Source organism: Columba livia, chromosome 3 (genome assembly GCF_036013475.1).
Source record: "Columba livia isolate bColLiv1 breed racing homer chromosome 3, bColLiv1.pat.W.v2, whole genome shotgun sequence".
In the NCBI taxonomy this organism is placed as follows: Eukaryota; Metazoa; Chordata; class Aves; order Columbiformes; family Columbidae; genus Columba; species Columba livia.
The window spans coordinates 33426027-33570205 of NC_088604.1; the positions used below are offsets into that span (position 1 = coordinate 33426027).

Sequence of the window (144179 nt, forward strand, 5' to 3'; positions counted from 1 at the left end):
GGGCGGAAATACCGCGTCACTTCCTTTCTCACTCCCCCTTTTTCCGCGGCGCAGGTCCTGCTGGGGCGGTCGTGCCCGGCCGGCACACACATCCCTTCCCGAGGGGGCGGCCTGGCCCAGCCCAGCCCAGCCCAGCCCAGCCCTCTGTGCCCCGGCAGGGTCCTCTCCACAAAGCCTTGCTGCTGCCGCGGGTCTCTGGATCCCTGTTCCGCATACCCGGAGGCCAGCTTGGTCCGCGGCCGCCACCTCTGAGCAGAGAACCCCAGGCCTGTGGCCGTGTCAACCCCGCTCAGTGCTTCAGAGGGAGCCCTTCCACCACATCTCGGCTTCCCACTGCCTCAGACCGGGGCTGCTGGATAAAAGCATCCATTGGTTACAAATGGAGATGTTAACTCACTCTTCCTGCTCTCATAAAGAGGAACAGCATCAGTGCTGCTGTGAAGATGCAATAACATAGGTCAAACAATGGTAGTACAAGGGGCAATGGGTATAAACTGGAACACAAGAGGTTCTACTTTGATATGAGAAGAAACTTCTTCTCAGTGAGGGTAACAGAACACTGGAACAGGCTGCCCAGGGGGGTTGTGGAGTCTCCTTCTCTGGAGACATTCAAAACCTCATCCAGGTGTTCCTGCTCTGGTGGGGGGATTGGACTAGACGGTCTTTCGAGGTCCCTTCCAATCCCTGACATTCTGTGATTTCTCAGCGAAGCTAAAAGAGCTTTAATGAAGCTATTAATATGAACCATCACTTTTGGGAGTTGTTTTCTGCTGTATTCCTGCTCTGTTGTCAGGAACTGTGTGGGTCTGTGCTGTCAGAGTTGTTACTTTTTATTCCCCTTAGGAGCTAATCCAGTTTCTACTCTCTAAATAGGCACCTTATGGAAAGCAGTGCAGTGGTGTGTATTTGTATCCCAGAATATTGTATTGAGCATTGCTCAAGTCAATACAACAAGTCCATATTTCTCACTGTACTGGCACTTTTACATTAAAGTTAGTTTTGTGAGAGCAGTATTGTCCTTCCTATATAGAGTGTAGCCAAAATCCACTTTCAAGGAAGTATTTATGTATTTGCTTGATTCTTAGGAAAAAAATAATTAAAACTATTTAATTAAATAATTTTAGAAGCATGTAATCTAGTGTAAGACTTTTCAGCTGCCTGTGGAACAGTTTCCCTAAAATAAACGTTTTTTAGTTCTCTGAACAATCCAAAGTATCAACAAAGACCACTGGGGGGAGCAACTGACCTGTGCAAATGTGGTCTGTCTGTGGAGGCAGACCAACCCCTCTTAGCAGACAGTATAGGAAATCGGGACAGTTAAGCATGTAAATGTTAATAATTAATTTGGTGCCTAAATGTATAGGGTTCAACAATTAATTGTAATCTTTGTAGCATCTGTGCTAAAGCTACATTTCTAATTTATCCTTTCCATTATCTTATGGGCCTTACTTTTTGCCATCATTCCCCCTAGCTAAGCCCCTTATCCCTATTATCACCCTTTTCTTTATTAGCTTTTGTTTTCAATTACCAGCTTCAGCTCAAGTAACTTTTAGTCCCACAGCCTCACAGTGAGGTGCAGACTAGGATCCCGAGGGAATGAGGCTGCTTAGAAACCTGTGCTGTGAGGTGGCAAGACATTTCTCCAGTAGCAGGCTAACTGAGGGGCAATACTGGGAAGCTGGGAACCTCATGCTGCCAGTTATGAGAGAACTGGCAAGAAAGGGCATGTTAAATTTGTGCGGGAAACTGTTCTGCAGTGGTTAAGCTGGGCACGGGCTCTGCCAGCTGTTGGGGAACAGCCACAGCAGTGATGCTGCGGATGGTAGTGGATCACTGATGTAGTACCGTCATTTGTGTGAAATGGGCAGGAGAACAGCACGCTGCTTCGCAGGGGATCTTGCAGAGGGGCACTCAGTCAAGCAAACACAGGCGGATGTGAAAGTTTTCCTTCAAAAAGAGGAGACATTTCACCCAAGGGGCCAGACTAAATCCAGCCCAGGAAAACCTCAAACGATGACCAACGGAGACTTGGAAGAGCCCCAGAACTTTTATGTGCTGACCTGCTCCATTTGTATCAGGTGGCATGCTAATATAACCATAGCTGCAAAAGCCCTGGATAAATGGAAATGTGGAAAAAGGAGAGAACAGAAGAACTTCCTCATTTCCACCGCAGTGGAATCAGCTGCTCTCTGATTTTGAACTGGGCAAATTTAACACAGTGTGGTATGGTCTACATCCTTGTAGCCAAGTCCTGATGCGAGGATCAGTACTGCTGACCAGATCTTGACAAAGCAACAACTGAAACAAGGTGTCCAAACAAATCTCTGCTTGCCATTCTGCAGGATGGGAAACAGAGAAGCTATTTAACATACCATACAGACCAGATCCACTATTATTAGCCAGTTACAGCTCTCACTTTTCAACTACTTGTGTCTACAGCCGTATGTTTGTTTACAAGCTCGGCCTACACATGCACTTTGCACTGTAACAACTAGGTTAATTAGAAGCATGAGTTTTCTTTTTATCAAAATAATTATATCCTCAGTAGCATAACTAGATGCAATCATAGGGTATATCTTCCATTCTTTATAGAAATAAAGAATACCAGCATAAATACTTCAATATATTTGCTTTCCTTTTTGACCAGTAAGCTAAGGTCTTGGTTGGATATTATTTCAGAGTTTTACGCTACAGCAAACTCAATTATATCACGGCAGGGGCAAACAACAAATTTCATGTTCATGAAGTTTTACAATGAGGTGCTGTGTAATGCAGTGCACTTCACATTGGTTTGTGTTAAGTTATAAGACAAATAGGTATAGAAAAAAGAAAGGAAGAAAAATACTTATTGAAACATAAATTTATAGTTTTCCTTTTTTAATATGTGGAATGACAAACTGATTTATTAGGCATTCACCTAGCAATGAGTGCTACACCGATGTATTATGTAGTCAAGGCCTTAGTATGTTACATTTTTTAAGGTAAGGAAGGAGCAAATATGTATCAGACTACCTAAGAATAAATAATAAAATACCAAAAAATAATTTGAATACTGAAGTCTGATTTCAGAGGTCTAAAATGAGCCTTAAAAATGTACAAAGATTAATATATTTTCCTTATCCAAAAGACCACCAATCAGCATTTACTTGTTAATTGTATTCCACGAAGCCCCCAAAAAGCTCTTCTTCTGGGACTTACTCTATCCCATTGCACACTTATTTCTAGGAAAGGTGTAAATAATAAATACTTTAAAAAATAAAATCTAAAGAAATAAAATCTTATGTGATTGAAACCCCTAATATTTAGAACAAGTGACACAAATAAAAAGCATTAACTGCCAAATAGATTATTTAAGGGAGCAAATACACATAACTTAAAACATTAAATATGAAGTTTTCAACTTCAGTGTTACTATTCAGAAGAAGAGATAAAACCCAGCCATTCATAGTAAGAGGTAGAACAGTCAGGGCAGTAACCTCCGTTTTATATCTTGTTTTCTACACTAGAGATGGTTCAACAAAATGGGCAGTTTTCTTTCTTCTTTGGGGTAATTATGTTTCACAATGAGGCAAAAGGAAAACTCACTGGCTGTAGAGAGATTTTGTCTAGAAATCAAAGCGTTTATTTTAACAGATGAAAATACCATATTTCATTGCCTATAATTATACTAACACAGGTCTTTCTGCCCTCTTCAGATAACAAGAGATCTCGAAGAGAAAAGTAGATCTTTCACTGGTTTTCGGTTGCTTAAAAGCTACTAATATCTATAGCGCAAGGTAGTCTCTACATTGTCCAGTTCTGAAAGCACTTGTAGAAATTAATCACATCTTTAGTCTCTATTAATAGATTTCTTCCTGAGTGTCCCCCAAATATAGGCTAATTATGTGGCTAATGCACTTTCTTTACTTATTTTAGATTAGAATCCAAATTAGGTAATGTAAAAAATTGACCAGGAGCACAAATGCATCAAAGATTAAATACATTTGCACACGAGAGCTTCACCCTCCAGGCATTTCTATGAAATACTTAAGCTCCTTACCAGATGTCAGATCAGAATTTATTTTTCTACCTGCATAAACCAATATCAGTGATGAAACAGTGTATATCACCATGGAGTTTTTATGAGCAGTGTCACCAGTCTCCTCCTCCTAAGTGCTACAGTTAATAAAAAATATTTAAAAATCTAAATTATTTCAAATACACCACAACTGTATTCATGCTTTAAACAAACCTTTATTTTGTAAAGCTTAAAAACTTAATGTATTTGTGAAACCATAAATGTTTATATATTTGTTTAGGAATCATAAACCAAAAGGGGACAACCTATACATACACTCATACTGAATCTGCTTTATATTAAAATCTAGGCAAGGAAACATATTCTCTGCTTTGATTTGGACCTTTTAAATCTAGACTCAACTTCAGAATAAGATTTTACCTACATCTTACTCATATTTAAAAGCTGAAGTGTATTTCAGGTGTATCACTGTTGCTTTCAAATAGTCACCAATATCATTCCAGATGAGCTCAATGTAATTCATAACATGGGTAGGTTTTGATTCCCAAGTGGTGCTTTGAAAACAGAAGATGTGGGTCATCACAATGTTCATTCTACAGCACAGTTAAATTGAAATGTGGCACATGCTAAACTTTATTCACCTCAGCTGTATTACTCTCTGAAAAATTGGAAATTGAATTGGAATTCTTGATAGCCTGAAGTATGATCTACAGACACAACTACATACATTGTCTGCCATAAAAAGAAAAAAAAACAAAACCCAAGCCAAAACCAACAAAACAACAAACAACAACAAAATTAAAAAAAAAAAAAAAGACCCACAACACAAAACCAAAAAAACCCACACTCTAAAAACTGGGTGTAACTGGGTGTACCAGCTGAAGTATAAACTCCATCAACAGAAAGACTCTTTTGCAAGGATAAGCAGCATTTATTTTGATTACTCAGCTGTATTAGCGAACTCTTTACAACGCAGATCAACTCCAATAGAGTTTATACAGGTCCCAGAATATCCTGCCTCCCTACAATGTCAGCATTCGCTGCAGAACTCACATCTAGAAGAAAAACACAGCTTCCACGGCTGGCAAGCGAACTAAACCATGAAGATCAAATTGACTACATAGCAGTGGGTTATTACAACTTCAAAGATGAACTGGCCTCATCTCCGTGGGACGCTGAGTTAATGCACTCTTGCTGGTGTCCCACTGCATATCTCCTGCAAGCAACACTGTTTTCCCTTCCAAAAATCAGGTTCTCCCAGTAGCTTCTGCAATTAAAAAATCTGCAGTATTTTAAATATATGCCAATGACTTAGACTAAAAATAGTTCATTTTGAAATGCATAAGAAAAAAACCACCCTGCCCAGGTTGTATCCAGCTTTATATATAAATCATTAAAAAATAATTTCACAAATAGCTGCCACAGACCTCTCTGGATTCTATTTGAAAAGCTACAGCCACCAGTGTAAAATGGGCCCTTCAGTGTATGGCAGAGTGCATGGCATCTGATTCATACTGTCCTGTTAGTCCTAGACTAAATATTCTGACTGTACCAATCATGCATATCTGCCAACGCTGTGGAAGTGCAAGGTTAGGAACCACTAGGTCATTAAGGGCTTGGTGACAGATCCCTTTCTGAATCAGTTTTACTATGTACATCACCATGATACCGCAGTGAGATACCAGTCACAAAAAGGAACTTCCAAAGCCAAACATTCTGTTCCTATAAACAAATACATAAATGACTACTGTTCACCTGAGGAAATCAGAGTTCAAATTCAAACACTTGATTACATTTGCATAGTTGTGAAAATTTATTAGTTACAGTGTAATGAAAATCAACTTTTTTGGTACAGGAAGAAGTAAAAACATACATTATATAGAAAAAAAAATCACAGCTTTAAAAACTGGCTTACATTGTTTAAAATGAGTAAATCTGGTTGTATTTCAAGGCATTGGACTTTAATACTTAGTTTTATGCCAAACCATCACACAGTGCAAGAAATATTCTGGAAAAGTACAAATTCCATACAGCAGTCTTCAGAGTCTTTAGTCTCACAGAATCTCATGGTGGCAAAAAATGTGCTGAATATTTTTCTATTTAAACACAGAACATTACTGAAGTTAAATTTTTCTTTCTTTACATACTCTCTGTTACAAAAATATCAAATTGCGAATTTGACAGTGTATTCTACAAATAAATGCGCCATGGACAACAGGAATTGCAACTTTGGGACAGTTACTTTACAAAGTGTATTATAAAAATAAATTATATGGCAAACATCAAACAAAATCAAGCATGTGCCTTAGGCTTTGCAAATAAAAGTGAAATTCAGCTGGCAGAAAGACTGATTCTCTTTATGTACTTTCAAAATATCAGCAAGGCCCTTCATTCTTAAAGCTCTACCAAGAAAATATATATAAAATCTAATTGATGCAATAAATACTTCCATGACTAATCAGTAGCACAAGTGACCCTGGTATTGATGGCGAAGAGCTTCGACAGTGACCCATCCGACTGGTAAGGCGGGTAGTGCACACAGCGCGTACAGCGGGAACTCATCTAGAGTTCATGCGTAACTGGTGAATGATGACACTCTCTAGAAGAAAAGAGAGAAAAACGTGGTTTTATGCGACTGCAAGTACAAGTTACTTTAAAGAACAATTACAATGGCAGCGCAAAGCATTTTTCTTCTGGAAATGACTGACAGACTTATACTGGTTGACTGAAACTCTCCTTGCTAATGCTACGAAAGGAAACTAAACCAGTACCAGGCAAGGGCTCAGAGGCCCTCGGTTTCCACCTCTATGTCAAGACCATCATTTGGATCAAACCACAGGGACACCAAGGTTCCAGTCCCACACCAGAATGAGGCAGAACAAGACGAGTTTATTGTATCCCGTCTAAGCAAATCCATCATAAATCTGCTGTCAGTTCTGAAATGGGGATGTGGACAAGGTATGGGGTCATTTATAATTTTTAATTTGAATTTGGCTCAGAAACTTATGCTGATTTTATTCAGCAAGTCTGCTTGAATTTTGCCACTGACATTAATGGGGATAAATTCCAGTCACAGCATGCTAAACTAAGTGTTGGTGTTGTCTTTGAAAGGCTGGGTTTAACTTTGCCCTGTGTGTAACGCAGGAGATCCCTGATGCTGATTCATGTCTGGACTCTGCTGAAATACTAATGACCCGGTCTTCTGTTCTTATACATATCTATATACAGTGCTCTCACAGGCAACTTTTTTAATATAAGAATTTACCTATCAATGGCATTTTCCTTTGAACAGGTGTATTTTATGCATTTCAAATAATATAACGCTACCAATGCTAACTAGAAACATACAATAATACATTTTCAGAAATACTCAATTTCTGATTTGAACTTGCCTTTCTTAAGACTCCTTCCTCTCTTAAGAGTCTGAAGATTTCTCAAAATTTACATGACCAAATAAATGACACTAATTAAATAATTATTCCCTTTTACACTTTTATTGACTTCTGCCTTTGTCTGCTTTTTAACTGATATCTGCAAGATGTTGGATTAAGTTACATTTTGAGAAGAAAGAAGAATCAAAATGTTTTTCCATGTGCTCAATGTCAGAACTCAGAACTTTGCCACTAGATGGCAGATTCCAGTGATGCTTTTCATATGTGGTGAATCAGAAAAAGCAGGGTTAAGGCAACATTCGAGAAGATATGTCAAGGCATATGAAATAACAGAATTTCCCAAGTAGAAAGTATTTCTTTTCCATATGATTCATCAATAACAAATGACTTTCAATAAATTACATATACCAGTTCTGCCAAATATGAGCAATGAATGTGAAAGAACCACAAACTACAGTAAAATATTACCTTACAGCCAGTGCTCTTCTCTAACTTCAAACTCTTGCGGGATATGATGTAAAAAGCTGCTTAATATCAGATTGTAACCTCAGGCAAAGTCTCCTATTAATTTTGATGGGAGTCACACAAACGCTATATGAAACTTTTTTTTTTTTAAATATTCACTATGCATATTATATATGAATATGGAGTTTAGATACAAAATTCTAAAGACTAAATGGATAGCAGAAAATTATGCTCCTTGCAAAAGCTCAGTCACTGAATGAACAGCACAAGTACAAAGGTTTCTGAATCAGTCTTCTTCCTACAGACCCAATATAACAATTAGGCAGAAAATAATAGGAGAAATAATTAAAAAATCAAATAATTTCTACTCCTAGCGTTCATTTGTTCATTCATTTCTCACACACATAGATGTATATTCTTAGTTTGTTTATCAGTTTGTATTTGAAATGCTTATATATATAAATATAAACTATACACACGCACTCTGGTTAATAAAAGAGATGTCTAAGCAGCTATTAAGCTAAAATTATAGTAGGGTAGATTCTGTCAGAAGTCTGTTGGACCACTCCCTGTAGGGATATGATTATATTTGTAGGAAAGGATTATATAAACCTTTCTAGGGTTATAGATGTGAATATTTCAAGGATCTAAGAATTCACTTAAATAAAACAATTTATTGTAATGATAGGAAAAGAAAATGAAGATAATGTAAAGCTGCTAATTCTGCTTTCAGTCCCATTGATGTAATCAGAACTTCTCCAGGAAAAACATCATTATTGGCTGGCCTATGGAAAATAGCAGTTCATATAATGAAGCACATCAACTGACATTTTAACATATGAAGTTTAATTTCTCCTTATAATATATACAAATAACACCAGATAATACAAAAATGTATATATCACAGACAACGCACGCCCAAGCAAGAGAAGATAATTATACATCAGTATTTCTATTCTTAAAATCCTGAAAATAGTTTATAAAGTGAAGAACCATTCATATCCGAGTGATTCATACCTGACTCTGAGAGCTGGTAGCTCTGCACCTGAGAGTAGCTAACCATGATTGCATCTTCCAAAAAGCCAAGTAAACGCAGTGTGTAGGGAGGAAGATTCAAAGTGAAGTTAACGTTTATAATGAGAAATGTTGCATATAGTTTTGCCTGAGAGAGCTCAGGAAAAATCAAGGGAAAGAGGATAACTCATACTGATGGAGTAGAGAAAAACATTCCCCTAAATGAAAGCAAGTTCGAAAGATGAGCTCACAGAAACTCCTGCCGGTAAACTACAGGTTTCTAAGCAACTCAGTGAAATTGGGCACTGATGTGTGATGGGAACATGTAATTGGTCAGAAGATTGTCTGTTTCAGCTTATGCCAAGCACCTGAAACCCAGCAGGATGGTAGCTTACTCCCTTTAAAGACATGCTCTTCCACATCTGATCAGAATTACTTAATATTCATGTAAATATGGAGCAGGTTTTAGAAAGTGTAGCATATTTCAGGCAGTGCCATATGACTTGGAATCCAATGGGCATGAATCAACATGTTAACGTAACTTTAGAGATTACTCACATGATGCTAATTACTATGTGCTACAAGTCGCTTGAGGTGTTATAGGCATATTCAGGAGAGTCACAAAGTGTTACTGGTTTGGGGGTTTTTGTTTGTTTGTTTGTTTTTTAATTGCACTAATAGGTGTCATGAAAGGAAATAAAGGTGGGCAACATAAATCATAATCTCTGTTTTATTTCTGTTATTTACTTGGCATGTTTATCGATCTGAGAGAAATCTCCCAGGCATTTGGGCTGAGGTTCTGTGCTCCTTCATTTTCAGTCATACTTATTCAAATGTATTTCTCTGCCAATGACTACATTAGCAATAGTCATATAAAACAGTAATGCAGGTGATGGGATCTAATCTAAGGAACACGGTGGAAAACTTACTAGGAACAAAATTTTATATCACATCCGGAGAACTGAGGGTGCACCTTCTCAGTCCATATGTGCTGCTCATGAATGGATTGACATTTTTCCTGCTCTTCCACCCCTCCACCTTACTGCTGTCCTAAGCTGTATGTTCCCATCCCTGGTCTTGAGTTATCACAACTGCTATAAGGCCACACAGCCAGCCAGAATGGGGCTTCTCTCCAGCTGACATTGAAACCTACCAAAAATACAAAGATTGGTTCTCAGCCAGCTCAATTCCTGATGAAGCACTGTAATTATCATTAGTACTCTGAGTTGAGTGCATTTTGCCAGTGAAACAGTTCTTCCATTTCATTAAAACAAAACCAAACCAAACAAAAAATCAAATCAGATAAAAAGGTAAGAGAGAGAAAGCATGAGTATGAGTCATTCTGGATCATCACCTGGGCAGAGGAAGGTTTGGTTTCTGCATTGTAATCCAGTCATGTAGAATACACAAGAAACCCTGTAAATAAAGACCTTAATATTTTCCTATGAAGTGGCATATCAGAGTTGGACTCTCTGGTGCCTAGTAGAATCTGAGGTCTGAGCAAATCTTGTCCTTTTGGTATTTCTGACATCACTGCCTTGCGTTCTTTCTTTGATGTTGTATGAAGATGAGCTACATTCTTCCGCACAGTGGGGCACTGCTGAGGTCTTGCTCCTCTTCTCTGTCAGCCTTGCCATTAAACTGGAGGAACTTCTTATTGTGGAGACTCCTATTGCATTGTCAGATTTGGTTGAAATTGGTTGATGTGTTCAATGTTATTCATCAATCAGGGGCAGATAGAGAGATGCATGAATACAGGCACTTCATTTTATAAGCAATTTTTTCACAGAAGGCCAGGCTCAAAGGCAGCCTTTGGAACAGGGACCAGAAGCCAGAGGGGCTCCCTCCTCCTTGTTCAATATCCTGAGTGCTCAACCACTCTCTGCTTAGTGAATACTGAAGCCCTCCGTGCAGAATCTTTGCAGGAAGAAATAACACCACCTTCTTCCCCCTCAGCTGTCTGTTAGTGCCATTGGTGAACCTGGTTGGAGCTGACGTGGATTTGAGTCTCCTCAGCTGCTGGTGAGAACAGGGACCCATCTCCTACCTTTGAAGAAAGGTTTCAATCGAAAGCTTTTTAAAATAAGCAGCACTACCCCTACATTTGTGTGGTACTTTATCTACTAGGAGACATTTGTGATTCCACAATTACTTTAAAATAGTCACTGGTTTCCTGTGCCTTCCTCCTTTCTTTCTCTGGCCTGAGAGCCTGGAACTAAGCTATGTTAAAGCTAACCTTCATGGTTTTTGCCAGATTTCTTTTAGTTCAGATCAGTTCCCCAGTTAAGTTCAAACACTCGTGTCAGCTCAAGGGACAACCACATGGAAGTGAGGACTTTCTTGGCTGGAGGTGACAAAGACAGAACTACAGCTTTTGACTCCAGTGTGGGGTTACATCCTGACTTTAAGTGACCATGAAATTGTGGCTTGACTTAAAGCCTGTAGAGGAAATACAAGAATATCTAGATTATGCATCTCGATTAGGTTTAAAGGCTGCAGTGCTATTTAAGTCACAACTGAAACACTGACTAAACAAAGGCAGTGGAAGAACTTCAAGAAGATCTTCAGGATGCCTCTGGGGCTTAGGCACTGTCTTTAGACGTGGTTGTCTAAATTGCCTTCTGGAGCTGACCTACTGAATGGAGAATCTTATTGCAGTCACTAAACATAACTGTCTTCAGATTCAGAGGAAATTCCAATATAATAGAGACAGTTATGCTTCAGCTTTTAAGACTTCTGAACTATAGGCTTTCTTTTTTCTTCATCTTACCCTTATTCTAGCTTTAAGAAACAAGACTCTCAGGTCACTTAAAACAGATGTCAAAAACTATGAGTACAACTAAATACCTATTTTTAGCTAACAATTAAACCAGTTGCCTGATTCCAACTTGTTTGGCTTCTGCTATGGAGCAGAAGTTTCTTTTTGTTGTGTTGCCCCTGAGAAAAATAACAGAATTCTTGGTCTGACCTGCCTGGAATTTCTTGAGTCCATCTCATGAAATCCTACGGACTCCACAAGAGTCATATCCAGCTTGAGCCTGCAGTTCTCGTTCAGTTGTGCTAATGTGTGTCCTGGATTTCAGGTACTGTAAGGCTGGCTTGTTTCTTTAGGTGAATTAGTTTCTCAGATCTCAAGAAAAACAATTTTTTCAACCATGGACGCACAGAGAATATTGCCTTGGATATAGCAACAGTTAACTAAGGAACTAAGTTTATTTGAAACAAGGATCTGAAAAAGAAGGCGTGAGGCAGCTGTAGTTCATCACTGTATCAAGCCACATTAGCTTGAGGCTCATGTTCACAATATTATTTAAATGACTGTTTTGACCTGAAGACTTGCTTCAGTGCCAGTATTTAGAGTAAATATCCAGCAAAAAGCTCTTAATAATGTGTTTTCTTCAAATATCTGCTCAAAAGTCTATGTTATAATAAGAACAGTAAGATCTTGGCAACAATTTATTGACAAATTGAGGCTGTTAAGTGATAACAATTAAGTGGATCTGATGTATTTCTGGCATAGTAACTCACATTGCTTTCTAATTCCAGTTTCCAAGTTTTATCTGAAATACTGGGAATCGAGTGTTATGAAAAATGCTGCTAATACAAATCTGATTTTCAGATGTCATATGAATCAGAACCTTAAAATTAAGAGGTACTGCAGGTGCTACATGTGTAAAAATTGAAACCTCCTTATTTTCTGACGTGGCCACAGCTTATACACAACCGACAAAATGTCCTTCATATGAATAATAAAATGCCAGCTTCACGCTGGGATAATGTCCATATCTGGATCTTAAATTGGAGAGCAATGCAAAGTGCAGACTGAAGACTAAACATTGCTTGGATTTAACAGAATTTTGCTGAACTTCTGTGGCAGATTCTTCCATCAAATCTCCTCTCCCAAACAGAAAGCCATTTAATATTTCAGTCACTGGTGCATTTTCTTTTCTGTGAATTGTATTTCATATTTATTGGTGGTCTTCCTGCCTTGCCTTCTGAAAGCTATTCCTAACCACTTGGTCCTTTACAGATTGCTGTGGTGGTTGAGGTATTATATTAGCTTTAAAAACCAACATTTATCGGTCTGCTCAGCTCCATCTCTTTTGGCTGTGACTTTTGTCTGTGGAAATGGATCACTTAATGGAAATGCTCTTTAATATTTTTACTGTTATTAAATAAACCATCATAACAATCATCAGCATCCACACCATTTCCATGCTGGAACAACTCCTTAAAACATGCTTAAAAGTGCAAACATATAAATGAGGAAATCACAAAGAGGGAAGGAAAAATGATGAATCTCCATGGTACTGTGAGGTGGTCTGTATTTAAGACAAATTATTTCAAACAACTGAGAATTGAGAGTAATTTCCATACCAAACCCTATCTCTTTCACTGTCTGTACCTGAGCTGTGCCTTTAGACAGCAATTTCTGCCACCAGCAGTCTGTGTTTACTTCCCCTCTAAGACACAAGTATGCTTGGCAACTAAGGATTATATATAGCACAAGTCCATCCAATCAGGAAAACTGCAAATGTAGTGAACTCAATGGAGTGACTTGCTTCATAGCCTTTAGCAGTCTTTGGAGCAGGCACAAATGGACTGTATTGATTTTAGCCAGATCAATGTTTCTTAAGCTTTTTCTAAAGACTAAACACCCTTTGGCTCACTTGCCTTCATCTGACCCCTGAGCTGGCAGTAACCCAGTGTGTGTAAGTCAGAGACCTGGCTGTAACTACTATCTATAAGCCTTAACCCCCTTTGTAAGAAGTAACCTGCTGCTTACTACTGGTGCTGCCTAACACTGTGCAACCTCCCTACCCCCTGGAATTTGTAATTGCTTTAAGAAAGCAGCTCACCACTGAGAAACACTGATTTGGATGGGAGACTCCTAGAGAGATGGCTGGTCACACAGTGCCCATCCTTTCTCTCTTCCCCTCCCTCCCAAACCTGAGGTATGAGCTTTCATTAAAAAAGGGCCCCAAGTGTGCTGTCTCCTGGCATTGCTTCTCTAGGACATGTGGCATCTCACAAAATGTGATCACAGGCAGTGTCCCATGCAGTGGTGAAGGTGGAAAGTGATCTGTTAAGGTGGAAGAGTCGATTAAGGTAGAAGTGAACAAACTTCCTTCCATCTATTAAAAAGTGATCAAGTCTATCAATAAGAAACCCTGGGCTAGATTAATAACCTAGTGCAGTTGCCCCATCCCTACTTCCCAAGCTGAAAATCTTCCTGGCGCACTACTGCTTTTTTGATGGCCTTTCTTTTTTTTTTTTTAAGTTCAGTAAGAAAACAAAAGGATGTTGTTACTTGAGTAGTCAGTGCACACACTTATTAGTTTGTTGTGAGTGATGGCTGCAGAACTCCATTAGTACGGGCAAACGTGAGGAACTACACAGACAGGGGTCTGACTTCCATGGTAGCAGTAAAACCTGCAGAACATACCCCCTGAGCCACCGCCATCAGCCCTGACCCCCGCCCAGGGAGGAAGAGCTGCTGGCTGAAGATTTCTTCAGTTCTATTTTCATAGACTGAGTCTCGGCACGAGGCTCGAATTTTGTCACATTTCCTGCTCCTGGGGCTGCCACTACTGGCTTTCCTGCTTTCATACCTTTTGACACAGGAATGCGGGTGGGTGCAGGTCTCAGGGATGACCCATCCTGTCCTGTCTGCAAAATAGAGAGACAGAGAGAATTTACACGAACAAAGGACTTTTTCTTCTCATTTATGTTCATCTTATACTTTTCATTGGCTCTTCATTCACCTCTCAAGCAATAATGTCCCGGATCATATTTATCGGCAAATTAATGTTCACCTTTGAAACCTGGTTGTAGCAAATGCTGCTACAGTAGGGCCAGAGGTACAAAGTCAGCATCAAACAAGTTTCCCACAGCTGAGGTCCAGTGTTTTGGATCAGGATATGATAGGGATGGGAATCCCCACAAAATTCTAATTCCACAGCATAACACAGTGCAGGATGGCCTTAGAGGCTACCAAAGCGCTGGCTTAGATGTCAGACAGGTACAATATTAGCATCTTGCACAGAGACTAGCACATGCCCTCAAAGAAGTCTGGCCACGTGAGGCTAATGCTGAACCCAGACTAAGTGCCATATTTTCAGAGATGAGCAAGATTTCTCAGCACTATAGATATAATTGAACTTTGCTTCCCAAAGTACGCTAAGGCCACGGCTGGGGCCTCTTGTTTCTGCACTGGGAAGTGCAAGGGGCTGGGAGAAAGAGACAGAGCAAAGATTTGGGTTTCCTTTTCCTGCAGCTTTGGGAGGAGGGATGTGGGAGAGGGCTCTCCTCCTCCAAGCCCTAGCCACAGCTTAGTGAACTCTGGTGAGGGTGAAGCAGGCAGCCCAGTTTTCCAGGGACGCCTCAAAGCAGCGCAGAGATGGTCATTTTATGGTCTCTTCCAGTCTGCTGCCCTGGACAACAGCCTAACAAGCACTCTTGCCCTCAAGTTTGAGGGCTTCAGAGTGAAAACAAAAAATAGAAACTGCCCCAGTGGCTGAGGACCCAAGCACATGACTGGCAGACTCAACATGGCTCCTACCAGGGATCTGTGCCCTTCTGGAGCAGCAGCTGGGTGTCAGGCCGGCTATCCTATAGCTTCGAAAATGGCCATCAGTACATACATCTAGGCAACTGAATCCCGCTGTGTTAGTGCACAAGGAGTACTTGCACAGGACAAAAAGATCCAAAAGGGTCAACTGGTATTCTCTGTCTCCATTGGCCAGATAATGTTGCACATACTCTGCAAGGCTAACACTGGAAGATAACCCTCATGGACCATGACCTAATGAAAATACCATGACAATTTTGAAAGGAAAATGTATGTTACCTTCTGCAGTGTGCAATACAGAAATAAATGTTAATGGGCACAACTTCAGTGTCTCAGCTGAATTTCACATGTGACTTCTTTCTGTTTAGATAATGGACAAAGACTTTCATCTCACAAAAGAGAACACTTTTCATGAGATCCTGGAATCCTAGCTACACCCATCTGCTAAATAACTGAATTCTACAACTTATGAAATGTAAGCAAAATAAAACTAAACTGCTGAAATAGGTTGGATTAGGGGATCATGTGGACTGCAACGTGTATTTGCACATTTACTTAAAAATGCTAATTAAAAAATGCTCCATGAAGAAGCATTTTTCTCTCTCAAAGGATTTCCAGCCAGTAGCATCAGAGCCTTCTGTCTGCATCCTGAGTATTCAAAGGGAAACCATTCCTTAATCTTCTAAGAACAGTTCAAACCCACATGTGTATACCAAAAAAAAAATAACAATTGGAAAACTTGAATGCTGTCTGCCTGGCAGGAAGGAAGCCATTTTCAATAACTAAAAGCAACATTTACAATAGCAGTCTAAAGGCTAATATGGAACTCACATGTAGATGTCAAAACAAGTTAGGCCCATACAATTCTGTAGGGCAAAACATGCAAATGCATTCCAGCAGCCTTGGAAAATATGTCAACATCCCAGGGAACCCAAATGACAAACATCTTGTACTCCCTGAAAGAGCTCCACAGTGTGTAAACATGAGGCAATCAAATGAAGTAGCTGGAATCTCAGGCATTTCTTCAGCTTTATTCACATGTAAATTATTAACTAAGGATTTGGGAGCTTTCAAGTTACTCATTTCAAGCCTAAATCACTCAAAAGCACTTTGAAAAGCACTCTAACTTGCTTTAAATGTCTTAGTTGCCTTCCTTATGGCATACTAACATGTTGATCATATGAAGTTAATGCCTGCTTCACGGGCAGCTGCAAAAGCATTTTGTGTTGGCTAAGCCATCACAAATGGCACAAAGGTGGCTCTTCAGCAAGCAGTCCCCTTCGGGGAGAGTGACTGGGTACACAGGCAGGGGACGCTCTCTGGTACGCATCTGTAGGCGTATGGCAGAGAACCCATATAGTCCCTCTGTCTCTCGATCATTTCTTCCAAGAAGCAAGCTCTCAGCAATTCCCTCCAGCTCTTTTTGCAGGCTGCTGTCATCTGGTTGATATAGGAATGTGGCTCCAACCAGCAACCAACTCTCAGGCAGCCAGCACAGAGTTCCCGAGATGCGGGACGCAGAGTGATGCTGGCTGGCTCTGAGCTGGCAGTACGTGGTGCTGGAGCTACCCACGGGGGCCAGAGTGAGGTTAGTATATACATTACTGAGAGTGAGATAAATAACATGCAGTAGCTAAGCTGGTTAGGTCGATAATCAGCGCTTACTGCAGACACTGGCAAGTATATTAAGCAGTGAGGTTGCAGTAAGAGTGGACAGTCCCATTAAAGGAAGAAAAGCAATTTGAATGTACAGAATATTTAGCATGTTTTCATGGTTTATAACAGATCCCACTTAGTGCATTTTTTATTGATGTGCAAAAAGAGTACTTTCGTGCACACATTCACTTTTGGAATATTTTAATAACAAAAGTGCTTTTTCAGCACTTGCTCCCAATCATATCAGGGACCACCTTGCCCTGGATGGAAATGGTCCATTTCAGTGGTTAACACAGATATCTAGTGTAATTTTAATGCCCTGGGCTACTCAAGCTGTCTGCGCAGGGCTGGTAGATAAGACAGAGGACCCAAGGCGACCCACAACCTCTGATTAAGCAGCTGGAGGCTAGGTAAGCTACTTGACAACACTTAAAATGACACTGAAGAAGTGTGTTTTAGCAACTGAAGGGTGGGACTTGAGGCTAGTCAACACAGTCAGTGGAGCCCAGTGGACAATTTAGTTCATGCTGACGGGAGCAGCATCTCTGCTGAATCAGCTCCAGTCTCCATGGGGCACAGGGCTCGGTGCCGACAAGGGGACTGGTGACTGACTCAGTTGCCCTCACTGAGGCATGTTGTGCCATCTGAAGTATCCTGTCAGCTTCCCCTGCAGAAAGGTCCAGGTCCATGTCATACCTCCCAGCCTCATGCACAAGCCTCAGCTGCCACAGGGCATGCAAAGCACCATGCAGCTCTGTACCAGTGAGCAAGCTGACCCCTGGATCTTCAGTAACTCTAACAGAAGCTTAGAGCGTATATGGGACACCTACAGAGAACTAAATTTAGATGCCGATCTCAGTCTTATAGCTTTAACGTGTGCCCAGCTAGCTCTGGCACCTTGCAGCCTTTTGGCCATGGCCGCTGCTTCAGGCACAGGATGCCCTGCGTGGTTGGTGCGGTGCCACCACGCTGGCTCTGCTGCAGCCGGGATTCCCTCTGCTCCCTGCAGATCTGCACGTCACCGGATTCACCGTGTACCCTGGCAGCATAAACAGCCAGCGGAGGATGCCAGGCTTGTAGGAGGTGGGGAGCACGGGGATGAAGTAATTACATTTGGCTACCATCCTGGTAGCCAAAGAAGATCAAAATTCACCAGCAATCCTATAGCCAAATGTAAGGCCTAAATCAAAACAGAGGCTATAGGCATCACAGTTGTTCTTTTCCCAAAGAATATTTGCTTTTATTATTTGGTTTTTTTTTTTTTTTTAATGTAAACTATAAACTGTCCTGGAAACAGGGACTTAGGGTAACGTGCTAAGGCAAGACTAACAACCAGGCTACAGTTTCGGGTTCATTCTGGCCTGCATATCCTCTGGTCTCATTGTATTTAATTTTTCACTGTGGTCCACCTGTCATTAAAAAAAAAATCATCTGCTAGGTCTGCTAGGGAAGTCCGACTATTTTCCTGGGAGTGGGTTTGATTCTAACCAAGCTAAGGAGGACCAAACCAAATTTTTTCCACTTCTGTGGTAATTACCCAAATCCATAGGCCATCATATAAAAGGCATTTACCAGCTTAGGGTTTGGTTGTTGGTTGTATGTTTGTTTAATGAAAGTGGCAATGGTTCTGTTAAATGCTGAATTCAATCCAACTGGCCAAACAGCCTCCTGCCATGGAGGACCCTGTGGGACTGGGCTAGGCTGGATGGCAGCGCTGGTGTGATGAGGCCAAGCTGATGCACTGGCCAGCCCTGGGTTTCTGCAGCAGGCAGGACATAAGTGCCTCTGAAATATTTGGGTCCAATGAGTTCCGGTGCCAGTGGAGAAACAGTCACTGACTGTTTTTCAGTTGATCAAGTGCTCAAAAATCTCCCCAGTTTTCCTTCAGGTGCCTCTGTTCTTTGGGCCAGGGTTTCATTTTCTCTAAAATCAAAACTGTTGCAGGCTCAGAAGTGGCCTTGTATCAGGGAAATATAAATCTGTAGCTACTCTAGAGTGTATGCCAGTGTAAATCAACACAACCATAACACCCCTTAATCTATGGGATTCATGGGATTCAAAAATCATGATGGTCCATCATGAAATCACAGTCTCTGGTTTTGGGCTCACACATGCAGGGATAAGTACCATGGTACCAGGGTAACTTCACCTGCAGTACGGAACATAACCCTATAAATTCAAATTGAAAGAAGAGTTAAGTGTTTTCAAATATGAAAACAGTAACCACAAATTTGTTATAGCAACAGATGAAAGCTAGGAATTTGAGAATTTGTAGCTTGACACTGCATTGGTACATTGTACAAAGCATCTGTATGAGGAAAGTTAAGGAAGAAATTAAAGGCAGTGAGCTAAGAAAGAAGTTTTGTATCAGCTTGTCTTCTTTGATTTTATTAACTTAACCCTCAAAATTATATCAGTGTTGGTTTCTTCTAGGGTTACTGAGTAAATGATCATATGACTTGTTTTTTTCTGACTAGAGGTACTGAAATGCATTTGTAAAGTAGTCATTTGCAAAACAGATGGTGAATATTCAGGGTTTTGGGTTTTTTTTTTCAGAATGATAGGGAGGAAAAGGCACATTTGGGCTTGTTCAAAGTTCCCTGCTTATCTGACTAGGGACCTTAAAAACAAAGGGAAGCATTACATAAAGTAAATCTTATGGTTGAACTATTTTCCTTACATTCCAAATCAGGGAGGATGAAGTGAAGAAAGAAGTCACTTTTTAGCCAGATGACCAAAAAAACCAAAAAAGTTTTGTCAGCCATGGTTCAGTGCATTATCACAGTAGAGACAGACATCTAGTAAAAAAGAATGAGAAACTCTTAAAAAAAAGTTTTCCAAGCTTCTGAGAGGCAAAGGAGTTTGTAAATGAATTAATTCAAGACCTTTTAAAAAATGAATAGCTGCCTCTAGTATGTAGGAAAACACTGTATCTACAACATATTATATATATATATATATATATATATATATATATATGTGGAAAGAAAAAGCATACACTTGTGCAATCCCAAGTAGATCTGTATGACGAATGGAAGTTTTCTTAAATCAGGGGGCTTAAATGGGAATGGCAGCCTCTCTCCAAAAGTGTAGAAGTGTATCTTAAATACAGTTTGACGTTTCAGCTTGGAGATACCTGTTGTAGGGGTCTGCAGGATCCTGAGCGGCACGGACAAACAAACAGGGGATGACTATTCAGTATTTGTCAGGATACAAGAAAGAAGCCGTAACCAATGAAGGTATTGCATAAAAGGTACCAAACAAAAGAGCATTTTTCCCAAAGCCCACAACCAAATTCACTGCCCCCTGATGTTGTGGAAACAACTGTATAAATGAGTTCAAAAAGCAATTAGAAGAATAAATAGAAGAAAACTCTGCCACGGTCTATTAAACACAAAGATGTGGCTACAGGCCCTGGTTCAGAAAGAAATACCCACCTATTGCCAAAAACTGGGAACAGACGCTGGAAACATTACTGCACGTTTACCCACTTAAAATAATCTTCCCCTAAGCATCTGCTACAGGCTCTGTCTAGCTAAATAAGCTTTTGGACTAACTCAATACTGCTGGTTCTGTATTTTGGTTAAATTCTTCTTTCCCAGGGTATTTCCAACTAAAACAATGCAAAATAGTAAACCTTGGTGGAGGACTATCAATAAATATTGTTCAGTGTGTTCAGAGACAGAGGTGAGAGACTGATTTAAGTAAGATTTTGTACAAAACAGAAGCCAGGAAGCCAACATAGAGGCACAGAGAGAAAGCAGGAAAAATATATTAGAAGAAGCACTATTGTCATGTGGTCCTAATAAAAGCTGAAAATTTCAGAGGAACAGAAAGAGCTTTAGTATTTACTGGCCAAAAGAGACCTGAGGCTGTAAGCAATGATACCACATCTGGCTATTTATTCCTCTGTAGTTCAGGATTAATTGAATGACAAATATAATGGGATTATACCAAAGAAATACCAGCCTGCATGCTTGGACTCTAAAGACCTGCCAGCCAGGCCAAAAATCATCATGGCTATTTTCAGAAGTCGGAAATTGCATTCACCGAAAATAAAAATAGTTTCCTGCTCTGTCATTTCCATCATTCTTTGACACTGTCTCTTACTTGCAATTTTACAGGATTTACATAATTTTCAGTAACTTTGCAGGGACTTCTTTCCAAAGTTACTCCTTTGGGAGGCAGTGCCAAAAGTACATCAGCATCCAGCATTGGTACAAAAATATCCAATTCTGTCAAACTGTGATTTTATAGTTAAGTTCGTATCTGAAACAAATGTAGGGAAGTCAAGAGCTTCTCCTCACCCCACCCACTCTTTCTGGTGTCTCAAACTCAAACTTTGGTTTCCCTCCTCACCATGAAGACTACAGATTAAGACTATGCTGCTTACCACTGATTGTGTTCCTCGTGTGGAAGATGTCGTAACAGGCGTTATAGTGATAGTGCTTGTCACCTTGCTTGCTGCAGGTCGTGAGGACAGGTTGTTCCGGGGCGATCGAAGGACGGTACCGGTCACAACTTCTTTTTCTGCTGCTATGTTGACTGGTCTGACTGTTATCACAGGACTCGCACCATCAGGTGCGGCACTGGGAGAGCGTTTAAACTGGGAACCCAAGTGGATGTGGATTTTGTTGTCTTCTGTCGTAATAATGTTGGCGTTGGCATTGTACTTGCGGATTGGAGTCGGCACGGTTTGTTTTTCTGGTGTTACTTTGAAGACAGCCCTTCCCATGGTCATATCTTGTGACTGCGGAGTGACAGAGATTTCTGCCGGTGCTGCAGATGTTGATACTGTCATGATCTGAATTGGTGATGTAGGTCTGTCGGTGAAGGGTGCTCTCCCTCCTTCTGGGGACTTTTCCCTGGAGAATGTTGTTATAGTGACCGGAGACATAGAACGATCTGAGCCCAGGGGACTTTCACTGCCTTTCCCTTTTTGGGGCATAACGTTTGGAGAAGGAATGATGGTTATTCGCGGCTTCTGATTTCCCAAAGTAGGAATGACAGTGGTACTTGAAAAAAACTCCTCTGATGTTGGACTGGTTATCTCCAAAGTAGCTGTGCTGTTTTCATGGTCCGGTGTCACCCGAATATGAAGAGGCTGACCCTGCTTTGGTGAAAGCACAACCTCTCCAGGATGCGCTGGACTGCCATGGGTTCGGGCTCCTTTATCAGGAGTCACCTGAGCCCCAGTTTCCCTCTTTCTCATCCACGGTATCCAGGATTTCCTCATTGCAAGTTCATTTGCTGCTGGAGGATATCTCTCGAGCACTGAAGAGCGCTCCATGGGCTTTTTCAGACCTACCTGCCGCAGATTGCTCATTATGTGATTCTCTTCCTGGAAGGATTTCCTTATAAACACTGCTGGAGTTTCTTCTTCTGCTGCTTCACTGCTCACAGCATCTGTTTGCACACCGGTGGACGTCACGGGAACATCAACCATTCTTCGTCCATTTATGCTGGGCCTCAAAGCACGACTGTAACGCTTGGAAAGCTCCAGCTCTCTTGTCAGGTTCAGAACTTCCTGCCCCATGCTCTTGTTTTTATTTTCTTCTTCCATAAACCTTTGCTGCAGAACCGAATAATCAACTTGGAGCTGAGAAAGCTGGTCTTCTTTGTTCATCAACTCGTGGATTTTTTCCTTAAGAGCTTGAACTTCTGCTGTCAAATCTCTGCTTTTGGCCTCTTCCAGACGAAACCTATGCCTCAACTCTGCCTCCTGGCTCACTGCCTCACCTTTTTCGATTGCTTTGGTTTTGGCAATCTGGAGCTTCATCTCCTCCAGCTGTTGAGAAAGAAAGTTAGCTTTATCCTGCTCAGTCCTAAATTTCTGCTCTAGCTGATCATATTCGTCTTCTGTCTTCATCAAATCTCCTTCAACCACTTCCAATTGTTTGAGACGTTTCTTCAGTCTTTCAATTTCAACAGTAAGTTCTTTAATCTTGTTGTCCTCATGACAACCATGCTCTGGTCCTTTCCTGCTTCGACCTCTTGTAATTTCTCTTTCCACTTCCTCCATACCATCAATTCTCTTCTTTAACAGGTCAACTCTACAGCTTAGTTCTGAGGATTTTTCTTCTTCACTTCTCAATTTACCTATTAACTCATCCCTTTCCTTTGTCAAACTAGACACTTTTTCCTCCATTTCAGATTTCAGCTTCAAAAATTTCTTACTTTCTTCTATCAGTTTCTCTGTTACATCCATAACTTTCCCTTGTTCAACTTTAAAATTCCTGTTCAGACTTTCAACCTTTTTTTCCTCCTGTTTGATTTTTTCCATCATATTTTTTCGTTCATCAACCAACATTACAGTAAATGACTTCAGCTTTGTAAGGTCATCTTTTAAGCTTATTTCAGCCTTTTCCAACTTGCTTTCTGATGCCTCAAGGTCTTTCACTCGAGTCTTTACCACTTCCAACTCATTTATTAAATCCTTAGTCAAATTCTTTTCTTTCTCCAAGTTTAAGTGTAGCTGAGTGCACTCAGACTTACTTCTACTGAAAGCCTCTTCCAACTTCTCTAGTTCTGACATTCTTTTCTGCAATTTTTCCACTTCAAGTTTCAACTCTTTGCTATGATGCTCTTCCTCTTGCAGCTTATTTTTCAGCTCCTTACACTGGGATTCAGTTTTTGTGATCTCTTCGTCTTTCCCCTCCATTTCAAGCACACGCTTGCGGAGGTTTTCCACTTCGGCCATTAAGCTAGAGTTCCCACATTCCCCTTTTGCTATTTTATCTCTTAGTTCTTGAAGTTCTTCCTCAGCTTTTTGAAGATTTTTGTTAGTCTCTTCTAGCTCCTCTATTCTGCGACTCAGCCCCACTAGCTTAAGCCTTAGCTGTCTATTATGTGACTCTTGGTTAGCCAGTTTAGCAGTCATCTCCTCATGTTCCTGAGAAAATGATGATGTTTTCAGTTCAAGTTCTGCCTCTAATTTCATCAGTTTTTGTCCATCTTCTTTTGTTTTTGCACTAATAATTTTCAGCTTTTCTTCTTCTTCCTTTAGTTTTTGATTTAAGTCCTGTATCTTCTGGCTTTGTTGACCAAGTTGTTCAATATGCATTTGTCTCTCATCCACCAGCATGAGTGCAAATGATTTGAGCTTGACTAGTTCTTCTCTTAGTTTATTGAGTCTCTTTGTATGTTCCTTCTCCTTTCGGGCTTGATAGATCTTCTCCTGCTCAAGAAGTTTCTTCAACCTAAAACAAGTTAGAAGAGATGCATTGCATGAAAAAAAAAAAAAAAAGTGTTTTGGTGTATTTCTCCATTTCTTAAATCACCTTCATTTTATCTTTTTTTTTTTTTTTCATTAATAACCTAGGTAGTGTTTCAAGAAATAATTACCTATTACATTTACATTCCCAAACCAAATATTTTAAATTACAAAAGTTAACTGAAATCTATATAAAATCATCTAGAAATCTGAAAAGCAGTGAAATTTTATACATGTATAGCTAACAAATATGTCAGGCTTTCATTCCTTTACATTTATTTCTTTGATAGGATGAGGTTGGTAAAAGCATACAATATCCCAAAAGGACAGGGTATATCTACTCACCAATCCATTTATACCAAACCTGTTTTACAAGGTGGATTCTTCCTTATGTCTTGCATACACAAAAATGGGTAAAAAGATAAAAAAGGAAAACTAACTGCTATATGCAGCCATACACAAATGGATCAACCCTGGTTATATATAAACCAGCAACACAGAAGATCACATTAGCACACAACTGAGAACCATCTGGGCATCACAGGCATAAGAAATTAGCAGGAAGATAAATTTGCCAGTACAGTGACTATTATGTTTAAAAGTTTCTTCTTCCAGGCACATTTCCATTTACAATAGGGGAGTTAGTGGACTGCAAGGGTCAGACTAATCAAACCTTTGGCTACAGCTAACCTCAGCTGGAAAATGCTCTTCTTTCATACAGTCTGCAAAGCTGCATTTTCAAACAATAAAAAAGCCCGCAATACACACGCTATGTGTATCTTCTGAAAGATAATAAAGACCTATATTTTCCAGCCTTACCCATGCAACATTTCAATGAAGAAATTACTAGCAATATAAGTATTTTGTATCTGTGATTTATATTCAGGATATGTTGACATCATCACAGGAGGGTCCTGCACATATTGTAAGCACAGATTTATGAGGATTGTGATCCTCAACTGACAAAGAGGTACAGATAATACATTTATCCCCTACTAGTATAAGAGCCTTATTCTAAAAGTAGTAACACGACTTAGAAAAGACATAGGTGTGCACACTGAATTTACTGTGAAATTACTTGTTTTTCAAACCTCTGTCAAAATACCAGCAACTCCCATATCCCCTATCAAGATGTGTGATGATTCAAATCCACTTGCTCTGCTCACCTGATGTCTGAACCTTTTCAGCTTCTTTGTAACTGAGAAACACAGTAAAGTGATAACAGCAGAGCAATTTACCACCTGTTAACTAACTTGCCATAATCAGAACATCCATATCTTAGCAGAGATCGACTTTTATCAGTATTTTGACCTGTAGATGGTAGAGGGTGAAGCACAGATATACATTCCTCCCTGCTGCCCCAGCAATTAAGTTGTGCACAGAGCTCCAGGGCACAATGTTGTACTCAAAGGATGTCTCCCAGAGCCCTCACCTGAACCCTAAACTCATCACAACAGCCATATTAACTTAGTCCTCCAGCGACTATTAATGTTTCACTCATTGCTCCTCCGGGAACAGAATGAACAGGAACTGGAAAGAAAAGCTGTAAGAAAAGAGAAGGAAGCCAGAAAGCAGAACACAGGATGCAGTAGGTAGGGAAGGAGAAGGCTGAAGAATGCATTTGAAAACAAGAGTCGGATAGGATGTGGGAGTAAGAGAATAGGAGGAACCAGCGGGAGAGAGAAAAACAAACAAACCTTACAGCCAACCTTGCTGGGTCACAGATTGTTCTCAAAAAAATCTCTTTAGTTTTGGCAGCTCTTTGGAAAGGACTGAAAAGGCCTGTTGGTGGATGCCTCATTATGGGTCAAGTTAGAATGTCAAAAGGTAAAAAAAGACCTGCCGCCACTCACAAAGCATGCATTTTTCACATTGAGGAAGGAACTTTATTAGCATGCAATATATTCCCTGGCTACTCTATCACACTGCTTCATGCAAAAGTTTCTGCCCAAAAACTCTCCCTCATCTCCCCCAGGCTACATTTTTAAAGAAATAGCATGTGTCCTTCCACAAAGTATTATTTGTCGTGACAGAACAGTGTTCCCTAACCTAGTGATTCTCTAAATGACCCATCTCCCAAAGTCATGCACATATATACAAGAATATGAGATCTTCAAAACAGAGAATGTTTCCAGCCTCCCTTGTCCACAGGAAATTTTACAGTGACCTCTATAAATTCAAAACACAGAAGACAGCACTTTATTTTCTTTTTAACAGCCTTGCCACTTGAAAGCCTATGTAGAGAAGCTCAGAAAACTGCATATGTTTTCTAATTCCTAGTCTGTTCATCAAGGGCATATGTGATTTTCACCCAGCAGTTGCTACAGGTGGTACACACCAGCCAGGCTGCTGAGTAGAGTGCAAAACAATTCACTGGCCATGCGATTACCTGAGATTCTACTGGGTAATACTGCTGAGAAGGCCACTGAAAAAAACAAACAAACAAACAATAAAAACCTGTTAAACTAAGACAAGAATTTCAGGGATGAGACTGAGCAACAGGAGAAGAAACTGCGTTATCACTGTCACTGCCATGCAGGAGAGTTAGCAGTGGGGAATCACTCGCCTGGCCTCTCTGGGAGAAGCAAAAATAAAGCACCATAACTGTGCCAATACAGGGAGATGAATTTGCTAACATGTCTGTGCTGAACAAGGTGGGAAGCACTGTGCAGCGTTTCATCCTGCCTCAGCTTTTACGCAGTGAAACTAGGCTGCGTAAGATTTGACAAGTGAATTTACACAGAAGGTACTTGACAATACTTCTGTTTTCCATGTCCAGGGAAACTGCTTCTAAAATCTGCTTCTGCGAGGGATGGGTGGAAAAGCAGCATCCAAGTTTACAGATGTCAAAGTTTGCAGATGTCAGAGTAATAAACAAAATCTACGCCTTTTCAATGTTACTTTTAAACACCAAAATAAAGCTGTATTTAAGCTTGCTCATGCCTTTTCATCCTTGTACAACTATCATAACTCCATGGTTAAAGTGGAATTTCAGCAGGATTGCAAGGGGTGATGTTGTCCCCTCTTGACCTTACAATTGATTTATTATCAGACTTCTCATCTGACTGCTGCTGCTGCTAATGTCTGCTAAGTAATGCAGACCTGCATGGGCTCCGACGCAACACTAAAAGAACCTCAGAAACTCAGAGCATGTGTATCTTCAGCATGTTATCCAGAGCAACTGCACTCTGGATTGTCAAGAGGTTGGAAGTACCTGTATTCAGGTCACAATGAGAAGAGAGGAGAGAAGAGAGAAAGAAGAGCTTTAATAATAAAATGGGGGGCTAGATATAGCTGAAACACTGGCAAGCCAACAGTTTGGTACCCCCAGTCCAGTCCCTGTATTTGCTACCTCAATTTTGGGTTTTTTTAGAGATGGGAGAAATATTTGGAGAAAATTGGAAAATCTGCATTTATCAGTAAAAGTCTCAGGGGGTCAGCATCCAGATCACAGTGGGGTAGCAGGCAGGTCTGCTCAGGTTCCTTGTAGAGAGGGGTACTGTACCTCCTGCTTGTCTGTGGAAAACACTGCTGAGGTCTGTGCAGCACCTCCTCCCCACAGGTTACCGCAAGTATCACGTCAAAACATGCAGCCCCAGTCATTCGCTGAATACGTGGTCTTCTGCTGCCATGAGGGTCCAGGTAGTCTCTCCCTCTCCTTTCTATCTGTCCTCCCCACAGTATTTGAAGAACGGGTGCCCTATAGCATTCAAGATGATCGCACTCATCCTTTACAGTAAATGGGATAAATAAAATAGCAAACCCTTATGTATGAAGCACTTATTGCGAAGCACTAATTGCCTCAGTTAAAACCAAACACCCCAGGACAACGCTGTTTTCCAATTTTGTACCACAAAGGAAGAAGAAGCCTCTGACCCTGACTGGACTGGGGCAGGACACTGGTGTACAAAAGCTACTGATGCAGCCTCGCATGGTCCCTGCTGCATCGGGGAGCTGTGTCTCCTGCACCCCTCCACAAACTGCAGCATCAGCTGTTCACAGCCGCACCGGGCAGCGCCAGGGCAGCAGGAGGAAGGTCTGTGGGCAGCAATGCTGGGGATTTAGGAGCATGAAGACTTCCAGCAACCAATCTCAGTTTGCAGAGTAGGCAGACACCTGAGTGGAGGAAGAGCAACAATGGACTTAGTTTTAACATCCTTCATGAACGGTGTGCTGGAAGCAGAGGGTGCACAGTAATCAGGCCCTCACTGTCCCCCCTTCTTTGGTGCTGAAGCATTTTATTGCACAAGGTCTTTCTGCTTCCCCTTCCCTCCTCCAAGCTTCTAACTGATCAACAAAAGCACAATGGGATGCTGATAGCTTCTGAACCCTACCCCTCCAGAGATGGGCTTCATAGAATCAAAAATCACTTAGGTTGGAAAGTACCCTTACAATCATCAAGTCTGACTGTAAACCTAACACTGCCAAGTCCACCACCAAACCATGTCCCTAAGTGCTGCATCTGTAGGTCTTTTAAACACCTCCAGGGATAGTGACTCAACAACTTCCCTTGGCAGCCTGTTCCAATGACTGACAACCCCTTCCGTGAATAAATTTTTCCTGATACACAATCTAAACCTCCCCTGGTGCAACCTGAGGCCATTTTCTCTCATCACTTGTTACTTGGTAGAAGAGACTGACACCCACCTCGCTACAACCTCCTTTCAGGTAGTTGTAGACAGTGACAAGGTCTCTCCTCAGCCTCCTTTTCTCCAGCATCTCTTTGCAGACCAGAGTGAGACCTGAACATGAACTGTAAAACTCACAGCTGGAGAATAACATTGTGGTTTTGAAAGACATTTCATACCAGAAGAGCTCCAATGGGCATTACTGGATTTTAAACGGGATTTATTTTATTTGTAAATGATAAAAGCAGTAGCTGCAGCAAGACCTTAGCTTAGCAAGAACCATTAGCTCTTGCCTGCATTTGTAAAAGAAATTACAAATAGTGGTCAGCAGACATTTTCTTGCCTTCTGAAGGATCATCAACTTCATGACTACATTTGAAATACAATAAATTTAGCAAACTGGGAACTCTAAAAAACATGCTTAGCACTGATAGCTGATATGAGAAGCCATTCTACAAAGTGACTCACAATATTTAAAGAAAATATGAAGAAGTTTCAGTTATCAGGGGAAAGATGCACACTGATTTCCAAAAATCCACCTCTCCCGTCAATAAATCATTCACTTCAAAATGTTTTAAACAGAGCATGCAAAAGTGAAAACCCTCCAAAACATTTATGGAAAATTACACCAGTGTTTGCATTGCCCTTCCCACTTGTACTTCCATGAAGATAAGAAAACATCACAAATGCTCATGTGACCTTTTCCATCTCTAGCACAGAAATGGACACTCACCTATGTGAGGAAACTCTGGTAAGGCAGGGAAAGCCAGAGGATGACCTGAAAGGACACAAGCTGCTCCTGCAGACTGTGTACGTGTGAATATTTTTGCACCGCATTGCAGCCATGTTGGCCTGGTTTAGCTCCCTGCTTTGCAAACAGACTAAGCCAAGCTTATCAAGGGGTCTCACAACGTTTAATGAAGCACTCACAGGAGGGGCTAATGTGGAGAGCACTCTGGAGAGAAGTGGAGACCTTTTTCCTCTGCTATCAAGACAGGGGCAGCAGGAGGAACAGCAGGTAGAAGGAAGAGGATGGGAAGAAGGGAAGCAGGTAGTCTCTGGAGGACCTTTTAACTGAGTTTGTACACAGCTTGGAGGTCTACAGAGCTCCTATTTGCTGCTCTAGCACAAAGCCATCACAGATGTACTGCTCTTGTAGTACCCTGTTTTGCCATTTAAATTCCAAAAAGTTTGTTGCAATGGGATGTGATGACTTCCATCCTATTTATTTTGTGGATGGCCAGTAAGTAAGGGTTAAGAGAAGCATGTTAACAAGGACTTGGTCACTCTAAGGATGGGCTGACTGACAGCTGATGACGGCTGCTTCCTCCCCAAGGGGCCAACAGCATTTCTGCCACTCACACAGCAATCCCAGGGAAGCACTGGGAAAGCAAATACCTTCACAAGCTCATCTTTCCACTTCAAACCTAAAGAGTTTGCTACCGCATATGCAGAGTTGGAGAGACACATCCTACTAGCAGTTAGGAAGCTGCTGCCCATTAAGTGATGTGAGAGGCTGCTTGCTAGAATCCCAGGACAATGAAAACCAGCAAGAGGTGGTTTAACTTAATAAGGGAGTTCCCTCCTCATATTTTTTCCCCTATTTAATGTACAACAGCTGATTTTGAAGATTATTTCTACAGCCACTGGGAAATCCTGCACACGTAAGGACTATGTCTGAGTGCTTCTGTGTTTGCTTCCAGGCTGAGATACCCAGAGGCTGAGTTAAAGTGATTCCGAGCACTTATAATTTCAGCTAAAATCAAAGACAGCCAAAAGGTGGTCAGGCTCTCTAGGAAGCCTTCTAACACTCAAGTTGGGAAATTTGATATTAAGTAACACTTTCAAATCATCAGCTTCAGTCCCTCCCTGACATCCATCTCAACTGAGAGAAGATGTAAATGAGATTGGATCCCATGGCAAGAGAAAGAGTAAAGCACATCTGTGTCGTTTTCTCTTTTCTATTCATTAAACTTGAAAGGCAAGGAGCAGAGATAAATGTTTGGATGACCTTGCTGCATAACTTCCCGAGATGCCCTTCAGTTTATCACAGAAAACAAATAAAAACTTGTAAAAAATTGGTTATCAGTTCCAGTGACTCCAAAGACAAACTTTGTGGCTACCTACTATACAAAGTTAAAGCATAAAAACCCCACATATTCCTCATTGCTGAATTAACATTTGAGAAGTGACTGTATCAAACTATTTCAAAAGCAATTCAATAATCCTGCTACTTCAGAACCACATGACAGTTCCCAACTATAGTACAAAAAAATATTTTCTTTACTTAGGACATATTGCTTGCCTCTACAACAATTTTTTGTCCTCTTTTTTTTGTTTCTAACACAGTTTTTGTAGAACTTAAAATCCAGCTTGCTGAAATAGTTCATTCGTGTTGAAGCTGTCTTACTTCAACTGAACATTGAGTAAGGGCAGTATTTTGGAATAAGAACACTTACTAGATTCAGAGTCCCACCACCTTGCTAGCACCTTGTTCACAGAAGAAAAGCACCAAATATCTTTAAGACCAAAAGACGAGCAGAACCCGTTCAGGCTATGAAACAGTATTGTAACCGGACAGGAACTATGTTCCAGCCCGCCAATTAGCACATCCACATTAATTTCGCAGGTCAGAGGAGAGGAAGGGGGATGATCAGAAAGCACGCAGACAGCATCCGTGAGAAAAGGAAGCAGCAGCGCTCAGCTGAGAGATGAAATTTGCCAAACCTGTCTCCGAGCTGCCGCTATCCTTCCCTGACCCCTCGATGCGCTGTCCCGGCGAGGAAGCCCCGCGGCACGGCCCCTCCAGGCGCACCCTCCAGGGCTCCAGCCAAACCTTGAAACCAGCCCCGTCCAGCTCGGCTGGAGCCGGAGCCGCGGCGGCGGGAGCTGGGCTGTCCCGGCCGCAGACCCCGCTCCAACCTCCCTCCGGCGCCTACGCCTGTGCCCAGCGCAGCCGGTTAACCCGTGAAGTGCGCATGTACAAGAACAATTAGCTCCGCTCAAATTAAGAAATAAATAATTTAAAAAAAAAAAATGGAAATCGCTTACCTTATAGTTAGTATTTTTTTTTTTTTTTAAGCTGCCAATAAAATAATTAAAAAGGATAATTTCGCAGCACGGCTCGGCCCCTCCGCCCTCTCGTCGCTGCCATGTCCCCCGCGCACTGCAAGGTGAGGGCTGCGCCCCGCCGGGGGGCCGGGGAGGCTGGAGCGCTGCATTGTGCGCTCCCTCCCGGGGCAGGGGGAAGGGGTGGAGTCGCCGCCGCGCCTCGGCGGGCAAGTGGGGTGGGGAGGGTTTCACTGGCTTGGTGGCTGGTTACTGCCAGCCCTTCGTTTAGCATCCCTTCCCCGGAGTTTATTATTGACAGCCCCCTCCGGGCTTACGGTTTATAGGTGAGCGATTAAGAAATAATAATTTGATTTCAGGGAGCCCCTGTGAATTGCTTTCGCTTGACTGAACTGGGATGCATAAAAGCAATGCTTCCCAGTCTGAGCTGCCAATTCATTCTTCCAACTCAAGAAAAGTTCCTGTTGCTTTTCTCTTGTCTTGGTGGTGTTTGAAGTGACAGTACTACTGTTGGTAAGCGCTGACTGATCTTCAGATCAGTTGATAAAGGCATGAACACATGAAGAAAATCCCCTGTGGATTTAATACACATGCATATTTGTTTTTGAAAATTCATGCGTAGTAGTGAAGCTAACTGAGAGTCTGCATGAGGTCTGAAAAGCACTGTTCTCTTAGCTCCCTGCATTAAATAAATCCTAAATCAGCCCTTTTGTTCCCAAACTAACATAAAAGAATTTGAGAATTCTTTGTGTTTCCCTAATGGTCCCCTAGATTGCCCACAGTCACCTTTTCAGTCTTTACAAGGAGAACTAGAAACCACTCTTCCCTTTCCCTTCCTCTTCCATTTCCTCTTCTCTTTCCTCTTTTCTTCCCTCTTCACCTTCCCCTTCCCATTCACCTTCCCTCTTTTTTAAAGAAGCCTGTAATATCCAAAATCACTGAAAGCATATCATGTCAAATATTATTATCCACAAAAATGGACCAGTGTGTGTGTTTACGTTTTTAAGAAACTACCTAATTTGATGTTCTTTAACTATTTTTCCTTAGGACCCTCACCTCATTCAGCATACAGGCTGGTCAGTGCTTGTTTGAAAAGCAGGTGCTTAGTGATTGATTTTATGCTTTTTTGTTCAAGGCTCTATTTACCACGCACTGTACTTCTGGACTGGAAAACAGGAGCACAAAGGGACTAGGGTCTAGTTTGGACACCTGCTCCGGGGTATGTCAGATGTGGTTCTCAGCGTGCTGCAGGGTGGGTGCTGCATGTGCTCACATCACAGCCCTCTTTGCCTCCAGCCCAGCAGTGGATGCTCCAGACTTCTGCACTTCAGAGCCCACATCTCCAACAAGCTCCCCAAAATCAGAATCAGTCTTAAATTGAAAAATGTTCACTGCCCATGTAAATTAGCTTCACATGACTTAACTAGCGCCATGTAGGAAATCCATCATGCAGACTCAACAGGGGTAAGTCACATTTTCCAAGGAAAGCCTTAATAATTCTCTCCGTTTTTATATTGCCCTACCTCATTTACTAAACACTTTCCAAAACTTGAAGTTGGGGTCCTATGGAGAAATCGTTGCCTCCTGTGTACAAAGCTGATGCATCTCAACATGTTTTTATTTTTCCAGTGTCAGAGGAAAGGTTTCTGTACAAAACTTGTGTTTGATTATGCAATTACAAATGATCACATGTACTGAGGGGATGAATGTTCTGCTTAACCTACTTACTGTGTCCTTCGCAATCCTAATAGCTGTTCTGGTAGAGCTACATACTCTTTAAAAAGAGGAAATTGCATGCACAATGGCTAACACTAAAATAAATATCCACCGCCAAAATTTAATGATGTGGCATTATATTGGCACTTAGGGAGATCACCAGAAGAGTTTAGATCCTTTAGATTGCCTGCATAAAGGTCTACACTGAGTTAAGAAAATAATTGATAGCAATAGCAGGTTGTCAACCTCAAGGCAGTTTGATACTAGAAGAGCACAGAGCACTTTGCAAGCAGGTTTCTAAACTATCTGCTGACAGATGGGTTTGACTGTGATCAGCAGCTGGGAGTGAGGCTCTGCAGGAGGATATCTGGTCATGCACCCTGTCCCAGGTGGCTCTGAGCTCTGAGCTGGTGGCACAGCTTGTCCCACCCAGTCCTGCTGCCCCTGCTGTTCAGTCCCAGGGTCCTTCTCACCTCTGCACTCCATTTCTAACCCCCACCTCTCCCAAATCCACAACCGTCCTAGATGTCCCCTCGTATCTGCTTTGGCTCTTCACTGATCTGTGATGCCATGCTGGTCCAGGCTGGAACTGCAAGAAGCACATCTCCCCTCATCTGTGTTTTTATGGTCTCAGCTCAGAGCAGAAATTTCAGAGACATCAAGAGGAGCTTAATATTTATTTTAGGAAAGCAGCTGTTAGTCTATAGCAATCAGCTTTGTACAGATGTTACATGAAGAAGGAAGAGGGCACTGGGGGTCTGGAACAGAAGGGATCACTCATGTCATGAAGTCTGACCACTCACAGTCACAGCAGCCATGTAGTGGACTTCTGCCTACTCCACACACTTTGAAGTACTATCTCTACTCATCACGGGTTTGGCAGCAAAATGACAGCAGACAGAACCTTAACATGCCATGAGAAGACCAGAGGATGACTGAGGGCGCTGCCAGTGTCCCTTCCTGGCAAGGAATGTGTTAAAGGGAATGACCAGATGTTGCTACAGAGTCTGTCCCAGTCTAAGCCACTGTGCCCTGGTGCAAGCAGAGTCACAAGGAAGTGTGTGGTGTCCTCTGGAGGGTGCTTCATCATAAAACCATAGAATGGTTGAGGTTGTGAAGGACCTTGGAGATGTTCAGTCCAGCCCCCCACAGGTCCAGTTAGAAAAGGTTGAACAGGGCTTGCTCTACCCAAGTTCCAGGTACCTCCAATGATGGAGACATGACAACCTGTCTGGGCAACCTATTCCAGGGCCTGTTGGAAGAAATCTAGATTAGGTCAGATCACTAAGACAAGGTGACATACACCACATATGTACCTCATGGTAATCACCAGCAGCACCTGTGACCACCAGTGATCCTCAGAGGGGACTTATGCCAGACCATCAGCTCCCCAATCTTATTCTACAGCTTAGAAATAAAAGCCGAGGGAAGGTGATGTAGAGTCACTGGAGTTGTCTGGATGTGAGCCAGCACACAACTGGATACAAGACTTGTTAGTGAAAGTGCAGCATGGTAATGGTGAGCCTACGTACCCTGCACTAGCTGAGATGTGTTTGTTCCACCACCACGCTTCGTAATTACTCTCCATCACCAGCCTAAATACTCCACATACCTACCACTACAGCAGTATCAGAGCTATAGAGGACATCATGTAGGATGACACAGCTAAGGTCAAATAGGCCTTTAACCTTTATCACTTCTACTGCATAGGAACCAAATTATGTGTATATATAACAATATAAAGCTACTCCATATGTTGTTATTTCTCGATAGTACCTTCACTTTTAAGTCACATCAAAGGCTGGGAAAAATCTAACTTGCTCCCCAGAATTTCGTGAATCTTTTTGTTTATGCTTTCATTGGGATGAAGTAGACCAAGAAATACATTCCTGAGTAAAACAGCACTTAACAACACTGTGAGACCAGATTAAAAAAAACACCAAGAAATAAAAGCAGGGGAGGAAATAGACAGGAATCCCGAATTCCAACTCACCTCTGAAAGTCAGCAATTGTACTGTTTATCTGGCACAGTTGTCTGCTATAAAGGAGAGTAACTGGGAAGCAAAAGGTAGAATTGGTTTAACTATTTAATGATGTGCTAATAGACTACACATTTCTTTGATATGTTGCTCTCCTTAAAAATACGCTAAACTCTGCACAGCAATGGATTGCTCTTGTGGATCTTAGAGACTTGTAACAAATGATTGCCTGATTATAAAATTCTCTGTAAGCGGGGCTTTGTAACCTTTCCAGCGGACTGCCCTACTCTCTGTTGGCTCTTTATCTTCAGTGCAGAAACATATGTAACATTTACAGTGAAGGCAGAACTCGCAACTTTCTCCAAGTTAGCTCTAACATGTTAGGAGAAGCCTGAATATTTCTGTTTGCACAAAACAAAACTTTTCCTGAAATTGTGTTGATTTAAATATGTGAAAAAGTACACTGTGTAGCTTGCCAGACTTAATGGTTTTGTTTGTTAAACACCCAAAGCAGTGAAAATCTTCCATCATTTCCTGTCCCCCACCCCCCCCTTCTTTTGGTAAGTTAAACCCTTTTGGTAAGTCAAACTCGTTTGGTAAATCAGACTTGGCCTTCACTTTCTACTTAGCCAGTTGCCTGCTCTGAGCATAATAGATATTGATGAGTTCAGTGGCATCTTGACAGAACATGAAAACTTTGAATGCTGAGGGAGGGAAGAGGCTGAGTTTAATTTGCTGCTGAAGATACAGTGAACAAGGTGATCTGCTGGGCCTTTCGGGCACAAATAAATAACAAAGATAAATATAATAAATTCTTGAAACATGACTTTGTAGGAAAAGCCTGAGAAAAAGACTTCAAGTTGGACTCTGTGCTGTTATTTCTCAGGCAATACATTTTATATTGCATACGTCATGCACACTAAAAAGCTTCATTTGGTGAGCTGCACTGACAACTGGCTTTGTTCACCTTTGTTCTTATTTAAAACAGGTTGTACCATGCAGCTGTTAGAGAAACTGTGCACACACAAACACAGACATTCACATACTGTTTTTTTTATTACTCCCCAGATCTTTCTAAATAAGTCATGCTGTCGAGATTTAAAATTGTTTTTCTCTTTGCAGCATGAAAATTGCATTATGTTAGGATCTGCTGCCTCTTATGGAAGCATGATTGAAAAGTTTAACAAAAGCATTTCTGGTTTGGTTTTATTTTTCTACTTTTTTTTTTCACCCCCTGCTTCTGGTTTTCTGCTTTCTTAGCACTTGCATGTATCCTTTTGATATCTGGGTAAGCTCAGTATCTCCAATACTGGTGGGACCCCCTGAAGAAAAGGTGATTACAGTTGAAGTAGGACCCATCAACACAGCTGATTGTACCAAGTCAAAGATACCATTTTGTAGTGGTGTCTAGGACCTTAGCGAAGTGCAACATGGCAGGATGGTTCCTTGCTTTCCCCTGTGGAACTGCCATTTTAAGCATTACCACCTTTATGTACCTGTGCTTTATCAAAGCACCCCACTAATACCACCTTCACCTGCTCTGGTGTCCACCTTTGCTTTCCTAAATTACTCACTTTTGATGTGGTAGGTGTTTGTGTGGAAAAATGCCATGGAGGAGTGAGCTTGAGGCTTTGAGAAAAGGGAGCTGTGCTTATTTTCAGCTCACCAGGAGAGACTTAGTCTTTTGACAGTATCTCAGCCTCTTGTACAAGTTGTGTCTGGGACATTAATTAACCCTGACTGATTTTCACCTGCATGTTTCTTTTGCTGTCTTGGCAGCTGGTTCTCTGGTGTTGACCCCCTCTCACCCAACTTCTCCAAGTGTGGGATTATAGAACAGAAATACTCCATCTAGAGAAAAGGGTCACATTTTAAAGCATGACAATAAGTAACTCATAAAGAACAGTAGTGAATATTCCCTTACTGGAAACTGAAAATCAATGCAAAATTACTTTTCTTTGCTAAGATGTATTATCTTTTGGTGCAACCAAGTTCTGGGAAGTCCCAGTGCCTGTGCTGTCCTGCATCAAACAACATCATCAGTATGATGCCTTCTGCTTAATTTTTGCTGTATTTTCCTTTATATGTCTTCTGCTTGCAGCTTGGTCTCTGTTCTATGTCATCTCTTTACCATCTGTCTTCCCTCTGTCACCCATGTGGAAGGCTCTACAGCACTCTACTTTTGTCAACAGCTAATTCCCTTCACCATTCCCTCTGTTCTCATTAATCTCTTAGTTCAGATTCATTTCCCATATTCTTTGTCTTGTGGCTGCCATCCCCTGCCCTAAACCTGCCTCTTTGCTGTTTGTTGTCTTTTACTTTCCAGTTCCATCAGTTCAGTTCTTGCCACATTGCTTTAACTCCTGCTGACCTTTTCTTAACTCCCTTATAATAATGTATGTGATGGAGTGAATAAAACAAAGAATTCCTGTTTCAGCATAAAGCAACCCAAGTGATGGTTTCTGGAGTCACCATGACAGGGCCTCAAACATGGGAGAGTGTTCAAAAAAAAGAGTGAAGAGCTTTAAAATCTAGTTTTAGGAAGTAGCATCATTCGTATAGTCGCATGCACTGGGCTAGTCAAGCATGGAAAAGCTCACACAGCTGTACAGCAGCAATGCAGTCTGCTCGAGTGGAGTCAATATAAAAACTCCATTTCCCTCAACACAGGGTCTCAGATTTTAGAAATATAGGCTACATGTGCACTGTTTCATATTATACTTGCCTACATCAGTCACAGCTTGACATAAGGATAAGACAATACACACCTATAAAAGCAGAGAAAAGTAATTAATATCATGAAGATTCCTTCTTGATGTGGCTTCCTGTGAGCACCATATTCAGTGACTTAGCAAATAATGAATCCTCAGTAGAATTTTCAAATGCTGTAGAAGCAGTCAGTGGCTGCTTTTACAAACTAAAGGTAGACTGATAGATTTTAACAACATCAGCACTGAGTAGCCCTGGCTGTCACACCACATCCTAATTTTCTGCGTCCCAACTCTCAGTTTGAAAGGCTCTGAAGGTATTTATGTTAATGCTCATGCCAGGACCCTCAGCTCTTTCCCTGAACACAAAGGAGCACACACCTGCCCGCTACATTCATCTCGCAACTCCACCTTTGTTAGTGCTTTTTGCCCCTGTGTTCTGGAGGTGCAGCATAAATGGACGTGTCCTGCTTCCTCCCTCTTCTCCCCCACAAAAAAACAACCTATCAAACAAACAAAAAAACCCCACACAAGCCCCTCAAATGCAAAATGAAACAAAACAAACCAACCAGAAAAAAAAAAACAACAACAACAACAAAAAAAAAAAAAAAAAAAAAAAAAAAAAAAAAAACACTTAGACAAGCTTTTCTACTACCACATAACTGATTACTACAGCTCATGCAATTCTTAGGTTTGCTGCTTGCATTATAAAATTTGTGTTTACTGAGAGGGAATTAGAGAAGAGACTGTCCCCACTATACACCCCACAGCACTCACCCAGGGCCTAGACTCCCCCACGGCTTGAGCATGCTATTTTAAACTCCTACTTGGAGTTGCTTAGAGCAGGATCCAAAAAAGACACATATGGATTTTTGAAACGCAATTAATAAAGAATTTTAAGAGAGGAAGATTTTAAAAACATAATTTAAAAAAATTACACCCCACACACTCCCATATAAATCTGAATGTTCATAGATGCCTGATTTTTGGGCAGATCTGTATCTCAGTCATCCAAACTTGCTGTTGCACATCCTTGGAAGTGCCACTGTCTTGCTTGAGCTGAACATCATTCTCCACTTGTGGTTACTTGGACCTCATGAAATACATGTCTTTACACACATAGTGCCGAGAAGCTTGTTCTGAGGACCAGGGAGAAAAGGGCTGACCACAGCCATCACATAAAGCCAGGAGCCATAGGTGTTTCCATTCCAAGGAAGACTTGCAAGGCGGCTGCCTCTTGCACCAGCACCTGTGAGCTGCATTACTTGCCCAGGGAGTAACATATCTAGTTTTATTTCTCTTCTCAGTCTGAAATAATTCCAGCTTGCACTACCCCTTTACAATGATGTCCCAACCACCAGCCTGTTGAGCATTTGGATGGTGGAAGTACAGGGAAAACTCATATACCCAGATGGGGAGCAAGCAAGGAGAAACTGGGTCAGTTTCATACAGTCAGTGTGAAATAGAAGGTGCTCTATTTTGCTTCTGCTTGCTTTAAAATTTATTTCTACCATGTCGGTGTTGCCCACTGAATAGCTACAGGGCTTATGCATTCTCGCCGTGTTGTTTTCTAACAGGTATTTGGTTGTCAGCTGTTGACTTCCACTGAGCATCCTCACTTACAAATCACTATTATTTTAAAAAATGTTATAGTGACATAAGTGCAAATGATGCCTTGCACACAAAGAGAGGCAAAATCAGTTTGGAAAAATTTACAGCCTCCTTGGTAGAATCAATAGGCAATACTGATAAAAAATAATTCAAAACACAAAAGTGTTATTTGGCTGTAGAAATTATGTAAAAATAATATGGCAATAAATTATTATTATCATAACCAGAAATGCACATAGAAGTTATATAAAAATATAATAATACAGGAAATATATGTTGTTAAGTTATTTTGCAGGAGAGCAAACTCTTATCCAGGGTCTGTAACTCCACTCAGAAAACTGCTGTATGTAATACATTTGTATGTGCATATAAATACTTGTACGGGTACATGCACACACAGTTTTAACATTTTCAGAGTTCCTACCCTGATTCTCATTAATCCCATTAATCAAGAAGCGCTCTGCTGACTTCAAAGGAATTTCACCAGTGCCAGCTTTGTGCTCACAAAATCCAGCGTCAGGTTGGCCTTTTTACAGATTAATTATTTCCTAAGACTCGACGAAGCTTAATGTAGAGACCTTGGTGTGCTCATGATGGGCAGAAAGCACTAGTGCTCGCCACTGAGAGAGTCGGACCAACAGCACTTGGTCTGTGAGGTGAGGACATGGGCCGGTCAAACCAGGACACGCTCTTCTCCACCGCAGGATTAGCGGTGCCCACAAAGCCGAAGCTGAGTGACTACAGCTGCCAGCAGCAGTGCCCTGTCCTCCACACCACCCGCCTGCCTGTCACCCCTGCGGACATGGTGTTGCACCTACTGGGTTTGGAAACTAGGGTTGTATTGCAGCCAGTAATCTGCAAAATGAAAAAATGTGGAAAGCTATGCATCATTTTTAAACAAGTCATCTAGGAAAAGCATGACATTTAAATAATGAAAGAGAATATGTCTATCGCCTTCCAGTTCCTCTGAAAATAAACATTTTAAATGGAACTGTACAGGAACTTTCATCCTGTGATAGATATACTTGTCACCAAGAGATACTTTTTCACCCACGACATAATTGCTATCATCAGAAAAGCATTGCTGTCACTCTGCTATAATTTAGCCTCATTTTCTGCTCATTTCTTTATCTTTTCTCATTAGGCCATTAGATATTCAGCTACGTTACTATTAATCATTCCTTAACATAAGCAACTGGATAACAGAGCTGTGTGAATAACTGATTTTTCAGTTCCAGAGCTGAACCAAAAATTCAATAAGTAATTATCAAAGAAAAGCTTTATTTTTCTCTTTCATACAAGTGAAAAAAAGTTTCATGTGGATTTCAGTGAAACGTGTTCATCTTGAATAAGTAATTTTTGTCATTTTAAGAAAAGCAGCAGATAGAGAGGACCATAATTCAGCACCTTTCACCAAATGAACAAGTGAAAAAGCCTCACTTTTTGGAAGATGGAGAGACCTTGCACAGTGAATTCCTGTGTCTGGGTGAATTTGAATACCCAGGCACTGACCTACAAGAAGATTTTCGTCCCTTTGGTGAAAAGAACTCAATAAGAATGTAATGACTTGTAAAAATTGAACGATTTTAGCTGGGAAGAGTGGGAACAGATGCCTCAAGAGACCTGATGACAAGACCTGGCAGGCCTCCTCAGGGAGGTTGGGTTCAGATCCCAGCAAGCTGATGGGACAACTGAAAGTCTTCCACAGTCCAGGTGAATGTCATCATTATAGGGTTATCTGATATGTTTTTTTAGGTAGCTGGTCTTGTGACTTAGGCCAGTGGATTTTCTTTGAGGACATTTGTGATTATTATCTTACACTCCAAATAGCATTTTCAAATGAGTTTTTTTAAAAATTGGTCAAATACAAACTGTGGCAACACAATATTATAATCACAGGCACTTCACAAATACATGCTGAATTATACATTTTATGTTCTGCCTTTCTTCCCCCTCACATTTGCACAAGCTTTGGTAAATTTCACAAGAACATTTATTTTGGATTTTTACAGCCCCTGGGAATTTTTCTTCTACCTTAAGATTTTTCCATATAGAAGCCTAAAAAAGAAATGGTAGCCGAAATGATGCGAATATTGAACTCATTATTTATATTCTCCACTGCAGGAATGAGAAGGGATGCGCAATTTAGCGCCCTTTTTGGGAAAGAAGATGGCAATAGCATTACATCTATTCAGGGTTAGGAAAGGTTATATATAGGCTCATCAAGTCCAAATAAGCCCCCAAGTCAGATAAGATCTTGAAGTTCTTTAGACAACTTAGTGGAAGTTATTTGACTATGTAGGAGATGCCTTGAATATTTGTAGGACATTAACCAAAATAGTAAGTCACATACTTCACTAATCAGTCTGTACACCTCTGCACAGGTAAACTTCCATTTAAACACAAAGAAAATATCCCACTTGTTCAAGCTTGAGTGCTTAGTAGCATATATTTGTGCTGGTAAATAAGTGGCATCTATCTGATTTTTTTTAGAAATTCACTGAAACCTGGCACTTCAGCTGAAACCTGTTTCTAATCTTTCCGAATGAGGAAGCAATTTTCCCTACATGACCCTGATTCAGTTCTTGTTTTCTTTGCCTAAAAAATGACAACTTAAAAAGATGGCCTCAGTAGAGCTGTGAACTGATATTCATTTCAGTAGTATAACTCTGAAACATGCCAAAAGCCCCTTAAATATAAAAATTGTTACCTATTGCACCCTGGACAGAGTTCGAGTTCATGAGCAGATTTTGAATGAAGTCATTTTTTCCCCCCGTCTGACCTGGGAGCATTTGAATTGATGATTTTAGCAAGCAAACTTGCTAGGAATAATGAACTACATGTAGTTTTGTATAATAATTCTCTCTCAAGGGCCATGAAGCTGATGCCTACTTAGAAATAATTTTGGAAGAATAGCTGAAACAACACATTATGCCATTTTATATAATCCCAGAAGTGACTGAAAGACTGGACAGTTTTGAGGACTATCCAAGTGTGAAGAGATGGATTTGGATTAGTCCCAGCTCATGGCAAGCCTCACATTGTGTAAGACTTGCAATCTTTCATATTGTTTCTCCATAGTCTGATGTGGCTGTTTGCTCTCTCATTTTTAAATTACCTTTGGAGACGTTTTGTTGGAACTTGGGACCAGATTCATTAGTTAAAACATAAACTTTGGGCAGTTGCTGCCTTGCAGTCAGCTAGAGCCGTAAAACAGGACCTGCAAAATGGATGACCTTCAGATTTACTTAACTCTGCAGAAATGGTATTTGTCATTGCCAGGTTTTTTAATTTGTTTCTTTTGATAGACTAGCACAGAATTTGTGATTTGTGATCCTGTGAATGTATTACATTGACAGAAAATAGCCAGTGTTTCCATACCATACAGATAGCATGTCAGCCTGAAAGAAAATAATAAAAACCGTACTGTTGCCCTGGTCTTCTACATTGTAAGATTAGAAGTTTAGAGATGCACTTACTGAAAAGTAGACAGAGAGTGACTCAGTTCTCTACTACAGCCAGTAATGTGCAGTACGATGAGTAACTACTGTAGGCAATTCCCACAGTCCCGTTGGGCTGGCTTCTCCTTTTTTTGGGTCACAGTTTGGAAACCAGGACGCAGAAGCAATCACCAAATGAGAAAAGAGTCAGAGTACAAATATAGATAAGAAGTCTTGGAGAAAAAAATATACTAAAACTTTTTCTGTAGAGTAGCCTTATTTCCAGACTTTAAAGGAATCAGGCCCAAATCTGTGCTATATGTTTGCAGCTTATACCTCACCCCAATGTCTCCATATGGGGCTATTCTTACCACAGAATTTGGCCTTAAACTGGTAAATCACAGAGGTTTATTAGCCCTGAACACTTCATACTTTTGGCTTGATTGTTCTCTAAACAAGCAATTGACTGATGGATACTCTGCCCTGCTGTCTTCCTGCCAGCTTCTTTATTTTACAATCTCCATGAAAATCAAGAGAAAATGCAAACTGGAAGGGTAACACACACAAAATCTCCAAGCTATGTCACATTCTAGCCTTTACACATGTTTGGGTCCATGAAATAAAGGGAGACGAAAAGGCAAGCATTTCCCAATGAAAGGCTTGGTGCTGCCGTCTCGTGGGAAAAGGGAGAAGGGGAGCTTTGGTAATAAAAACAGAAATGCAAAAAAGGGGGGGGTGGGGGAATTAAAAACTTGCTAACATCAACACTCCCATTTTTGTTTCAAGACGGCTGTGTGCTTTATTGCTCACAGATCGCTTTCCTTTGCAGGTGATGTGGGCCCAGAATTACATCACCAGCAGAACAGCCAAGAGCATCTCTGTGCCAGGATGACCAAAGCCGGGAGGAATGTATTATCACAGACCTCCGAGGGACTTGCCAGTGCATTCCTTGCTGGGGGTGCTGTGATGGGGGAGGCAGAGAGGAGACAATTCTACACGAAGACTGAAAGGAAACTTTGTGGAGGAAAGATCTGGGGTCACAGTCCTGCTGTCTCCTCTAAGCAGATCTAATTATGGCCATGTACTTCAAAAAGAGGGTTTAACTAAAACCATATTTAGCAGGGCACTGCTTAGGAAGTACAGACTGAATCCTCAGCCTTGCCTTTGAGGAAAATGTGAAATGCTTCAGTGCACTGGGAACACTGTTGTTGTGGCTGTGAAGAATAATTTGAAGCTGCAGCAAGGAAAGCAAGAGCCAATTTAAAATCCTCATCACTTTCAAAAAAGTCTTACAATAAAATGTGACTAAACATAATATGGATGCTTTCAGGCAGACTATACTTGCATTAGATAGTGGCTGTGTATTTACTGTTACATTGTGTGGTGGTGTAAAAGAGTCTCGGGGATCATGCTGGAAATGATCAAATTGCTCACAAAGCAATTGCACAGATCTCCCTTAATGAGCTTCGACAAAGTCTTTCTGCCACATCCCACCCTCTATTCTACAAACCATGTCCATGCATACGAAAGAAACTCCCTCCTCTCCAAATTTTTGGTGGCTTTCAGCTTTTTTCTACCATCCATCCCCCCAGACTGGCTCAGTGATCCTCACCACAAGGCTGTTTCTGAACCATTAAAATCAATGGGAGCTTTCCAATGCTTTCAATAGCTGCAGAATGTGCTGTCAACAAACTGGATTAAAAGGAGAGTACAAGACAAATTGTTCAGAGATTAGCACCTCTAAAAATGTCAGGATTTTAAACCTCATCTCTTTGGTAGTTCAAGAGGTCGAAGCAGTGCCAAGGTTACACAGAGCTCTCCCCCCATTCCAGCAGAAGAAAAAGCCCTACTGATCAAATGAAAAAGTTCATCCTCAATCCCGAAAATTTATTTCTCCTCACCCCACCCCTTTCTACCATTCCCTAAAGAGGTGAGAGGGCTGGGACTAGGCAGATAAGAGAATAACCAAGTACCACTTCATGCTAGGCCTGCTTTACACAAGAGCTTTTTAGGGTAGGGACATGCCCATAGCTGGTTTTGCTGCAGCCATGTCAGCTGGTGCCCGTGCTCACTCCCCAAAGTGCAGCTGAAGACCAGGAGTGTGCCTCTGCTGGGAGGACCAACTTCATCACTGCAGCTCTTGCTGCTCTTCAGGTGTCCGCTGCAAGCCACATTGTCAGTGTAGTTCCAGTCAGACCCATCATTCTCCACTTGTCAGGCCAGAGACCCCTTGCCCCACTGTCTGCAACCAAAGGCCTCTGATCTCTTCTCCCTATTCTTCATCCTCTGCAGGAGAAAGATGGCTGCATTTGCACTCACAGGGATAAGAGGTAGGAAGGACAACTTGACGGTACAGGAACAGTGGCTGAGGTGGGCAAGCAAGGTAAAGGCGAAATTTACTCAAACGATAAAAATAAAATACTGTTCCCAACTTTCAAAACATTCCCATCTTTAGATACGATTATAGCTTACTGTAGTGAAATATGCAAAACACTTCAGCCACCATGTCTGTAGAAGCACCTTCCGCTAAAAGTACCAGATTTCTTTCATCTCTGTCCAGCGAACGGTTGTCACTACTCTTTTCTTGTAACATGCCAACCTTTTTCATGACGTTTCTGTTGCAGAGCCAACACTAACAGTCAGGCCCTCCAGCTTTCCCCATTTACCCCTCCTAGCTGTCTACAATTAGAATATCCATGTGTACAGTTTTCTTTTTTATATCTACTTTTCATACATGATTATTCTTGACAAATCACGTTTTCCTGTTACTTCCTTCCTGTGCAATGCTGACCTAATAATTAGTTCCTCATGAGGACTGTTTTCTTTCACATCATGTTGTTGTGGATGGATTAGAGATAATGTATGAAAGTGTATGCAAAAAAAAAAAAAAATATTCCAAAGTAAATACATTAAGAGAGTGCTAGAAATACATTAGAACCAAGGCATATTTCTGCTCTTAGGGAATTTCCCTATTTATCTTGTTCAAACTTTCACAGGACTGCAAAAGCTGATGTGGCCTCTAAATGCTGGTGTGGACATCAATAGTTAGGAGAGATGGTGAATTACCGTGAGGACCAAAATTACTTAAATTACTTAGAACCAGGACAGAAATTATTACTGTTCTCATTGTAGCAGGCTTCTGTGAGATGGCTGTCCCACAGGACTGTTCTTCCTCCAGTTCACCCTGTCTCATTAACGTTATAACTGTGAGTGCAGCAGAGTGGCTGACGGGCAAAGTTCACCTCCGTGTCCCTTTTCCTTTTTGTGGAGACTACAAGTCTGTTCAGCTTTTAATAAAATAACCCTTAGGCCTCAAAGCACCACAGTAAAATAAATTATATAAATAGCGGTACTTATAAAACAAGAATGCCTAGGCAAGGCCCTGAGAAATGCCTTTGGGCAGGCCAGTTCTCTGTCCTAATATACAGGTTAAGTGAGTATGTTTGTTTTGTTTTGATTTGGTTTTTTTTACATATGTTTTAAGCAACTTAATCTTTCTACAACAAACTCTTTCTTTTTGACAAAAATCTAATGCTGATCGCTACTGTGGGACTTTCCTAAGAAGTCATCCCATCATCCTCTCTTTCTCCATGAATATAGTCCTTGAAGGATACTATTTCCAGCTTTTAATACATACAAAGATGTGGGTGCAGCCTCAGTTTCATGTGCACCCAGCAAACAAAGATGAGGAGTTGAGATCATTTAAGACTGTACACTAATGAGTGGTTTCCAGCCCATCCTGATTTTGCTAATCTGCTCTGCAAATGATCTGGGAGAAAGAACTTGAGGAGGGAGGGATGTGAATACTTGGTTTTCTATGGTTAGCTACATGCCATGTTCTTTCTCTCTGCTTGGTCACTACTAAACTTGAAACAAATTTTCTCATTAGTGCCTTAAACAAACAAAGTGGAATAAATAGCAAACGTCGGGTTTTTTGTGTCATTCAACATAAATCAAAATCACTTCAGCACTGCACTTCTTCACCCACAGCCACCAGTACGGAGGCACTGGTGACTAAAGCCAGCAGATTTACTTGCTCTTAAAGATCTGCTTTCAATAGAAGTTCAAATTCAAATTATCTTGTTTTTTTATTGCCATTTTTCAAAAAATTGTAGGAAATCGAAAAACTGAAGTTTAAAAGACACAAAGGAGCAGGAAGAGTACAAGAAAATGCCCAAAGAGATAGGACTTGATATCTCAGCAGTAGTAATGTGAGACAGAAAGCTTGCTAATCAGTTCATTGAAGGAAGTCAGTTCAATACAGGCCACAATCTTAGGCTATTTAGTAGCCTTCATGAGTTGAGCTGGAATAATAAATTGACAATTGTCAAATTAAAATGAGTATAAAATGTAAAGACAAATGTAAACGGTATCTTGATACCACTTTTACTTTTGTAACATTTTAGTTGTATGCATGTCCACACATATACAGATATTCAGCACAATGAAAAATAATGACATCTACTAGAATCAAATATGAAATTGCTCTTTACTTGGAAATATAACACATTTTTTATCTTCTGCTAAGACAATAAAATTGCTAGGATGCAGAAGCATTTTTGTCCTATAAAGTTTGCCAATCAACCCAGGAAAACAGAGAGACAGAAAAACAGCAGCTATTAAACCAGGAAATGTGGTCACTTCAGCTCATCTGCCACCTACCCAAAGCTGGCGCTCTACTGAGCACAGGAAATACACTAAACAGTTTAGCTCCTGGCTTTTTGCACATGTCTGCCATCAGACTGTGGTTTCCTCAAAAGTATTTCTTCTTTGAATTTGCCTTAAGTATTTTTCTCAGACCTTTTATAAAACAAACAAACAAGTAAACCAACCAAACAACAAAAAAAAAACCCTTTGTGAATTGATTCCAAGAAGTTTAGTATGAGCATGAAAATTTCATATTGAAAAACTGAGGCTTTACCGAGTGATCATTCTTCACCTAAGGTAGGTGGTCTTTCTTTTCTTAGAAACTCAGAAAACACTTCCACAAGGAGGACAAACACTTGAACCAAAAAAATGGAGTGTATGAGCCTATGAGATAGTCCATTGCAAGCTAGGAACAGTTTTATAAAACATGAAAATATTTTCTTCCAGGGGAACTTAAATCTTGCCTGAGGCATGTATCTTCAAAAATATAAAAAATAATGCAAATGGTTTGTGACTTTGCAAGCCTAAATGTAAAGGGCATGACAAAGTCTCTCCCACTTGTGTGCCAGTATCCTAATGCGTGTTGTGGTTTTCCTTACCCTGTCCTTCTGCTGTGACAAACCCTGTCCTTCACTAAATGTGGCACTTAGCTGAGCAAGCCTGCCTCAAACTTAGCCAACATAAATAACATCTGATCAAAACCTCCCAGGAGGTGAACCCAAAATGGGCATGAGTAATTCAACACAAATCTGCTTCTTAATCCAAGTGCACACTAGAGGAACATTTAATGGTATTCTTCCAACTCAAGGCTTGCACAGTAATGTACATACTAATAATGTGAGTGAACTGACAGGAGTTTAGTGTCATATAAACAGAAAATACCAGACTGTGTCACTGCCAAACCGACAAGCACCAGGACACTGGTGATACTCTTTCCACTGTCTCAGGTACTCACTCACCTCTCCCGCTCCTGTTCCAAGAGGTTGGTAAAGTCATCGCTCTTGTTCATGTAATCTGTATGCTTATGTTTCTCATTTTCTAGCTCATAAACCGTGCGGCGATGGCACTTTTCTGCCAACAGGAGCTGTTCCAGCATGCGCCGATACGTCTCTTTCTGCTTTTCTTCAAGTCTGTCCAGCTGGATTGTAGGAAAGGAGAATGGACTGTTTTAAAGGTCTCTGCTTACTTCATCTGATTTATTAACCAACAATGTTGTGTTTGGTAAATGTGAGTCCTATAATTTTATGTCTTGGGCTTTACATAAAACAGTGACTAGAAATAAGAGTAACTGTCCTGTAAAAGTAATGATTTCTTTGGATGGCATGTTTGCAATAAATGTTTGCATGATTCTCAGATATACAAAGAAGAGAACTTTGCATAGTTTTAGGGTAACAAATAGTACTGTTGCAGTTAAGAATTTCTCCTGTGGTGAGATGCTGGGCACACTTTCCTCATTTCACATGAGAAAAACTGTAGCAAACGCCAGGGCAGGATACATGCCCTCAGACCCTGGGAGCCTGAGTTCATACACCTATATGGGGACTAGACATGTGGAGCGTAAAGTGTAAGCTTGAGGCTGAAATTTGGGCTGTACATCTTCAACACACCTGTAGGACTGCTTAGATAAGAATGAGATTCAGCATAGATTCAGTTTTACATTTCCAGATACATTTCATTACAAGCCTTACGGTTTTCCCCTCAGCCTGTTTTCCGACAGAAATGTCTCTTTCTTTATTAGCAACACTTTGCCTTTTTTTTGTCTTGCTGTTGTTTGTTTGTTTTGTTTTAAATATTAATTTAATCTGCCAATTCTTTTTCAAACAAACACCAAGGCCGGGGAAGTGTGCCTAAAATGTTGCCAGGGCACACCAAAACTACCATAGCCGTTCATGTTGCCCATTTCACTGTTCCGTGAGAGTAGACAACAAACTCCACCCTCCTCCCCACCAAAGCAGCCCACAGCCCTGGCACTTCTCTGCTTGCCTGCCCCTGGTACGGCAGCTGGCAGAGCTGCTCTGCCCAGCCCCAGCCCCTGCTTGGTGGGAATTGCATCTTTCTCAGCCCTGGCTGCATCAGGGAGTTGCTGTTTCACAGGATGCTTCAGCAAACTGAGGGAAATAAAAGAGCACAAGGACCATAGTGATTTGCTCCCCAGAACTCGGCCATGATAGTCAAAGCAAAACATTGCATTTTTAAACCAGCTGGGTTGGATTCAGCCTTTGGGAGTAAATCTTTTGCACTTATGAAATTTTGTCATCATCCTATTTTAGCTCCAACATAACTCCTGCAGACCTGCATGTGACTAAAGTTTTACACTGAGGTACCCATCAAATGATCAACTTCTTCAGGCTAAAGCCCTGCTAAGCTCTTGTAAGCTTGCTAAACAGTATTTCATGCATGCTCCCACATGCTAATGATTGCTTTCTTTATTTACCATCATCCCAAAAATTCCAGAAAACACTTCAATTATAGTACAGAGCATAAAAATATCCCATAGTAAGCACAATTCTTAGCAAAAAAAAAATAATGTTCTAATAGGAGGAACTATGAAGATCTGGACAGGTACTATAGTGTATTATATTGCACATTGTAGAATGCTCTTTCTCCATGCACTGGACTATTCTGAAGCTATAAACATGAGCAGTGGCTGCTTATTTTGGCGTTCACACTGGCCTCAGACATTCCCAGGTCTATTCTACATTCATTTATTGCTTAGATTTTAAAGCAAGGAATTAAGTTTTACAAGTCTCCTTTAGGGGCTGAACTGACTTTGCAGTCCGAGAGCTTAAGTGACATAAAATGATTATGGATTTATGGTCCTCTAAATATGCCCAAAGTCAATCTCTGAAGGTCTTCTTTTCCTAACTACCCACATGATACCACTCTACCATGCCAAGAAAATCAAAGATTGCTTACCAGTGCGGTGGGCAGTAGAGGTTGGAGCCTATCATCAAAAGGAATTTTAAAAAACAGAAAAGTAACACCCAAGGACTTTTTCCTCACTTAACAGCACCAACCCTAAGGAACATACAAGCTGTTTATTGTTTGTGTTCAAACCCAGTGATTTTGTGACTTTGCTTACAATTTATTCTGTTGTTGAGTGAACAAGAGTGTTAAATTCTTCTTCCGTTTCTTGTCATTTGTACAAGGGCTGTATCATCTGCTTGTGTGCTTTGCACACATGCAAAGTACGTGGAGTCTCACTTCTGCTTAGGATTCTCCCTGCACAGATGTAATGATGTAAATCAAGAAGTTATTACCTCTGAAATTGGTTTCTCATAGACATCTTCCCCTATAGACTTTTCCTGGGCAAGGATGGCATCCCTGTGTAGCACTCGGAGCACGTTCTCTGGAGCGGCAGACCCATAATGAGCTTCTAAAACTTCAGGTTTGGTTTTCTCTGTCTTCAGCATGTGGATCACATCTTCCCTTGCCTGTAACATTGCAATTCAGTACCATAAGCCAACCTATTAACCCACAGGGAAAACAGGGAAAATGAGGGCATTTCCTATGTAGAGACTGCATACACAAAAGTAAAATAAATTAAAAGAATGCTGGGCTTTCAACACAAATATAAAAACTTTGGGAGATATCAAAGTAAACATGATCTGTGTAATCCAAATGTCATCCTTGTAGGCATTAATTAATATATTCCTGCCTGTCATTACATTTGAATGCTATGAATTTTTATCTGGGTTGCAACTATAACCAGGGAACATCATTACTCTTCATATCCTTCATCTTATGCACTGCCCATGCGGTTCCCTGACTGGGGTAAGGAGAAGAGTAGAACAAGAAGCACAAATGGGCTGAATTAATATTTCTCAGACAGTCTTGAATCAAGTATTTCCTCATCATTCCCTACCTGACTTTGTGACAATGTTCCCCTCAATTAACTCTTAAAGTTTTCTAACTTTTGTTTGCCGAAATAAAACCCTGTAAGTGCTGCATATCCCAGCCAACTGGCATGACCGGTGGCAGACCCGAAGGAGGAGGGCTGTGGACACTGGAGCTCGGGACGCACCCAGGAGCAGCGCTGCACCTGTGGCACAGGGCCCAGGTCCTGCTGCCCACCCTGCGCGGGAGCCCCCAGCGCCAGGCAGCACTAGCAGGCACCTGAGCATGATGAGACTGTTCTACAAGGTCACCTGGCTGTGCATAAGGGGCATTTTAGGGCTATTCTGCCCACAAACAATCCTGAGCACTGTTTCTGATGATACTTGCCAACATCTGTTAACCCGTCTGTAAAATGGGGACAGGGAACTTTGATTGTCCTTCAAGGAAGGTTTATAGGGCATGCTCCAGGGGAGGGCTGTAAAAGGTACAATTTTTGGTGGGCACAAGGGATCTCATACATTTCCCTGGAGAGCATCTCTCCCACAAGCCCAAAGGGATAGTAGGCAGAAGGGTACGGGTACCAATTCTTTTCTCTCCTGCCCTTCTGATGCTCAACTCATGTGGGCTTGGGAAGCAAATTAAGGGTGAAGTAAAAGGTTCAGATGTTTTAGGAAAAATCTCTTACAAATCCTGCCACTATGTAAGCAATGACTGTTTAGGATTTATGAACTGACCAACACTTCATGCTCTTCCACAGTGTTCATAATGGCACTCCGTAATATCTCTGTAACAAATCTTAAGTCTTTACCCAGTACCTCAGTGGTATTGCAGCTCTACAAAACGACCTGCTTTTTAAATGAGCAAGGAAATAATTTCAGGAAATGGCAAAGATCCTTTTTTTTCTTTAATATATATGTAGACTGACATAAAAATAAAACAAAAACCCAAACAACAATGAACAAAACAATCAAACAAACAAACACAAAAACCCCCAAACCAAACCAAACCAAACCAAACCACTTTGAAGCAAAGATCATGCCTCTCATCCGAGACCTAGCCCACTTATAAACACCTAGCTGTAGGGGCTTACTCTGTACAACATTATGAAATCTTAAGTAAAAGCTTTCTGCATGTCTGCAAGATACAAAATACAGACTGTAATAGGATTAATGTTTTTTTCAGCACAAGCGTGGGAAAGGTGCATCACTCATAGACATCAAAACTACAAGTGAACCGTGTGAGTTAGTCCCAAAAGTGCCAAGAGAACCTGTACACCTCAGTACATCACATCCTGGGAATACCCCACCCTCCATGCAGGAAAAAATGTTATTTTAGGAAAGTTTTAAACAGGTTTGAGAATATATCATTTTATATATCCCTGTAGAAGTAACAGTTATATCTTAGTGTCTTCATGAGTATGAGGCTAATGCTTCTATAACTGAAGAAAAAGCCCTTAAAAAGTCTAACAGAACAACACAGGAATTTGGGAGTATTTATAAATAAAATTTTAAGATGTATTGTCTTAGGCCCTTTTAGGAAGTGACACTGTGGGGCCCATATCCGTGTCTTGCCTCAATGAAAGAGTTTGGTGTCCCACTGTGCACCTTGCAGGAGGTGCCACATGCCGGAGGCACACACAGCACTGTGCAAAGGGAGCACCAAAAATGGTGGGATGAGGGGTCAGCCACCTTCTACCCTATGCACCAAGTGCCACAACCAGGCATGCTGCAACTTTGATTTGTTGTGGTCCTCAGCACAGAAATCTTCAGGCCTCACACACCCCATTCCTCAGGGATGGGCACACATTGGACCCTAGGCTATTTGGAAGTGGGAGGAGGATGAATTTGTTCTCTCCTGTTGAAGCAGTTGGGCCCATTGATATGGCCAGGTAGAACAGAGACAGCTCAGGCTATGATTTGGGAGAACAAAGAGCCGGACTCCAGTCCCTGCAACAGGTATTCAACACAGTAACAACTGATGGAGACACCCAGTCCTATTGTGTCTTGCTGTGCATACTTTCTTTCCAGCCTTGTTAGTGTTTAATCATTGGTGATTAATATTGGAGCAACTTTAGCAGGAGGAAATGAGAGTCCCTGAAACAGCTTATAATTTGCCAGCTAAGAAGGATTTCTGGAAGCTGAAGGTTTGAGTCCTCCAAGAGCCAGAGGGAGCTGAGCCAGAGGAGTGGGTGATGCTGAATGGATGAACCAGCACCCCAGGCAGGAAACGAGAAGGTGCCCAGGCTCAATTCAGAGCTTTGAAAGAAACCCTTATTCATGGCTTTGTCTTTAAAAGGAAGCAGTGACATGCTTATCTCCAAGGGACAGGGCAGGGATGTCAGCCCTGAAAACCCCTCACTGTAGCCCACAGGGAGGGTACCAGGCTTGGTGGCACCATCCCTGGGGTGCAGGCATCCCCCTCACTTGCATCCCCCTTCTTGGGCACCCCACGCTCTGCAGGCGCTCAGGATCTGGATCACATTAGCATGGCAAGATGCCTTCTGCCTTTTCTGGGCTTGGCCACTGCTCCTATCGTTATCTTTTCAAGGGTATCGGCTAATTCACCAAGTACTCTGTTTCCATGGATTTATGATAACAGTTTGTGAAAAGCAAACTAACAAACAGACACTCAGGTTGCTAGGAAGCATTGGACCAAAAAATGGGCCTCATGCTAATAATAAACTGGAAAGAAATTTGCTTTTTCATTTGGTCAGCAGTAATCTCCAGCATAGTGTAGCTAGTCTAGGTCAGAGAGGGGCCCAGGAGACATCCTAACCTCCCATCAGCCCCGAGAATTTCAAATCCAGTCAGTCTCTCTGAAACTCCTTATGATAAATGTCGAGGGAAGGGGCTGAAACAACAGGCCTGTATGACTTGTGATTTCATGTTTCCTCCAGATGACTAATTTTCCACTGAAACAACTAGAAGAGAACTCACATGGAGATGTTTTCTTTCAATGTATAATGAACAACTATTAAACTGCAGGATACAGACCATTTTCAGATAACAAGTCAGAATAATACTGTGGGGGAACACTTGGGCTACTTCAACACATGTGCCTGGAAAAAAGGTACAAGAGGCTTAAAGTGGGGGGTCCTTGCTAAGAATAGGGAACCATACTAGCAAGCTGTTTCTACTGATGGATACCTACAGTAAGAGCCTCCCTTTTCTCCAATCACAATGCTGTTTAGTGTAAATCATAACCTAGGAGAGAAACACAAGAAAAGAGATTTCAAATTGGAAGTGAATTTATACATAAATCCCAGAGGAAAGTTGTTGGCTGTTTTGGTAGAAGAAATGTGGTGCTTGGCACAGAAAAGCCATCGCTCAAGTCTTTTTGTTTTGTTGGTGCTCTGAGAGAGAATATTCAGTCGTGAGAAGACCACATTGCGACAGCTTGTAACATAATGAAACTTATTTGCGTAAGTCCAGAAGACTGTGATTAGTCAGAGAAGCTCTTTAAAGTCAAGATATAGAATTCAGAAAACACATACATCTACTTTGGTTTTTTTCTTTACTTAAATTGTCTTACAGAAAATAACAAGCTAACTTTCAGTCTGTATTGTTCATATTGTGGCTTCTTGAAAACAAACAGACTTTTCTGTTAATAAAGTCCCCCCAAGCACCTGATTCTGTAAAAGTAGAAGCAATGAGGACAGATTAATGAAAAGGTCAGTTTTACCTCTAAGAAATATTCTCATGGCAAGAAACACAGAAGGCTCAATATCTTGAGTGCTGTTTTTCTACACTCATTTTCTCCAGGAGCAAAGCCTTCTTAGAGACTCCCTGCCTATCAGACTCACAGAACTGTAGAACCATAGAACAGCCCAGGTTGGAAGGGAGCTCAAAAGGTCCAACCTTTCATGGGAAAGGAAGTCCAGATGAGATCATCTAGCACCCTGTCCTTGAAAACTTCCAGCGATGAGATGCTACCACATCCATGGGGTGGTTGTTCCAGTGATTATTTGTTGCCACTGTAAAAAAATTATTTCTTATGTTAAGATGAAACCTCTCCTGGTACAATTTGTATCTGTTGTCCTTTGTCTTCTCTGTATGGCTCCTTGTGAAGAGAGGGCCTCCCTCTTCTCTGTAGCTGCCCTTTAAGTACTGGTATACTAGGATGAGGTCTGCATAAGCCTTCTTGAGGGAGAAAAGACCTAATTCCTTCAGTCTTTCTTGATAGGGCAAGTTCTCCAGCCCTTTAATCATTGTTGTGGCCTTCCTTTGGACCTTCCCCAGCCTGTCTGTGTCTTTGCTGGTTTGTGAGGACCAGAACTGGACACAGTACTCAGTTAACTCCTTCAGCTGTCCCTCCTGATAGAGGAACTACAAAGTTGAACTGTATCTAAGTCTTGTTTTGTGCTTACTGGAAATGCCAAAATCTAAAGGCTGATGACCTCATCCATGGAGGGGCTGAAGTGCTGTGGAGCACTGCTGTCCTGCACAGCTTTGCCTGCTCTCCTTTCCTTCCTTTCTACTACCCAACAATTAGTGCCTTTACTTAAAATGTGGGGTCTGCATTTCTACCTGGGGAATACGAATTCCTCAAGACAATGCTTCCATCCCCTCAGCTGCCCAGCTGGAAGGCTGACGTGAGGCCACTGTTTGCAGGGCTACCCTAAAATACTAATTTTTTGGCAGAATAAAAGAGAAGGGTTTTCTTTTTCTCACTGGCTTGAGCAGAGGTCCGACTTCCAAACCTCGCTTTACTACGTGCCTAGTAAAATATTTAAATGATATAGGAAGGATGTAAAGAGGTCCCTGCATAAAATTGAAAACATTTAGGAAACAATAGCATGACTCTGCTGCTTGTAAAAGGGGACTGGCAGCCTAGCAACCAAATTCTTGGTCAATGGAAAGACTGTTACACAAGCCCAGCGTTCGGACGTGCTTCCTCCTCGTGCCCTGCCCTGCAATTTACCACAGCCCTCTCTCCCCATTCCCACAGTCTTTGGCCTCTCCCATGAGACTGCTAACAAAACTCAGCACCCACTAAACAAGGAATTTTTGCTACAGCCCATTTGTCACCTCGGAAATGGGACTGAGCTAATCGAACTTGTTTCATGTAAGGCATCTAGTAAATGAGAAAAAAAATTTTGGTTGTATTCAAGATGGGCTGAATGGAGTCAAAGTAATCACTGTCAGCTGAGACTGAAATCCAACTCAAGATTCTTTGCCTGTACGTCTCCTAAAGTCTTCTCTTGAATTTTGTTTGTAAGTAGTCTTCCTGCAAATTCACAGCATGCATCTCTCAAAATCAGTTACCAGTAACTATTTCCTTCATAGCTCCGTGTTTGGATCTAAAATACATCTAAATACTTGAGAGCAATCTAAATATTTCAATAACATGATGGCAACCATCTCAATTAATTGAAAGAAATTTTGAAAATTCAGAACCGGGAGTAGTATTTATAGGGAATACACTTATGTGATATTTGGAAGATGTGATATTTCCAGCTTTTGACTATTTCTTTTCTAGTTATCATGACACGTTTTTATGCGTGCACAAGTGAAAGCACTAAGTAACAGAGGTTTAGTGTTGATGAAGTCATATTTTTCTTCCCAGAGATTAATGACAAGAAATAACTATCAAACCACAGGCAGGAACCTTTACTCCTACTTGTGGTGTGCTTACTTGCATTGCACACAGTTCAAGTTATTTATAGTGCAACAGCTGCTCTGTACTGCATCAGAAACTAGATAAGGTCACAGGTTCTCCATGTAATGTTGTGGTCTTACCAGTGGCTGATTTCCTAAATTCCAGTAGACTTTACAAATGTTTCACGTAGAGCTGACAAACAGCATAGTCAAGGCATCTTTCTAAGGGAGATCAGGAGAATGTTGTCACACTGCTTTCTGCACTATCCACAACAAGCTTGCACCATGTCACTCCCAGGGCAGGAATATCATTATTTCCAAAAACTCCTATTAGAGACCTTAGAAAGTGAATACTGTGCATTCACTTAATTTAATGAAGAAAATGTTTTCAGGCAGGTATATTCAAAAACCTGTATCTGCACAACTTTCTTAACACTAATCCACTAATCCCTGTTCAAACTCAGTAACTTCCCTTCTTACCTTAGGAGGAAATTCAAATAATCAAAAGGAAAATGCACTTTCTCAATTTTGTGTCATGATACTATGAATGTGAACAGAGAAAGTAATAAAAACTACCCCCATCTACCGGAATAACAGTTCTTCTAAAGGCCGGCTTCCACAAACTATCCCTACATACTGCTACAAGGACTGGATAGCAATTTATCTTCCAGGTCAGATATACATAGTGTACAAAACATGCTTCAATGCTGGGAAATCAGATGTTCTGATGCATCTCGCAATGTGCAAAGCTCCTTTTTGCTAAAAATGCAAAAAGTATTTTCCTCTCCTATACCAGATATCTGAACTAGCCTTATTTATATCACTCACTGATTCTAGCCATGCAAAATGCTGGCTAATGACAGGTACACATAGTTTTTCTTGCAAGGAAGACTCTATGTACAGCAAAATTATTTTCTTGCCTTTCATTTAGCTTAATTCCCTAACACTTGAAACTGTAGAGTTCACTCACATGAATTTCATTTAACATTTCTGGACTCGGGTCTGTGTACATGATTTACTCTGGATGTAAAGAGGTGTCTTCAGAGATGAAAAGTGACAATTGGTGTTTTTTGTACAAAACTTTAGTGAAAGATATCTGGAAACGCAAGTGATCCCTCATGAATCTGGGGATATGAAACAGAATTGCCTTGTCTTCACACCGTGCAGAACTTTCTGGCCTTGTATGAAGCTTTTGGAGCTATACAGTGTATTTCTTTTTGTTGTGTTATCTTACAGTGATAGTACAGAAAGTCCTTCTAAAATCAATACTGGAGGAGACGCACATGATAGATCAGCTCATCCACCACACAAACCCTCTGAAGTGGCTCCAGAAGAATTACATCAGAGATTAATTTGGCTGCTTATGTTTAAAAAAGTCCACACTAAAGATTGCAGAGCTGAGGAGAAGCAGCACTGAGCAATGTATTATTTCTTACAGCAAGCTTTGAAACAGATCAAATGAGTACTAGAAGACATCTGTCTGTTATTTCCTGCCCACATAGCTTTGTTCTGCTTTATTGCCAGAGAGCTCCATGGATGATGTCACTTTTTTGTGAAGAAAACAGGCCACCAGAGTTTTCACTGACATAATTAATTATCTGCAGTCTGGGCCACAGCCAGAAAATTCCCATGGCAAGGCCCCGAAAAGTATTAACTCCACACTGCTTGATGTTTTCAGAATTATTAGGGTCTGGGATACCCTGTCTTGTCTTTTCACACTGCAAGAGTGCTTTGCTCAATATTATCATACTGTGGGGCAGTTGCTGCAGCATATAGAATTACAGTGTCATGATTCAGTCAGCACAGAGCAGCCAATGCGAGGGGTCACTGTCAGTTCTGTGCACGAATCTGCGTGTTGGGATATGTGGAGGGGTTTTGATAGATAAAGATTTGTTGCTGAATTAGTCAGGCTCAAAGGAATCTCAAGGCCTCTTAGACAAGCTGAGATCAGAATCTGCTGTGAGAGAGAGGGGCGTTCCTCAATCACTGGGGTCCTGGCATGGCATGAATCATTGGACGTATCATCAGTGAGACTCCAGCGCATGGACAGCCCACGATACTCATTTAGCGAATCCATGCTTGGAGCATGGACGCGTGATTAGAATATAGTTATGTATATAAGGAGACTTGTTTCTGTAATAAATGGCTTAGCGTGATTCACATTGAATCGACTTGTTTTGCTGAGTCCTTATCTCGTTCCTACAGGGATATGCTCTGCGTGCTTCAGCAATGCATCCCAATGGCTAAAGCTGGTGTTTTGGGTTTGCCATATCCAGTCATGTAGTTTACATCCCAGCCAACGTTAATGACACAATAACATTTTGCACATGATCTGGAGCCTGGCAGCAATCAGAGACCACTAATTGATTTAACTAGCCAGTAGGGAGAGGAAGGAACACCTATTAAAACACCTTTTTGGACACCTGAGCAGGAAGAATCATGAACAACAGTACACGAATAATTGTGTTTGCAGTTAAGGGCTAGTTTGTGGCTACGTGATGCAGTGTGCATCCTAGCAAATGAGGTCATGGACAAAGCAGCTTTAGGTCTTTCCTCTGAGCAGTGCTAGTCACCACAATGCTTGCAAAGGCAGCGGAGATTTCCTTGGTTCAGGTACTCCAGATATGAAAACCCAAATGAATAAGTCCCTCTTCTGGTTTATGCATGCTAAGAAAATTATCTGCAGCTTTCCATGTCTCAGGTGAATGGCCAGTCTCAAGCTACTATAGTAATGTAGGAAGTCATTAAAATTGCAGCACATTTCCCACACATTTAGGTGTTCCTATACTGCTGGAGTCGTGTAGTAAGTTGCTGTGTTCCTTTTGTAACCACAGTTTATTTTGTGATCAGTTAGCACCTCTTTAGGAAGAAAAAAACATGAGTAATGAAAGGGTAATAACAGAAAAATAATTCATTTTCATCTTTCTTGTGTTGTCATCTGCCTTTAATCTTACGTTAAACAGTCTGGACCAAGACTCAAGAGATCCATGTTCTGTTCATGGACCTCTTTCTCATGCTTCACACACAAAATTAATATCACTGTGCTCCAGTTTCCATTCCATAAAGGAAACAATGCTTCCCAGGAAGGTGGTGAGATTTAATTCATAAGTATATATAAGATCTATGTACTAACATTATGAATACTAAAAAAATATGTTACTCTGACATCAATATAGCTGTTCTCCTATTTATTTTCCCCCATTAACTATATTATTTCTTCCGTGTTTATGTAGTTCTATAATCAAATTTGTTGAAATCCATTGGAAGCTAAAAAGTATCTTCATTAGAAATGTAACTCAGGCTTTCAAAACTGCTCTTCAAAAATACTTCATTGCCTGTATAAGGAACTGAAGCACTTGAAATTAAGTGTTCTGACCTGAACTTCAGGGAGGCACTTGAAGCTGCTGCTGTAAGTAGCCCCTCTCCAAGAGGAACAAACCTGCCTAGGTATTTTTTTCTACAGTGACCTATCTGTTTTCTGTCAGGGATGAGCATGTGTGGAGTGGGACGGAGAGAGACAAACTGGTGCCATTGGGGCTGTAGCAATCAGGAAGATGAAGCTCAGAGGAAATCCTTCTGCCTTCTCTGAGGAGATGCCAGCATAACTCAGAGCAGGATACCAACAGACCTGAGTGTGTATACATGCGTAACAAACCGTATACACAACTTTAACTTGTCCAAGCACTTTGTTGAATCCAACAAGCTGTTTTTCAGCACTCTGTGCTACATGGATGTGCATTCGAGTTTCTGACATCTGATGAATGGGCAAGAACAGCAGGACTGCATGACAGCAAGCACTCATCAGCATAGCCAATTATTTGAACAAAGGAGTTGTCAGAGGAAACGGGGGAAGTGGCACAAACTCTTAGAGTAAAGTAACTTAGAGAGGGTGGGCAATGAAAGGCACAGAGCAAGAGCTCCTGGACATGCCCATGATGCCCTCACAGCCTCCTTCTGTCTTCAAAATCTCCCTGATCCACCCCAATGTCTGTCCTTCCCCCCACCTTCCCCAAACCCCACTTGGACATTCTCTCCCCTCTGCATCCTCTCATTGCATTCCCAGGAATGACTCTGAAGCCCTTCAAAATGCCATTTTGCCTGAACTGCTGAGACTGCCTGAGCCGGAACTGGGGAAATGGGTTTTCATTATGAAGCTGACCAGATCAATACTTCTTTTTCTGATTTGTTTAAACTTGAAGGTGACAAATGCCTGGAAATTATCATGAAACTGTATTTGGGTTTGTCAGTTCCACTCATTTTGCTCACATGGAAGAACTGATACTGATTTTTTGGTGAAAATAAACAATAATCTCCAGGATAACAAAGGCTCCACTTGCAAAATCCAAACCATTCCTGTTCTAGGAAAAGAGTTTCCTTCGTAGTGGCTCAGCAGTGCATCACTTTGGGTGCTGCATGTGCACAGCCCTTAGAAGTAAGTCACTGGGCTCTTTTTATTTTAGACATCATGCAAAATTCTACACTGACGCCAGCAATTTTTTAAAGATGTGGCAAGACACAGGATGCTCAGCGAGGCCAGCAGTTTTCTACGTGAAAATGTTACATTTCTCTCATTTTAGTCAACCAATAGGTGGAGCCTTTAACCCTAGAAACAGGACACTTTCTCAAATAGCCATGTTCTCACAATTATTATGTAAAGACTTATATTTACTTTTGTTAAAGCTCATTTTGGATGGAAAATAATCCATTTTTCTCTCAAGAGCTTATCTGATCCTCAGCTGGAGAACAGGAGACACAAATCTAATGAATACACAACTGGGACAGCAAAGTTAATAAAAACAGACTCAGCTACAACTGCAATGTTAAATTAACAACTGGTGACTCAGAGTACTGGACAGCCTTATGACACACAAGACATATGCTCATTGCAAGCTTTCCCAAGAATCCCAGATATTTCAAAGCCAGAGAGTCCCTGCATCTAGCACTTATTGCAAAAGGATTGATCATGTCCTCTCCCACGGAGTGAGCCTTTTCTCAAGAAAATGAGAAAAGATACAAGCTTTCTCATTACTGTTGCACTGAGTATACAATTTCTATTAAGTACATGAAAGAAAAAAAGGAGTCAAATGACATCAGATGATTAAAATTATTTTTAAAAGATTACAAAGGAGGATCAGCTAAAGACACTGATCCCAGTGGGAACAAAACCAAAACTTAAAAGGTGATCGAGGACAGCATTTACTGCTTTGTTTTGAACAGAAGACCAAGCATTTTTGAAAAACACCAAACTGCTCATACTCTTCCCTCCACTCTAGATGAGAGGTTCAATGGATCAGCCAATTATTCTTCTTCTCTGTTCTGACCTTCCAAGCCTAAATAACATGATAGATGTAGCTCTGTTAATACAGCTCAGGCATTAACAGGTAAGGATGTTAAAATGCCTTTGTGAAAGAGGTTTTCTGCCTACAGCTGTCTAGTGACAACAACATTTTATTGAGGATAATTACTTTAAAAACATATAATTCTAAAGTAATCTTATTACCAAAGAGACGGTGATCATCACTAGGGTTGATAGTACCTCTGTCCTTAATTTCAGAGGGAGCAGGAAATGGCCTGAGTAGCACAATTTGACTATACGTGTTGTTTAAAAGAGATGGCCCCAGTTTCAAAGAAATAGTGATTTCAAATTGGGGTCAATCTTTTTGAAACACTCTGTATTTTGGTATACTGTCTTATATTTTTTTTCTTCTTCTTCTTCTTTTTTTTCTCTCATAAAACAGCAGAGTTCTGTTTTAAAATTAATGTTTCTGGGATTCACTAGACAAGCCCTACTTACCTCCCATGGTACCTCCTGCACTTTGCACAGCAATGAGTGCAAACTACAGAAAAAAACATAATATTCTGGACAAAATTCATTTTTGGGTATAAGTTATTCAATGAAAATAGAAGAGAGCATTTGTGGTCGCAAGTCTATCTTATTTTTTTTGTCCTGCAAAAGACTACTTCACCAGGAAAACACAAATAAACAAACAAACAAGGAGTCAGTCAGAGAGAGATCATTTTTTAACTCATTGTACTGCTATTCATATGTCAGACTTTTTTAGGGATTTTTTTTTTAGGCTTTAATTTTGCTACAGTGTGGGTACCATCTTTCTCTTCATTTTCTGGCCTTTTATGTGTTCCCTTTCCATATCTCTAGCTTGGCTACATTTATCACTGTTTTATTCCCCCCTTCCTTACATTCCTTTTCTTCTCTTGCCCAACCTCTTTCTTCTCATTCCTTTCTCCTTAAGTCACCTCCTCACATTAACCCTATCTTCTCTTTTTCCCTGTAGCTCTGTACATGCCAAGGTTTTTCTCTTGTATGATTTGAATTTCATCTGTATATGTGCAGAAAATCCTAAACTATTTCAATTCAATTAACAAGACTTTGAAGTTATAAACCCTTATGCAAAGCTACTCTACATGCACTTTTCTCTGTCTTTACCTGTTTTTTCCACTCTGGCTCCTCTTCTGCTTCTCAAAATGTGCAATACTGCTAATGACCATTTGAAAAGTCCTATTCATTCTGTTACGGACTCTTTCCTCCAGTGCCAAGGCATCTTGTTCCTGCTTTATCTTCTGACTTTAATATTACCCAAAAGAAACACATCTGGTTTCCACCTACCTATGCACCCCATATTCCTCACTTAATCTTTCAGGCAGCTCAATATTTAATAATATTAATGGAAGAGTATCAAGAAAGGCACTGAAGAAAAAATATAGGAGTTAGTATGGTGTTTTTAACTAAGCAATACTGAGGTGGCTATCACAATGTTGTTTTGATATCTCAGGGAAGTCCAGTTCAAAACAAAAGTAGTTCAAGGCATTACATGAAAGTTTACACATTTCAGAAAGATGAAGAAGAGATAGAGAGAAAAACATCACAAATACAGATACAGAGTCAAACTCTTTGGCCTGTAACAATCAGACTCAAGTGATGGGAAGGTCCAGTAAAGTCATGTCAGCAGAGAAAGGGAAATATTAAACTCAATGTACAAGGCATCAGAGAGCTCTTTCCTACTGCACTGTGCACAGTTCCAGCTACAGATGTAAAGAAAGATGAAGCCAGGGTGTAATTGGTTCTGATCAAGGGGTGATGGAAGATTTGGAAAATCTGTTTTGCTAGAGGAAACTAAAAGGACATGGCATGGATAGCAGAGCGAAACAAAGGCTCAGAGGGTGAGAGACTGCAGTCTACAAACACATCAGTCATTAAACAGTAGGGAGAGAGGTAAGCTTTTTGAAGTATGATCTAGTTTCACTAGATATAATTACAATTGCACTAGAAATTGAAAGAAATAAATTTGCTAAACATTAAAGATTTTTGGCTCTGGAACTATTTTCCAATAGGAGCAGTTGAGGTGAACAACCCACCTAGTCTAAAAACACAGCTTGATAAATTAATGACAAAGGTTAAATACAGGCTTTGCCTAGAGGATTAACTGCTGGGACTTGATTTACAGCAGATCTTCTAAAGTTTTATATCCAGGATTCTTAGGAAAATGGGTCAGTCAATGCATCTGCAGTATCAGGATGAGGAAGTGACAAAAAGGTAGAATAGGGAAAAAAAAAATCACAGCTAAAGAAAAAAAGGCAAAGAAAAGGAAAGCTAAAGAAAGAGGGAAAGATTGAACTTGGGAAAGAGTACAGAACAGACTGATTATAAAACAGAATGTATTAGTAAAATATGTAGCTATACAAAAGAGAAGAAAGTAGAAAAATGGAAATAGTAAACAATTTTCCTGTCCCTCTTTACATTTACAAAACCTAGATTTCTGATAGAAAGATAGATGGTAAAATACCAAAATACCTTTAAAAATGTTAGAATGCAGGAGGTAGTAGATCACCTGTACCCATGTGGGTACTTGCTATTTGAGTTTGTTAAGAAAGAGGATTTCCCTTGTGGCAGGATGTACGGTCACTGGTATCTAAGTGTTTCATAAAGACCTTACCAGAGACAACAAAACCCACAGCCCTCACCCACCTCTGCTAAACCTTCCCTGAAATACCCAGGTTAAGAAGAAAGTCTTGCAGCCCACCTGAAGATGAGTTCCTCCTGGCTCTGTTGGATGAGTGAGCTCCTTTCCCCCATAACCCTATTTCAGCCATCAGCAAGCAGTCCCCCAAACCTGCCCTACAACAACCCCTCTGCAGCTGATGAAACCACCAGTTTGCTAATCAGAAGCACAAACGCAATTAACCTGCTAGCCCCAGGCTGGCAGTCTTAATCCTGGAATGAAGGTTTCACTAGCAACCTCCTCAGAGAGACCAAATCAAGCTGGACATGACAAGAAGTGTTGGCCTCAAGTCAGGACTGGAGATACAGGGGGAGCACCCCTTGCCATGGGGTGCATTGGCTGCTGCTCCCCAGGCAAGAGGAAACATCCCTCCTCAGGATCTCTCTCTCTGACACCTTGTGTGAATACTCAACCATTAAATGCAGTCTTCAGCAAATACGAATTAAAGGAAAGGGCTTCTTTGACAGCAAAGTCATTTGGTCTCTCCCCTTGAAGGAGGGATGCTATGCAAATAAGTTCACTTCTGACTAACTGCTACACAGTGTTTCCCTTCAAAAGTCCATCCAAATCCATTGTTATATTAGACCATTTGGAAGTCTGAAGACTTCTCGGGAATTGTGGCTTGTGATTAATCTACATCTCACTTGTATTTTATACATACTGTTCTCTACGACACCATGTTTCACATATTTCCCATCCACATCTTCAGGTCTGCAGCAGAAGAAATGTGCAGCTGATACCTTAATACATGCTTAATTTACATCCCACACCACTTGCTGGCTCTGAAGACCAAAGCTTGGCCCCTCCACAGCACCAGGCTCTCAGGAAACATTTCTCTTGGCCCTAAAGCATGTGAAGGACATCAACAGAAGCGGGTGGCTGAGCTACAGGGAATGAATACCATCTCAGTGCTGCAGAAACATGGTAAAACATGGGCTATAATAAAGGCCCTGAGTCGAAAGGTTGCTCCTATTTGAATTTGCATGAAATACAGGAAACTGTCGCCCAAGCTTAAATTGTCATCTGGCAACAGGCACAGAATCTGGATAAAAAATTATTCTTCTTAAAAACACCAATAATTTGTAGTGGGGTGCTGTCTTTGTAAAGGAACTTTTATTATTGTGGGGTTTTTTTCTAAACACCCAATAGATGGTAAACATGTATGAACACTGCTTCTCATCTACTTTAGGTCCTTAATCCAGAAATGTTGAAAATCAGTGTTGGTATTGCGAAAGATTAATGACTGGTGCACAGAAAGTGTACAGGGAATATATTCCTGCCAGGACAAATACATAGGCTGTTGAACAAAAATCTGTGAACCACAGATAGGATTGTATCTTCATTGTAAAGATGTACACTGCCTGTGTTGCTCTGTAGTTAATATTATTCAAATGTTGGTTAGACTGTAACTACCAGGGAAATTAATACGGTGCCTTCATGGTCCAATTTATTCTACTGTTGTTGGTAGTTTTCCTTTCAAATTAGTTTTGCAGTATTTAAAAATTATAAATTTTTATATGAGCAGTGAGATTTCACAAGAGAAAAGACACTCCACTGAACTTTAAGGCCTTTGAAATTATTTCCTGTCATCAGTTCGTTTGTGTCCTACTTTCCTCCAGGGAGGTTGTACTTAAGAGGTCTCCTGCCATATATATTGAGATACATTTTCATCGCTGCAGCTTCTGTATGCTTTTTCTGCCCTTTTCGTTTCTGACAAAACAAGATCTAGGCTACAGTAACCTCAGCTGTTTATTGAAACCTTTCCTTCTCTGTGTTCAGTAAGTGTGCAGGGCCCAGCCAGAAAATCTGACTACAGGCAGAGCTGAGCCCAACTTGGCCCTAGAAGCAAAAGCACACGCAAGCTACCTGAGGTCATTAAAATTAAAAAGAAAAAAGTTATATTTTTATATATATGTAAGAAGACAGAAAATCACTGCTATGGCATGTCTCCATGGTTTACTGGCACATTCACCTCCAAAATGAAGAACTAGAAGGTCAAGTCCCAAAGTAAGGACTCAAAATTGATACCAAAAGCAACGTGGCATGGGTCACAGAATCACAGAATGGTTGGGGTTGGAAGGGACATCTGGAGATCATCTAGTCCAACCCATCTGCTAAAGCAGGTTCACCCAGAGCAGATTGCACAGGAATGTGTTCAGGTGGGTTTTGAATGTCTCCAGAGAAGGAAACTCCACAGCCGATCTGGGCAGCCTGTTCCAGTGTTCTGCCAGCCTCAAATTAAAGAAGTTTTTCCTCATATTCAGATGGAACCTCCTGTGCTTCAGTCTGTGCCCATTGCCCCTCATCCTATCATTTGGTACCACTAAAAGGAGTCTGGTCCCATCCTCTTGACACCCAGTCTTGAGATATTTATAAAAATTGATGAGATCCCCTCTCAGCCTTCTCCAGGCTGAACAGACCCAGCTCTCTCAGTCTGTCCTCATAACAAAGGTGCTCTAGGTGCCTAATCATCTTTGTAGCCTGCTGCCGGACTCCCTCCAGTAATTCCTTATCATTAAAGTGGGGATCCCAGAACCGGACAAAATACTCCAGATATGGCCTCACCAGGGCAGACAAGAGGTGGAGGATAACCTCTCTTGACCTTCTGGTCACACTATTCTTAATGTACCCCAGGACACTGTTGGCCTTCTTGGCCACAAGGGCACATTGTTGACTCATGGCCCACCTGTAATCAACCAGAACTCCTATGTTTCAAGTGTTGTTAAATCATGTGAGCAGTGAACTCTGCACATAAAGCATATGTGTACATTACCCGTTTAGCCTGCAAACCCCATGGCTGGCATGACCAGATTACTGCCCGTGGCTGAGCTCACTGTTTGCATCTTACATATTCCTATATAATATTTGCTTTGCCAGTATTGAAATGGCTTCAAAATAAACCCACAGTTTGATTTGTCAGTCCAACAAAACTCCAGCCAACCACCGGAGATGTCCGAACAGATCTGAAAATGAAAATGAAAAGCCATGAAATGACTCAGTGCATTAGGTCACTGTGACAGCCAGGAGGTAATACCAGACTATTTACTTTGGCTGGAGTCTTCCTTGGCTCTTCTTAATTTAAAGTGTTAAAGCCAAGCTCTCACCTCAAGCCAATGTGCCATAGCTTGCCCACTTCAGTAATGGTTCAGCACAGGTAATAGGTAAATAACTAACTCAAATAGGATTTTTTAAATGAAATTAGAAACTCCTATGGATTAAAAGAGTAATGATTCTCTTCCTTGCCTGGTAGCAGGGGGCAGAAGAACAGACACGGTCTACAGCTACAAGTGGAGTTGTCCTCACAATCCTCCTGTGGTGCTGGGAAGCTTTAGCAGTGCTTAAACATCTCTGTGGTGTCTGTACATAAGAATATCCCTAAAAGTATTGTCCATGGCAATGGGATTATTATCTTGGTGAGAATTTTCAGCCCATATTACAGTGCAGATGACAACTATCCCTACCATCCGCAGAGTGATAATGAGAATGTGGGCAGTCCTTTAAAGGTTGTGTGACTCCCCTACAAAGTAAGAGTATGGTGAAGAGCCAGATTTCCATGTATTGAACAGAGATAAGAATAAAGACCACTTTTATTGCTACCCAGGAAACATTAGTGACTTTCTTTGTCTCCCCTTTCCAGACCACAAAGGTGACTTCAGGGTAAATACTTCTAAATAACTTGAGCATGATACATTTCTAATGAGGTTTGGCTCTATTCACCACTGAAACTGCATGCTAGCTCCATCGTTTAGGAAATGACATATACATTTTTTTTTAAATAAAGTAAAATGAAACACTATAAATATGGATAGTGTTCTGTAATTATAAAAGTTTATTTCCTTTGCAAAATTGCATTCAACATATTTTCTTGCTTATTTCCCCAGTTTTTCACTGCAAAATAACTGTTCTTTGTCTTTGTTATAAAAATTACTTACTTCGAACGCACTTGAACTTGGAAGTACTTTCTGACAAACTGAAGGTGAATTATGCATGGGAAGAGTGATACTTGATTAGATGAAACCTCAGCATTGTGGTAATGGTGCAACTCAGGCAAATCATATAACAAAGAAATTAATCGATCACTTCCAAAACAATTGCTTCTTTTAATCAGATAATATGGTAACAAGTGCAAAATGAAGTAAAAATATTATGAATGTAGGTTTCAGTGAAAAAGTAAAGCCTACTATGAAATACTAAATAATTATTTTAAACAAGAAAAAAGGGATTGAGACGTAAAATGTTTTCACACAGATTGGGCAGTTTTATTCTTCTTATTCATGGATTCAGTGAAAAGTACCACTAAAGTGCAAATAAAAGAATGCATAAATTTGGCAAGCAGCAAGCAGTCCTGCCACAAAAGGGGATAAGTTTTGAAAAGTCACAAGTATTCATACTGAATTTTTGAAATACCATCTTTCAACTCTTTATTTTGAAATCACATTTTCACTGAAGGCTAAGATTCCTGAGAGCTCAGTGATTTATTAACAATTAAGAGAATTCTCAAAACTGGATGGAAATTTGGGGCATGTGAGTTAAGCACAAAATCAGACTGTCTGCTATCAAGGACTTACTATTGGGCTGAATAAATATGCAAATAAGGACAACCAAGAAAATATTATAGCAAGTACTACTCAAAGAAATAAAACTATTGGGCCCTTGCAAGGCGGGGAATGTTCAGAGTGCTGGAGGCCAGGTGGGACAGGTTGAGTACTGAGCAACATCTGAATATGCAGAAGGTCCAGGGACCATCGTATGTCCTTTTTTCACTATTACTGACTTGCAGATTTGTCTTTTGAATATTTGCATTGAAGATTATAAGTACACTCACTATATGTGCTTGTCTTTTTCCCAACTGACTCCCCTGTGGTTGTTTTCTGGCTCTTTTAAAGTGTTCAAGACTTTCAGATCCCTCTTTCTTCACCAGTTCTGACAGGTGTTTATAATTTCTTTTGCTTTGGTAGCTGCAGATAGAGATGGCAAATAAAGCAGCACTTAAAACTATGACTGTAACTATGACTGTCTTGTTAACCACCAACTACCACTGTTCTCTCCTTACCGTCTTTTGCCTTAAATTTGCATGTCACTGTCAGTTGAGCCCTGTACATCTTGGACATCCTAAAAATAAATAGATACATAGAAAATATAGTAAAAAATACGATTAGTTTACCTGCAGTTCTCCTTCCATTATGCTGAGGAGTTTTATCAAGTCCTCTTTAGAAAACTCTAGGGACTTCTTGTTCTTTCTTTCAGTAGGTCCAGGTGATTTTGAGTGCCGTTTGACAGTTGCTGAAACCATGACCTCATCTTCCTTCCGATGAGGTTTGTTCTTTTTCTTGGCATCCTCCTGAAGTTTTTCATTCTCTGCATGGCTGATGACAGGCTTGGAACTGGAGAAGTGCCCGTTAGACGAGCTTTCTCCACCTTGGTTTCGGGATCTCATCCCTACCTAGAAAGAAACAAACATAACGATGCATTTATAAATGAAATTACTTACAAAAAGCCGCAGTGGAAATACTGCCTTTGGAAGAACAACAGTCTTTTGAAAATTGAAAAATACTGTCATGCTCAAGAGACAGCGGTAGAAAGCTCAACCACTTCAGCAACTCCGTGTGTGGCAGAAAGTTAATCCAGAGAATTAATTACAAACTTAACAAAGTCCTGAAGTAAGGCTAACCATCTTTCTCAGGATGCCAAGATGCTGATATGAGTTTAAATGCACAGAACTTAAAAGTGATGTGGAAAAATGATAAAGAACATTTTCCAATGTTCCTTTTCCTTCAGTCAACATTTTGATCATTCACAATTCATCACTACAATACAAATCAGGTTGTCGAGTAGATCTTATTTTAACAGGAGGTTTACTTGAGAGACAGGAATGCAGTTAAATTTTAGAAAAACATACTCCTTGAATATAAATTCTCTATGAGAGCGGAGTGACAATGCATGGTAAACAAATGTGACTGTACAGTTTCCTTGACTGAAGCAATGGTTTTATCCCAGGTAACAAAGACAAATGGGGAATGCAGGTAAAATCGAGTGGTTAACTCCAATACTGCATGGGATTATTAGACAGTAAGTGCAATAAAGGAAAAGTGAAAAGAAGTTGGAAAAAGAGCACAGAGAACATGAAACCACTAAGAGGTGAATGGGCAAGTCCTTCCAGAAGATTCAGGTCTTCTCAAAAATGTCAGGTCGTGGTTATCGTATGCCCACATCTGTGGTCTCTTAAGCACCCTCATAGCACTCTTAGATTATGTCTGTCCTAGGAAATTAAACAGTGACAGCTGACAGTGACAGTTCCTGAGCTCTGGCACTTGACTTGCTCTGTTGCTAAACTTTAGCAGACTCCTTGGCACACTTTTGATCCAAGGCAAACTACAACTCTCCCAAACAGTTCCTGGGCACAGTTCAGCAATCAATCCAGGCTAGGTCCAGATGAGCCACCCTGCTCTGGAAGAGTTTAGTAATACAAGCATGGCTGGATTCTGCTGTTTGACCCCAGGGACAGAATGAGGGCCTTGGGACTGCTCAGTTTACAAGTAACATAGCCTTGGTGTCACACAAAGTATAGCTGTGAAAATCATCCTTTCTCTCCATCATCCTCACCAAACAACAGTTCACTCTGATCCCCTCTGATGCCGTTCAGTGATATAAAATTTAAACACTTGCAATTATCTTCAGATCTTTTCACTGTTCTCTTTCTTACCCATCAGCCCTTTTCAAGTTGTCATCCACAAGACACATTCAGCTAAAATTAGCTTAATATGCCTGCCTGTTGTCTTTTCTTATCAACATTTCTCTCCTTTCTTCCCCCTTGACCTTTGCTATCCCTTAAAGTCCCAGTTACTACGTAAGTTCTAGTCCTACGGTACTGGCTAGTAATGACACAGAAGACAAGATGGGTTCATCAGTGTGCATTTCATTACTTACCATTAATAAATAGATGTGCATAGGATACTCAGATATGTACATACATGAGCCCATATTGCAATCCTGTCACCTTGCTATCCTGTCACCTTCCTGTGTTAGGTTGAAGTAGGTCTTTGTAATTATTTTTAGTGTTTAACTGTAGAACATCTTGATTGTTTTTTGTAATCAAGATATTTGTCATATGCAATACAAAGGTAATGGTGAATTTAGTCTTGGTACAGGGCCAAATTCGGATCTAGAAAGTAAGCCAGGCTCCTAAAAATTAGATAATCTTCATCTTACTTGAAACTGCTTATATAACAGACAAGGAACACCATCAGGAGTTTATGTTGCCTTACTCCAATTTACTTCTGTATAATGTCATATACTCTGGTACCTTAATTTTTTCATTAAACCCAATTTATCCAAGATAAACTAAGAATACTAGAAAGCAAGATCTGCACAGAGAAATATCCTGCATTAAGTCAACTACAATTTGAAAAAACGGATTGAAGAATGCTGAAGAAGGGTCTGTATGTCTGAAACTTGCCCAGTTTTTATATCAATAGATCTAATGAATAATATTTCACTGCTTCCAAATCTTTGCTCTCGCTTAAATTCATCTCTGGATTTAGTTTGCGTCTTGTTCACTTGTCAAACAGATGCTTCTCAACATCATTAACATCACACACTTTTCTGATAAGGATCACAGAGCAGCAGTTCACTAGTGATGGGGCAAAACCTAAAATACATGGACTAATCTGCTTGGGTAATGTTACGCTGGGTTTGCTACAGCTTGCTACTTGCTTGACTCAGGCCAGTGTCATAAATCTCTTGCTCACATTGGCCTTGCATTCTGGTAGTTTCACACTCAGCAGGAAGACTGTCTTTTTACTACCATTGGTTACTCATGTCTTAACTCCATTAATTCAATGGAATTCATCCAGCAGCATAAATGGGGAGAGAATTAGACCCAATGTTTTTGAGTGAGAGAGTTTCACGGTGAGATTCCTTGCGTTGTAGGTCTGCTCACATCCAAACAATATGTGACACAGGTATACAATGGCTTTTAACTTCCTGAATGCTTATGCAGTATGTTTTTCATCAAACGATTTTGATTAAACACATGAATTACGCTTTCTAAAAACAGATCTCCATTATAAGCATGAACAATACCTGAGCACCTCAGGAAATCTTTTAGGTCTCAGGTTTGTAATGGAAAAATAAACACTGTACTATGTTTCCTCTCAGATAGGGCTTTCTAATTTGTTTAACTTTAATGGGTTTTAAACTTTCCAACCATGCTTCCTCTCAGGAGAGAGCACTTGGGATCCAATCTGTCTCTATTTTCCGAGTGTTTCCTTCTGAGTCCCTGTGGGTCACAGCCTCCAGCCACTTTCGTCTCTAAACCAAACCTGTTTTTCATGGCTCACAGTGAATGGTTTCATGGCTCTAGAACATCCTACATGTTTTAAGAATAAATATTGCAAGTCTGTTTTACATATGTTTTCCAGAGGAAAACAGATTATTACATTACAGTGTATTCTGCTTAGTAACATGCTGCATTAGTGGTTTCTCCTTAGTAAGATGACTCAACTGTTAGACCTGAAGCTGCACAATTAATTTTACACTTAACTCATGACTAGTTGAGACACATCATCCACCTCAAGCATTGCATAATCAACCAGATGCACTTAGCTGGATATGTCAGACTTCACAAACTGTGGTGTGTCACCCTGTCACATCATAACTCAAGACATTGATCCATCTGTCCCTGTGGGAGCTGAGATGACAATTCATGAAGGCGTGTGAAAACTATAGGTTTGTAACCATGCTAACAGAGAAAAAATCAATGCATATTTAAAGTATGCTTTTATTTGGTGTAAATAAATATAGGTCCACAAAGGACAGATGCTTTTTTTTTTTTTTTAATTCACTAATACAGCAGCAGAGCGGTTTAACCAATTGATCTGGAGTTTTATATCAACTAGGTAATTAGCATATGATTGTCACTAGAAGAAGACAAACTTGGGCTTTTTAAAAATTTCTAGAACTTGACCTTTAAAAAATTTAACGATTTATTTTGAAACAAGTCTTACAGTAAGTATGACAGTCTGTCACTCTTGGGGACACTGGCCCTAACAGGTTTCCTTTGTGTAAAGGCCTGCCAAAATCAGGGTAACACTGACACCTACTCTGTCTTCAGATGTTGATAATTTTCCAGCATGTTATCCAAACACAAAGGTGTTGTGTGCTGAAGCCAGAGATGCAGGTGAGCTCAAGCTTGAATGGTGACAGAAAGGGCCAAAGTTTTGATATTCACACAGTAATTTTCAAGGAGTTTAAGGGCCAAAATGAATGGCACGATCCAGCTGTTGTGCAGTGCTCTAGGAACACAAAGCAGCTGTAAGGATGACTGAGTTTTAATTAGAGCAGCGTGAAGTAGCCAGAACATACCAGTGATCTTGGCTGAAATACCGTGTGCTGAAAAAGAGTGGTTAGTGTTATCATTTTGGACATCTGTCTGTATTTTGGATGGCATCATGATAAAGAAAAAATGTTTCTGACCAGTTGCATGACATTATTTCAGTATGCAAATAACAAAATCCCAAAACTTTGCCTATTTGTTGTTTCATCAGGGTTCCAGAATTGATTCTGGGGACACTGCCAGTCTAACACTGGTAACAAATATCCTCCTGCTTTCTGCACTTATCATGTCTCTATATCTTACAGCATTCCTGATCTGCTGAAGGGATTGTGTTCCCTGAAGAATAGCTGGTATGATTTATTATGAGTTTAGCATTTAATATTTAACTCTACTGTGTTTTTTTTTTCCACCCCTCATCATACTGTGTATTAAACTGGAAACCTTTCCTAACAGTCTCCAGTCAAACAAGAAGTCTTTGTATGATCAGTCACCTTGATTTCAACATTTATTGGCTAGTCATTTCAATATGTGCTCACAGCATTGGTACTTGGCAGGGTAACTCTTCAGCCTCTCCTCTGTTTCACTCATTTGTTAAGCTTTAAGCACAAAGGACAAATGCTATGATTATTTACTTGAGTTTGTATTGTTGTTCTGGGCACAAGTCCTTAGGTTTTCCAAAGTTAGCAATCCACACAAGATTTTATGAAATAACCTTTATGTTAGTTTTACTGACATCAGGAGGAAATTTGTGAGGAATTTGCTGAGTAGGATGTCAGGAGAGGACAGGCTGCATGCTGTTCCAAACCCTCTCCCATTGATGGCAATTTGTTCTCCCTATAGCTCTTGAAATGACAGGTTAGATTAGTCTCCATTACTAGTGCTATTAGAATCAGATAACTCAAAAGGGTTCTTTGAACTTAACATGTAGTCTCTCTTGCTAGTTGGATATTCTGCTTTTGGCTCCATAGTGCTTTCCCTTTTTTTAAAAAAACAAAACAAAACAAAAGTTATAATACACACACACACACACAAGTTGATTTATACCCATGATATGGTTGTTGCCTTTGGCTATAAATTGGTAGTCTGGAGTTCAACTGCAGATCTAACTGACTGAGATATCACATGAAAGTGCTGGGTTTCTGACAGGCTAATGATGTCTTGTAGGGTTGGTGCAGTTGGGTTATTAGTGAGTCAAAACTGAAATTTTTTCTCAGCTGTGTGATGGAGAACTGTATCTTTCAGAGGCTCTCCTGCACAGGCATTTTGAGCGGAGCAAAACATTGTGCAGAAGGGCCTGGTACACAGGGGAAATTGCTGAGAACTCAGGCGCTAGGCAAGCTGAATCTCTGTCCAGTGATTATCAATTAATGTACAACACCAGGAGTGAAAAAGAAGTTAAAATTTACTCAAAATGAAGACCACATCATGTAAAACATCTATCAGATCTGTAACACCTCATAAATAAGGAGGAGAGCTGTAAAACTTTTAAAACAGTATCAGTGTGTATCTGTAAGTAGTAGATACCAACAAAACAACCAACCAAACAAACAAACAAAAATATGACACCTTCTCAGATGTCAGGATTGATAGGGACACCAAACTGACCTTGTTGTCTTAGGAGTCCTCAGCAAGGACAACCTCAAATTACATGGATGGCTTTAGCCCCAGGGATCCAGATAGCCAGAACTAAAGCTGTATTTCCTCAGTGGTGTGGCTTTCACAGGACAAACAGGTAGAGATGCAAGTGTTCACACCAACTCAGAGACTGATTAAAATTATTAGTTTTATTATTAGTTATTCCTTATAATTAGTTATTCCAGGCTTTTTTCCTGGACTCTGCAAATGTTTGTTATTGTTGTTTTGTCTGACTTGAAGAAATAAAAAGGAATCACACTACCAAGGGATTGTCATAGGACCAGGTAGGAACTGATGGCTGCACTGTGCAGGGGCACGTGCTGAGCAATACTGCCCAGTTGGACTTGGATGCTGCATGAAGCAGACATGTATCAGACTCCAGACTGTGCAATAGCTGAACAACACCATGCCAAGGGAACGCAGATCTCATTCTTGTTTCGCTTTTTGCAGATGACTCCAGTGTTTGTTTCAATCATGCTGGTCAGAGGAGGGTGCTAATCCAAATGACTAATGCAATGAAGAACAGAACAAATATCTACCTTTGTCAGTTCTGGAGTTTCCCGAATTTTTAAACATTCATGCCTAGGGCACTAATTCATTGTGTCCTCTAACCCTCCCCTAATCTCTTGCCCTCATATGCATCATGACTTATCTGCAAGAGCAAACAAGAAAAGGTCCTTCTGACCTGCTGCCTGTGCTCGGGTGAGGGGGAGAGGCCCTGGCATTGCTCAGAGGAGCCCATGCAGGAAGGAGATGGCAGCTGAGAGATGGCAGATGGATGTCACGGTGTCTGCCTCATTTTGTCATACCATACATGGGGTCTCTTTGGTGGAAGAAACCTGAATCTTTTCAATTATGAGAAAGAAGGATAATTTGCTCCTGTTTTGAATATCTGACAAAAATTCAGTTACTGTTTTAGATTCAGGACACAGATTATTTAGTTCTATCGAGTCATTGCTACTCATTATTCCCTAATCTATTTTGGTGAACAGAATTTATCTTTTTATGCTGCTTGCAAATAGTGTAGAAAAGCAGCAAAGTTATAGGAGACACACTTGTTGAGGTACAGCATGAAAATCAGCAAAGCCTTTTTGCTTTATCAAAGATTTGGTTTATAGCTTCTAAAAATGATTCTTATAACAGTGGAGCGTAGTAGCACATGGTTTACATTCACGAAGGGTTATAACAACAATACTTCCTTTGCTTGAAAAAGAGAAAAGAGCGGAATAACTATAAATGTCTTTTCAAGAAGAAAAGAAAAAGATCTCTGAAAATTCCCTATCCAGTTGCCATTCTGAATAAGTATTATCCACATGAAACCAGAAAAGGATTTCACAAAACTAAAAGAGGAAACCCAGTCATCACAAAGGCAGATTTATACCATTCTAACATCATTTTCTTAATTCCAAGATAAACTCTTCACTGGCTAAATTATGGCACAGATTTACAAAGAACAGAGTTTATGCTGGTATAATTCCATTAATTTTGTCATTTTCAGGAAAACTTGTGGTTTCAGCTGGAATACTTTTCCTTGAGTAATGCATGCTGACCAACTAAGGAGTAACATAGACTTGTTTCACAAAGATTCATGTTTCCCAGGCTTCATCTGGAAAAACATCTTGGATGCATGAGCCGTGAGGAATGATAAGCTATTAGATCATCATTCAGTCAAAAAAATAAACTTTTATATATCACTCTACCCGTGTTTTGATTACTGTGGCTCTCAGCTGCCAGAAAGCACAAACAGGAGCCATAGAGAAGAGACAGCTCAAGTAGCTGACACCACTAAACAAACATGCCACTAGGTCTGATGAGGGTTTAGACATTTATTCGCTGGAGTGACTATGTGGCTGGAAGGGACCGACCAGGAGCAAGGTAGGTGGCAACCCTGTTAACTACCTGTGGTGAAGCCTTTCCAGCACGTTTCAGCTGAGCTGGGACTCATGGGAGTAACTTGATTCCTACTCCTCCCTCTTCCCAGACTGTTTCCAGCCCACCGGAGTGTTTTGTGTCCAGGACTACTCTGGATTTGAAGGAAAAGCATGGATCCTTGGATGAAAGAAATTCCCCTGCTCCTTGGGGCTGTGTACCTTGCACCCAGTTCACAGAATCACACAGAATCACACAGAATCACAGAATTGACTGGGTTGGAAAAGACCTCAGAGATCATCGAGTCCGGACCCTGTCTCAGGACACAACCACCCCTTCAGGGCTGAATGAGCACTGTGCCCTATCATGACTCTGCACATAGGGTTTTACAGCTTTCTGCCCTTTTGAGTTATGCCATTTCAATTGGAAATCAAACCGTGAGCTTCACATGAAGATGAAGCTAGCAATGTCACCATTAGTTTCAGTCCAAACCCACCAAACATTTATCACCTGACAGCCAGAACGTGCCTGGAAAATGATGAGAGAGGTGATGCAGATTAACTGGCCTACCAAAGATTTTTGACTCCTGCAGATGGGTAATCTTTAGTGTTAGGTAAGCATTAGTCATTTTTTTTGTTGACAGCACAGAACCAAGCTGATAACCTGCAAGACCAAATATACCGTGGACTTACGAACCACACAGTATCTCTTGTAAGTAGCTTCTAAAGACCATTGCTCCTGTAATAATGCATTTTCTTCTTCCGAGATGGCAGGAAAATGCTGACAACAGCAATAGAGAGGAGCAGGCTGATAATCATCACAGCTTTTTCCTCTGAGTCCCTTGTCCCGATCCTTACAATAACAAAAAAAACCCAAACAAACCTAAAAGTGATATATCACTGAGGGAACTGGCATGGAAAGTAAAGTCATTCTGTCATCTTTGCAACCGTACTTTAACCTGCGAATGAACCACAGGGCAAATAGGGAATGCAGTTAGGAAATGAGGAAACTAATTCGTATTAGCCTTCTACAAAGTCTATTTCAACTTTTCACTTGAAAATTAATTTTTATTTCAGAATTAACTTCATTTTAACAAGTGTGAGACAAGACAAAAAGCTAAATGTCCAAAAAGCAAACTTCAGGCTTTGGGTTGAGGGAAGTGTTTTGCTGTCTGTTGCTGACTAGACATGAATCACAAATCCTGTATTCTTTTTGGTAGCCATGATTTACACAGCTCTGATTTTGCTAAAACCACTAAACAGCCATAGCTACATTTTACATTTGACTAATTAATCCTTCTTTCATTTTATAAAAATAACAAAAAATGTAGATACTCTTACATATTTTACAGCAAAGGGAAAAAATATTCTACAGAGGACCTGTGTCTTCCACAAATATTGTCTCAAAAAGACAACAGAATAAAAAAAACATCTGCAGCATCTCAAATTTCAGCTGTCAACCAAAGCAGGGAGCAAGTTCCAAATCTCTCTCAGTGACTCCTTTGTAGGAAGTTTCAGTTGTTGATAGACACAGAGTACCAGCTTGCACATGAATGTCTGTTTGGTTTTTGAGAGGTGAATTTAACCCCCTCCCTTAGACTGGGCTGCCTTCCACCACCCAAATGTTACCTCCTCTGTGAAGTTTAACTGATTTCAAAACAGTTAAAAATTGTCTCCAACACTAAACCTGCCCTTGAATCTCACCATCCATTTTAGTGGGTTTACAATAACATTTTTCCCATTGGGAAGAGAAAAAAAATAAAATAAATTCTCTGGCTACATGCACACTGGAGATTAACCATGTCCAGGACTGCTCTCTGGCTGTGAGGCCAGCTGTCCTGGAAAATCCTTCAGGCTCTTAAGCCCTCTTAGCATCCATAACATGCTGGCTGCATCCACACTGCCCACTGGGAATTGCTCCTACCCCATGCTGACTCCTGAAACATGCTCTCTGATGGTTCAGGAGGGTGTTAAGTGGCCTGGCCAAAAGTGTGCCAAGGACCACTCCAACGGTTTAATACAAGTACAGACATTCACCTTGCAGCGTCTGTGCTCATGCCCTAGCACTGTTTAATTTACAGCTTTTCCTTTCCACAGCCTGCTCCTTTACAAATAAAGGAAATGGAAAACTAATCAGCTGTGTAAAGGAAAAGTGCAACTCACCATAAATACACAGTTTGCAGAGAGAACATAAGCAGAGGGTGGTGGGAAAACAGAAAAGAATCCAGATTTTTTCAAGTAAGATAGATCAAGGCAAGCAGAAGTATATTGCTTATTCTAGAGGTGTATTTTTAAGTCACTACCAAAGGATGGTCTGGAGACAGAGCAGTTCAGCAGAGGAGTTAGGAAGAGACAGGGCAACCGAACCAGAGAGAGGTTGCACAACATCCCCAATTCACACCAGACTTCTCCTGCCTTTTGCTGGGCTTGGTGGTACAAAATTTGAGCTCTTCTGCTTCATGTCACTGATAAGAGGACAAGCACCATGAGGCTCCAGAGTGGCCCTTGCATTGCTCAAAGCCCCAGCCTTCACTTGTCATTACTATTTGTGAAGAGGTGAAAGGAAAGGAGAGTCTTACTTCATTCCTGGCAGTGCCAGCCCAACAACCGTCATTATTTCCCAGTTATCCTGTAAGCTTTCCACTGACTTCAGAACTTGTGGCAAAAAAAAAAGCAATGAAGTAAATGTCAGCCTAACTGATTTAAATAATACCAATGTCTCATGCTGACAGGGAGCAACACAAAAACCTGCAGATACATCACCTGGGCCTCTAATAGCTTTCTTTTACAGAAACTATATTTGCGTGCCTCTTCTAATGTCTCGGTTTCCAAATCCCTAGACAATTTCTTCTCTTGAAACAAATGAAGCTAAATAGTTATCCTGCATCTACAGGTTGAGCTGGTTTCAATCTCTTTTTGAACAGTCTGTCAATATTAATCTGCTCAAATCTTCATGTGCCTTTTTGGTTGAGAGCAAAAAGTCAGGCTAAGCTCAAAGCACTGCATGGCTACTTTGAGAAGGGGAAGAAAATGGAAAGAAGAAGAAAAAAAATATCTCTGCATGGGCTTGGTCTCACATTAACATAACTAAAATTACCTGCTGCCAGATTCAAGTTGCTTTACTGTCTGTGACTTCTTAAAATTAGATTTCAGCAGGCAGAAAATCTAAGTGAATTGTGTCTGCCTTGCTGCAACTAGCCAAACACCCTACTTTACCTGACTGAGTAAAAACTTCTTAGCTGCCTTTCTTAGAAAGTAATTTCAGTTCAGAGGTATGGAAACATGTTAAAAAGAGTTTCTACAAATGGAGTGGGTGTTTTACAAGTCTACATGAAGATAAAATCATCTGCACTGGCACGAATTCACACTGTTCAGCTTTAAGTATGTTACTTGTGTGAGTGAGCTAGAAGTTTAGGTTTCATCTGTAATTTGCAGTGTCTTTGAAATGGAGCCTGAGCTCCCTGAGGCTATGTTAAGACTTCAGGCCTGTCCTTGTCTTCAGTCATGCAGCTCCAATGACCACTGCTGAAGCCTGTCATGGCTCCTGTCTATCAGAGAAGGCATCTCCTTATTTTCTTTCTGTGGAAAGAGGTGCTGGGCAGAGGACGGGCGGTGTTTGTCCAGCCTCCCCTGCGAGAGGACATGGCTGAAGGCCACCACTGCATCCTGCCCCTATGGGAAGTGCTGGGAGGTCTCAGTTTTGCCCCTCTGAGCCACTACTCATCTCTCTGAAGATGTTTTGGTGGTAATTTGGGCACATCAGTAAGCTCACTGAACTGGCGCTGGATCCATAAATGCATGATCACAAAGGCTGATTTTGCTGTTGGGTGCGGAGGCAATAGCAAGTATTTGGCACCTGGTTGTCAGCACCTGACAGTGTCACACTTGGTGGCAACCATTAGGACACGACAGAGGCTGTGGGACTGTGCCCACCCCTCACAGTCCCTGCTATAACCAACCCTGCCAAGTCTGTGTTGATGAAGTCGCAAACTCAAGTAGCTTGTGCTGCTAGGATGGATTTTCTACAAGACACAAGCACACAAACAGCTGCCACATGGACATGTCTGGCTGAGAGCAGCAGTCAACCCAGTATTTGTAAACAGTACTGAAAAGACTCAAAAGCTTAACCCTACTGAGCTACCTAACTGGGAAATGAGCTCATTTGACTTTCCAGCCACAAGTCCTTGTGCTGAACTCCCTTTCTTGGGAGGAAAAGCAAAGAGAATTTGGCAATTATTGCCCAAAGCCAGTAATTTAAGAAGCAGAAATAAAGAACAGATCTATGTTAGCTTTCTTCTAGTTATAGCAAGTGACACTAGAGATTCATATTTAATAAATAAGGTAAATCTAAAAAAAAATTCATGTTCCTATTTCCTATGAAGAGGTGGATGACAGAAAAGGAATGTGGGGTTCAGTGTTGCTGAAGGGAATTGGTGGGTACCTCTAAATATTAAGGCATCACTGGGTCTCTCAATACAAATTCAAAAGACTGATTTGACGTTTCATAACAATCCCAAAAAGGTATGTCAACATCCAAAAAAAAAACCAACAGAGAGGCATCTACAGGTGGTATACAATTGGTAAATGAGGCAAGAAAACAGGTAAGAAAGCAGCATATAAATAGAGAAATTACTGTATAGTTTTATTCAGTGAAAAACTGTCTGACCCAGTAGTTATATAATGTCTCAGCATTGCTTTTTTGTTTCCTTAAGTATTTTTCATTTGCCTTCAAGGAAGTCTAGGTGACCGAGAAATTATTTGGGGCTGCTTCTCCTATGCACGTGAGGTGGGCCCATGGCCTCAGCAAGGACCTGTCATGGTCGCTGTTGGCAGCTACAACAAATGTCTCCACAGGGAGTGAGTTGGACCCCACGCTGCCCTGGCAGCTGCTTTCCTTGGTGTAAACACTGGTTATGGTCAAAATCCTAATCTTTCCTACTGTGTCTGAATTGCTCAAAATCGTAGTATTGCATTTTAGCTTCTCACCTGTGGGTTGGGGAAGGGAAGATTAACCAGTTTTCTTCCTGTGAGGATGCAAATTGATCTCTTGTCATATTAAGGTGCTATATTTAGTTATCTTAAGAAACAAGATGTAACAAAGTATTCCCAAAGTTTTCCTTATCTTATTCCTACGCATGCTGCAGGAATTTCAGAGGTGAAAGAATTATTTTCGGACCTGCCCAGCTGAAAGTTAAAGGGCAGCTCTCCAGAGCACCCAGGAGCTGACTGGTAAGCACAGCTGTCCAGAAAAAGCAAGCTCAGACTAACCAGCTGAGCCTCCACTCTATAGATATTGAGAACACTTCACAAGGCTTTCAGAAAAGTCAGGACATACTCCTCGCGTTGAATAAATATTTCCTTACAGAATTATTAAGAATATTTTACATCTTTAAGCCTGAAAGACTCTGCTAAAGTAAATGTAATTTGAAGAATACATACAATTGTTTATTATTAAAATATTTATCATATAGGAAAATAAATTAAATGACAATTTGTACTCATTTCTATGCAGTTACACTTTTGGATTTCCTTTTAATAACACTGTGCTCTAAGATTTGTATATCACGGTCCTAGATAAATTATTCAACTCAGTCAAACCCCCAAAAAAGTATTTGCCTCCATCTTAAGTTCTGTAACTTATTTAAACAAAGTTAATTTAAAATGTGGTGTCCTACTGTACCTTTTGAATTCATGCTATACAACATCATTGAGTGTATGTCAAACAAACAGCATAAATAAATAATGATTTGAAAAATCAGTCAGCATTTTGCCAGTTGATTCTATGACTGCAAAACTGACCTTGTACGAAATGGCCATATTTAGAAAATCTCTGTACAGCTGGGAGTTTGCCACATGCTTGACCTAAGGTAGCTGTCATGCTTGTAAAAAAATCCTGTTTATAATTGTACTTACTGATACAAATGTTATTACTTTTTGGCATAAAGAAAAACTAAAAGTCTGCATGGAAAAATGCTTGGCAGCACACGCCAGCGTGGTGGCCGGGCTCAGCTCTAGCACCAGCCTTCCAGGCACTAGAAATCATCTGGCCATATCCCGTGGAAAGCAGCAAACTCCAAGTATTCCACAAAACTTGGGCTTGCTGAAATAAGCATATATCTCAAAGACAAGGGATTATAATTGGAGGAATAGGAAAGCCTAGAAAATAAAAATATTGTCAGAACACAGCATTTAGCATTATGGCACAGACACCAGGAGCTGGTGTGCCAGCAGCAGGCCTTGCTCCCCTGCCCTCTGCTCAGCCAAGCCGTGAAGTGCTGTTGTGCAAATGACTTCTGCAGGTTGCCAAATACATGACATTATCCCTATTTAAGCAAGCAAGAACAAGGCTGGAGAGTTCTGTACAAATATTTGTCACTGACTGATCTCTTATTTCTTGAAGATGCATTTCTAGAGAGGAAAAAAAAAACATAATTGTTCTTTCCATTGTATCAATCTTCAAAAAAAGCTGAAAAGCACAATTTTATTAGGCTTTCCCAAACCTCAGAGAAACATTTCCAAATGCCTATAAAGGTGGAGAATTAAATAAATGCTTTGTTGAAATAATGAAACAGTTGTTGGACTTCATAACACATGAATATTTTAAAATACAAAATAAAATACTATTTGTTTTTGGCTTTGTTTTGTTTTGTTTTAATTTGGTTTAAAAACACCATAACTAGAAACACACCATTAGTAGTTTGTACTCACATCAATTTCTATTAGAGGAAAATAAAGTTTTCATTTTGTAACACTGATAAGCAAAATAGTAACTATACAAATTTAAGAAAGAAAACAACTTATTTATGCTAAGTTAATGGAAATTAGCATTATGACTGACAATTTAAAGAAGATTATATGATGTATTGCAGGTTTCAACCAACTGAAAATAGAAAAGCTATACAAGCCATAAAAATTGCACAATGTACAACTTTCAGTTCCAGGAAGATTGTGTTTGCAATCCTTGACTACAAACAGCGTTGTTTTCTGACTGTTGAGATAGATCTTCTGGGGCCATAATGAATATAAACAATCCTGAGCTTTCCACATGAGGCAGACATTTAAAATATTATATGATATTGGGCTTAAAGTTCTGAAATTTTTATAAAATCAATTAGTGACTGCCTTCCAGTTTTTGAGTTGGGTTCACAATTTCAAAGTATGTTTCAGCACTGTGAAGCATTTTTAAACTGGAAATAAAGATTACTGTATAAACAATGTGTTACTAGCAATGGGGTTTTAAAAGACAGACAAAATCACAGACAAATATTGTGAGACACCCAGTATGGTCATAAAAGTCAGTAGTGCCTGCTGAAGAGTTCCTTCTTACACTAACTCGTTAACTCAGGATGTTTATTATTAACTCGTAATGCTAAAAAAATCAGGGAAAATAATATACATTCAGGATATCCTTGGTAATCCTCAACAGTCCCTAAGGGCTTTGATGACTTTGCAATTCAGATGAGCCTTTGGAAGACCAGAGATGACCTAAGTCATTTTGGTCACCTCCTGCAGCTGACATCAGCAGGAAGCTCAAGTGTTCCTTTCCACCCATGCCATTGCAACAGCACCTCCTGAATGCTATACATTTAGGAGCATGGCTCCACCTGGGAGTTCCTGCATGTCAGCTGGAGAGCCCGTGGTGTGGAGTAATACCTGTGTCGAGGAATGCTTCCAGAGCAGGGGCTTCACTAGAATCTAGGTCCGGAGGGGGGAGGAGGGAGTCGAGGATGGAGGTGTCCCTCTGCCATCGCCCTGCTGCTCCCACCTCAGGCTGACTGGGGTCCCTGCTGCTCCCTAGAGAAAAGATAAGGCTCAGGGGAGGCACACAAGAACAAAGCGAGAAGCAGCAGGTTCTACTTTTTCTGCCTGCCAGCCAGCAGGCCAGGCAGAAAACACAGACTTCTAGAGTTAAACTGGCTTGAAAATACTTATATTATTTAATTTAGAGATTCTCATTGACTTTATCCATGTATCTCCGAAGCCATGACAGATCACAGTGACCTGAAGTATCCAGAATACACCAGACATCATGTTTTCAGGTATGATGCAGTATATTGACCCAGGTAGTAAAACCTCATGCACCTGCTGCCTCCTACGAGCTGGTACCACAAGTCACAGCTTTCTGCTTTAATTTAGCATCAACACCAAGTAACCCCCTCAATGCAAACAAAAGCAGCTGTAACGACGGAAGGAAAAAGCTGGCAGTTAATGTGCTGGATTCCTCATTGAGTAGACTAGTTCTGCAGAATGTGTCCAATGCAATGCAGTGAAAAAATGATGAAATGACAACAGAGAAGTAAAATGTCCAGCTTGTTCCACTCCTCAGTCACACTGCACGCAGCCTGCAGACTTCTAGATGCTCAGTGAGAATGCATGGTTCCCTTGGCTGGGCAATTTGCAGCACAGCAAGAACTGCAGACCCGCAAAGCAAATGAAACAAGACTGGGCACATGGTGACAACTACAAATACCATTAAGGTATAGCAGACGTGGAGGGAACTGGGAGCATTGCTACTGGAAAGCTGGGGATGTTGCAGGGCGTGTGGGGAGCAGAGTTGATAAAATCTCATTCATGCATTTGACTAGTTTCCAAAATCAAACAGAATTTGAATCCACCTTGTGGAGTCCCTGAATTCTGCGCCGACTTTCTCAACTGTGTACCATGGTCATGGTATAAGCAAAGTTTGGTAGGTCAAACCCACTTCAGAGACAGCTGGCATGGAAAGATCAGAGCCAGTGGATCCGAGCAGTGATGTGTCCAGGCAGGCTCAGCGGCAGGACTGTGGTACTAGAGAGCTTCTGAGGGCTGTCAGATCATGGTGGCCTTTCTTTGGCAGAACATTTGGGCAAGGAGAACATGGTGTTCTGGAAAGCTGTGATCTTTTTAAAGAAAACAGCAACAATTTTGCTCAACTCTACAGACTGACATTGAAATCATTTAAATAGTTCTCCTAATAACAATGTAGTCATACTAGGGACGTGACCATCTAAGGAATAAAGCAGAACTACTGTAACAAACTGTATATGAATTCTTGCAAAATAGTAAATACCAGCTTTGCATTTGAAGATTTCTTTTGGTCCTTGCTCTGAATTGAAAGAACAAGGTTTATTGGATTATGAACAACACAAGGACAGATACAATAATGAAAACCTAACCAAGCTGTAATCACAGTTAAATTCCCGCAAACGCATTAAGTAAAATTTTGCTTTATGGGAAAAAATATTTTATTGATAAATACGTTGATTATTTTGAAAATTTGTTTAGGAAACTTGGGTCTTGAACTGCTAGTTCTAGGAGAAAATTGAGCAATTATCCATCTATTTATTTATTTATTAATAGTAGAAAGCATTTCCTACAAGTGCAAGAATTCAAGTTACCACCCTGCTATACCCACAAGCTCTGAATCACATCTGGCATGACAGTTTACAAGAAGCAAAGTAGAGATAATTTGTATGAGGCACATGGGATTTACAGAAGTTAATTCTTTGTCTTACAAAAAGTTTGTCCTTCAAAAAAGTCAGTGACAGTTTCCTCATTAATTTGAACAGAGGAAGGATCAAAACTATTGTCTTTAAAAGTTAATGTGCAGCTATCTAGACCTATTAAAAGAAAATGAGCCATATTTTTGCAATGAAAAGCTTCTTTTTCAGTGTGATTCACAACATACAAGAAACAAATAATAGTATTCTGTCAATCAGCTCATATTAATGATGAAGATTATAAAAAGAGTGGACTAAGGCTTCATGGGTCAAACTCTAACCACATTTGCCTTGACTTCTGAGTTTAAGGAAGTTGCTCTGAATTTTAATCAGTATAAATGAGATTAAAATCTGATGTACTGAATGCAAAACAAAAGTGGTGTGGTTCATGATTTGCAGATACCCTGTTCACAGGAAATATGGTTTAAAAAAGTATATATTGTTTTAAAGTAATCTTACAAGTGTAGTAACTACACCTAAATCTTCCCAAGAGGACATATCCTGGAACAGAATTAGGTCTGGAGTAGTTTAGATCCTTTCATGTTTTACCAAGCAGCAGGACAAGGTAGCTGTTTTACACTATTCTGGAAAACCATTTTCTTCATTAAACTTTAAAATATCTTCAAATAATATTTATGCATATGCATGTCTTATTCTTCATTTTGACAAAGTGATGCCACGATAAATATGGTGAGCTAAAGAAACAGCCAGGATGAATATCACTGTATTTAATTAAAATATTCTCCATTATACAGCATTGTGTTTGTACCAAAAAGCCCATGGGATTTTGCCACTTATTTGAATAAAGCTGTTATTTCACTCACAGCCATCACACAGGCACATCAAAAATGCTCCTAACCACCCATTTGGCTAACGAAAGAATTAGCTTTGCTTGCAGACTTTGCCTCAATAGCATCCTTAACCTAACAGGGCTACAACAACATCACAGCCCTTTGCACAGCAGGATGTCTCTTGGGCTGTTTTTTCCAATGCCAACTGTTGAGAGTTTTAATCGCATGCACTAAATAGAATCATTTTTGTTTCTTACTCTCAGTGCAGTAATACAAAGCTATTGATTCTCTGTAGATTTGTTTTGGAGAAAGCCTCTTGGCTTTCTTCAGTCACAGATATATCCCCTTTTTTTTCCCCAATGCATCACAGATCATGGAGCTAAACTTAGGAGAAGGAAAGCTGAAGTTTTCTTTGGCAGGTTGGCTAAGATACCCTAATGACAGCTTTGATTAAAGTCTCCATCTTCCCATTGATCCACAATCCACAATTCCCAGAACACTCAAAGCAATGCCCAGGAAAAGCAAAGAGCTTTCAAAGTTGCTTTTCAATCCCTTGGAGCTCCAAGCCCCAGCTGTCAGTCTGGAGATGGTACCACAAAAGGAAAGTCCTTCTGGATGAACAGTCTGGTGGGGTCCTGTGGTTGCTGGGCTATGCACATCTAGTCAGAATAGGACTCAAACTGAAGCTGATTTTGGCAAGCACCCTATGCCCCACCAGCATCCCTGGAGAAGGCTTTGGGATGTATGAAGGGGCACCTACTTTCCATGGCCCATAGACCACCATAGGGGCAGGCAGCATGCTACAGCTTCCACTATCAAATCAACTACTTGATGATGACTACCATCATCATAAATGTTCATTAGAATTACAGTTCCATTATTGTCAGGGCCCTGAGGACGCAGGACCCCATGTCAGCGATTAGCCCTTGCCCATTGTCACCACAGCAGGGCTGGTTTCCAGATCCCCACAGTCCTGCCCTTCCTGGCCACAGGTCCCACCAAGCTGCACCCACTTGTGGGCCTATGGCCCATCCCAGCCTTGACCCATCCTCATCCCATCCCTAGGGATGTGCCTGGTGACCAGGGCTGGGGCTGTCCCTAGCCCACTGGTCCCCATGGGGATTCCCCTGCTCCCAGCCCCCAGAAGCAGCCACCCATGCAGTGCCCTGACATGTATTTCCTTCTATTGTGTATTTACTTGCTTGTAGTCAAGGCTGGGATTCCCCTTTGCTCTTGCTTAAGAAATTGCTTGTATTTTAAAAGCTTTTAATTTAAATTGATCTTTGTATGTGCACGTATCAGCTTAAATTTGTGCTTCGCTTTTCCAGCAGCGTACCACAAAAGCTATTTTTTTTGCTTATGTTACAGGACAGAGAAAAGCTAAAAAAAGAAATCAGTGTGTTTATTCCTGAGAAAAGGAATATAAAAAACCAAATACCACTCCCAAACCCAACAATGTCTGTCCTCCACACTAAGAGAAGCATCCTACACTCCAGTGATCATGGCCCCAAGCACTGGGATAGCAGGCTCAGCAAGACTGGGAAAATGTTTCTGTATGAAGCTGCCCTTGAAACCTGATTACAATATTGACTCAGTAAGGATTGTAAGTAAAAGAGAAAAAGAAAAGATTGCTGTCACAGTCCTAACGGGTGGGAGTCAGGAGTTTCCTAGAGTTTTCCAAGAAGCTATGGCACAAGAGACCAGGGGATACTGGATTTGACCAAATACCCTTTCCTCTGTGGTCCTGGGAGGTGGTTGGATCAGTTCTCCCACATTCTCTTTTGCTTTCCAGCGGCTCACACTGGTAGGAGTGCTCTGCAGAGGTCACTAACTCCAGGGGACCAACCCCCTGAACTCTGCCATTGAAATTTTTTAACAACAATGTGTGAATGTAGCTGTGGCTTGTCCAGGAAAGATTCACAAAATACTATACAGTGTTCATAGGAATTTTCTCAGTCACTTTTGTCAAACAAACTTTCAAAATGACAGAGTCATTTCTTCAGAGATCACTGTCACAAATCTAATCAACTGCACACTATGCTGGCTGAAAGTCTCAAGCAAATAATAATTTTCATTAATTTCCCAGTTTTGATTAAAGCCCTAAACCTTTCATAGTGCAATTTCAATCAACAACTTAGAAAAAAGCCCTATTATTTCTGCTAAAGATCCCCCTAGAAGATTACAAAACCTTTACTCAACCTCCTAAACATTTGGCACAGCACACCTTTGCAAGCCTGAAATTATTACTCTGTTTGCTATGGTTTCTTTTATTATGCTATTATACAGGACTGTCATACTTTGTCATTTGTGGCACATTACCTCAGACTTGTTCAGGTACAAAGATGGGCTTCTAGGGCGATCCGGGGAATAGAGAACCTATCATATGAGAAGACAGAATGAAGAGCTTGGCTTCTTTAGCTTAGCAAAATGAAGGCTGTTAAGGGATCCTGTTGCTGCCTATAAATATACCACGAAGGCAAACATCAGGGAGATGGGAGAGCCATTTAAACTAAATTACAATGTTGGCAAGGGAACCCATCAGCACAGATTGGCCAGAATTTAATCTGTGCTAGAAACCAGAAACAGGTTCTCATTTGGAGCAATGAGATTTGGGAACAATTTTCCTGTTGGAGTAGCAGCAGCAAAAATCCTAACTGCGGTCACAGTGGAACTTGATAAGTTTATGAAGGGGATTATAACATCGGATTCCTGAAATATTAGGACAATAGATTTGATGATCCATTTGATCCTTTCCAGTCATGAGTTCCTGTATTCTATCACACAGACTCTGTAACCTTCAACTACACATGCTTCAGAACAAGATATGTCAGCATACTTCATATACTTCAAGCTGTTTAAAAACAAAACAAAACAAATAAAAAACCCCAACCGTATAGTTCAGCCTAGTATGTGTATTTGTTCAGGGTAGTGGCATATCTTAAATAATTTTCTCTCCCACAATGACAATAAATTCAATAGAACCCAAATGTTTTAAAAAATAAACATCTTTTACATTCAGTTGTCCATCACTGAAATTCCTAAGATTATTGATAATTAGTTCTACTTGTCCTCTAGCACTGTTTAATGTTTAATACTAATTTTATGCAATATTTTATCCATGACTTTAAAACCTTTGCAGCTGAAGTTCAACTGTTATTTCTGGTATTCTGCTCTAAGCTATAAATTAATTAAGGACAAGTACATTTTTGTGCTAATGCATTTTGTGTTGGAGGGTGTCCAAAAGATATAGCCAAAGGAACAGAATTATGATTGTTTCTCATTTACTTTGGTCATAGCATGGGTTGTACACGTGAGAGGAAAGACATTTTGTTAAAACCAAAGCTGTCTGGTTTTGGAGATACTTTATAGAACTCCATTTTTTTCATGTGTAAAGGATTGCTTATCTGCCTATCTGCTGAGCTTGAAGTAAAAATCCATGAACTTCTACAAGGCAGAAAACTTCTTGGGTTAAAAAAAAAAAGTTTTGAAGAAAATCTACTTTCACCAAAGCACCAAAGTAAAATGTTTAAATTAAAATCAATCATCTACAAAAAAGTATTTATTTCTAAATGCACACACATACACAGACACACAGAGAACCACTCCCCGCCTCCCCCACCATGGGACAAAATATGGCAATGATGGAACCACATATATTTCCACTTTCCTATAGCTCCTATTTGAAATTTTGGTAGGAATACAAGTATGTTATAGTAATATAAAGAGCACTAGCAGAGTGAAGGCAAATTTTACTGTGACAATGGCCAAAATATTACTATAAGATTATTTTTATGACAATTAATAGAATCTTAATCTGATTCACTCTGCTCCCACTCAAAGGGGTTTCATAAACATAATATTGGTTTTGCTGGTTTTGTCATTAGCAGTTCACTTTCTTAGCCAATGCAGTTAAAAATCTCTCAACAGTTTCTTGTGAACAATGCTAATTTCACTTCTTCATATTCAGCTTTAGATGCTCAGGAAGAAAGGATCCACAGAATGAACAATCTCTCTCCATTGTTATCAGTTAATGGATGGCTTGGAACCATACTGGCGTCTAATGTTATTTCCTACCTTATAGAAAAATTTTTTTGAAAGCATTCTAAGCTTCTGGCTTTAATCACAAATGGTGAAAAATCAAGTACCCATTTGCATATCTGTTTGTCTGCATGGCTTGCATGTATTTTTTCATTTTAATTTTGTTGCTTTCTCCTTTTACCATATGCACATTTATTCATGCATTATGAAGGAGTGCCCACCCATCTTCTCCAGCCTCTTCTTATCCAACATTCTTCCTTCATGCCTCCTTTGTATTGTTTTCTCTCAACTGAGCAATCAGTTTCACTTTAGACTCTGACAATGCTAGTGATTTACATCATAGCCTCTGTTTCTATTCCCATTGTATATTTTTAAGTATTCGACAAAAAGAAAAATGCATTTTTCAAGCTCCTGATTCACCTCAGCAGCCCACATGATGTATATACATCAAAACAGTCTTGTTTTCTCGTTAAATTGCTAATTTTGTTTCAAGCAAAACCAGCCTAGATTTGAACAGAAACCATCCATGTGCTCCGAACTCTTTCAGAAGCAAACTGGTCATGAATAAACGGAGACCAAGGAGTTTTCAGAAGGTGGGTGTTCTGAAATATTTTTTCCTATGTGGGGGGAAATATCACAACTATTTTTAAGAGAAAACATGATCCATATTCAAGAGAAAAGTTACGTGCTGAATTTACATTTTCTGACACTAGATTCTGAATTCACACATCAGAAGTTCAAAATGTTTTTCAGAGTGTAATCTTTTCATTTGTCAAGACTTATTTGCCATCAGATTGTTAATTCTTAACTTGTTCCTTCCACATTAAAGGTAACAAATCACTGGATCACCCACTAACTTAAAGCATGATGTCCGATCCCTATTCCACCTTTTTAATAGTAAATAAAGCAATGCAGTTTTAAAATAGCAACATGTTAAATTATGCCAATCTTCAGTTGAAAATTCACAGATAGTTCTTAAAGGCGTGTAGAAAAAAATGAGGTGGTTAGGCATTTTCTGGCTTTTTTTATTTCCCCCTTGATACTCAAGATGTACTTTACTGTGTAAATAGACTGATTTCACCAATCCATAAATTAAGTAATCTCCAAGTTCAGTGAAAGTGCTTGCCACTCAGTGCATTGATTTACACAAAATAAATCAAGCATGGCTGCTATACTCAGCTAGAGCTGATCAAAATGCTACACTTAAATGTGTTTATGTGACAGTAGACCAGGTTGGTCATAAGCGGGAGCCTGTATTTTCTCATGAATTCTCCGATGTTTACATGGAATAAATTAGTGGTTGTGGTGGGATTCCTAACAGATGCTTATTCACATAACAAAAGCACTCTGGTATCCTGCACGCAGCTCCCACACAGAGCTGCTGAATACTGACAGGGAAAAAGTAATGAACTTATTTCACAAGTGAGTCAATGAAGAAGCATCAGGATCCTGAAAAGTGTCTGAGAGAATCCTAATGGGCCACATTATTTCATTCAGGTTTGCTTATCAGATACAAGAGATGGCTTCACTACAGAATCTCCAGCACTGTAGGTTTTATGTCTCCACTGTGACTGGTATAAGTATAGTAGAGCCTCCTTAAGGACCACTGGCTTCCATGCTCCTCTGAAATACCAGGGGAAACAGTCCAGGGATGGTCAGAAAGTTTATGGTACTAATTCTAGATCTAGATCCCTGTGCAAGAATTTCATGTGCAGGCTTTTTATTCATCAGCTGTGACAGGCAAACCTGTTCTAAAGAATCTCCCAGAGGTATCAGATCATTTCTGTGCACTGTGGCAGCCAGAGGGCATTTGTCTTCATCCTTCCTTGCTTGTCTGCAGCTCGGGGAGCTGGGCTCCACAGGGCTCCGAAGCTGACAGCCTCCAGTCCTGGCTGTGTCTGGGAGGAAGCCAGGAAGGTGAGTGACTGACATCTTTCAAATCCATAAGAGTTCAAGTAAAAAACTAGTCCATGCTCATGTCATGTCATGGCACCTGCCTTCTTCGGCTGGTTATTTTTTACTTACATGGGCTTTGAAGCAGTCTCAACCAAAAAATAGAACCGGGTGGTTCTTCACACACTGATCTGCAGAATGCCTTGTCTATGGATGCAAAAGTTAACATGGCTTGGAGGGAGACAGTATAAATCCTTGGACAAAATACTTATGGTTGCTAACCAGATAAACTACATCAGTTTCAGGCAATCTCTTAAATGGAAAATAGCTAGAGGCAGGGCGACTCCTCGGGGGAAGTTTCAAATCCTTGCCCTGCACTTGCTCTTCTTGGCTATCTGCTTTTGGCCACTGGTTTGTGTGTTGGTTGGTTTGTTTGCTTTCCCAGGGCAGAGCACAAACACAGTCCCCAGCTGCCACAAATTACGCTGTGGAGTTCCCTGCAGTTCACTGAATTGAGGGGTTTGGCACAGAGAGAGTACAAGGCTCAAACCTCACCTTGGGAAAATTAGTTGGTGGCTTACTACTAATTTAGTAAACTTCTTTCTTTTCATCTGATTGCTTATGACAGGACATCGGGCTAAAAGTGAAGGACTTGATGCTCAGCTATCTTAAATTACTATGGCTTGGCTGGAACCCTTGAAAGCAGGCTTCATTAGCACACCATAGTTCTGACATGAAAAATGTATTATTATCTCACCAAGGATGCTTCTATTGAACTGTTTTGAATGTGAATGTTAGTTTCCTTTATTGTCTGAATACAAAAGACTTCTATTTTTAGAAGAAAAACTGTAATACATACCCTGCAACAACACAAGCTAATTGTACACTCAGCTGAAGTACACAAAAATCCTAATATCTCCTGGCAGGTGCTCTGGAACTGGCTTATGTTAGTCTTAAACCACAAAAATTTGTTGTCATTACTGAGGAGTTTAAAATGAGAAAGCTGTTCTTGCAAAACAGTATTTAATAGGCCTGCAAATAAGAACAGAGCAGCAGGGATAACTGCAAAATGTTATCTCAAAAGCACTTGCCTCACCCTTAAATTAAATCCAAAATCAGCTCTTCCCATGGACAGAAAGAAATGCAGAGCATGCTGGTTTGTCACTGGGCACACAAATGCATGCCATGGCTCAGATGTCACAGCACTCTTTTCAGTAACATTTTAAAGCTTTCAATAATGCTTCAAGCACCTAAAATTAAAAGTGAATATCTTGAACAGCCAGGATTTGAATCTTACATATATTGAGAGATTTGTTTTGTGATGTAACAGTAGTTCCTCAGAACTTTTCAGTGAATTAATATTGGAGTTGCCAGTTTTTAAACGATCTCCATCCAAATTTTTGTTAACCCAGGAAAACTATTTAAGATAAAAGTACTGGAAACATAAATCATGTTTTCAGAGCTACAATTTAAAAGTATATTTAATTGCTTCTTAATTGGAGAATGGTCCAATATCTGAAATCATTAGCAGTGTTCACAGTTCACAGCTGAAATTCCTCATGAGCATATTTTTTAAATTATCTCTTTTTTACTTAGCTATTTTGTTCAAGAATCCCTTTCTCATGGATGAGTTGGTAAAAAATGCATCACTCAAAGCTCTGTAAAGAATGCAGCATCTGCTCTGCTTTATGTCAGATGATTTCATCAGCTCTTGGAGAACGATTTGAACAGGGATGTTGGCAGATGAAAGTCCTTTTGGTTTGCTGTAAAATTGTGATATATTCATTTCTATTCATTTTAACAAAACATGCATTGTACATGGAGCATTGGAAACTTCTGCAAGAAGAGGGTGGTCTTTTTTATTTCATGCTATCACTTTGGGACAGAGTTGCCTCTGCAGTTCTGCTTCACTAACAGGAGGAAGAAACCCTGGAGACTCTAAGGCACTGCTGCTGTCCTTTCACAGGAGAGGAGGGCCGAGGGATTCTGCTGGTATCAAATCCTTATGAGTTGCTGCAATACCCAATGCTCTACTTCTGCATGTAATGGTGTAGAAAGCCCTGCACGGTCTGATGTTCCCACCAAGTAAAAGTTGTGTGCTCTGTTCTGCTGGAGCCAAGGATTCAAAGTGGTTATTTGAGTTTCTGGTTGGTTTGTTGGCTGTTTAGAGTTTACCATTTAATACATCAAGAAGTTCTTACAATTGTCTGACAGGGGATAGAATTGCCTGTAGGAGCTTTGTATACTACTCATTGAACTGCCGTTCAATAAAAGACAGTCCTCCCAAATCACATATGTTTAAAATAAGTTTTTTTGCTGGCATTTTTTACTTTGCTTACATGTTTCCTTTTGAAATGGAGATGGTCCTGTGAAAGCCTGCACACAATTGTGCAAGTAGCTCTAAGCACTGTTTGTCCATGAAGAACTAGGAAGACCCAATGAAATGTTATTAGCTTTGACTCATCTGACCGAAGTATCATCTGCTATACTCATTAATTACAATAGTTCAGGTGGAAACATTGGTCCTTGAGCTTTATTAAAATTATCTGTTTGGCTTTTTTGGTGGTAGTTGTTTTTTCTTTGTTTGTTTTTGTTGTTCTGGGTTTTTTGTTTGTGTATGTCTTTGGTTTTTACTCATCTAATGAAAGGAGAACAAGGAAGCAGACATTTGAAGCAGAACATCAGAAAGTAAAAGAGGCGCATGCAGAGGAGATACTAAAATAATGCCTTGGGAACAACTACAAAGTCAGTTTAAACATGTGTCACAAACTTTTTTTTCGATGCTAGAATTTTCCAGCATTATAAGGTCAAAATATTCTTGGAAAGCAGTCACTCTAATCTTAGAGAATTCTGATTCAATAATAATAAAATATATCTTTTTAATGCAGAAAGGGATTTATGTGACTGTTCAGATGATTCTAGGCATTTGATGTGTTCAGATGAGTATGACATGAGGATTATGTCTAAACTAGGAGGTTAAATAGTGCCAAGGCTTGGTCAAAATTTTGGCACACGCTAACCAATGTTCTTCCTGGAATGGTTCAGGAATTAGCCCTGGCTGGGGACCAGCCTGGCCAGGGCCTGGCAGCCTGGACATAGTCAACCTGTTTTGAAGGCTGAGGAAGTTTAATAATGTATGTATGACCAGTGATAAATGGGCTGAGCGTTAGAGAACTGGCATTGGCATTGTCTAATTTCCTGATAGCAGACATAGCCAAACTGTCATCCATAAACTCCTAATGGTTTCTGTATGGGTGTTACCACATTGCTTTCAAACAAGGGTAAAACTGTGAGAAGTGGATTTTTGAGAGGAGGGCAAGCAAATGAGAAGTACTCAGACAGATGGCACAGTCAGATGGAATGAATTCCTGAGGGGGAGTGCAGCAGACAGAAGAGGAACAGTGAGCATGGTAAAAATACGAGAATAGCAGCTGCCAAAGCTGTTTCTACAAAAGTAAAGCAGGTCAAGCAAATTGCCTCAGGAGCCTGTCCTGTGCCCAAATCCAAAGAAAAGAACTGAGAAGATATCTTTGCAGGGAAGTGTGGTGCCATGCAGATAGGTGGTGTTGGATGCTGTGCTGCCGCAGCTGTTAGAGAGGAATCGGACACAATCACTTCCAAAGCTCACAGCTGGAAGGTCAGCCGAGGCGGATGCTGGGACGAAGAGAAAAGTCCAAGCTCAGCCTGGCAGGCAATGGTGAACACCAAACAGAGCAATGACACAAAGCTCAGACCACAGAGAGACATGAACTGAGATAAATTTGATTCCAAGTGAGTCAACCGAAGATCCAGACAAATTACTAATAAAAGCATGTTTACACTGGCAAAGTGTCAGTGTGATTGCTGATTATCCTCTGCTTTCCCAAAGAGAGTGTTTACATCCCATGGCAAAGGTGATGGACAACACCTATCACTGGCAAAGAGATCCTGTCTGACAGGTTCAAAGGTTTCATACAAAGGCTTGTCACAGAGGTATTCCTTCCCAGTGTCCTTCCCCAGCAGCAAGGGCAATCATGCTGTCTACACTGTTTTTTCCCACCATGGCACAGGCACTGCTGAGGAAGTACTGTTGAAAGAGAAGAAACAAGATCCTTCACCTTGTTTTTTGTGCTGTAGTGCTGCAGCATCAGGCAAAGAAGTAACTGTGGGAAGTGCATTGCTTAGCCCTGTAACCCTGGGACAGAGGTGCTCTCTGAAGTAGCATGTGCCGAAGGCAGCTGCAATGGGTTGAGATGTGAAGAACTGGGACAGCATCAGTGTATGTAGCATATACTGAGAAGTCAGCTACAAATCTCTACTGTTTAACTTCACTGAAAAACATTTGTCAGTGTCTGGAATAGTTTTCACAGGGATGGCAAAAACGAATTCACTGCCACAGAACAGTTCCCCAGCTGAATTTCAGTAGATCACTCTGCAGCATGGAGACATTAATGCTCTTCAGCAAAATGGTTATGGGATTGTTTTCACACAGGCAAACAACAATTTTCTCTCATCTAATTCTTGGAAATGCTCAAAGCATTCTAGCTGAAACTTCCAAAAACAATTCAGACTCAGCCAGACATCCAGCCTGAACAACTGAAGTTTGGCAAAGCTGTAAACAACTGGGTTTCATGGAAGACTAGATTTCGTAATGAAAAATGTCAGGCAAACTTAGATAGGGGTCTCGTTATCAGCTTGCTTTGTATCATCTCTCCTATGTCCCAGCTTAACTTTACATTTGCAAGTTAATTGGCATACCTGACATTTAATACAGCATTTAATATCTGCTCACATTTATATTTCCCATTTTCATCTATTGCTGGTTCCCAGTTGATTAGCTATATTTTGCTAACACAATGACGAAAGTTGAGACTAATAAAAATCCTTCAAATGCCTCTATTAGCAGAGTTTCAGATTTATTTTCTAGATCAGAGAAATCTGTGCCAGCCTCATAAAAGTATCTGGATGGAACATCTTGATTTTTCTCAGTTTCCTCCTCTAAAGAAGGACTCACAAAGAAAATCTGAGAGAAAACTACTGAAGCAGTTGACTTAGATCAACTAGCTGTCTTTCTAGAATGAAACAGATGAGACTCAGAACGTACCTACAGCGACAAGACCGCTTATCAACAAACCCACTAACTCCCTTCTGTGTTCAAAAAGAAGCATTTTTAAAGATGCGAAAAGTAAAAACAGATGTTTTATTAAATAAATTCATATGTTTTTGTTTATAACTGAAACATCAGAAGTAGTGTCTGTTTTGACTTTCACTATCTTATTCTCGGTGGATTTCATGGTTTCTTAGAGAGTACATGGAAAAAAAGAGATAGTCATGATTGGTGAGCTGACATATACAGCGCATTCTCAAAGAAGCCCTAAGAAATTTCTAAATATTCCTTATAATGGTTTCAGCCAAACTTGCAAAGTTTTTTTCCTTTATTTCATCTGCAAATGACCCATTTTGGCAGCACTCTGAAAACATATCGAACTAACATAATGTCTGCAATTTATGTTTTCCTGCCTGCGATGCTCTATGACAGCATTTTTAAGATTAACCTATCTGACACTGCCAGACTTTTCTGTGATGTCCTTGGGAATTTTGACCTATTAATTAGAATGGAGTTTTAATGCAAGTCGTTTAAGGCAGACTTGTTTCCATAAAGGAGGTGTTTTAATTTTAAGGGTTACACAGATGAAACACTGCTGCTCAGAGTTAGAATACAGGTGATTCCATTGAACTGTATGACAGAATTGTGAGGATTTTGCCACCCTTAAGAAGCCTGTGGAAGGAGACTTGTGCCAAAGAAGACAAAACAAAAGAAAATTAATATACAACTGTACCTACATTAGATATTTCTTCAGCAGTTAAAGGCTACATATCACCAGACTCACAGAAAACATAGGTTTGTTGCTTTATTCATAGTATAGTGGCAGCATATTATTTATTTGTGCTGGTAGATATTTTTTTCAGTGATGGCTTTGTGCTTGTTTAGCTTCTGTCTATGGAAAGAAACAGCAATATGAGGTTAAGACCAGAATTCTCCAGCACAAAATTAGTTCCTGTGGCCTAGAGAAGGGCTGGGACACTGGCACACTGTCTCTAAAGGCTCAAGGATGTGCTTTTCTCACTGAGCCCTGGTGTTATAGCTACACATCTCCTCTGCTGCCAAGGCTTTGCCCTTGGGGATTTGCCACCGCAGGGGGACTGGAAGCAGAACAGTCTGATTAGAGCCTGCAGCTGAAATTACGCTGGGCAATGTGTTTAAGTAAGCAGTTCATTCCAGTAAAAGCATGGGTTTGAGTCCTCTGAAGCAGATTTGGGTCAAATTCAGTATAGACTTCAGTGAAACAAAACCCAAAAACTGAATGTATGAACCGCACAAACAGTTCCTTTTGCTATTTCCAACTTTTTTTTCCCTCACACTAACATCACAAGAAGTCAGAGGTGCTATGAGAGTGAAGCAGAAAAACTATGAGAAAATGGTTCCTCCGCCTTCTTTTCCCACGTCCCAGTTACCTGTTAAAGCCCAGTAGTGGTTTAAGTTCCTATTATACAGAAAGGAACTGTTGTTCAAATTCTCTGCATGATTCAAAATGAGTATTTGAATATAAATGCGTGAATTTTAGGTCACACGGAGTAAGAAAAACTCTATGAATCTGTGTGTAGCTTCGGGACTTCCCAAGCATCAGCTCTTGCTCTGGTGAATATTTAAGAATTGCATACAAAGTAGATTTCTCTATTTTTTTTTCCTGCAAAGAGTGGAGCAATCATCTCAGAACATTTTGTGTATAAAATATTTTCCTTCGGAGGTGGAAGACTGTGTTTTAATCCCTATATTATAGCAATAAACTATTCTAACTTTTTCCTTTCTGGGTTGTATTTTTTTTCGTGGTTCCAAACTCCCACTTGTTTTCTCATTCTTTAAATTTTGCTAGAAGAGCCCCACAATAAAAACAGTATTTTGCAGTCTCATAAAAAAATTAATCCAAATAAAAACTAACGTGCCTCACTGCAAATCCTGATAAAATATAGCAAAGCATTTATTTGTTTTTCTTTTTTAGATTCAGCCATCAATCAAAAAAGTATATATAGATATATATATGCACAGTCTTAGTCATAATTAATTTTCCTGGGAATTCATTTGAAGGATGAACTGAGCAATGCCTACTTCCCACTTTTTTCTTTGGGTCTCTCTCTTGAATGCTGGTTGCTTCTGAAACCTATCCTCCACCTTCTTTTTCTTCCTTCTTACAACTTAAGAGGTTCGGGGCATAACCAGGAGCACTGTAACAAGTGTAAATGTTTTTGTTTTCTGCCTGGGAGGAAGACAGTACTGCATTTGTGAAAAGTTCCTTTTGGGGGTGAATCACTACAGTATTACTGAGTGACTGAATATTACATGAAAACTTTTATGAACAAAGAAATCAAAGTTTGGTTTTCAGGGAATTATACATTAAGATGGATAAAATATTTTTATACTGACTATGATAACAAATAAGACTATAACAAAGATATAAGGTGAGAAATAATGTAATGTTTAAAAATATCAGTGGACATATTGCATGTTACATATGCAATATTATTTTTGTTCCCAGATGCAGGTGCCTATTTACTTCAGGCACGGGAGGGGAGATGAAATAAGGGAAAGAAGAGTAGCTGTTGCTGCAACATTAGCAACTGTGGAATGGCTGATATGCTTCACCAACACATGACCTGACCCTATTCTGACCCTTTTTCTGCTGTTCCATTACAAGTGATCACTATGAATAATTGCATAGCACAGAACTGCACTGTGATGCAGGTAAAGCCATGAGGAAGGTAGCATTTTCAGTCTAAGCTAAGGGACCCTTGAGATAGGGTTGATGCTGGGGTGAACTGAAATGTTATCTGTCAGCTGTAGCTGTCAGCAAAAATATTAAAGAAAGAGCAGCTGCATCATGCTACAAGCAGGGGAGTGGAGCAATCGTAGCTCCAAAATAGATTTTAGAGTCAGACAGACTTTTCTTTTAATGAACCCCATTAATAGTCATGGACTGTTTATTTTCAAACCTACTTTGAGCCAGTTGACAATGCTATTGCTTTAAAATGTTTTAAACAAATGCTTGAGATGCAAGTAAAGAAGAGCTATTTAGAATAGAACTTACCAAAAGGTATGTTACTGCTCTTATAAAATGTGATTTTTCTTACTAATCGTTTTCAGCTTCTGTAGATCTAGATTTACTCTCACCATTTTAGTGCATAAGTGCTGATAAAAGAATAAAATTGATATGACAACAAAAAATCGTAAACATGATTCAGCTGGAAGAAAAATTGTTGGCTTACTATACCTTCTGTAGCAACTATTCTTCCATTTCAGAACATTTAATTAATAAGATACTAGGCTATCCTGAAAATATTTATTAAAGAATAACATCTTACAGTCTTTTTGGGTTGCCATTAAAGAAAATAATAAACAGCAGTCTCTTCTGGATCTTGAATTCCAAGATAAATGTAATAAAGCTTGTGGTGGGGTGTCATTGTTTGCTGCTTGGAAAAACTTATGCAACAGCAGAATACTCTTCTGATTTTTGAGCTAATGAAGTACAACCAGACAGGGTACATTGCCATGAGTCAGGAAATCTGGATGTTCCTGGACAGAGGCCAAGGGAGCTTAGACACATCAGAGATGTGATGTATATATATCCTCTGGGGGAGATACACTGAGCTGTTTTCAAGCATCTCAAGTTGCCTGGTTCAAGAAGCAACCAAATGACCACCCTGAAATGAAATTACTAGCTGTCTGTTTCTCAGAGTTCCTTGTTTTTACACCAGGAAAACAAGAATGAAATAAGCTGTTCAGGAGAGCTTGGAGATTAGATATTAGGTTCAGTTTTGAGACAGTAGGTCCAAAACCCTGAGGGTTTAACTTGGTTCTTTCATTATAAAAACAAAACCAACCCCCCTCATTTAAACAAACAAGCAACAACAATAAAATATCAACAAACAACTAAACAAAAAATACTGATATGCTACAATTTACTTTAAGACTTTATACAAACTTCTTGAACTCATACTCTGTCCAAGAATGATATGACTATGACTTTTTTACAAGAGCATGGGTGCTACCATTGTACACATGGGGAGAAGCTCCCTTCTCCACAATGTAAAATCATTTCCTGAAATGTTGCTCCATTTCAGTACAGCCCGATGGTATATATGCAACTCCATAGCATTTTTTGATCCTTCAAAATGTTGTTACTGTGGGCCCTTATTTTCTGAAGGGAAATTAACTGCTTTCCTAAAGCTGGTTGGGATCACATAAAAGGGTGCCACTGATTTATTTTCCTTTGCAGTCCTCTTTCTTGCAGCTTAATATAACTGCCCCAGGAGACTTGCATTTTTCACTCTTCCCCTACACTTTGTGGTGGGGCTACAGCTTTCACTGCAGCTCGCAGCAGAGCAGGATATGCAGAGCAGTTTGGGTCCTGCCCAGTCGCTGCTGGTACACCCAGGTACAAGTGGCTGTTTGGACTTGCACATTTTGCACCTTTTGTCAGGAGAAGCTCTCACAATAAAGACTTGACGTCCCTTTCATTAAATCCAAGGAAGATCTATGTATGACTTGGTTCTTTTCCCCCCAGGGAGGCTCTCAAGTAAACTAAGAAGTGTCAACCGAATGTATTGGAATCTTCAGATAATCTTAAAATTTGTGTTTCAGGAGAATACAAAGCAACATGTGGTGGCATAAGATCATCTGGAGCTCATAGACTTCAACTCTCTTGAAGCCATAAGGAGTCTTTTTTTTTTTTTTTTCTGATTTTCTCTCTTTTTAATTAAAGCTGAGAGTCATGTAATGGCAAACTAATTGCTATAGTAAGTCCTTATAAAAAATCTCAGTTACCAAGAGAATTGCCCAAGCTGCCACCATTGCTTTAACCAAACAAGCAGGACTCGAGACCCTGGTTGCTTGCCAGGCCTGTAGAAGACAGGCAGGGCCACGGAACATTTCTTTCCTTAAAGGTCCTTTTTCCTCCAAGCTGTTTTCTTTCACCAGCAACCTCCTTCTTGTACCAGGCAGCTTGTCCTGAGCACTCCCAAAATAATAAGCACCCAGGAGGTGACAGCACCATCTCTGCCCTATGAATTATTTCTGGTACAACTGAACCTGATGGAATGTTTTTGGTTTGGTTTGGTTTTCCTGAAACATCTTAGCATTGACATTAGTTTTTTTTCTATTTTGGTATGATTTTGTTCTTGTAGCTTCCTGGTCACATCCCCAGTCCCCCTCTTTCCTTTTTGTGCTGTGCTTTACCAGCGTTCCTCATTTCTTGCTACCCGCAACTCAGGGCACAGCTATGCTTCCCTCTGGGAGCTCCTCTAAAAATATATACTCTTGTCATTCAGATTAATTCAACTTCTATTCCTACATCTCCCATTAGAATCTGGTTTCCAAGGAGGGCTATTTAAGTCTCCTTATTCAAAGCTGTTGACACGATGTTCAATACTGCAACATCTCAGGGTGTTGGAGTCACTACTATATTTATTCTTGTAACATCCCAGGTGTTATTACAAGTATAGAAGTAAATAACTTGCTGAGACTCACACAAGGAGTCAGTGATGTGAAAGCCAGCTATTTAACCATTTTTTCTCTCCCCTGGTATGATACCTAGCACTTCACATTTTAAGGTAGCATTATTTGAAAGGGATAAACAACAAAATTCAAATATGGCATAAAAATTTTGTAGAGGGAACCTGAATTTAGCAAAGTGTTGCTGATTAATAAGCAATCTATCAGGTGTCCCGTCACTCTTGCAGCCTGTTCCCTGCAGTGTGATTTAGTCTTTGCTTATATAACCAGTGCTGAGGTATATAAATTAACCCTCCTTGTGTGCAGTTATGGTTGCCTCATTTTTAGATACTCACTGCTCTCTTGGAGGGACTTTTTGAGCTGATAGCAGTAGACTGTGTGATTGATCCTGCTCTACTTGGGAATTCCTTAACAAACTTACAAACTGTTGTGTTGTGTTCAGGGTATTCAGCAAACATGTAGATTATTCAGTTTACTTCTGATATTTTCTTGTGTTTCCTCTGTGCTACCTAAGCTAAGGAGAGCTCATTACACTGTCTATAGGTAACATCACATATTTTTCCAGCTCTTCATTAGTTTTCAGAGACCTGTGGTGATATAGGTTTTGTGGCTAGTAGTGATGTTGAACAGAGGATAGAAACTGGAATCACTGCAGGGAATTTATTTTCTTGGATCCAGGCAGCTGTGTCACTGTCAGAGAGGGCTCTGAACAGGATCTCCTGGGCCCCCAAGTACCACAGCAATCCTGTTGTGTATTTTCATTTACAAATAGGCCAAGTTCTGTATCAAAGGTACTTACATTGACCCCCTCACCATCTTTCTAATAAGAAGATGTTCCAAAATAATTTTGGGTTTAAGAACATGTTCTCTGAAAGTGGGAAAATCAGTTTAGTTATTTTTTTTCTCCAACCCATAACCTACTTTTAAAACCGCTGCCCACATGGATTCAAGGCAGGGTAGGCAAAGATGCTGTTATCTGGTTAACCCATAGTTTAAAGGCCCATAGCTTCAAAACACTAAGCTTCCTGGCCCCGTGCTGAAGCACTCTTTGTCTGTCATAGCCTGTCCTGGTGTCTTTCAAGGCATGATCCCTTCTTCCTAAATCTCACTAACTTTCTCTGTACCTTACCTCTCTATACCCCACTGGAGCATATTGCAGCTTCTTTTATTTAAAGAAAGCTGCCAGGGTACTTTGTATGACCTGTATGTGTGCACAAGTCATATTATCTCCTCAAGTTCCTCTCTGCAGCAAGCGCTGAGTTTGCTCTAGACAAGTACATTGGGATCTGAGACCTCTGTATTCGACTGGCTGTGAGAATTCCCTAGCCTGTTTTCACTCATCTCTACTGGCGATGACAAAATCTTAGTTACAGTATCCAGCTTTAGGAATATTACTTGCCTATTAATCTATAGAGAAGAACACATGCCTTCAGTGAATATTCTTAATAGGTATGACAAATCCTATGTGGAAAGACTGCCTACCACCTGCCTTTGAGTGCCACAAGGCCACTACTTCGTCCTTGCTTGATGCTACAGTAATCACTACCAGGCAAATTTAGATGCTTCCACAACCAAGGGCGTTTTTAAAACCAAAAGAGCTTAAGCTAGTGTCATGCTAACCAGAACTCCATCTAGGAATCCTCTTTGCCATATGTGCAGCATGCTCTGTTCCTGATTAGGATACAACTGGGGAGAGACGTTCAATAAAAAAAGTAAGCTCAGCCATGGAAGCAGTCTCCAGCTTCTTTAAAAGCAGCATCTCTGTTTTTCTTCCTTATTTGCTTACAGTCTCAGTGCTAGCCTTTCAATTTATTGGACTATGTGGAAATATAAAGATAGAATATACCTTTTTTTTTCAGAATCCTTTTGCAGAGAGATGGCATCTTAATGGCATCATAATTCTAGATGTTTGGCTTTCAAATAGAATGTAGCAGGGAGGAGGTTGTGCATTCTAAAAGCTGGAGTATACCAGGATAGAAAATTACATACAAGATTTTTGGTTCGTTTTATGCTTATTTTAGGATATAACACATCAAGCATAACAAAATTGAACAAAAAAGTGCCCACAGATATTACTTCTTTTGCAATTTTGAAAGTGCCAAAGGCCTGTGATTTATGTTACTATCAACCATCTCTCCAGCCATCTTTTATTCAGCGTATGGATTTTGATACACTGATTATCATCACTAGCAAAATAATCCTCAGCCATCCATGTTCAAAACCTTGTGACTTGAGATGTGAGACCTTAGAATAATTTAAAAAAATTAATATTATTAATAATTAATTATTAAAAAATCAAAATCAAAAATACTCGGGTTGACTGAAATAAAGCCCTGAGCAGCCTAATCAGACACTGAAGTTAGTCCCGCTTTGAGTGAGACTGGATGACTTCTGTCAGTTGTTTCCACCCAAATCCTGGTTCTGTAACTCCAGAAGTGGCATCTCTCATTCAGAGGACATGCTACTGTGACCCTGCTTTTTACTATTTGCAATGTGATGCCTTTTGTGACTTGCATTCCAGCTTCTGGCTCCTGCCACCCGAAGCGGCAGCGGTTCCCATAGCCAGCTGCTGTGTAACACATAGCTCCTCTGGCACTCAGGAGCTCTGTTGCCATGTGTGCCCCTCCGTGCAGAAGGGACATTTTGTTCTGCACTATGTTTGACATGCTTGAGGACATCTAGCATGGCATTGTTCCCTTCCTTCTTTCTCCTGCCTGGAGTCAAAAATCAGGCTGTTTCTTTTTCTCTAAAGAATTTTATCAGGTTGAGGAACTGAAATGCTTATCTGCAGGAATATAACTCATGTTTCTTATTACTACAGAGGTCCTTGTAGAAGACTAAAAGGAGGAGAAATAAGACACAACAGAACTATTGTAACCTTTACCTTAAAAGTTAGATCCAAGAGGTTTTTTGATTACAGATGGTGGGACAAGTGAGATTTTGGGATAACTATGAATGACAGACACAGGAATTGAATAGCTTTAACATAAGAAATATATGCCTAATGTTTAAAAAAAATTTAGTCAGCCCAACAGAGAACCAGTCATGGTTAACCACATATACTTTGCCACCCTTTCGTTTATGTCCTTGCTTATGGCTTTTAAAGGGATATTGTTTCAACAATTTGGATAATACATTTTAAAAGTAAGAATGTCCTTTGCGTCACATAACTAGAGAGTGTGAGGTTTTATTAATATCCTATCTACTACATTCAGAAATATGAACTTGAGGTTAAATTGTGTATGTTTTTCTTCAGTATATATTTGTTGTCACAGTAACTGCAGTTTTCCCAATAAATGGAAATTGCATAGTTTCCTTACCATTCAGGTTACTGCACTGAAATAGCACCATGAACTCACCACCACTTCTCCCTTCCTGTTGTCAAGCCAGAGCTCATTTAGTTACAGGAACAGGCACTAAAACAGGTTAGTTTAGATATGTGCACATTAGAAAGCTGAAGCAAGTCTGCATAGTCCCATTACATCCTATGACTCATGCCTGTGTGGGAAAGACCTTATTTTCACAGAGATCTCTTAGATAAACAAGGCAAGTTGGCAGCAATTCGATTACACTGATGTTAGCAGCCTCCTGCTTTCCGTAGCATTCATTTGCTTTATATTTTCTAAAAAATGCAAGCAGTCTGATAAACTGTAATGAAAATTCTTGTACCAAGGACACATAATCTTTCATTTTCTTTTTTTTTTTTTTTAGTAGGAGAAGCCTTAAAATCAATTTCTAAAAAATCCTTTTCTGTTATTACAATACAGTCCACTTTGAATCTTTTTTTTTTTTAAGTTTGTTAGTGAAGCTGTAGCTCTTGCTATCCACAGCCATAACACACTAGTTAGTTAAATGCCTCTCCCCACCCTAAAAACTTACAAGCCTCTAAATACTGTGGAATTCAGACAGAAAATGGATGTAGCTTCCAAAATAGTACTTTTACATATGCACTGGAACAAACTTTTGAACAGCATAAATCACAAAACATTTTATGCTTTGACACCATTTCCCCAAAAAGGAAAAGCAAAGAAAGTGACACTTACTGTATTAAAGAGCTCTTAAAGTATATAAACCAAATTCAAAAAAGCTTATTGCAAATTCATTGAGGTTTTTGATCTTGTTTTGAAACCACACTGTTTTCTATCTGAGCCTGGCCACATCATAGATAATAAAGATTTTAATCAGCTTTGAAATGAAACTCATTCAGACAATGTACAGCAATCTTTTCAATTCACACACCCCTTTGCTTGTGTCAGCTAACAGCAACTACACTGGTTGCCCATTTAAGGGAAAAAGTACAAGCTCCAGCCCATTTCCCTGTACTTCGGATCTGTTTGTCCCACTCCTTCAGCAATGCATTCTGTAACGCCAAAAAGCATTTGTTTTCTTATAAAAGGCACACACACATACATTCCTGATTAAATTTCAGCAAAATTAAGGAACTGGATGTTGGAATTTGTCCGTTTCTCCTCAGTTCTGTAATACCACATGCAGCAATTTTCTATTAACTGGGGATAAAAAAAAGAAATCCCATTTCATTGCCTCAGAACACTGCTCTCTAAACAGCTCAGGATAAATCACGTATTTTAAAAGCTGTATATCCATAGAAGAATGATTTCAAAATAAAATGGAATTGTGCTTTTAGGATATATGCATTTAATGGTAGGAATTGTCTCTTTCTCTGTACTTGCAAAGTGTAAACAATTTTTGTGTCAACCACAATCTATGTGATCCTGATATATCATCTTTAGAGTGTGCTTTACTTATGGGAAAGATTTATAGTCCAACAAAAGCAGAATGAGAATGATAGGGCAAAGCCATCTTGAACTAAAAAAAATGGTGTCCCAACTTCGGAAGACTTTGTGTTTACATTGATATTAGTACTTATTTTGCTATGATGGTAAGAATAAAAAGTAATACAGAAAGTGCAGATTATCTGCAGAAGCTGCAAGAGGAGGTGAAAAGACCAAAAATAAAAAGAAAAATCTAATCAAGTATCCAGAAAGACACAATTTTCCAAAATGCATTAAGTGTCCCACAATCTTCAACATGATTAGAAACTCCCAGTGTCTCTTCTGAACAGAAAACAAGGATAATTGCTCCTCTCGTTGGGACACCTGTACCTCAAAGAATAGCTACAGAACTGTGTTATAAAAGCTTTATTTTTCTAGTATCACTAGCTTGGTACAAGTACTAGCTACTAAATGAGAAAAAGAGAGGTTAAGAAATCTTAATTATTTATTAAATAATTTTACCTCAGTTAACCAATATCCTCCAATATCAAGAAAATAACTGTATTCCCCAAATAATCCCACTCTTCTGTATAAAATTAGGAAACAACATTCAGTATTTGAACAACATCATTGAGAGAAATGAAGAGAGAAATGGCTACAAATGAAAAGTACCAGAATAAGGTGATAAAGCTGAAATGTATAGGTGTTTGTGCTTCTTGGAAAGAAATATTTAAGTGTTTCTATGAAATAGATAATAATTATTTTAGCACCTACACTATTTTATCTTTCTAACTTTCAATTCTTATCCTAGGTTTAACATTCTAAATATTTTCAGTGAAATGGGTAGTATGAATAGATGAAATGGAGTTTCTTCTCCTTTGCCTTGCTGTTTCATCTGGTGTCTTCACAAATATTATAGCTGTATTTCTTCAAAAGGCATTTTAGGCATGTAGAAAGACAAAACCACTGCCCCCAAATTCAGTTTATATATTAAAATACTATGGCAAACTGCAACAACAAGCCTTGAGAAAGGAAGGGAAGAAACAGGAAATTAGAGAAAAAGTAAAATGTCTCTTAGGAAAAAAAAATATTTGGACAGGAATATAGATGATCCATTCTGTTAAATGCTCTTGAGGGGATGGGAAATTTATCTGTTAATTATTGAGCACTAAGACCTGATCTTATTAAACTCAAAGGAAATCTCACTCTCAACTCAGGGGCATAAACCTGGCCTCTGACTAAGCACAGCTCTGAGGCACATTCTTAATTTATGCCTTGGGGGCACATCAAGTGAGTTAGATGAGATTACCAAAAGCCTTAAATTAAGCATGTGTGGAATCTCTGCCAACAGAAAGATCCTGTATCAGGAGGAGTTTTACTGATTCACCTGTATCAGTAAAAGAGATTTTAGTATGGAAATGGCTACACCGGAGAAACTGTGACCCAGAGGAACATAACAGGGCATACAAGTAAAAGCAGAGATTTCCCAACATACTTACACTTACTCCACAAGCTGCTTTCCAGGGAGCACAACTATATCTTCAAGGTTAGTCTATCCATGACATAAATGGCAGGTGCTACAGTGAGAGCACCTATAGAAAACTCATAGATTGTTAGGTCCATTTCAAGCTTACTAAAGCCAGTAGTAGAGAGGATGGACCAGTTAACAACAGAGCCAAAGGTTAATGGAGTTCCAGATATGAGCCAGAGGAGCCAGGTTGGGAAATTACATATTAGAGAGCAGTGTAGAGGAAAGGGACCTGGGGGTCCTGGTGGACAACAGGATGACCATGAGCCAGCACTGTGCCCTTGTGGCCAGGAAGGCCAATGGCATCCTGGGGTGTATTACAAGGGGGGTGGCTAGTAGATCGAGAGAGGTCCTCCTTCCCCTCTACTCCGCCCTGGTGAGACCACATCTGGAATATTGTGTCCAGTTCTGGGCCCCTCAGTTCCAGAAGGACAGGGAACTGCTGGAGAGGGTCCAGCGTAGGGCAACGAAGATGATTAAGGGAGTGGAGCATCTCCCTTATGAAGAAAGGCTGAGGGAGCTGGGTCTCTTTAGTTTGGAGGAGAGGAGACTAAGGGGGGACCTCATTAATGTTTATAAATATATAAAGGGTGAGTGCCATGAGGATGGAGCCAGGCTCTTCTCGGTGGCAAACAATGATAGGACAAGGGGTAATGGGATCAAGCTGGAACACAAGAGGTTCCACTTAAATTTGAGAAAAAACTTCTTCTCAGTAAGGGTGACAGAGCACTGGAACAGGCTGCCCAGGGAGGTTGTGAAGTCTCCTTCTCTGGAGACATTCAAAACCTGCCTGGACATGTTCCTGTGCGACCTCACCTAGGCGTTCCTGCTCCAGCAGGGGGATTGGACTAGATGATCTTTTGAGGTCCCTTCCAATCCCAAACATACTGTGATACTGTGATACTGTGAGAATGGGAAAACTGGGGAAGATGTAGGCAAGGACAGAACACTGCTGAGATTTGAAGATGGATTTCAAGTCTGCATTTGGTGTTAAAAAGAACCAGACATTCTATAAAGAGACTGGAAGACTGAGGTGATGACAAAACACTCAGTTAAGATGATGACTTTAGCTGTGGCTAGATTGGCTAAAAGAGGCCATAAATTGTAATATTGCTGTAATGAAGGTGAAAGAATGAACCATGGGCAGAATCTGGAAGTGGATTCAGATTGGGAGGAATACACAGTCTTTAGCACCACGAAAAGCAACATTTGTTCCACAGTTATGGGAGTATAAACAAAATCAAAATAATATATAACGGAGAAAATAAATGGCTATGCTATGTTGTCTTCCAATAAAATCTCTACAAGGGAGTGTATCACCAAAACCTAAATGACTTTTTGATTTGATAGAAAATCAAGTTTGGTTTCACTGTAGTCATTAGTAGAATTGGCTATTCTTCAAATATGAAACCATCTGTTGAATAGCCATGTTACATATTCCACAGATTTGATTGGAAAATCTCAGAGACTCTTTGTGGACACCTGTTGAGAAGAGTAATTTTAGCCCTCTCCTCCATTTTGAAGTGGAAAGGAAGACAGATGCATGTAAAACCACAACTCCATGTGTTAGAGTTGGAAGTTGCTATCAGACTGTTCAGAAGTCACTTCATTTTTTAACTATTAGGCTAATAAATTTACCTTTTGGTTTTGAAAACTTTGCTAAAAGTATATTGTGTGGAAAATGTAAAACTGTAAAACCATACATTATACTGAGCAACAACTAAAACCGAAAAGCAGCCAAAATCAGCATAGCATTTTCCCCAGATTTTGTCATCTCTGTATATTCAGAACACCAAATTTGTCATTTCTCCACAGTTTACTACTTGTCAATTAACTCAGTCAAAATAAGAAACAGTAATTTTCACGCTAATGTCCAGATGAGAGAAACTGTACGAATACATTGTCTCAGTTTTAGTACTCACTGTATAGCTTTCTTATGAAAAAAGAACTTTCTCAGGATATGTCTATATTAAAAAGTAATAACAAAGTTTCCTTTTGAGATTTAGATTTGGGATACCATAGTGCTGTAGTAATTCCACAGTAATGACTATCATATTAAATCATGGCCACCAAAAAGTATTCTTATTTAGTGTTTAAGTAGTGTGCCCCTTGCTATGAGATAAAATGTAAACTATATTTTTGCTTTTAAGAATTTTCCTCCATCCTAATACTTTACTTATCTTATTGTTTAACAGGCAGTTACATTCTCAGCCACAAAGTCAAAGTTCATTCAATCTGTAAGCATGTCACTGCTAAGATGTGGTATAGATGTCATTTATATAGCATGCAGGGATGAAACTAGGATTATTTAGCTAAAGCAAGACCATCTCATCTTCCTGAGGCAGTTCCCAGAGTCCACAGACTAAGTGTCAAACACCACAGACAGCAGAGACTCAGTCAGTCCATTCTTTCTTCAGGACAAATATTTTTCATATGAGACAATTCTACATAAATCTGCGAACAGGAATTTTGCAGGGGTGAAGTACGGTCTTTAAATCTTTGCTTTCATAACTGAATTCACATTGCATATGAATTAATAATCAGTACATACTTTAAAAATTCATGCATGCTATATTTCTTTTGTTTGGAGAAAATGGGTTTAAAAGACAGGGTGGGGGGAATTCATTCTTCAATTGACCACACAGCTTTTGTCACTTTAGTCAAAGCAAACCATATTTATTAAGCAATTCCTCCCCTAAATTTCATGGCCATTGTGGGACCATAGGATATGCATTTCCAATAGACAAACAGGCTTCCATTCTGCTGTCAGGCTACAACCTCTGAGCACTGGTTTCTCATTTATTTTGCTAAAAGACACAAACATTTTAACAACAACGATGCAGCTCAAGCACACTTGGGTACAATAAACATAAGGTCAGTCTTTAGGATGGCTGGATTATACAGCTAATCAATGAGAGATTAATATTCGTTCTATATAAATAAGTACAAGAGGAAGAACCAAGAGCTGTTGTCACAAGGGTAGTACGAAAAGCACCAGGTGTGCCTGTGTGCTGAAAGTTAGTAAGGAAACAAAAAGTACAAATGCGCTGTGTCACAAAGTATTCAGCTAATTCAGTTACCGAATGGCTATTTCCTCTTACTTATCACAAAGGCTGTCACTGTTTTTAATAGCTGCTGCTAGACTATCACTGGTAAGGGATGATATGTATTCTATTCTTAAATGTTGGTTTGTCTTCTGTCAGCATGTAAGCAGATAGAAGCAAGATACAAGGCAAAACCTATATATATATTTTCATATTATGATTAGCTACTTGATTATCCTCATTCTAAGAGCTGCAAAAGTTTAAGTAATGTTTTCCTGTGATGAAAGCGAAAAAAAATCTAAAACTTTTATCTCAGCTTTCATCTACCAACATTTGCAAATCATGCAGAAGATTGTTCATAGTAGGAAAGAGACAATAGTCACTAAAAAGTTTTAAAAATAACGTATTCGAGCAGTTAGCTCAGTCTTACCTGTCAGCAACACGAAACGAGGAATATATCCTTTACAATGCAAGATTGCAGCCGCTCGTCCCACAGCACTACCCCAGCAGTAGACTGATCCAGCCCAGGAGAACACAAAGAGCGAAACTTTTCCCGCTTTTCTAGGTCTACCAGCAGCTGAAGTAATGAAAGAAAGGGGATAGAGAACAGAAGACCAGAGCCGCTTCTCACAGAAATCCCAGGCAGGAGAAGTAGGAGATATATTCTGTCTGTGTCTCACCCAGACTTTTGTTTAAAAGTTTTTTCAACTGTTGCTAGGTGGTGTTAGGCTTTGGCAGTTTAGTTCTCAGATTGTATTTCCCCTCTTCTGGTCTCTTCACACAGTGTTACAGCAATGACTTTGTTGAGCTCAGCTCGCTTGTGCTATATTTAACCAGTGTTCTCAGCAAGTCAAGCCTGTCAACAGCTGAGAAGTTTGGAGCAAGCTTCGCTGAGTTCCTCAGCTGCTGAATTATCAGAGGATGTAGCACTGCACAGCCCAGCTACTACATTCACTGCAAGATTGTGGGGAAACTGTCAAATCCTTTTAAGGGCTTCCAGTGACTTCACGGGAGTAATTACTATTTAAAGCACTAAGTACAAGATGTGTATTTAGGCATATATTTTAGACTGCTAGAGAAAGGATACTTGTGTTCACAGCAGATGAGTTCAATTATTTATACAGTGAGGATTTTCCTAGGACAAGTAGGAAGTTTATAATTTGAAAGGTATGCACTTCACTCGAGGAAAAATTACACGTGGGGAGAACTTTCTGCAGCATATTTTTTTACAGACTTTAAATATATTAAGACAACACAGAGAAATTAATGAAAGGCTTAGGCTGGAAAATTTTCAGTGTGATATTTACTCCAAAGACAACTGTTTCTCCCAGAGCAAGAGCTTCCTACAGTAATTCGTACTCTGTCTATAACTGTCATTGAAGAAGAAAAGGAAAACCACATAAACCCCAGTTTGTTTGATATGAGTATTAGGAACGCATTACTCCAGGGCTGTATACATTCTGATGTATCCACACTTGCTTCTGGACCTAATTACCGTTCCTAATTTTAAGCCGTAAGTCTCTTAATCAACAGACCAGCAGTAACTTTGGACAGCTTTCAGACCACAAACCACCATTATATCAATATTCTCCAAAGACTTTTCAGATCCCAGACTCCACAGTGAAGCTCTACCACCTCATGGCAAAACAGAAAATTCCTTACACCAACAATCCTGTTCTCATCTGAGCTGTGCTTCAGAGTGAAATGCAGAATGGGCCTCTATTGGTAAGCTTTTCCCTAGTGATGATCTGAGATATTCATCTGGGGTTAGATGAGGAGGAAGGAAATAGAGAAGAAAGGGAAGAAAAAAGTAGAAAGATGCTCAAAAATTTGCTTCTCAATATTTATACATGAAGACACCACAACTTTTCAGAGCAAAAGTAGAAGATTCAAGGAAAGCCTAACAGTACCCTTCAGTGATGCTGGGTCACTGTGCAAAGAGCAGGATGGCAGTGAAAAGGTACCATGTTCTTTGTGGCAATTTCATCATGCAGGAATCTAATCAGCTACCACTGTCTGATATACCGGGTGGTGAGTACAAGCCCTTGCAGGAAACAGCTGAGGGCTGGTGCTCTAATCCTGTCTCTGGAATGACTTCTGCTTCATCTGTGTTACTGTCTAAACAAGCAGGAAACAATGAAAGAACACTTTCATTCCCAAGGAGCTTATAAGAAGAAAATGAATATTAGGTATTATGTCAAATAACTGATATTTAGACATGGATGACACATTTATAAATGCCTCAAACACTTCCATCATGTCAAATATATTTTATTTTGGAGAACAAGTAATAATCACTAATTTCACATTGTCCATTTCCATATTGGACTTGGACAGAATATGTAGAATGTGTAAAGATAGAAAAACTTCTGTTTCACAGAAATAGCTATTTGGAAGATTATTGTAGAGACAGCTGATATATTGGTACAAAATTTGGAGTTAAATGCTTACACTTACGCTAAAGTGAGTTATATATCCACATTCTAAGATGAACACCTAATTTTGTTCCCTCACATAAAATTGAGGCACTCCAATCAGAGGAGTAACTTTTTGACTATTCTGGCCTTAACTTCTTGCTCAAACTGCAATGCTATAATAATAGTACTTTATCCATTCACGTATAATAAATCAGGCAAACAAAACTATTAACTTGGCTCATAAATCTCAGAAAAAAAAAAAAGAACAATTCTCAGCATTTCTCTCCCATTAGTTAGTGGCACATTCACTGAGTGGAAAACAATACAACTTCTCAGGAGGCAATCTCTGCTGCCAGCCCTTGTGGGTGGGTTTCAATAGTGACCTGCTGATGCAAGCCTGCTCATTCTTGTACACTTGCAAACTTACTCCTCAAGCTGTGCACCATAAATATTAATCCTGTAACACAGTGGGAAATTCAGGAAAAAAAATGGGGAACACAGAAGATTTTGCAAGTGAATCAAGGAAAACATAAAGGCTTCTAGCAGAAGAAAGAGTGTAATTACTTTGGATTACTGGAACTGTAAATCTTCTAACTTTGTGCAGTATGAAAATGGTTCACATCTAAGTATTTCCCCCACTGAATGATGGAAAAAATAGTTATAAATAGATAGGTTGTGGAGGTTGGGGAATAAGAGAAAAAACAGAACCATGAGAGAGACATTTTATTTTGGTGTTCTACATTAGGTCCTAATGTCAATATACAGCACCATCTAAGTCCTAGTGACAACCTGCAACTAAGTCTAAAATATGACTTTCTTATATTTTCTGACCTTACTGGTCCCTCTTGACCTTAAAATGTGTGCCTATAAATAAGCTTTTTCTGGAACACATACAATAGTATTACTATATAATTTTTATCTCAGCTGTCCATCACTTAAGTTATAGTGGCATCCAGAGACACAGCCTTCTACCATTATCCTTTTTAAAAATTTTACATCACCATTAACTAGACCAATATATTAGAAACAAATTTATCTAAATAGGCTTAGAGTATCTTAACTGTATGTCCTGAGGAGCTCTACTATGTGTATAATTCTGTGTGAGCAATTATTGTCAGTTCTTCATTAAGTTGCTCCTTAAAATGCATTCAAGTAAGAGCCATCAGTACTTTAGTTTCTAATAAGTTAATTTTTCATTTGCTTGAAGAGTAGTACACCACAGCCTTCTGATAGCCTGCTTTCATAATACCTACTGCACACTTCAATAAAAGCTATGTTATTTTAGGTTGTGCTGCTGCTTTTAGCTTTGTTTTGGCTTTACAGTATAACTTGTGCTGTCTTATACTATGTTGGAAGGGAGGGTGTTTGATCAAGTTTTGATTAATCTGATCTCGGCTGCACCCCCTCAAATCTCCATTTTGAGAGGGCTATGTATTTTTTTTTTCATTTTTCTGGATACTATTGTCACCTCATAAAAGCTGATATTACTTTTTAGATATTAGTTTTGCTATACCTTCAGCTCAAGCACCTGTTTTTTCAGAACAAAGAACACATTTCTGTCATTTAGCTCAGAAATGTGGTTTAGTTATCTGCTTTATAACCTTGCCAAATTACTGAAAATCAAAAAAACTTTGTAACATTCTTCAATCCAAATATTTTTCCAGGTACGTAAATTATTTTCCTAAGAAAACCACGTAGAATTTAAAAAGTGAATTGCATAATTAACACTGCTATTTGCCTTACACTATTTACTCCCTTTTTTGACATCTGCAAAAAATATGCCACTAATCTTACTTTTGCTAGTAGTAAACATGTCAGATATATTAAAAAAAACAGTGACTTAAGATCCTTGATGCAGTCACAAACCTCCAGAAACACTTACTGGAGTTTATAGTCTTTCCTGTAGCAGTTTTGTATGCTTTATCAATGAAATAAAAACTGGGTGTCTTTTGTTTTGATTCTTCATATGCTGCTGTGATCCTATATTCAGTCTTCAAAAACGTTTTTTGCCTTCTTTTTGGTGGCAATTTTAATGAAAGAAACATATTAGAAGACCTGGCCGTTTCAATTGTTTTAAAATTTGTATTTCTCCATTGTGCCAACAAAAACACTGGCATTTCATAAGTCTTCTCTAAATGAATTGAGGTGCAGTTCAAGGATGACTTGAGACAATTAAAGACATAGCCACATCAAGAACATCAGATAGTTCATCAGACTTAGAGGGGCACAAAACTGTCTATGGAAAATGCAGAAATACAGTGATAACTTTAGAATCATGTTTGGATGCTTTTAAGTCCAAAGCCCTAGAACCTGGCTCTCACTTACAGTTGGGTCAAACAGAGATGGTCTGAAGCACAAGCCTAGAGGAACATGCCAACTCAGATCTCTGGAAATGCAGTAAATCATCTTATTTGCCTTCACTGCCACACCCCAGGAGTGGTATGCAGCTTGCTCAAAGACTATGATAAAAATGAGCTGAACATGGCCTAATTGCTTTTAAGGGCAGAATAAACTATTTTCATAATCTAATACAGCTTCCTATACAGGAAAAGCTGTGGAATTTTCCTCATGCAACACAGCGAGTTGCAATGAATTAAAGTACATCTTTTAGAAATAATATAAAAATCAATTACGGATAATTGGCCACAGCAATATATAATGCAGCCCAACAGTTAATTACAATTAATGTTTCAAGGAAACCAAAACTCTGCAATTTATTTCCAGCTTGCTGGTGGGTGACTTAGCTCCTAGCCCATGAGATGGCTAGGCAGCGGCCTCTCTCTCAATTTATTTGATTCTAAAATTGTTCCTGTGGAGATTAACAACCCCACAGAGAAAATCTAAGCCTACAGGAGCTAGCTGTGCTTTTCCTGGGGTTTGTGCCCCCCTCGGACATAGTGCACAGATGTCATTGGACCACAGAGTGAAAACAATTTTACATCACTTTTCAATAAGAAAGTAATTAAAAATCATTATCAAGTCAGTACTGAGTCATCTCTTTTAGGGACTAAACATAGTGAGCTTCTTACTGTCCCTTGGCAGATACTTGTATACTATGAAAGAACCCACTCAGACTACCTAGAGTTGTTAAAAAATAATCAGGTAAATAAGCAGTCATGCTACTTGTCTAATCCTGTGACATTAGATTATCCATCAGTTAAACATGGATAGACAAAAACAGAATACTATTTTGAGGCTTAAATATTTCCTTGAAAGGACACCTAGAATATTTTTCATTAATAGTTCCATGATGAGATGTTGCACTGAATGAAAACAGTCCTGTATTTTCTCAGGATTCCTTTGTGCACTCTTCAACCCTGAAGGGAGTTCAAAAGGATTGCCACAGATTTTTGTAATGCAATTGAAATATCACCTTCTGTTTAATATTATTATTAACCTTACTTTAATAAAGATCTACCTAAGGGAAAAAACACTCAGAAAGGAACATGAAAATATTAACTGCAGGTAGGTAATTATCAGTAGCACATGCAAAGAGTATTATAAACATTTGCTCTTAATGAATTAAACACAAACTTCACTTACACTTTAAATGGAATAAGACCAAACAAAACATTCTTCTTCTCGTAGCTCAGCCTAATTGTGTTCAACCCACTCCGCACCCCAGGTTTTTCAGAAAATCTAACAATCTGTGAAACAAAAAACTGTATATTAATTGCAGCCAGTAGATCAACATCTATTTTGTAACAGTGGAGGGTCCGGTCATATGTCTTTAGGATGGCTTCAGTTCTTTCTGCTGTCTTGCCTTCATTAGTCAAACAGCTTGCAGGAAAACTGGGATTATCAGCTAGATGCAATTCCATTATCGTAATTACTTAACAGTACAGACATCAACAGAACTTGGTAAAATCCTTCTGCTGGAATCTGATCTTTACCAGAACTCTTGCCTCTCTGCAAACGAGTCATCTTCAAATGAAATGCAGCAGTCTGAGGTGAAACATGGCAGCCTTTGTAAACTAAGAATATTGCACAATAAATATGCAGACCAAAAGTAACAGAATGTTTTATCCAAACAAAACAGATCCTCTGTATTTGTTATTAAATCTGCAACACCTAAGGGCTAGGTCACCAAGTACAGCATCTCTACCCTTGCAAACAGTGTCATGCCCTCTTGGACGTCCGTAAGTGGTTCAGATCTGGAGCTCTGGTTTGACATCTCCAGGAACACAGTGCCACCTATCTATACGTTGGGGTTAATTCACGGTAGGCGGTGGGAGAGGATGGGGAGAGGGGGCTGCGTTCCTTGCACCCCCTTCAGCATCATCTGCTGCTCCCCGGCTCGGTTTCCTGCGGGCCGGGGGAGGCTGCAGCCACTGCCCATCCCCACATTGCAGCTGCGTGTCCCAGCAGACACTGGTTTCCGTCACCAACTCAGTCCCGTTTACATGTTGCAGTTCAAGTTCTGGTCATCCCTTACTTCGCTTAAGACATTGTAAGCTAATAGTCATATAAGTAGTAGTCCTGTAGATTTTATTGACAGAAACCTAAACTCATTATTACATTATCTGTGGACCTGTAGAATTTGCATTGCTGAGAGGAAAGGAGCGGCTAAAACATATATAAGCATCCTGATAGCTTCTGCCTGGAGTTCTTTACCTGAGAAAAGGCAAGCTGGCAGGAGCAGCCTTTCCTGGAAGTCTCCTTGGAAGTGTCAGGACAAGATGCCCCAGAGATGAGCCACAGATGTACTCCACATGTAAATAAAAGTCCAACTAACTTTTTAATGAAGAACTGTCTCCAGTCTCATGACCAAACTGCACACATACACCTCTCAAAGACAGTCACAGCCTTTGCAAGAATAATTCATGTGCAGTAAATAGGAGAACAAGATGGAAGGGATAAGGTACTTAGATTCAGGCACGAGTCCGTGCTTGAGGAACATCTCTGCAAGGGGCCAGAAGCAGGGTTTTGAAATTCGAGATTATAGTCTCCATGACGTATCAAAGATATGCCATTTTAAATATAAAGAGGATATATGCAAAATAGCTTACTTCTTTCAAACAATAGGCCCTGTTTTCCAGATATCTCTGAACATTTGCCATAATTTACACTTTGTGGTTTTACTTTTACAGATGTGGGGAAGAGGAATCTGCTGAAGCACTTCTTTCTACTTTCTATTATTTAATAATTCGGTGAACAATAATGAAGAAGGCTCAGATAAACTGCTGTTCAATTCACTTGCATGAAGAGACATTGCTTGCCAGTGACACTCAAAAATAAAATGGGTTTCAAAATGCTTTGTTTATAAGCAGTGATGTTTAGAACAGTTCTCTAAGCACACAGTTTACAGGCAAGTGTTAGGAGAGACTTGTTTTGCCTTTTTTATTGACTGCAGGAGAATTTAGATAACAAAATGTTAACAGTAACACATGACTATGAAAATAGGAAATGGGAAAAAAAAAAAAAAGGTTTTATTGCTTTAAGGCCAGTTATGCCCCAACTTTTCCATATTAGCATACATACTTTCTGTATATTTTGGCACTAAAAGTATACAACTACTTTTTGGGTTTTTTTGTGTGTTTTTGTTTGTTTGTTTGTTTTGTTTTGTTTTGTTTTTAAACAGCAGGAGGATATGTATTTTAAAACATATCTATTGGGAAACACTGGCTGTAAAAAAAAAGAGGAAAAAAAAAGTCACTCCTGTTATTTCCAGTCAGCAGTTGGAAAAATAAAACCAGTTTAAACTATAACATGTTTGGACTGAATGTTAAATCTGACTACAAAGCACTATGCTAGAACATCACCCATGAGAGAATTTAGCACTGGAGTAGGAAGAGGTTACCAGGATCACATCAGTATGTGACAGACTGAAATGGTGTGCTAACTGTGCTAAAGACCAAGGTGACAAACATAACTCCTTTTCTTCTATTTGTATTGACTATGCAATTGCTTAGAAAATCCATCTCGACCAAAACCTACAATGCATGTCTGGTACAGACTAGTGTCCAATGGTTGTCTATTAACACAAATTACTGAGATGAAAGTCCCTTTAAGTTAGAAAAAACTACCTTAGGTTCTTCTGAGTCCTTATAAATAAGGATGTAGTTTTTTAGAGAAACCAAAATAGTGATGGGAGATGAGACAGGGAATCCCTAGGCAACAGGGTAATGTGATACCGCACACTGCAGAAATCTAGAGTGGGGATACACAGAGGAACCAGAACCCACAGTAGCAAGAGCACTGCAGAATGGCTCCTTACAGGGAAAATGAAAGGGAGACAAACACAGAAAGTACCTTAAATGTTCTGTATCCATTAAACTGTTGGCTTTCAGAATGTAAGCAACTTCAACAGAACAAAGTACATGCTAAGTCAAATGTAAGGAACAATCACCACTGATGGCAGCAATGTAGTTTTTCTTCTTTTTCTTACCTAAGTAAAGTAGATCTATAATATATTCAGCTAATTCTTGAGTATCCCCCCTTTCAGTATTCAAAAGCATAACAGAACAAAGACTGCAGAGCAGAAAAGCCAGAGCTAGTACTGGCTAAAGAAATGTGTAGGGAAATTACATTATACTATTTATTTTATTAGGCCACATTTCCCTTTACAAATCATGGATATTGCTACTTTCTAATTACAATTTCATATTTTTTAAAAGATGTCACAGAACCGGGTTGTGGTTGAGATTGAAGGGACCTTTGCAGGTCATTTCATTCAATCCTTCTGTTCAAGCAGGATGACCTACTGCAGGCTGCTCAGGACCTTGTCTTAATGGCTTCAGAGAATCTCCAAGGACTGAGTGAACGCACAAAATGAACAGGACATGAGATCAGATTTAATCTCACCAAAATCAGCCATGAAGTTAGGTGTACAGTCTAAGGTGGTTGTCTATGCTCCTTTGATAGTTAATCAAAGCAAATAATTTCATCCAGAAGAGATTATTAAACACTCTTCTTTTGCATGGCCCAAGGAACGTGAGAAGAATCTAGTCTGCAGCACAATTCTATATCTTATATTTATCATTTTTCCAGAGTAATAGTTTGTATTAATTTCATTAGTATCTCCAGTAGTATTTTCCATATGTTATTTTATGTAACACATTTTTAAGAAGTAAATAAAGTTTAGGTTCAACACTAAATAAAAGAGATTTTTTTCAAAAATTCAGAATTCTGGTTATTTTTATGTTTTTCAATACTCTAGAGCGTCAAGAACTAAGTCTTCATGGTTAGCACATAGCTAAAAAAACCAGGGTCAGGCAGGAGGTTCAGCTACTGGTTGTTAAACTGAATAGGTCTGTCCTGGTCATTTAAGTGCTACAGGTCTTCCAACACTGAAGAGCACAGTATCTAACTGCCTTTGAAGGACAGTGTTTAACTACGTAAGAAAAGTCCAAAGAATCTCTTGAACTACACATTTAACAGATATTGGGAAAACACATAATTCAATTAATATTCAGAGCTGATGCACTTTGTGCCACTTCGGCTGTATTACTCCTAGAATCTATATCAAGCCTAAGATTCCTTTAACCAGAAACAGATCTCTTTTTGGCAAATATTACCCTCACATTCCTCTTTTTACAGAAGGCGGAAGGCCAAGATTTTTAAATGTTTTGTGCTTCCCTCCCACATATATACCTTCAAAAATTGAAGCTTACTTTATTTTGTCATGTTTTTCCCACAACTCTTTCATATTAAGCAGATTTTCTTTCTCCCTCAGATCTAAGTAAATCCTTCTAGAAAGTCAGTAAGACACTTATGAATCTCAAATTATTCTATACTTCTGTCAAAAGGATGCTCTCCAGATCATCCACTAAGTGCCTCTGCATTGCTTGCTTTCTAGTGTTGCATGTATGATAGGCTGGGATATAAAAAATTTCCAGCGAATAACAAATCTCCAGGGCACCATCACTGAGATTCTTCTAGGGACGGTTTACCCTTGTTTCAGAAAACAAGTAATAGATAAAAAGCTAATACGCTCCAGACCATAGTGACACAGCCAGAAATTAATTTAAACAGAATAGTACAACGTGACCATTTTAAGTTAAAAACAAGACAAGTCAGAAAAACTTCAATGAAGGCTAGCAAAGTATTGAACCAGAACATGTGCACCTGAAGAAAACATTAATTCTGCTGTAGCTGAAGGATATATCTGGTTGGTTACACACAGCTGTAGTGCTCTATAAGACAAACAAACCAAAATAATTGCTTGGTAGACAAAGAAGGGGGAAAATCTGATGAAGAAGAGCTCTGTACCCTACACCTTAAATGTTAGTAATTATACTTCGCTATTAAGAAATAAGATGAGAACTGTGAGAGAAAAAGCTCTTCAGAAACAGCCAAACCATCCAAACAGGAAAGGGAAGAAAACAGAAAAATATAACAATGTCCTGATGCACACAAGAAAAGAAACCAGTGAAGAGGTGGAATGGGCAGTTAGTGCACTCAATATATTGTAGCAGGAGTGTAGAAGTTTCAGTGATGAGTGCAGTTTAAGAACCTAACTAGACAAACGAGTGTTTTGTGCACTCAGTTTGGCTTATGCTGGCAGCTGACAGACATTAAATATAAGTCCCTCCAAATCCAAGATACTCTGGGCAGGAGTATGAGTTTCAAGCCTTTAACTGCACTAAGCTTTATTTCCACCATTCATAACAAAAACAGAGGCCATCACATAAAGCAAGAGACAGCCACCAAGGTAGACCTTTAGATGCAAACACGGGGGTTGGATTTTTTTGATACATATATGTATAGGAAGATATATAGAGACATATAATAAACCAATTCACCTCCAAACATCTAAATAAACTTCAGCAATCATTAATGCAAAAGACATGTTCATGGACTAGTGTAATAACAGAAGTGAAATATGATGCGAAAATAAAATAGCAAGGGATTTTTTTTTTTTTTTTTTTTTTTTACTGATAATTGAAGCTGGTTAACTGTTACACTGAAGTAAAAAGTAGCTTCTCGTGAACAGAGATTACTATAAACACTCTAGCTTCACTCAGGCCTCCGAGAAAGACTTTAACTCAAGATGTTGAAACCCGTTTGGGGGCAACACTCATTTCTAAAAGCCTGAAATATTGTACAAACATTGGGTCTTCAAAACGTTTTATTTTTGAAAGGAAGTAACAGAGAGGAATGGGCAGCCTACCACCATGTACAGTAAAGGCAATGGGCAGGCAGTGTGTATGCTTTCCACCTGTTTCTGCACATATTAGCACCTTGTCACTCATAGGATCAGAATCATCACTGTGTTCAAAGCCAAAGAAAATATTCTTTGCAATCCTTCAGGAAGTACAGAAAAAATAGCGAAAACTACAGAAAATAACTGTTTTGCATTTGCTAAACAGCATGTTTGGAATAGGTCTTAGGAACAACAGAATGCACCAGGTAGCAGCATAGAGAGAGTCACTGGAGCTGTAAGTGGGACCTGCAGGGTACAGCAGCAGATCACAGGCCTTTCACATCCTGTGAAGACCTAGAACTGACCTAGAACAGACGGGACAAAGCAAACCTGGACAAACACTGTATTTAAGAGTAGTTGGTAATCTGTATGACACTCCTGGGCAACGAAACTACTGATCTCAAATCATCAGGATGGCAGAGGTGGAACTGAGTTGGGTGTAGAATGAGAGCTACCTGTAAGAAGTTTTATTAGGATGGTAGGAAATTATACAGCTCCTCACCAGCTGCCTGCTACACATTTTTCCTCTTGCATATAAGGGATTTACTGACAGTTGAGTATAGTAGACTCATAGAAAGGCAAAGAATGGCCAGGGTTTGAAGTTACTTGACTGCACAAAGAGAGAGAGCCTCCACTGTTCTGACAAGGACACAGGCAGGTTCAGTCACCCTCAGGAGGGACCTGAGTGAAGAGCAGTATCATCTCTTTACTTTCAGATTTTTCTCCATCAAAACCAGGAAAACCTTTACAAAGGCACTGTGGGAAGAGGTCCTTCCACTAATGTCTTCAAGTCATGGACAGAAGCAGGAGGGTTTTTAGTGACTGTTCAGGCACTCTTTTTTTTTTTTCCTGTTACCACCAATTCCCTGCTTTTTAATTTAATCCTAAGTAGTGCATACCCTTTTATTCTATCCCAGATTTTTTTTCCTGGATACATTACAAGAATGAATGGAAAGATAGGTTACTCCAAAAATACTAAGATGCATACTTTTGAGAGATTCCACAAAGAACAAAATCTAGTCCAAACATACATGGATCATATAAACTTTAAACCTATTTATAGAACTGAATACAAATACCTCTCTATTCTTTTACATAAATATTTCTGACTTCCCAGATCTCACCTCAGGTTTCTTCAGTGAATAAGTAAGTAAAAGAGAAGGCAGCAGAATAAGTTTTCCATGTTTTCAATAATTCTCCAATATTTTTACATTTACAAATTAGAATTTTATAAATATTATGAAAATACCTCCTTTTTTGCAACAGAGTAAGCATACCTAAAGCAAACTATTTATAAAGAACAACTTCAAAAACAAAGACAGTGGGGTTTTCTTCTATGCTGTTTGAACAAAATAAAAATAGATGAGTTAAAGCATATAAAAGGAAAAGCACCAAAATGTTATTCTGAAAGATCACTAACAAGCGAACCCTCCCAAATTCCTCTTTTTTGACTTCACCACAATCATGAAATTAATTCTTCTGGAATGTAAATAGATTTGTCTTCAGTTCAGCTACCAACAAAATTAAGTCAGCCTTCACCTGACCTTTGCAAAAAATGAAATCACAGCGGTGTACATTCCCCCGGACTGCACACAGCTTCTAAGCCTTCTCATTCTTCCTGTGGTACACCTCATGGTAAAACAGCAATGTGCTATTTGTTAAAAACCCAGCATAAAAGTTCCCCAATTGACTTGTCTAGCTACACATTTAACAAACTGCATATTGCAGCTTTTAACTGTATTATAGAATGAAAATATTGCTCAAACTCTATCCCACAGCTCTGAAACTAATTCAGGGTGCTAATAGTGATTACACAGAAATGCACCATTTTATTACTGGTCAGAAGAAGAAATCCCACAATTGCTCTGCATACAAGTAGTACAGCTGTGAGAAATCTGAAGCCTGAAGAGAAGACACTTCAGATTAGATATTCCAGTTTAGAAAACTTCAGAGGCGTTTTTGTAACTTTGTGCTTCAGCCAATTTACATTAAATGGAAGAAAAACACAACCATAATGACCTTGAAATAACTGTGCTTTATACAGTAAGTAGCAAGATGCCAATCAATTGGAGCTAAAAACTTGTCCAAATGTATTTATTTTGTACCAAACACCTATTAATTGTAAAGAGTTTTGCATCTCAAACCTGAGGAATTTGTAGAGGAAGGACAAGCAGCAGGAGCAAGAGGCTCTTTCCTCCACAGTCTGATTTGAGCAGCAAGGTAGAGCCCCCATCATCACTATATTATGATACCATACCATACCATAGATCATACACATCATGATCAGTATGGGATTCAGCTCTACTAATACAGAAATCTATAGTATTCATTAATGCTTTTGAGGTAGTTGCTCTGTCCCCCTGTGCTGTTGAGAGAAACAAGCATTTCGAAAAAGTAGCTCCTCTCCTATTAATACAGTTGGTGAAATCACTCCCTAGGAGTGTTTATTTCTCTCCACTGATCATAAGATGCTGAGATTAAATCAGATGTTCCTGACATCTGAAACTAGACGACATGATTCTTACCCTTACCACCTTAACAGTTGCTTTCAGATCCCAAGTATCTATTTGTACCACTGAGGAAAACCTGCATTTCTTTCACAAACCCAAAGTTTTCATTTAAGCATCTATTTTAAACAGCTAATTTTCTGTTCTCCATTTTCATTAAATTAAGCAGCCTTATGTTTTCTGTTTTTTTTTTTTCAGCTCTTCTCTCTAGCCAAAGTATCATACCACAGTTCATGAAGACTACTGAGACCTACTGACGGGGGATCAATAGAATTATGTGGCTTGGGAATAAATGTAATTATATGCTAATGATGTTTTGCTTTAAGTTTCACCCAAGCTTTTCTACTTAAACCCGAACTTAATGTAAACTAGTTCTGTGTTTATGCTTACATCAGCTGAAGCCAGCATAAAAAAGGAATGGCATAGCAGAAAATACCAAAACCTCTTGAAAGCATGCTGATTATCTCAGGATATTAATGAGTCTGATCCAAGCCTTATTTACATCAGGTCTTTCAAAAGAACACTTCGTCATACTCAGTGTGTGCTAAAACACTGAAAGAAAAAAAAAAAGCTAGAAAACAATTTATGTGCCTTGGACAGTCATACATTGGTAGCAGATAGACTTAACATGCTATATTAGTAAGCTACATTTGTATGTATATGTCCCAGTATGGTATAAAGTAGATGTTACATTACTATACTAGAATGAATGTGACTGGTGACAGAACAGATTATGCTTATTATATCAGTATTTTAATAAGACTTTATCAGGTTAATCCTAAAAAAGAATAAAACTTAAAATGACATCTATTTTTATATCTTCTGCTCACATATCCTAATGACAAATAATAAAAGCATGTAGGATGGAAAGCTTCTTCCTGTAGTGACCCACTGAAGAGTTTGTCTACTCTGGCATTCACTAAAAATGCTGCCTCTGGGATTTGAAAGACACTTGTGCTACAAATCAGGGATTTCCACCATGAATTGCTCTGGAGACTGATGTTCTCTCGCCACTCCTTGCTGGTACCATTACCAAAAGCCCATATGAGCTACTTATCACCAAACTGTAGTTATTATTACAATTCCTTTGTTCAGAGAAACCAATGTCATACAGCAGAAACTGTGGGAAAGGTTAAAAAGTACAGTTCTCTTTCTTGATTTGTAGATGCTCCCAGAGAACAACATCTCCTTTCTGTTGCCAGACCTGTCAAATACCTTACACAGAACATGGTACTCATTTGACAGGAGTTTCAGGCTCTCCCACTGCTGCACCTCCATATCAAAGACCAGTAGTTGCCCATCAGGGCCACTTTTCTGCCTCAGCCCTGAGCACACGCTGTGCAGCTGGCTGGCCTGTTCCAGCTATACCTCTTCCTGGTGTCACAGATTGATGGGGACCTGCAGCAGGCACATCACCCAGCACTGACCCAGGCTCCAAGAAGCCCCACTGGCAGTCACGGTCCCAATCGAAAATTTTATGCTTGAAGCCCTTGACATGCTATGACAGGGCACACACCTGTCATGGACCTTTTGGGTAGGATTTTACCTACTCTAATCAGGAGATGTAGCATCCAGGAGCTGATGTATTGGAACAGTACAAAATTGAGACAACACTTGGCTTTTCCTCACTTTAAACAGCGTCAGGTTTTACTACTCTAGTAAAATAGAAAAAGACGACAATTTGCTCAACATCAGTATTGTTTTGCCTACTTAGTACAGCTCAGAGATAAGATTTTTTTTTAGGAATTTAAACTAGAAGAATTTACAAACAAGACTAAGAGATTAGTAAAATCTGAGTTTTTTTAATCAAGATTCTTGAGAAATCTAATGATTAAATTTGCCTTCATTTATAAAGGTGAATCAACAAGAGCTATATGCATGTAAAGAATTGGTCAGAATTGGAGCCATTACTATTAGAACAAGCCTTTGGGCTATGGGCATTGTCTGCAGAACTGAGGCATTTGAAAACTAGTTTCTCATGGATATTTTCTCTCATTATGAAGTCATCATAGCAACTGGTATACTGAATAGGCTTTGTTAAAAAAAAGTCCCAAGGGCCACAGTATTCTTGGTACAGATATACTGAGGCGTCAGATTTTGAATCTGAGACTGGATTTCAAGCTCACTAAAGTTCAAGAATAATTGGTTCCAGGAGGTAGCCCCATTCTAAACACGGGGAACATTTGCAAAATTCCTAACTGGAAATGAGTGTTGAACATCATCAGGGTTTGAAGTTATTAATCTCCAGGGTTTTAACTGAGATCCATCTGTAGCTGTAAGTCAAGGCTGGATGCACATGGAGGTACTGGAGAAGAAACCTTACATCATCACAGAATCATGGAATGATAGAATAGTTTGGGTTGGAAGGGACCTTTCAAGGCCATCTAGTCCACTCACCTATCAATAAGCAGGGACATCTTCAACTAGACCAGGTTGCTCAGAGCCCTGTCCAGCCTGGCCTTGAATGTCTCCAGGGATGGGGCATTGTGTGAGCACATTTCACTCACAATGCCTTTGCTATCTGTCCCCATTTTTAATATTACTAAATTTTCTGAAGATCATTTTAAGTGTGTGTACACTATTAGTCTGAGTTAGTAAGCTCTCAATTACTAGCATGTCGTTAAAAAACAATATTCAAATATCATATCTTACATCCCGCCCTTACAGTGATACCATTAAAAGTTGTATGAGACATTTTTATTACTACTTGATAACAAAAGAATTTATTATGGTGCAGTAATACTTAACCATTTCCATATGATCTGTATGGGTTATTAGTATTCTGCACCTTTCCATGGATCCTAAGTGACTAGATAATGCCATCTAGTGGTAAAGGGCTTAAGTGCTTTTAAATTTAGATTAAAGTTTGTCACTTAAAACGTCCACTTGTCCGACTTGTGACCAAAACCATCGCAACTATGACTTCACTGTTTAAAACAAACTGATCTTCTAAACCTAAAGATTTCAAAGCTTATTACTAGCCACTTAGATTTAAAAGCGTTTTATTGTCCATTTATAACAGACACAATAGCTCGCCAGTTATTAGTCTCAGGGCAAATATATAGCATCCATTCTCACAATTGATGCAACTATATTTCAACTATCAGCAAAAGAAAACACAAGATTCATAGTGAAAAATTAATAATAATGTGATTATATGTTTATAACTCTTCACGTATAACATAGATGCTCCACCTGTGGAGGTCACACCTCAGAGTCAGTGGAGAACAGGCTCGCCTGTTCTATGCCCTGTAAAGCAAGATGAACCACTGAGGCTCTTATTCTACTGAATCCTTTATATGACTCCTTTGGAAATAAACCATTTTCTACCAGTCTTTAAATGTTTCCATTTTGCCAGCCTCATCACCCTGACACTGGGTTTCTGGCTTCACCATCCCCAGCTACACCTGCATTAATAAATACTGCTGTGGTCACACAGCTCTCCTTTACCTGCTTCCAGACTGCCCACTGGGAGCAGACCCTGGCCTGTGCTAACCTGAACCTTGCCCAGGCACTATCTAGGAAAATGTTGCTTGGCACAAACCAAAATTGTCACAGGGTCTGCTCTGATAATTCAATGGTACAGTCACATGTCAGTGCTGAGGCCCATAGTTTAATTTACCACAAAAGATGTACCTTCCTTTTTTTCATAGCTGTTCTTTCAGCTACATCCATAAAGCTAAATCTCTATTGGAGAGCTTCCCACTTGGTACGAACACAAACCTCTGGTGTTCCGGGAGATAACAGGGCAGCCTTTTCAGAAATAAATTATGTTTTACAGTATTCAGATTGGAATGGAAAGAAATGGTTTATAAATGTTCCAGCAGCTTTACGCCCACCTTCTCAGGCATACAGCACAATTAACCACAGTGTCACTGGACAGCAAAGTTCCTGTTTTAGAAGCTTGAATTAGAATTGAAATTTAGGCACCTGGAGCATTGCATGTCTTTCCTATTTTCTTTCTAAGGTAAAAGTTCTTAGAAGAGGACATTCTGTCATAGTTCATGTATACTAATACAGTCCTGAATACATGAGCTACAACCATCTCTCACTGCCCGTTCTTAAGAAGTTGTCAACACCTTTGGCCTTAAATCATGATATAAAAGTAGGTGGATAAAATGAACCATACTTATTAATATTTTTCATAAAAATAATTCAAAAACTGTTTTCCCTTTTCCACTTCCACCCTGTGGCCTCCAAAGAGATCACAGAGGGAGCACTTTCAATGCTTTGTTGCATGTCTCCTGAACAGCCCTTTTCAGTCTAAGCTTTCATTTTAACATGGTGTGTTTCTAGTGATTTTCCCTACAAGACTGAGTGGCATGTAAAGCACATAGTAGCCTTTTCAATTCATCAGTGACTTTTTTTGAAACACTGTAGTTCCCACTTAGTTGTGTACCCTCTGCCTTCTTGTGGAAATATATAATCTTTTGCCATGAGATCAGTACAACAGTGATAAAAATACCTTCCTAAAAACTAGAAGCTAAATTATTTTTTCTAACTGTAATAAACTTCCTAAATATCTTACTATCATACACTTCACATATACACATATAATAGAAATGTATATATCAGTATATATAGCCAAAAAATCCAAGTAAAATGACAAAATGACATCAGGTCTTCTTTCATACTCTGTTCAGTATGGGGTTAATATCTGAAAAGATATTAAACAATACAATCAATTTATGCACTGAATTAAGCTTCAAAATTAATTTTCCAACAACTTTATTGTAGGAGCACTACATATAACATAAAAGTGAAATAAAAAACCACTTTCTTACCATCGCTTTTTTCACTGTTTTCCAAAAGCTTCTGAGCATTACACTTTGTCACTGAATTCAAAACCAAACAGAAAACATCAGCTACACATCCTGCATAGGGAGTAAAAAGTCCATTCACATCCAGAAATATTTCTTAGAGGGCACAGCTGAAATTTGCAAGCACAGTGTGCTGAATGTTTGCCATCTGGTCTGTATCACTGGTTAGATTCTAGAAAATGTCTTAAAGAATACTTTGATTCTGTTTAAGTGTGGGATGTACTGTCCGTAACAACATTATGCATATTTTTCCCTTACATAATGTCCTGACTACAATGAATAAGGTCAGTACACACCAGTTTTACCAGTAGGAGTAATGGCAGCATGGAATAAATATTTGGCATAATAAAAACTTTTCTGTTTGTCTCATTAAGTATTACCATGTGACACTTGAAACCATGAGAAGTATATGTAACAATTATATAACTTTAAATCACACTGTTTTGATGTAGAAAAAGGCAAAGACAAGCTGATATCTTGTTCTTTTAAAAACAGTATAAATTTCAACAAGGCTTTTTAATGCCTTTCTTTTAATCTTAGAACAATCACCACTCTGTACTTCATCCCACATACATATGACCTGCAAATAGAGAAGAATTATCTAAGGCATTTGCTTATTTGCAACAAATCCTGACATCTGAAGATGCATTTATATGTGTGCATATATATATATATATATACGCACGTGAAGATATATAACCCCGTTTAAATAATTTGTGTTTGAATTTGCCATGAGAATTTAATATGTCAAATATTTTAGTCAAATGCCATTTCCTTTGACAGAGCTTTTATCACTATACATATATATAATTATACACAAATATACATATATGTAAACTTATATATAGTATGTGAAACTGATAGATAGGTTCTATTTCCTATAGTTTTCTCCTAAAACATCTGAGCTGCAGTTTTCTACATGTAGCCGAAATTTCAGGTTTGGGTTATTTTTATTTTGTTTGAGACATTTTATTTCAGAAAAAAATAAACTTGCCATCTTCTAATGAAGATTGATTGCAACTCTGTCAAAATTAAGGCTTGTATTTCTGTGTCTTGTCTTACATAAGAGACACAACACTTTTAAAGGTGCGTTGCTTTTGCAGTGTAAAGCCACTATTTGATACAAAATTGTAACCTTCTCAGCCACCTTATTTTGCACATATTTAAGACACAAGTGCTTGTTAGAGACTGCAGAGAGAAGACTCTGTCTGTATAGACTAGGCTCCATGCTGGAGTCTAGAAAACAGACAGTATTCTGGTGAAATTTGTCCCTGAAAATCAGTTAGGCTTGCTTTCACACAATCATCTGTGTTTCTTGTATTTTCTCCAAGTAATACTAGTAACATTTCTGTTATACATGGTCAGAAGTGGAAATCACTTTTCTCTTTCTCCTATTAGTAGCTTCTTAATATATATTGATTTATTATTTATATCCTTATTTTCCTAGAATCATAAGTATTAAAAATGATACATTCTTTAGTACCTAAATATGTTCTAAAAATACTTGCTTGAATAATGTATTACCACACATGTTCAGTCTAAAACTTCTCAATCCAGGAATTATTGTCATGCTACAACAGAATTAAGCAAGAATTTTAACAGAAATGCTTTTTTTATTTTTTTCCCCCCTTTACAGCACACAGTAAATTAAATGGATTTATTACTGGTTTTCTCTAGTATACAAAGCAAATTTTTGTTATCTATTTTCTAGATTGAAGTTCAGGGGATTCTTCAACAGCTCATTTGAGTCAGACACTAGCTTGTGCTAACTATTTAAGGTCTTGAGCACAGCCTTATCTTGAAAAATCTGTAAACTGAAGTACTATTCCTCTTTCAGTATATACATAAACATAGCAAGGCCAGATCAAATATAAATAATTTTGAATGTTGTTACTTTGAATTCAGTAAATATCAAAAAAGGAAACTTAGAATTTTAGTTTTCAGCAGAAAATGAAAACCTAGAAATGAGTATAATTCACAAAAGAGAGCAAAAGTAAATGAGAAATATTCAAGGTAAATTGGTTTATACCCTGCAACTGAGTGGACTATTGCATTATGCTTGCAGCAAATAAACAGAGAGGGATGCAGTTTGAGGTAAGAATATACTGCATAAAGGTTTGGGTTTTATTCAGAAAGGGATTTATTTATGGAACTCAATTCCTACTGTTTTAATTTACCTTCATAAATAAAATTTATTTTTAACAAGTACTACACACTATTATTACATGATTACTAGAAACTGTGAAAGAGTTAGAAGTTTTGGAAACAAGCTTTAATGAGGCAAATCTTTGTCATATGCGTTTATAAGTTACAAAAGTTACAGAAGTGGCAATAGCTAATCATTTGCAGTGGTTAACCAAACATCATGTGAGTAGTGTGACAAGTAGAATGGAAAATCCATTATACTATATTGCTTAATTCTATTTCTTGCATTACAAAAGTTACAAATACAATCCCTCAGAGCAAGCATTCATTCTGTGATTGAAATATTTAAATAAAAACCTCATTATTCAATACTGAAAAAAACAAACAAACAAACTGTAGGCAAAAATGTACTTCAAGAATTCTTAGATCATCTGTCTGAACATATGTCTTCTCTTGTAGATTGTTACTGCCGATTGCTGGGAAAAAAATAGAAACTTCAACAGTACTAATCTGCCCCCTTGTGACAGATTGAAAAAAACTCGTTAGATCAATCAAGTCCTGAAGTCTTTACATGAAAAAATTTAACGGACAGTTCAGTAAGTGAAACCGGAATCAGAGCTGGACTGGTTGTATCAAAGCTTCTTGTTGCTGTTATGAAAATACAGTATCACTAAATGTAGTCCACTAAAATTCCACTGTAATGCATTCACTAAATCCCAGTCATAGAAGAGGTCTGTCATCAAGTAGGGCGGTGTCTCCTGATGGCTTATACCAATTTGGGTTACTTTTATCCTAATGTTGAGGTTCCAGTGTGTCATCATGATCAGTGATATGACAGCGCACTTTATGAGGTTTGTAAATTCTTCTGAAGAGTAAAATGTGCATACATACTTTCATAGTTAGTTTAGCCTATTTTTACAATTAAGACTGATGGAACTTTTTGTTGTTCTTGTTTTGTAAACGAAAGTATGCTAATGGCACAATCTGGTCAAGACTAGCTTCATAAACATGAAATATTTTCAGCTGCAATTCGTCTGACTAAAAGTATAGTTCTAAAAGTATGATTTGAAAAGGTGATAAAGTAATATTCAAGGGCATTTCCTTTTATTACTGCACATAGAAAGTTTAGAAAGCCAAGACTGTCTAACTATTGACATTCACAGGAGCTGTTGTGCAGCTCACTCATTAAAACAGTCCTGCAAAAACTTGAAAACAGTCATTCTTCAGTTTTATTTTTATAAGATAATAAAAAATCAAAATAACATAATCCTTCAAATTACTTTGTAAATGACTTGTGGAAGGACAGCGCTCCACTCTAGTCTGAAGCATGGACAAGTAGTCTATAAATTCTTATGCTCGCTTAAAACTCTGTAATTATATATATTAATCAAATGCATAGGTCAGCACTATGAAACATTGCCATAAAAACATAATTTCATAAGATGAAAAAATTGTGATGAAATTTTCATTTCAGAGATTATAGACTAGAGGAGTCCAAACCAAAACTGATTAAAGGTGATGCTTCCACAATTAAAATGACATCTGTGTGAGGCAGGATAAGAAAGAATTTGCTCTAAGTTCCCTGTTCCCATGAGATAACACAACAGTTAAGGAAAAATGTCATATAGCTATTTTCACAGTAAGTGATGAAGCTCAGAAAAAGAGAAAATAATGCTGTGGATGAGATGATTATAGATACAGACTGCATGAGGTGAAGTTGTTGCTTGAATTTCCTGGAGGGATTTCACATATCATTTTTGTAAAAGCCATCTCACTGCAGAATTTCAGTCTTAACCATACCCCAATGGCTGTGCATCACATCCTTTGCCCAGTATAGGACATCCTCTAATCTTAATCTCTCTGATTGCAATTTTTATAATTGCTCTTGTTAGTTACTCATTAGTCACCCTGGTGTAACACTAACTTTTGGCTCTTCCTATTTAGAAGACTGGATATTCTTTTCTTGAGAGTTGTCTACTCAGTCAGATCACACAGAAGAGAGAAGCAGCTATATGTTCACCAACTCCAATAGATCATTAGATCTTTTTTATTTTACTTATATGCAGGGATGTTCTCTATTACAGTCATAATCCTAAACAGATGACAAGCAGACTGCACAACTGCAAAAAAAAAAAGCAGAAGGAGGGGTTATAGCCTTTCTGCAGCATTGGCTACATGATGACTTTAGACAGGCCCCAGATCACCCTGCCTGTGTTCTGTGCTGATCAAGAGATGCGAGTGCAGTGAGCGTCGCACCATGCTGGAGCTAACAAGGCTGCTATGCAGCACAATTAATTAGGCAGGACCAGGCACTGAGTTCACACACCCTCAGTTGTCTCGGAACACTTGCAGTGTGAGGTTGCATCAGCTTTCAGCACTGGCGTAGAAAAACTGTGTCTACTCACAGCATGACCTGTAGACATATTCTCAACATAAATCGGGGTCCAAAAGCATTAGAGAACCTGCTCAGAAAAACGAGTAAGGAAAAGAATAAAAATTTAAATTAATCTTGAGACTCTTGAACAGGGCATAGAAATACAACTTTATGAAGTACTTTGCTCTTTAAGACTAGGGTTGTATGTGGAACTCAGCCAGCTTGTATGTTGTGTTAAGTTTCTCAAGATACAATTCACCTAATCAAATAGGGACTCATACACTACAGAAATCTACATCTGAGGTAGATGTCTAGATACCCTCTACAGTTAATGGAAAGAAACAGGAGATTTAAGATAGCGATTTAAGACAGCAATTCCTCTCATTCTCGAGTAGATATCTAAAAATATCTTAAATGACTCACACCTTAAAAGTACCTATTTTTCTCCATTAAACATAAAAGAATGCCAGACCTCTAGCTCAGATGTAGACTACAGTTCTGCAGTTATCTAAAGACAAGAAAGATGAATCCCACTGTCTGCGCCTATGTTCCCTTAAGTGAGGATAAGTGTATTTCTTAGTTCATTAGGAGAATTTTAAGGCATTAGAAGTTGTGAATAGTTAAAAAGCCAACTTCTCATGTGCCAGGTAACTAAAACATAATTTCATTTTTATAATAGCATTTCTAAAAGAATTCTTACCTTTCTGGGTAAGTATTTTGAGACTATAAATGTGAGATATTTTGTTCTTAATAAGACCTGGCTTCATCAACATGTTTTATAAATACCAGTCAGCATTATATGTATCATGCAATTATTTCCTAAAATACAAACTAAGGCCAAGTGCTAATTTTCTGGTTTCATATTTAATTGCCCAAGTGAATTGCCCAATTCTCCAAAACATTCACCAGCTGGTCCTGCTGATGGACTTAAAAGCTCAGTGTGGATCTCCTTATCCTCTCTCATGTATTCTCATTCACAGTATCTTTCCCCTTTCAGCTTGATCTCTACTGTTTTTAGTACCTTAGATTCCTTGCTCCCATAATTGAAAGGGTTGCTGTATTCAATAGCTTCTATCTGAAGCCTGAACAAATTGCCTTTATCAGCTTCTTTCAAGATCTTGTATTAGAGATCGATTTGAAACTGAACAAGAGTAAAACTGGGTTTTACTCTCCCCAGCTGGCTGCTGGTTCTTAATTTTCTTAATGGTGCACCAGAGCTAAAGAGTAGTAATCTAAGTGTTCATTTATCTCATACTGACAGGCTAATGTACTTTGCAGCACTGGTATCTCACTGCTAATCTTTATTGTTCGGATTTATGAGAAAAAAACTGATTTAAAAGTTATGTTATTGCTGTAAACAGAATAGTAATCATTGTACCAGAAATTGTACCACAAAATTTTACCTCTGAAATGCATGTTGCCAGTTTCTGAGCTCATGAAGTAGTGGTTATTTCTTAAACCAGAGAGGTCTATATCAGAATGCCACTACGCTGTTCCAAGATCGTTCTATGGTATCTCAAAGGTTGACACTTCCCATGGCATTATGGCTTGCAAATCATATATGTTGGCTGTAAAACCATCGAGAAGATCTTCATGACCCAAAAAAGGCAAATGTTGATGACAAAGCTAGCTTCATCTTTTTGGACTTACCTCTGGTGGTAGGCTATTCTTACAGCTACACATAAATTACGGGTAATTCAACTCACCCTTTGGTAAGTTTTTGCTTATGGGTTATTACTGTTTTATAGAAACTGAAATATTGCATTTGTTATTTGCAATGCTAGTATCATATATATGCCTGAACCTAAGTGTTGCAAGGCAATCTATTTATTTTTATTAACCTAAGTGCTATGACCAATATACTTACTTCCTGTACATGATATGAATGATGGTGAAAAATGTAGATGACTATGAAGTTTGTAACAAATAGCTTGAGCAAAATAATATTGGTTTCACCCATTGCCTAAGGAAAAAAAAAAAAAAAGAGAAAGCTTGTGAGTTTTTCAGTTGAAAATAATGCTTATGTTCACTATATTTGTCAATTGCTTTCTTAGAATAACACAGGGTTATACTTTAAGCTGGCAGGGAGCTAAACATCACATAGACGTTTGCTCACTCTTCTCCAGTGGGATAAGGGAGGGAATCAGAAAAAATATAAAATTCATGAGTTGAGATATAGACAGTTTAATAGGTCAGAAAAGGAAGGGAAAATAACAACAACAGTAATAATAACAAATATATAAGTGATGCACAATACAATTGCTCACGATCCGCTGACTGATGCCCAGCCAGTCCCCCAGCAGCCAGTCCCCACCAGCCTCCCCACAGTATTACATACTGAGCATGACATCCTATGGTATGGAATATCGCTGTAGTCACTTGGGGTCAGCTGTCCCGGCTTTGTCCCCTCCCAGCTTCTTGTGCATCCACTACTCGCTGGTAGTGCAGTGTGATAATCACAGAATGACAGAATGGTTGGGGTTGGAAGGGACCTCTGGAGACCATCTAGTCCAACCCACCTGTTAAAGCAGGTTCACCCAGAGTAGATTGCACAGGAATGTATTCAGGCGGATCTTGAATGTCTCCAGAGAAGGAGACTCCACAACCTCTCTGGGCAGCCCGTTCCAGTGCTCTGGCTCCCTCAAAATAAAGAAGTTTTTCCTCATATTCAGATGGAAGCTGAAAAGTCCTTGACTTAGTGTAAGCAGTGCTCAGCAACAACTAAAACAACCCCGTGTTATCAACATTATTCTCATCCTAAATCCAAAGCACAGCTCTATACGAGCTACTGGGAAGAAACCAGGACACACAGTAATGGGTAACACAGTGCCTATATTTAGCTGTATCTGTAACCTCAGGTTTCATTACATAGAAATGAATACATTTTTACACTTGGCCAAAAAGATGTTTTCTCCCCACTTTTTCATGACCAGCACGAACAAGAAGTCAGCCAGAGAAGAGAGTGCTGCCAGAAGCCCTTCTTTGAGGGATGGCTCCACTACCACCATTTACCATGTGAAGTGTGGAGCCCTGCGCCTCCAGGCAGTGCCCACACAGGGCAAACTGCCCTCGCACCCCACAGGCTGGGCTGGGCTGGCCTTTGCCTGGGCTCTGCCAGCCAGGAGGCTGCCGGGTGCCGAGGGGGGAGTGAGGCTGGTGGGTACTGAGGCAGGGAGTGAAAACGAGGGGCACCGAGGGGAATGCAGCAAGGCCAACAGATGCCGGGGCGGATAGTGAGGGGTGCTGAGGCGGCAGTTGGTGAGGCGGCGGTTGGAGTGACCGTTGGGTGGGTCCAGCCAACTGCCAGAGCAGCTGCGCTGTCAGCTTCGCCCAGGCAGCCCCAGGCTTTCCTGCAGCTGCTGGAAGAGTGAGCTGGTCAAGAGTTGCCTTGGAAAACCTCACCAGAAGGCTTTCCCAACAGGTGACTGTTGTTTCTGGATCAGACACATCTTTTTTGGTTCTTCCCACACGTCAAAGCCTTTCCTTCCTCTCCAGACACGTGGGCATTTCCCTTGCCAACACAGGGAAGATGTTTTGCTCTTCTGTGTCAACATCTGCTTTCTCCGGGCAGCCGCTACAAGACTGTAAGTAACCATGTGTGAAGTTTAAAAAAATAGCCAACCTAAAACCTGATAAGAACACTTTTGCCTGTGGATCCTCAGGACTAATGAGGCTTTCTATCCAGGCTGCATTAGTTGAAGCGTAGAGCACTCCTCACACACTGACTGGTGCTGATAGTTGGATGCTGCTCTCCTAGAGAGAAGCTGCAATTATTTCTGTCTTAGAAGAGGAAATAATATACTGTTTTCTGTGAACTTTGTACTGTAGGTTAAAGGTATACTGACCCACTATAGAGAATGTTTTGAACTGTTTCAACTAAGAGGACAAATTGGTGAGGAGGTCAAATACTCGTGTTGCTACTCCATTTGCTTAAGAGAATTTGCAAGGCTTTACTTCCCTGGGTATAGAAAGATTTAGATAATGTAGCATTCCGCTGTTCATAGCATCAGAACCCGTTTCAGCCTGTGCTCTGACATATAAACCTTGACTTCAAACTGTGGTTGCACACTCATACTCTTCAAACTCTCAAGGTTTTTTTCCCATTATTTTCTATTTTTTGTGTATTTTCATCTGAGATATTTCCCCACTTCGCCTTCCTGAACTGTATGTAGATGAAAGGCTTCAACTCAGAGCATTCAGATCCCTAGGATCTCATGCATTTGGCTGTTTATTTGGGTGAAAAAAAATCTTAACTTTCTCTCACTGCTATCTTAAATGGAAGTTTACAATTAAATGTGCTAGTTCCAACAAAGTTTAATGCAGTATAGCACAATACGATTACTGCCTTGCAACATCTCTGTGAGAAAATTAGTTGAACAGTTCCTTATTATGATTTCTCAGGGAAACTGTTCAGTATTTCAGACTGCTACCCACTTTTATTTGGACACATTGTTTCATTGTTGTCTATATATTATTATGGGAAAGCAGATACTTCAGGGATTTGCCAGCCATCCAATTGTTGAGTGTCAGATTTCTTCAGATCTAACAGTGGTTGAATGCTAGCAGCATCCACCTGCTTAGCTTCTAACAACTGTCAGAACATTAACCAGGTTTTTCTCTGTAGGTCATTTTTACAAAGAAACTGAATATGGAAAATTTATTCTGCAGCCAAACTGAGGAAATGGATGAAATTTCTCTCTTTTCTGTTCAGAGTACTTCTTTCAATGTTATTCTTTGCTTTTCTTCATCATACTATTCTTGCTTTAAAATCCAAACTAACTGATTGTCATCTGGTTTGCCAGAGTTTTGTAACAATGTCATATAAAACAATACCAATTCCAAATATACATTTCAAGGGTACAGATAAATTATCAGGTATCTCAACTTTGTCACCTTGATCTAGATCCAACCAAAACTCAGGGTTTGATTACTTTTGAGCTGTCGTGCCTAACCCAGTGTCCAGAAGTAGAAATCAAAACTCATGAGTTGGGTGCTGATGCACCTTACCCAGTGCCTGTGAAGATATACACCTAGGTTCTCCGAGACAGTCCTGTACCAAAAATATCACAGGTGAAGAATATGAAGGGCTGAATCAATGTTAACTCATTCTGCTGGCTCAAATACATATTAACACACAAAAATGAAGTGTTTCCAACAGTCTTTATGCATAAATCAGGTATTATTGTCTGCATCATTTTAATATTAAGTCAAATAGGGTATCATTTGTCTTTCTGCAGTCAATGTACACCCAGAGTACTCACAGTATTGTTCCTATATCTGCTCAAAAGTGGTGGCCTGTGTTGTCCCATCTAACCCAGAACAAATTTGTATTGTCAAGTGAACACGAAGTCGTTAATTTAGACACTGATATCAGCATAGTCTGTGGAGATTCTTGCATCTAACCCATAAGACACACTAAGTACTCAGAAATGTCTGAAAATCTCAATCCTTTTTATTGGAAAATACAGCTCGGATTTATCATACTTTAAGCAATAAATTGGGCTAGGAAGGAATCTTGACTGGTTTCTCCAGACCTACTGTATAGTCAGTAGAGTAAGATGGGCAGAAGGCAATTCACATCTCAGGAGGACTGAATCATCCTCTGGAGATGCTACTCTGCCTCCCTGAACTGTGCTTTCATGTAGCTGCCTAGTCTGGAAAATAATAATTTAAAATTGAAGTGTCTTGTATTATTTTTTAAGAAATACCAGCAATTTTCGTCCCATAATTATTTAGCCTTTATATTTTCTATATATACGGGGAAATAGATAATTGGTAAAATAAAAACATGCGAAAAAATTCACTTGCAGGCAGGATTTATATTACTGATGTTGTAACATCATGTTGAAGCTTCCATGAAAATTTCTTCTAGTATTTATGTATATATACGTACAATACCTTCACAAATCACACTGATTTAATTTCCTTTGAAGACATACATAATTTTGTAAGTCCTTGTGTAGTTAACTCACCTATTAAACTGATGTTCTATTTATGGCATAATACAGCACATTCTCTAGCAATATGTGGTCATGTAAAAAAAGACCCTATCACACAGACACAGGAGGAGATAGAGTAAGGTTGCTATGGGAACCTTAGCTCTAAATGGTCTAGCTTTTGTTGGCTTAAAATCTCAAACATTGCGTTGCATTAATTATGTTTTTGTTGAGGTTCTTTGCACTGAGTATGAAATTTGCTGGATTGCTGTTTCGGTTACAATGTAACAAAAATGTATGCAACGTTTTAAAAAACAGCATGACATGTTAGCTAATACAAGAAGAGAAAAACATGTTTAATTACTGA

The 144179-nt window shown here is 39.6% G+C and overlaps 1 protein-coding gene across 14 annotated transcripts; it reads right to left on the bottom strand.

The window, feature by feature from the left end:
* Nucleotides 1–5807: 5807 nt before the first annotated feature.
* Nucleotides 5808–115354, bottom strand: FILIP1 (filamin A interacting protein 1). Of its 14 annotated transcripts, none has more exons than XM_005506740.4 (8): nucleotides 114899–115264; nucleotides 86070–86210; nucleotides 70744–71022; nucleotides 51388–51561; nucleotides 49087–49265; nucleotides 21510–24315; nucleotides 14502–14559; nucleotides 5808–6617 (listed from the first exon to the last, which is right to left on the bottom strand). In XM_005506740.4, the coding sequence occupies exons 3-8, from the start codon at nucleotides 71014–71016 to the stop codon at nucleotides 6577–6579; spliced, it is 3531 nt and encodes a 1176-aa protein (XP_005506797.2). In that variant the 5' UTR covers nucleotides 71017–71022; nucleotides 86070–86210; nucleotides 114899–115264; the 3' UTR covers nucleotides 5808–6576. The 14 variants fall into 14 exon arrangements, with proteins under 14 accessions (XP_005506797.2, XP_064912408.1, XP_064912409.1 ...); XM_005506737.4 differs by having other exon boundaries at nucleotides 6241–6617; nucleotides 14336–14559; XM_065056332.1 differs by lacking the exon at nucleotides 5808–6617 and adding an exon at nucleotides 8700–10936.
* Between the last annotated feature and the right edge of the window lie 28825 nt (nucleotides 115355–144179).

Bases quoted from the DNA above. Each gene is read 5' to 3' on its own strand.
- FILIP1 (XM_005506737.4), bottom strand. From the start codon at position 71,016: ATGAGATCCCGAAACCAAGGTGGAGAAAGCTCGTCTAACGGGCACTTC. The intron at 49,266-51,387 runs GTAATAACTTCT...CCTACAATCCAG, and splicing joins ATGAGAAACCAATTTCAGAG to CTGGACAGACTTGAAGAAAA. The intron at 14,560-21,509 runs GTAAGCAGCATA...TCTATTTTGCAG, and splicing joins CACGAGGAACACAATCAGTG to ACAGGACAGGATGGGTCATC.